Below are 144179 nucleotides of genomic sequence, written 5' to 3'. Positions count from 1 at the left end.
CACTAGAACGTAAAACTGATAACGGTTTCAAGCGGGAAGCGTACCAAATTGCTGTTGAAGAAGTTACAAAGCATACTGACATAGTCGTCAAGTGGCAAAACGTGTCGAATCAGCTAAAGTATTACAAGAGAAAGTATAATGCAGTGAAGGACATGCTAGCGGCCAGTGGGTTTGGATGGGACAATAAGAGGATGGTGGTCACAGCTCCTGATGAAGTATGGGAGGAATATCTTAAGGTAAGATTTAGTAAAGTTGAAATTCTCATCTTACATCCATATCTAATACTTACTAACTTACAACTGTCTTATACAGCTGCAATCTCACCTGCGTGCCGAAAGACTCCAAAGAAAATGCATCGATAGAATGGATGACCTTACAGTCATCGTCAGATCCGACCCGGCCACGGGATGTTATGTATAAGGCAGTAGGAGTATAGCCGCATCAGTATCATCTTCTCGTCTTCAACGAGATCTTAATGATGCATGGAGAGAGATTGATGATGATATGAACAACACGATTAACCTCTCAGAGGATCATGTAACAAACTCTACAGGGACCATTCCATTTTCGTCGGACAATCCTTCGACAGGACATCGCAGCTCCCGTAGCACTCCTACTCGCACTGCTGATTCCGATGGTAGCTGAGGTGGGACCACAACAAGGAAACGATCGCGCCCTCCTCGTCCCTGTGATGTACTCGGGACCTCTCTACAAACTGTTGCAAAGGCTATGCTTAATTTTTGCGTCGGCAAAGAGGTGAATCGCACTAGCAAAGTACTTGATGTACTAGAAAGGGTGGAAGGCTTGACCAACTCAGAGTTTATCGAAGTTGGTCAAATCTTGAGTAGGGACGAGAAGCTAACATCGTTCTTTGTCAGTCTTCGACCTGAGCGCCGAGTAGAGTAGTTGAAGAAAACACTCCGTGATAATTTCGGTGATAGAGGTGTTGGATTCGTCTGACAGGATGTGGTCACTGGTTCTGTTATTCTGTTTCTTATCCAGGCATGCAATAACTTTGATTGATATAATGATTGTTTTTTTAGATTTCATATTTTTTGATTGATATATGCTGGTATATGCGTAGTGTATACCATTATGACTTCTGTAATAATGAGTATATCTATTATTTAACATCTTTGGTAAATGTACTCACATGCTTGCATTATGCACATTAAGATGGAACAGACCACACACTTTGTTTGGAGGAAGGGTACGTACTTACAACTTTTCTTTTTTTAAATAATTGGTAAGGTTGTAATGTACTTCTTCTATTCGGTAGTACAATAATGCATGTTTTCTATTTCGCGATCCTAATCCGATTCTCAAATGTCGTCCATATTCCCTCTATGTCATTGCAGATGGGAAAGGAGAAGTACTATGTTGTCTTGGTGGGACGTCAGCCAAATATATATCTGACATGGGACGATGCTCGATTAGAAGTGGAGGGATTTAGCGGGGGGAGACACCGAGCCTTCAAGAATTGGAAGGAAGTTGTTGCATGTTGGGATAATTATTTTAGTAAGGCCAGTGCACCATTGAGACCTCTCACAGAATCTCCAGCGCTTCAGGTTGCCGCATATTCTGATGAGGTGAACATCCATCACTATTCGACTTCATCTATCCGACAGATGACCCGAGACATGGTAACTAGGGCCACGTCAACTAATGATCTTGCCCCATCAGATAGCGAGGGAGTCATTGCAATTTTGGTTGCCGTCTTGGTTATTTTTCTTGCCTTGATTGTAATTTTTAAATTGTAGATATTACTTGTATTGTAACTTAGGGTTATTACTTCTGTATTTTAGGGTTGGTGTGGTGTATGATGTATGATGACATCACCCATATGAGCCGTATGGATCGTTTCGATTTATGTCTGCTTCGGTTACTCTCATTTATTTCTGTATCACACCACCGTCATATGGTGTGGTCCAGTGGATACGTGGACATGTCATACATGAGATCAACTTTGATTGATGGTGCCAGATTTTAGGTGTGCCCCACTGCATATTGGATGGCGACAAACCAAATAATAGCAAACATGGCATGTTATCAACGATGGTTTGATTATCACCTCACAGAACTTTGGTGTGGTCCATTGGCGTGATGAACGGCGTGGATGAGACAAGTACATAACATTGGGCCCCACAGAGCATCAGTACCACGGTAGGTGGGGCATACAATAACATACATTAGTTATGAATCTCGCCCCACCTCAACCAGAAACAGATTGGCTACTCCCCCTGACACCAGCCAATGGCTGGTGGTCGGTGCTCTGTGGGCCCTAACATGATGTATGTGTTTCATTCATGCCGTCCATTTAATCTTCTAGATCATTTTATGGCACAAGACAAAAAATGAGATATATAAAAATCTCAAGTGGACCGCATTACAAGAAAAAGGGTTGAATGAGCGTCGACCATTAAAACCTTTTTGGGGGCTATAAAAGTTTTGGATCAAGCTGATATGTGTTTTTTCCCTTCATTTGGGCGTGTATGACCTAATCAACAGATTGGATGTCAAATAAATAGTACAGTGGGTCTTTGGTTGATTTTAATGGTGGATATCCAATCACTATTGTTTTCCTGTGGTGTGGTCCACCTGAGATTTATATCCCTTTCATTTTTGGTATCAAGCCCTAAAATGATCTGTCAAAATGGATGAACAGAATGGATGAAACACATACATCATTGTGGGGCCCACAGATCATCGACCACCAGCCACAGGGCTGGTGGCAGGGGGAGTAGCCAATCCGTTTTCACCTAAACCCATGCTTCCCAAACATGCTAGCCATTGGAATACATGGGATTGCATGCAATCCCATGCCCAGCCAAACAGGACAACTCAATGACATTCCTGGATAAGCTTGCCCGTCTAAACGAACCACAATATTGGACGCTAGATTTCTGAAAACTGTGGGATTGGGGACAATCCAATGACACTGCGTTAATTACATTGTTATCTGTGCAATCCACCCGGATTCAATCCAATTTTATTCAATCCACCCGTCTAAACAGGCCCTTAAGGTTTCTCTGATCACGTCCACAAGTTCTACGGACCAACCATGCTGAGCTCACAGCTGAGAGAAAAACTTGGTTAATCTTGGTGGACCCCACCTGTGGGTCTCTTTGCTTAGTGTGTGTGTGTGTGTGTGTGTATATATATATAACTCAAATACAAATAAGCTTTGCTAACACCCTCGTCCATAGCTCAAGTGGTATCTTGAGTGAAAGATACCTCGTTTCAACATTGAGGTCATGGTATTGATTCCTTCACAGTGTGTTGTACTAACAAGCTAACGAGAAAAAAAAAAAACACTGTTAGCGCAGAATCACTGGCTTTTTCGTTTCCATAGTTTTTTTCAGGGCTCGGACCGAGATTCAATACCACATACCCAATGGTGGGTCCAAGGCGAACCACGCCCCCCGTATCATCTAGTGGACCCCACCTATTTACGTTCCTAGATAGATTTTTTATACCTCTCAGCGGGAATGACTGTGACATCCACTCCGTCCATCGTTTGAGATAGCACATATCCGGATGTGAGTTGAAAAATGAGCCCATTATAAATTCAGGTGGGCCAAATCACAGCAAACTGTGTGAATGGGAACACCAACCATTGAGACCTTTTTGGGACCCACATAAGTTTCGGATCACGCTGATTTTGGTCATCCCTTCGCCCTTGTGGGACTGGCCTTACGAAGGATTGGATGGCACGTTAACGTCACGGTGTAACAGGAAGGTTTCAGCGATCGGTGTTCGCATCCCACTGTTCCATGTGGTGTGGTCCACATGAATTTTGGATCATCCTGATTTTTGGGTTCACCTCCAAACATGAGCTGGCGTAGATGATGGACAGATTGGATGAGGATGAAGCCAATAGCACCTTTGCGAGTGACAGCACATGGGCCCTTGGAACCAACGGCACTGCACCTACAACTACATGGGTCCATGATCAACAAGTCTAAGGAGAAACTCGACGAAGAGATCAATGGTGTGGATCAGAGAAGTGGGTCCCATCTTGTGAGGGTAGAAGAGGTGGGTAAGCTGCCATATCCACAAGCAGTAGTGAAAGAGAAGATGAGGATAAAAGCCAATGGCGCCTATGGGAGTGACCCACAAGGCGGCCATCATAATCGCATTTCTAATGTTTAAACCAATCCAACGGGCCAGCATGCATCCGCTCTTACATTCAGGAAGAGCACTAGCCAAACTAGTACAAAGAAGATCCTACATCCTCACAAGCAGAGGCCATGATCAAGATACAAATCATTTAAAAGTATCCACCATTTTACTAATCTAACAACTGCATTGTCCATAATACATATCAAGCATCGTGACTTGGCACATTTCGGCAGAAACTGTGTTACCGCCTGCTAGATATACTGAAAGAGCTAACCTTCATTGGCGTCGCAACCACCAGCGGAGCCTCTGGAGAATCACTGACAGCAAACTTGTCGTGCATGAAGCGGCTGTCGACGATCGATTCATCCTTGAGAACAATCTTGTAGCAGTAGCAGCTCTTTAGGCCTTGCTGGTTCTGATAGCACTCATGGCTGCTATTCTTCACTTGCTGGAAATTCCATATGATGCTGAACTTACCAACAGTCGCTACAAGATGGCGCTCCTGCTTCCCATTTTCTGTGACCTGACAAGTATACCAAAACGAGAATAATTATTTCAAATTAAATTCAGTCTGAAACAGATCAACCGGATTTCAAACGCTGAGGTAAAACCACACTAGCTGCTCATCTAGCATTACTTCCTTTTTTTTCTTTTTGGTTTTTTTTTTTTCGTTTTTGGGTGTGTTGGTGTGTGACCTATCACTAGGGGCCTGTTTGGCCGGACCGATCCCATGGTAGTAGGAGGGATGGGATCGTGATATCCCGGGATATGCATAACGAGCCAAACAGACCCGGTGAACTTGTCCCCGGATATAAGCAATCCCATGGATCTTAAAACAATCCACTGACATCACCATCATTACCTTAAAATTGATCCCATCCCTTGGTTGGACAGATTGGTAGGTAAAATCCCAGGATATGCCCGGCATGCCAAACAGACCCAGTGAACTTGTCCCGGGATATAGCAATCCCATGGATCTTAAACCAATCCACTGACACCACCATCATTACCTTAAAATCCATCCCATCCCTCCGAATCCCATGGGATTCACCGGGCCAAACAGGCCCTAAAAATCTAATTCAAAATACATGAGTAGAGGTTTGCTCTAATATATCATAATGTATTTCAATGCGATACTTCTGGATTTAAGCCTTTGAATGTAGATCGTCTTCAAATGATCCAAATCATTTATATGATAAGTCTCAACTTGCATGGTCGATAGACAACAAATAAAATCTCTTAACTTGGATTATTTCAACAATTTGAAATTTGGCTCTTTTGCTTTAAAAATGGACAGTCACCATAACCTTTATATAATCAAAGGGTTGAAATATTATATCTGATTATCTTTTCATTCATATAAACAGTTTGGGTCATTAAGAAAAACAAAATTCCAAAGGATAAAGTCCCGATGTATTATATTGCAATATGTTGGGATGTATTCAAGCAAACCTCCCCCCTCAAACAAAATGTTACAAGGCTTTAAGAAAATGTGAGATGGGATGGACTTCGAGAATCTTGCATGCCGTTTGGATGATAAACGAGGCAACTCCCGAAAGAGTACAGACGTAAAATGACCTACTAAAGGCTAAGGCAACTTAAAGGTTTCTAATGCCAATCGTATCTAAAGACAGGAAAACCGCCCTGTATTGCGGTCAGTGTTTCACATGGCATGGACTTGAAGAAGGTCCTGGTAACAGACCAGCTCTCAAAACCATGTTAACAAATATCAAATTAAAGGTGTTAGCATTTCGTTTTCAAATTAGCTAATAGAAAATATTCTCAATATCATCTTAACTTCACAGACTGTCTAAACCATCAGCAGATCCTTATACAATGTACCTATGAAAACTCTCTCCTAGCATCTATTAATTGCTCTAGCAATGTTTAATATCGATCATGCACTGGTTCTAATTTATAACATGAGAAACAATCTTTTGTGCTAAGTAAATGGAAAGATTTTCACACCTAATTGCATTTGGACTCCTTGGCATCCATATCATCTAAATGTACCATTCATTCTGAGGATCTAAACCATAATGTCATTGGCATGGAAAACATGGATGGAAAATTCGTTTGCAAAAGATAGGTCTAGTCACGGATGTTTAAAACACAGAGCAGGACATTGGACCAAGAGCAGACTGAACCTATATATATATATATATATATATATATATATATATATATATATATATATATATATATATATATATATATAACATTGGGCCTTATCAGATATATATATATATATATATATATATATATATATATATATATATAGAGTCATGCTCCCCTACGCACCTACGCACGTGCGCACCTTTGCACACGTGTCATGGTTGTCTAATTTGAACGGTCCATGTGATGCGGAATCCCATGAAACCCTATGTGACAAATTTTCACCCTGATCTAAAATTCTAGTGGGCCATAGCAAAGAGAAATGCAAATCAAGGGAGGAAACTGTTTTCATTTTTCATGGGCCATCAAAGTTTTAGATCAAAGTAAAAGTTGGGCCTGGGGGGTTTTACGAGGTGCTGCTTCACATGAACGGTTCAGATTTTAGATCCACATCACGTAGGATGGGTTCTCAAAAAAGTTCGTACGTAGTACATACGAACTGGTTCGCAGGTGAGCGTTTCCGTGTATATATATATATATAAACACACCCACACCACATGGGCACTCGATCCCATGATCTCAGCGGTGAAACAGAGTCTGTCTACTACTGAGTCATGGAGCCAGACCCAAGAGCAGACCGAACCTAAGGAATAGTCCAGATAGGTGATGTAGATACCAGCCAATCCAAATGCAACTAGGTGCACGAAAAGGCTTCCATACACTGAGCCCACTCTAGATCACTATCTTATAACATCGTTGACTGATAATTATAACATTATTAATTTATGGTTAACAGGATATTATCTTCCACCTAAGTTGCAATATCCATCCTAAGCTGCTCCGTTTTGGCATTCAGGTTACCAAAAGAAATATTATTCCATTCTTGTAGTTTTGCCTTCAGCAATTTGAGCTCAACACTGAATCGAAACCTAGCTCAATCATCCATCATAGAAGAAGACCACCAGCTTTGAACTAACAGAGTGAAGTTAGGATGTTTAAACCACATATTTCCTAATCCAAATGGCCTGAGACCCCATGACTCTAGCTTTGAAGAGAGGCAAATAGGCTTGTGATCAGAAAGAGACTTCAACAAAGCTTCTGATTTTCCTCTGGGAAGGAATCCTCACAACAAGAAGAAACTAAAAGTATGTCCAGTCAGCTCGTACATGGATCTTCTTGGTTGCTCGACCACATTCCACGCCTTGAACATGAAGATCAATATGTTCCCATTTATTGAGTTCCTTAAAACCCTCAAGCTCGACGTAACACATGATCCACCATGCTTTGCATGGGCAAACCTGATGACATAGAAGTTGCCACCAATGCCACTATGGAACATTCCAGCACATTGCAACACCAACAAATTCCTCCCAAACTCAGATCATTTGGGCCATACAACATCGTTAGACACCAAATATTTCCCCTCGCAATCATTTTGACAAGAATAAATAGAATATTCCCAGCTAAAGAATTAATCTTTGACATTACATTAGAATTCTATGCCACCAAGATATCCTCCAATCTGCCCACTGCATTGATGCATACCCACCCACAGTGAGCAATGACCCAAATTGAACGAACATCCAAACTGGAAATTGCTTCCTTCATTTCCTGTAGCATCATAACATCAGCTTTGTTATTAGGCACCATATCCATAATGGCCAGTTTTTTTTTTTTTTCCGTCACTGACCATGACCATACCACTAAAATTCCACAGTATTAGAATCATTTTATAACTATTGCGATGTTGTCTCTTCCCTTCCAATCTCTTTGCTTGGTCTACAATTATCGCAATTGATGCTTGATACTAGATTTTGGAGCATCTGTGAACCTCCGGTCTTCCTAGACGCTCCTTTGATGTTGTTGGACCTGAGCTTCTTCCCATTGACCTCAATGCATTTGAGAATGACTCAAAACTGTCTTCTCTTTCAATGTCAACTCCTATCACCTTGGCAACCTTTTCTAGGTTCTTCTTCACACACATGAATCCTCAAGGATCACCAACTCTCAATAATCAGAATTGCCTCAACAACCGATACCACCATTGATTTAGCTTGTGCAACATTAACCCACATAGCCATACCTCTCCTACAGTCTCAATGTCCCTGGAGACAAGATTCCCTTCTGTCAATCTGGCTTTTGATCAGACATCTCCAAAAACACTTGCTTCCTTTGATGCTTCAATTGATAAGTTCCTCCCTTTAAAAAGTTTAAAACAACAAGCTTATCATGCTTTTTGAAAATAGTCACATGTTGGCAAGATGATAAAACATGTGAAAGAATAGACACATGTGAGTATAGCCTTGGGTGAGTACAGCCTTTGGGGACTGGGCCTATTTCCATTGGCTACAAAGGTGGTTCTCAAATGCATGATAAGGCCATCATTTTTAAATTTTACAAGGGCATTTATGTTATTTTAGAAGAGCGACTAGACAACCGTTAGGTTTTCTGACGGAATGTAGTCCCCTCAAAAGCACCCTCAAGATGCGGGTGGTTTTATCTAAATTCAAAACATCGTGGTGCTTTTATCCAATTAGGTAATAATGTGATGGTGTTACCCACCCAAAAAAGCCCATACTAAAATCCCATGTCATATCCTTCACGTAGCACAACAAACCATGAACATACATATCCACTACCAATGCCTCCTAAAATCTATTTTGAGAAGCCAACAGTGTAGTTGCATTGGTCATATGCACTGATCACCCAATGTGATGTAGAGCAGGTCGTGGACAACCATGATCGGAGGCATACATCGAACCTTAAAACAAGCATCTACCGGAATGAATCGACGTACCTCTACTACCAACTATGCCGGGTTCTATTCCATTGTAGACAACCGCCAACTATAAATAGTAAGTTTTAGTTTGATTATAACTCTTCATCTATTGGGCTTTAGTTGCCCAAAATGAAAAGTGTTTATAAAAATTAGGAGAATGGTCATAATAAGTCACGAATTTTAGAGAGTTTTAGTTATAGTTTAATTCTTAAATTTCTTCAAAGGGTTGTGGACTCGTTTATTTCATCTATCAATCAAATTACGAATTTATTAGAATTTATTTCTATTTTTCTTGCTTTCTTTCGTCGTGGATTCGAGAAGTCTCTGTGAGGAGTCCAGAGAAGCTCTGTGGATTCGGAGTAGTTATCCTTGAGGAAGACGGTGATCGACCTCATCACGTTCATCCCTGCGTCACAATGCATGGAGTGGCTGAGTGCAACCAAATGGGCCATTTACATGACCAATGGATGGCGACAAACATTACGAACCATGAGGCAATATGTAATAGAACCAAAATGATTCATCCATCAATATACAAGTCATTAAACTCACGCGGAAAACAGCAATCTAGCTGAGACAAATCATACACCCTGATCCATAGCTCAAGTGGTAGACTGAGTGAAAGATACCTCGTTTCAACACTGAGGTCTTGGTATCGATTCCCTAGTGGGGGTGGCTAACAGTGAAATGTGAACTGACAGTGGGTGTACTAATAAGCTAACAAAAAAAAAAAAAGCTGAGACAGATCATTTATCATTTATTTTACTCATAACCACGTGATATGAAAACTGAGACATCAGTTCCACCCAATTATGAAAACTTGCACTCAAGACAATGCACCTCAAGGAGTTAGCATCTAATGAATCAGCAAGATCATCATACATTGACATCATCATTTTTCAGTTTTGTTTTTTATTTTCTATTTGCACAACCTAGAAAAAGAGGGAGTGCCATAAAGTAGTCCTAATGCTGCCCACATACCCTTTTTCCCAATTTTAACAACTTCAATGTTGTTCTTTCAGATTTCCAAGCAATTTACAAAAACCTCCCCTAAAGTGGCCCAATGGTACTCAAATTGCATCATCATCATAAGGGTTTCATCTAGAGTCTCCGCCAAGACATTGGATGTGCGGAACCACAAAGTTAACTGCTCAAAACTAAAAATGAACAGTAGATCTAATTTCCAAGAAATACTTTTAAAAGCAATCCAATCCAATCCAACCACCTTGTGAACTTCAAAGTGTTCTTTAGAAAAGGTTACATCCAAATGCGCTCATGTGAAACTTGAAACTTCCAAATGTCTGTTCCATTCACAGGGCTTAACAATTACATAATCAAAACCACTTAATCTTATGATGACATACACTATCAAGAAGTTTAAACTGTCATTATACTTACTCCATTTCAACATTTTGGGTGTTCTCCATAGAATCTAGAATCCTAGACTTTGTTGGTGTGTGTATAAAGAAACAAAAGATGTAGATAATGACTACTCTCACTCAACCAAGTCCTAACTAGACGAACCGATCCTCAATGAAGGCTGGAATGAATATTTACACACTCAAGTATAGAAAGAGTACACTTATGAAAGGAACAAAGGCAGTCCATTAAGTTAGATGGAAAAAAAAAAATAATCACATGGATGACATTGCAAAACAGAATCCAAGATAGATATCTAGGTTTAGGGTACTTTCAGAAGTCCCCTGCTCCCAAGGAGTGGGGAGAGGCATGAAAATAGAAGAACACTTAACTGCAAGTTCCCTTTTCCTGGCTGCCCCAAATGCAACAACACCAAAATCACTATAAAGATATTTCACTATTTGGCACTACAACCAAATGCCCCACCTGAAGAAAGTCCACCGGGGTTGAGGAAGATAATGTTCTCTACATTTGGAATGAAAGATCTAGAAAGATGCACAGAAAATACTAACAGAGAAAGGTAATAACTAAGGGTGCATTTAGTTGCACAAAATATCATGAAACTTCATGATATTTCATGAACAATCAGTCTAATTTTGTGAAATTTATCATGAAATTTCATGATATTTGGCACAACCAGACACACCCTACACAAGAGATTCCAACAATTAAGTGAAATAATACCCCACCTAAAATATGAAGGGCTCTTTTCTAGTCCACGCCAGCATTTTAAATAGCAGATAGCAGATAGCATGTACCTTTGAGTTCACCCCTCTGACATGAAAGGCGAAAGCTAAGCTAAATGCTACTTCTGAATTTTTTAGTACAATAATAGGAAAAATAGGACAAGAAGTAAATATTAACACAAAGAAATAGCAATGGAACTGATTTAATACCATTGCTCATCTTATTTCACTAAAATCATTGAAAGCATTAACTACAGTGAAAATAGTAAAATGTAACAAACCACTGAAAAGATTAATTGATCTTACTGTTTTGCTGGAAAAAAAAAATCATGACACTGTGACGGGTAACAAACGCTACCTAGCATGTAGCATAGCTTGTAGCATATGCTATGTATGCAACTTATGTTGTTTTCATGCACCACTTAACACGAAGGCTAGGCTAATGCTACATTGCATAAGCTATTTAAAACACTGGTTCACACGAAAAGATGTGCCTACATACAATACAGAAGCAGCAAGAAAATGCACAACATGAACATAATTGGCAAGCCAAGGAACTTAATTCCCAAGTGTCATGTAAATATCAACAGATGACAATTTTTCTATAAGCCAGCCTGTCTCCCACTCATTAGATGAGCTCGTAGAGATAAGTGTAGTGTAGTGTGTGTGTGTGTGTGTGTGAGTGATCCAGGGTTCAATCCCCCAGCAGTGTTTCCAAAAAAAAAAAACAGAATTGCCTCTTACATGCAACAGGGGAGGAGCTATGTGTGGGGAAAAAAAGGCATACTCACCCATGAGAACTGCCCTCCATGGAATTTATTGTTCACCCCAGCCAGATGTGAATCCAAAGGAGTCAGCTTCAACAACCTTGGAGCCGCAATCCTGTTCCCCATACGGCCGCTGAAACCCGTCTTCGACTTCCCATCTTTGTCAGTGAACAGAGTGCAGATGAGGATAAGATATGTGTCTGTCGTGCCCAATATCCACTTCCCATCAAAAGTAACATCCACATGGGTTATAGGTGACCCGAGCCCTGGAAATGCAGTCTTTGCCGCTCTCATCGAAGTCTTTGAATATAACCGGATCTTCCCATCAATGGACCCAACGACAATTGACCCGTCACCAGTTGTTGCAAAACATTGGAAGTTCGTCCCTCTTGAGAACTGATGCCCTTGGGCCCAATGCAGAACTGGGGTATCTGCAGCTGCCAGGTTCTGGACTATCCCTTTCCGATCACGCATGTCCCACCTGCACAGCCGGTTATCATCCAATCCCAAGAACGTCGACTCCGAAGGGTCCAGCTGCGAACCCTTGCTATCGTTCGTTATGTCCCTCATGGTAATATCAGTCCCATCCTTCTCAAATCTCCATTCTGTAACGACCTTCCCAGTTTCAATGTCAAGCTGATGGAGCCCAGTCGAGTGGGTTTTCCCCGCATTTGCCGGGCTCATCAGGAGCATGTTTGTCTCAGCCTTCATCAAGAGGGCCTTCTTCGGGGCCGAATGCCCCAAACTGGAATTGAGACTCGCATTTCCATTGTTAAACTTCACACACACGCCTTTCCCATGAATCCCATGGCTGAAATTCCTTACAACCTGAATACCCGAATCGCTTACAAGGAAGCTGTTATCCAACGCACCCAAAGCCAAGCTCTGGATCCCACCGCCGTAGGCCGCCTCCTCAAACTCCTTCATCAGATCCTGATTCTCCCTCGCCGGCGTAACCGAGGCAGGACTCTTACCGAAACTATCCTCAGCATCCTCCCAAACCGAATCATCCGCCTCTTCCGGCTTCGCCCACCCAATGAAATCTTTCCCATAAACTTTGACCTTGTTCTCTTCCGTAGCATCAAGACAATAAGTATTCTCGAACAGACAGTCCCGATACTCCCCGATGAATCTCCGGTAGTCCTCATCCGAGAAGAACTTCGCGGCCCAGACACCATCACTGACGAAATCAACACGATGTTGATCGTCGAACGGCTTCAGCTGCATCGACGTGCTGACGACGGCGCTGACCTTGGATCCGATCTTTAGCACCCAAGGGGCAGCGTCGCTATCGTCGCCGTCGGATTCGGAGTCATCGCGGCCGTCGATTCGAGAGGTTCTGATGAAGGAGTAGGAGGTGAGTTTGTCGGAGGTGATCCATTTGGCGTTGGGAGTGCGGCCGCCGACGTGAAGGAAGAGCTTGATGGGGTTCTTGATGTTAGGGTTTGGGAGGGGGGAGGAGTATTTGAGCTTGAGGGATTTGAGCTTGGCGTCGACTTCATCGAGAGAATCTAAGGTTTTGGTTTTGGCTTCGGAAGATCTCTGCTTCTCTTCGGCTTCTTCTTCGTTTTCTTCTTCCTCTTCTTCAGAGTCAGAGATTTCAAGACCCTCCCGACTGTGAGAACCGCCCATGGCTGTTGGTGTTGATGATGATTGAAACGAGAAGAAAACGAGAAATTCGCTCGTCTGTTTTTGTGGGTTTCTTCACAAAAAGAGGGGATGATATTTCATTTTGGGGAGGGAAGAGGGCGGGGATTTTGAAATTTGAAAGTTGGGGAGATGACCGGACTGACCGGTTGCGCACACGGGGGCAATTGCTGGCTACCGACGGTACTCGTGGGTAGGGACCGGGGAGGGGGAGTTATTTGATACTCCGGCTGCGTATGGCGTTTGATGCGCAGGCACTCAGAAATTGGACGCGTCATAATCGACTCAAATTAAACCGACTAGATTGCGGAGATCACTGTCTCTGAGTCAGATTCCTAACCTCTAATTCGTTGAACAATCCTAACCTTGTGGGCAGTTGTTTGTTGAATCTGGACCGTTATTAAACACCCACTGATCAGATAGTCAGATAATAATAATAATAATAATAGTGCATTTTTTGGGTCATGATACAACTGAACTGGTATCCACAATTTGGCCAGTTTAGTTTGAATTACATATATTACAAGGGATCGTTTGGCACTCTGGAATCAGAGAGATTAGTAACATTTTGTAGTTTTTGGGTGTTTGGTAGCTAGGAATTGAAGAGAGAGATTTGGAAGGAATCCAAATTATTTTGAAGAGCTCTTCTCGAACTCCCATCTCAAAGCTCTAATTTAAAATCCACTCGATTTCATAAGAATTAAAACCCACTCAATTGCATGGAAGTTCAAATCCATGCTGCCAAACGAACTGGAATAATATTTCTAAATAATTCATTACAAACCTTGACAGAGTACCAAAGTGTTTTCTAATGGTGTTAGTGTCGCCACACAATCCCCATTCATCAGCACTAATAATGATACTCTTCAGCCATCAATTCCTATAAAACTAGAGATAATAATAATATAATAATAGGGATGGTTTGGAAATATGAATTTAAATTCCAATGGAATAATGGCTTTAAAAGCCTCAGCTGCCAAGCGATTCTTTAGTTATTAATTCACCTTACCTGGTCTTACTAATTGGTTTTTGCCTATTGTCCTTAAAATACATGAAAGTGTATTTATTTCTTTATTTACTGCAAGTGAGGCCATTCATATTCAAGTACCTTACATATTTGCATTATGTGCATCCCATGTGCCCATGTACTCTCGTTTACATATGCCATATGTGCCACCGTTCATTTTCAAACCTCCACATGTACCAAATGTATCACTATATATTTAAACATGACCAACATGTGCCACCATCATAGTTTTTTTAATTCAATGACTCTCTCCAACTCACTTGATCTCTAGTCAGATCGCAACTTGCCCGAGTCAGGCTGTCGAACTGGATTGGAATTGATTGGGTTTGAGTCGACTCAGATGATTCACGCCCAATTTAGATGGCAACTATGAATCTACAATGGTTATATGTCATTAATCAATACTGTAATTTATCTGCTGAATTTCATACATCACACCCCAATTATATCCTATTTACAACATGAATTCATATCTCTAACTGGATTTTAAGGACTGACCATTCCAATCACTAACCAAAATAGCATTGTTATATAACAGAGGAGCAACAAGCAAATGTCTGCTTCACGAGCACGCCCTCTCATGGAAGGGAGAGAAGGACTAAGGACTCTGTAGCAGCTCTTTGATTTCATATTTCTGTTTCCCACCACAGCTTCATTCAAATTTCAAATTTTCGTGGTAGTAGTCCCACTTGTAGCTGATTTAGTCACATGAATTTGCTTCACCTTGGGAGCAGCCAAGCATGCTTTGGATGCTACCAGCTCTCATGTGCACATTAACGACGGTGCTTGTGGACAAGCTCTTCGTACTGCTCTGCGCCTCGTCATTCCATTTTTGAGAGCTGTAGACATGGGACCACCGATCAGAACATGGGCACCGCTTGCGATTTGGTGGTCCACCAGTCCCACTTATGAAGGAAGCACTTCCTCTGAATGCTGCTGTATTGGCATTTACAGAATAACAGAATGAAGGGGACACAGAAGAACATGAGACCAGTGAGCTTGCACCAGTATATCAGCAGACAACTGAAATTCCAACAGGTTTGGCTAATTGCCAATTTGTAAATTGAACAAGAACTCATGTGAAGTGGGCCAATTCCATACAAGTACAATGTGGCCAATCCAGCCCTCCACAAGTAGCCACGTGTGCCAACCAGGCACATGTGCGAGGTCCAATTGTCCGTCAGGTGGATTCCACTTCCGCCATGTGGCCGAGAAAAAAGGCCAGCTCACTCATCAAGTCAACAGTCTCATAAGCAAATATGGACACAGAAAGAAAAAAACAAAAATCCTTACCCAAGTTCAGCCATCTATTAAAAAATGATAATAATAATTTATGTTGTAGCCCAGTGTAGGAATGGACTGGCTTATTTTTGGGCAACAGAATATATAAAGTGGGCCCAATTGATTGATGGCTCTGTTGTTTCACACATGGCAGTTCTCCACACATGTGACTGGGTATGTGCATCCTATCATGTTTTCAAATTTGAGAGACGCTTTAGTTTTCTCATGTAACTTTGTTACAGGATTATGAGTTAGTTGAATGTTTTACCTGGAATGGAGATACATGAAAGATGGCCAGAGGAGAAGGCATTGGCAACAGAGGTGAACCAGTGCCCAGATGCTTGATTGGTTGAGGGGCCCTGTAGTGGTTACCCACTTACATTCGTGGGCCAGAAGCTACATGGGCATTTTTCTGGTTGGGCTGCTTTCCAGAAGGAATGTAAGTGGTACCCATGAAACTCAAGCCAACCTGCCCATATCATGTGACTGGTGTACAATGGTTGTAGACCACCATGCAAGGAGGGCCTTGAACGCCAGGGAATCCTCTGAGACCGACGAAAGGGCCAAAAAATCCAGTTGGCGATAAAGCAACCCTGCATCCGACATGCTGCTTTTCTGGTACTGTGATTGGGTGCAAGCAGAGTCGTCATCGGGCCCAAAGGCAAAAAAGGGGACCCCTGACATTGGGTTTATCTCATAGCAAGGGAAATGGGAAGGTGGAGCCCCAAGAAAATGCAGAAGCATTGAGCATGAGAATGCAGATGTTTTCAAGAGTTAGGTATAGGAATTTGTAATCACTGCACTTTTCCATTACTTTATTGTGATAATCCTCAATCCAAACAGGCCTTCAAGGAAATTGTTTTTCAGAAAAAAAAAAAAAAAAAGTAAAAGAATTTGTAATCATTGCACTTTTCAATTGCATAACAGTGGAAATCTCGAATCCAAACACACTCTAAGTGTAAATGTCAAAAATTATCCCCTCAGCATCATCTATGGATAATTGTGTTTATTTTTTAAAAATATTCATCAAGTGATATCACTATCCTTCACAATCTTCAATAATCAAAATAATGCCTCAAGAGAAGAAAAAACGAAAGCAAATATAATATATTTTTCAGAAACTTACGTTAAAAAACAACTAAAGGAAAGAGAAGAATCCCTCAGTAATTTATGTTATTTTGTACGTCCTTCAATGTCGAATCACGTTGTAAAAACCAGCATTCGATTCCATCAACTGACAAAAAAAAGTTATCTTAATTTCTTTGTTTTGGCTTCTTGAATATTAAAATCCACAAACATCTCTCTCTACCTCAAAAGACAACAATAAAGTTCTATTTAATAAGGAAGCCTTTTGTATGTTTTAAAAGCAAAAGGTAGAATAGGAAAAGGCAAAAATAATAATAATAAAAAATTTAAATCCATTTTTTAATGTTTCAGGGATGCAGAAAAAATAATACACATGAATCTTAATATTTTGTTCCGCTTTGTACAACTAATTTGCATTGTTTACAGATTTGGGGCATGCGATATGTATCATGTATGTATCTATACGATTTGAATTGTATGATTCAAATCATAAATAGTATGATTTTGATAACATTGTTTGGCCTGTCTGCATGTAAAATTCCAATGTATTTAATGATCATTCACCCATGGAGTCTTTCCGTCCTCAACAATCCCAGACTCCCAATGAGGGGGAAACAATAGCAGACTTGGAAATTATCACAATCCATGTAGTGCAGACAATTCTATGCCAAACACGTCAGTGATCCATGTGAACGCCAACTGCACCGAAAATATCACTCATTGGAAAATCCTAACCATCAAATATTTGGCCTTTTTTATCGGATGAACGGGGACAATTGCTGCATTTTCTTTCTTAACTGTGTGTTTACTCATAGCCAGTTGAAGCGTTTAGATTTCCCTCTGGGGTATTTTTGGTGCAGGAGCGGTTCGTGGCATAGTATCAACAGTTTGGAAGACTGAACCATGGGCTCCACATTTACAAACTAGAAACCAGAGCCGGTTGTAGATACTGTCAAGTTGAGCATTGTATAATACCTCATACTGTTACATTCTGCAGGTGACCAATGATCCAATCATCTTCCTGCATGAATCTGGAACGCCGAAATACAAGAATTACCAAAGAAAAACACAAATGGACAGTTCACTTGGATGAATGTGACTTCTTTCGGGCCAAGAACATGACAACCCGTGGAAAGAAAGATTTCTTCTTTTTCACCTTCAAGTCTACTGCACCACTCTTCAATTCTGCCTGACCATTTTCCACACAATGTTCCGATACAGACACCGTCGGACCCAACTCAAACGTGTCACACTCCTTGTCTGGGCTCGTCGGCAAGCTTCTAACATGGTTTACTGCTGAGGCAGCAGCATCGCTAGCTCTCCGTCGCTGCCCGCTTTCAGCTCTCCACTTTCGCAGTTCTTGCTCCACACCCAACTTCCCTTCGTTGGCCTTCTCAGCTTTCTCCATCGCAATACTCAATGCCTCCTCCCTTTTAACCAGCTCCCTATTCGCTTCCTCCAATCTTTCTAAGCTTCTTGACTCTGATTCCTTAGCCACTTCGATCTGGGCAATGGCGGTTTCCACCCTCATGTTCGCCTCCTCCTCTGCCTCATGGGCCCGCCTGCTAAGCATATAGTAGTCTTCCAAAGAAAGAGTCACACTATTCAGCACATCCTCGCACCCCAGGCTAGCAGCCATTTCGCTCTCCTGCAATGCTTTGGCTGCTGCCAGTGCCAGCCTCTCTGCTACCTTTGCTGCTGCTATCTCCTTTAAAGCCGCATGTAATCTGCTCTCCACTGTTCTCGCACCAGCCTTGACTTGTTCAGCCTCTTCCTTGGCCTTCCTTAGCTCTTCGCGTGCTGAATTCACCTCCAGCCTAACCTGATCTGCTTCTTGACTTGCTTCCTGTAGTTCCATAGGCAGCTCCACCATCTTCTCTTTTGCTTCCTTTTCCTTCAACTGAACCAGCTCTAGCTCTGAGTGTACACCACTCAGCTCAGCTTCAAGAGATGAGACCGCTACAAATGCCATTCCTTCCCGCTGTCTGATGGCAGTAAGCCCCGCCTTTTCTTTATCAAGCTCCGATTGGAGTGATGCTTCTGCGACCCTCAAACAGTTTATATCATACTTTGCTTTCTCAATACGAAGCATTATTTCTTTTAGCTCCACTTGTGCATCTGTGAGAATTCTTTCTCCTCCTTTGATTTCGCCTCCTAGGTTCTCTTCCTTTTCAATGGAACCAGTCTCTTGGGTCAGTTTAGCTTCCACATAGGCTGCTAATTCTGCTTTCAGACTGACAAGCAATGCTGATGCAGTATCTAATTTCAACTCGAGATCTTTTGCCGACAAAAGCTGTCCGTTTAGTCTCTGTAGGTCCTCTTTTGCCTGTTTCAGCTCCTTCTCCCAAATGAAAGAATCTTTCTCTTGGGTCATGGTGGCCACAATCCTCTTCTCCTCCGCTTCCATATGTGCTGCCTGAGCAGATTCTAGAGATTCTTTTGCCAAGATCAGATCTAAGGTCAGTTCTTCCACCATCTTCTCAGTCTCCTTCATTGCACACACAGCTGCTTCGGCTCTTTTGACTGCTAGGTTCCTGTCGGTGACTAAAGAAATGTAGTCTCCCTTCAGTGCTTCCATCTCATCTTTCACCAATTTCAGGTCTGCCACTGCAGCAACATGCCTTGCTTTGGCAACTTCGAGCTGTGCCTTGGCAGCAATGCTTGCTTCATTGGCAATTCCTTGTTCCATCTCTTCAGCCCTGAGATGAGCAAGTTCGGAATCCTGTTTTGCCTGGTTCTCTTCAGTTTGTGCTTTCTCCACGTTCTGCTTCAGCACTTCTATTAGTTTCCTCGCCCTATCCAACTCCTTCAGTACTTGTGCTTTGTCATCTTCAGCCGCCTCAGATTGTTTCTTATACCGCGGAATGTCTTCTTCTGCCTTCTCAAGTTCGACTTGGACATTTTTTCTCCTCTGCGCATGACCAAAGAAGTATTAAACTCTACTACCAAAGAATAGGACTCTAGCCAACACCAATTAGCCAGGAAATGGCTTAGATAATGATGATAATGATATTAAAGAATAGAAGATGACAGAAATTGATCGGAAGAGGTGGAAAAAAGCATGATCATGAATGATGCATCATTTGGTGAATGATCAGATGCAAATCATCCATACTTTCATCTCACTAGTCTTCACTTAGGGCCTTTTTGGACAGGAGGTGGACCCTAATGAATGGGATATGATTTTATCATCTGAATCACTTCAGGCGAGGAAACATAATGAAAGGGATTTTTTTTTAAATCCCATCCATTTCACTGTCAGCGCCTGCAACAATTTGAATAGAAAACACCCCTTTTCGAAGTGATAACCAAGAATGGTTGAGAAAAGAGAAGGGTAATTTTGCATCAGCAAGGGGCTAAAAGGAAAGATTTCATACAGTCAGGTCCAAAACAATGAGGTAGGAAATTTGCATTAGTAGGAAAAAATAAAAAAGTCATTTCATGAAATGAAGATTTTAATATTTTGTTTTCATTATTTTCTAATAAAAATGAGGGAAAAAACATTTTTATAAATTTTAAAAAATTCTCACAAGAAAAAAGACCATAATGTACATGGTTTGATCTTTTCTAAATGGATAAAAGAAAAGAATCATCAATACCTCTACAGTCAGGATCTTATGGGCTTTCCAATCAACAATTCCTCCATACTTGTTAACAGCTTCTTTAACAGATTCAAATGGAGCTGCAGTGTCGATAAGGACTCTGTCTACATTAACCTGTTTCATGTGTTTAGATGGATACATGGGTTTTGATGTCTCATGAATTACATTTGTAACCTTTACTTGAGGCAGATCGATTTCATCAGATGCTACAGGGTCAATGTAATTTTCAGTGACGGTCGTTACACTGGAGTTATTAGAAGTAACAACTTCAACCTGAACATTGGTGGTTCTAACAGAAGCATCATTCTCAAATTGATGTGATATACTACTTGACTGAGCTTGTGGAGCATCTGAAGATAGAGGATATTGAATATCAAGTGCTTCCATGGACGAAGATGCAACATCCTCAATTCTAGGCTGTGATTCATCTGCATCGTTTGTTGGAGAAAGTACATTCTGATTCAATGGTGGCCCATCAAGATTATCTTGTACAGCTGATATTTCAGAATCTCTGAGCACTTTGCTCTGATGTTCATCCTCTATTTTTCCGTTAGTACTCTGAGAAGTAGAAGATTCTGAATTAATCTTTAGAGATTCTTTCACAGACATTGAAGTGGATGGAGAGACATCTGAAGGAGAATTTTGTTCAGCATTTCTCTTTTCCCCCATTCCGTAAACTATAAGTTAACAAGTCCCGTTTGGATGTTTGGCACCTAAATACAAAAGAAGAATAATGAGTAATGCATTCTATAGTGCTTCCTTTCAGAAAGCAATAAAAACAATGTTCGCTTCCACAAAAAATAAAAATAAATAAAATAAAATTAGGTAATCCTGCCAGCTATGTTCTTCAGGTGACAGAACCTCTCGACACCGAAATAGAAAGGTGCTGGGACACAGCTATATGGGTGACATCTTATCATTGTATGTTATTGACTTATATTACTGTTCAAATTGTAAACATACTTTTATTTTTTTCAAATCATTTTTGTTACAAATATTTGAGTAATGCTGAGTCATATCCATCATGGATACCCTGAGGGATTTTGAAGTACTGGGTATCATAGGTAGCTGATCATCTCTCTCAAAGGGAGAGAGAGATTGCGATGGAATCACTCAAATGATATCTAGTAAACTGAAAAATAAAAAATTGTGTTTTGTGAAAACGACATGCACAAAATAAATCCGACCTGATGCTTAACAGAAGACAAATCATCAGGGAATAAAGATTCGTGCTGAAGCAGAGGTTTATGGGTAAGTATTTCAATCTATCATACTTCTCATGGATGGTGGATGAAATCAGAATTGTTGACTGCTTTCTTAGTGAGAACATTGCATCCGGCATTTGTTGTTTGATTGAAATAGTTGTGGAGTGTGCCATGATTCAGGGAGTACATTTAGAGATTAGTGTTTTGTTTGTAATACTTACATGCTTATTAGCTAATTTTTATTGTATACATATCAGTCACCTCCACATAAAACTCTTTATTTTCAGTGGGATTACAGAAAAGAGGGGACAAGGAAGCAAGTCTAGCCACAAGTATGCAGGAATAGATGACAAGGTAGTGTTTGGACATGCAATTCTGTTAAATAGTGTTCTAACTTCCAAATGGCATTTGACAACTTCGCAATTGAATGTAGACAGTAAATTCCATTTTTCTAGTTCTACAACATGCTGCATAGTTTCAAGGACTATTACATCTTGAGATTGCAATATCATGAAAACCATAATAAAAAAGAAAAATCAATTTCCATTGTTTTCTACACCAAGCTAATATTTTGTTCAATTCGCATTTCAGTTGATAGGTTTATGGACAATGCATTGCATGCAAACTTCATGTGTCAACATGTGACTGGGTACGTCATCCAAGTGTTGAGAAAGGTGAGCCCGACCAAAATGTCACCTGGTGCAAAAGTGAGTCTGGTCCATTCACGCAGCAGGCTAATGATCTGATTCAACATATGCAGGTGGCCCGTCCGATGAGTGGACTGGCCTGATTCTTGCACTAGGAAATCTTCCAGGTATCCTATATGACGTGGGAAAGTGTGCGCCCATCACACGCGAAGTTCCCATGCAATGCATTGTTAGTGAACATTCCTAAATTCATGTGGTCTAGAAAATACCAAACAGGCTAAAAATTCTAAAAAATGTAGATATTTTGGTAGGATAGATGGACATTTGGGGCAGAAGGGATTTTGGCAACTGCATTACACATAATCACAATTTTTTCATTTTCCATTCCAAGTGATTATCTATAACCTTTCAGGTCCAACCTGAGGGATTGTTTGGCACCCCTGAAAAAGTACGTATCTGGAAATTGAATCCGTTTCCAGGGCTTAATTCATGCGTTTGGATGGCTGAAAAAAAGGTTGAAACAGATTCCAGTTGGAATCAAATTCCAGCTTGGACCCTGTTTTGGATTCCTGCCCAGAGGATGCATTGCAAATTCCAAGGGAATGAATTCCCTCCCAATAGTCATACTTTCGAATTCCATTTACAAAAACAACTGCATACACCTTCCCTTTCCCAACAACCAAATGCAATTTCTGTATTCTGCATAATCAAATTCCAAGTTGCCAAACAAGATTAACAGAATTTGTTTCCATGAACAGAATCAGTTTCTCAGGTAATTTGCTTCTTCTAGAAACAAATCCCTTAGCAACTTCCATATTCCAAGCAAACGGACTTTTCCGGACATCCAAACGCAGCCCAAGATTCAAATCACCCCAATCAACAAAAAATTATAGCAATTCCCATATGCACTCGACGCGCATTCGCACCAAAACATAAACCATAACCAAAATGCACAAAAGAAAAGCTCACAGATAAAATAATAATAATAATAATAATAATAATAACTATTAATAATCCACGCCATACATGAAAACACCATCTTTGGATTGCAAAACAACCATCCGCACGTAAAAATTCACCTAAGAAGGTTGCAATCCTTATCATTCTTTCTTTAAAACAATCTCAAACGGTTGTATTTGTGATTGGAAATTCCCAAAATGCGTTTTGGAATTTCAAGAAAGAAAAGGAAATAGCTTACTCGGATTCTCCGGAAACGAGATAGCTGAAATTCCGATGAGATTATCGGAATCTGTATGGAGATTGAAGGAGGAGGGAATGAGATGACGTTTCGGAAATTCCGGAGGCGTTTGAAAAGACACCTGAGATCTCTCTCTCTCCCTCTCTCTCTCTCGCTCTCGTCGATGGGATTTTCTGTTTTTTTTTTTTAATTAATATTTTCGAAATTTCGGTACGTCTGTGGAATGGTGTTTTAACCACAAACAACTCTCGTGGATCAGAGATACGAAGGCGACTCGCGCGATGATGTATTTAAGATGTGAATCGCGTCATACCTACCGAATTTGCCCACGTGTGAGGGATCCATGCCATGTAACTGGTGGCTATTGAGTTGAAAATGTTTTTTGACGAAATCCAGGCTGGTTCATTAATCAGAAGAGCTGCATATGTAGGTTGAATATAGGCCGTTGGTATCATTCTTACTTTCCATATATTTTTTATCCTTCATAGGAATTGGCCCACGAAAGAGTTGAATTATCTAGAGTTATGGATTCAATATATGAATGGACTGGATCGCTTAATCGTGTGGCACGTTGGCGCGCGTGCGATCTCTTCTCGCGCGAATCTTAGCGGAGTGTTTTTAATCTGACGACGTAGAGAGATCGGCATTTCTGAAGGCGAGTCGACGGCACCACGCCACCTCATGAATACCTTCTTTTAGAAAATCCTCTCTCTAACGAGAGGAGGTATTGGCTTTCGCGTGCTGGAGTAGTGTGGGCCGTCCGTCTCCCAACACCTCGACGGCTCAAAACCTCGGGTGTTAAATGGCAGGGCCACCATGTTGTAGTGAGCCCTGGGGCTAAAAATCATCCAGATCCACATCTCAGTTGGTCCACAAAGGAACGGTGGAGATGACACGCCAACGATAGTAACTGCTGATCTGCCTGCTCGGAGGCTAAATGGATGGTTAAAAGGAATTTTGACCGTACTAGCCCCATGGTATCACCAAATGCCTCCAAAATTTGTTCCCTGGAGTGTAAATTTTTTTGTTGCCCTTCAGTCACTTTTTGGAAGATTATTGGACCAAATTACGCTTATATTTAGAACTTTGTCTCATTGCTAGGTTTCCCCCTTCGCCCCCCCCCCCCCCCCAAAAGAGTTCTTCATTTTCAAACATATTTTTTTAGGGAACTAACATCATTTCTTTCGACTGTATTTTTCAGTGTACGTTAATCGTTATCAACTTCTCTGGGACCGCCAATAACTTCTAAAGCTCTACAAAAGTGTTATTTTTACTCTGACAAGTATATTTCTTAGAGATAAAAGTCACTCATGTGTGGAAAACATTTTAAATTATTTTTTTATTTTTTGTATAATAATGTTTTCTTAGAGATGGTGGATAAAAAGGGATGGTCATGGTTATTGTTATCATAGGGAGAAGTGATTGTCGAAATGAATTTAAGGTAGATAAATATAATTGTGGTTATTATGTGAAAGACAATGAAGGAAATATAGAATTTGAATTTTGTAATGTATATTATCTTAGTTGAAGTGGTTGTCATGTGTTAAGGGCATGGGTTATCTATGTTAAGGGTCTAAGTTGTCATGCTTTAGGGACTTAGATCTATGTTGTCATGTGTTAATAGTCTAAGTTGTCAGGTGTTAAGGGTTTAGGTGGTGGTGTCACGGATTAAGGGTATAGGTTATCATATGTTAAGGGCTTGGGTTATAATTGTTATGTGTCAAAAGTATATGTTGTCATGTGTTACAGTTGAAGTTAACATGTGTGAATGGTCAAGGTTATTATGTGAAAGACAATGAAGGAAATATAGAATTTGAATTTTGTAATGTATATTATCTTAGTTGAAGTGGTTGTCATGTGTTAAGGGCATGGGTTATCTATGTTAAGGGTCTAAGTTGTCATGCTTTAGGGACTTAGATCTATGTTGTCATGTGTTAATAGTCTAAGTTGTCAGGTGTTAAGGGTTTAGGTGGTGGTGTCACGGATTAAGGGTATAGGTTATCATATGTTAAGGGCTTGGGTTATAATTGTTATGTGTCAAAAGTATATGTTGTCATGTGTTACAGTTGAAGTTAACATGTGTGAATGGTCAAGGTTAATACACAATAACCTAGATCCTTAACACATGACAATAGTAACCATTCAAAAGCTATGACTATAGTATTAATTAATAGGGATTAAAATATTCTTGAGCTACGGATCTAATCCGTAGCCTTTGCTCAACCTCGACCCTTCGAAAGCAATGACTACGGTACCAATGGTTACGAACTAAACATTATTTCGCTATGGATCTAATCTATAGCTTTTGCTCTATTTTGGAAATGAATGCATGATAACATCAACCCTTTTTGTCCCTTTTCTGGTTAGCTTGTTAGTACACCCCACTGTCAGCTCACACTTCACGGTTAGCCAGCCCCACTAGGGAAGATACCAAGACCTCAGTGTTGAAATGAGGTATCTTTCGGTCAGTCTACCACTTGAGTTATGAATGAGAGTGTAATAACATCGACCCTTAACACATGACAACCTCAACTCTGAAAAAGCAATGGCTACGGACTAAAAATTCTTTCGTTATGCATCTAGTTCCTAGCCTCTGGTCCATTTTTTGTAGTGAATGCATGACAACCTCGACCCTGACCCTTAACACTATTAGGACGCCGTATGTGTGGCCCATTATCGAGTATGTGTGCCAAGGGTCGAGATTGTTATGTGTTAAGAATTTGGGTTGTCATGTGTTAAGGGTTGTGGGGCCCACCATGGGATGTGTCGAAGATATACTTCATCCATTATATTCAAATTTTAATTTAATGTCATGGTAGGTTTTCAATCTCACCACTTTCTATGGGCAAAGAATGAGTTGCATTCATAGATAAGGTAAATCCCACCACAAGAAAATAGTTAGGAGTGAATGGGCATCGGACATTGTTATTAGTTGTTATGAACCATCGTGATGTATATAATTTATTTATGCTGTCTATTTATCCTAACAGAACGATTTAGAGCATGAGCCCCAGAGTGAGGCAGACCAAAAGATTAAATGGACTACACCACAAGAAACAATGGTTATTGAACTCCTACTGTCGAAAAGTTCTTAAATGGACTACAACATAAGAAAACTTTTAAGGGTGTTCGTACACCATCAGTGGGATCCACCATCTCATATGTGTGAAATCAACTCCATCTATTAAATTTGAAATTTCATGAAAGGCCATGATTGGAAGCATAATCAACATTCACCAGTTATATTGACCACGTGACAAGAAAATAATTCGTATCGAACAGACATCATTATAAGTTATCAAGTTTTGTGGGCTACACAGAGATCATTTCAAACAAGAAGTTAACATTTTTCTATATAAATAGAGAGCTACAAAGAAAATAAACGAATTGGATATACGTTCCAGTAGGCCCAATAACCAATTTAGTTGACATCACTTCCTCAGAATTTGATACTATGTAACTTCTTCTCCACTCAAAATTGGTACTACTATTAATCCAATGATATGAGCAATTTGGTCCGAAAATATTTCAAAACCTTAGATTAATAATCTAAAAATATTTGAAACATCCAATCCTTTTCAAAATTTTGGCCATACCGCAGTGCTAATATGGTCAAAATCCCTGGTTAAAATAGTGGAATATGGATTGCCTATCTCGATCTCAGTAGCACGCATTTTAATGCTTAAAGATTATGTAATACGTATGTGACATGTGTACAACAATGTATTTCGGGCATTCTGCAGGATCAACCGTTGGTTCGACCTTTAAAGCAACTTTCCTCACTTGAGGAGTATTTTCTTCATTTTGTCACTTACGTATCACCAATTCGGGGCTCGATGATGGTCGAATTTTAGAAATACAAAGAAATAAAATATTATTAAACATCTAACTTATTTAACTAATTAACTAGGATTCCTATTTATATTTAGTTATGTTTCTATAAAAATAAAAAATAATAAATAATAAAATTATTTCAATTAGATGCACGTAATGATGAGCCATCAATTGGATGTTGTTATCGATCTTATAAGTTTAAGAGTCTCTTCCATATCTATTCAAGGTGAATGAAGAGCTTTAATTTATATATTGGTAAAAGTTAAGTCTAACTCTTAAGCAATCTATGAGATAGACCACCCAATGTGTGCATCGTAGGAGCCCTAGGCATGGCCCACTCTCTCTTCCTTTCTTACACTTTCCTCTCTTTTTTCTTACCCCTTTTATGTGCTCTGCTTGGGCTTTACTGAGGAAGGTGTGAACGTCAGTGTTCTCTCTCCCTTCTTTGGAATTGGATTTTAAATAAGAAATGTTAGAGTTAAGGAGGATCTATTTCATATGGTGTTCTACCAACTCACAAAACATATGTATACCATACTGTGAATGATGTTCATATACCCACATAACACATGCACTATAACCATCTAAATCCTTCTACTATATGTGGTTACCATTCTTGTACAATACCCATGCCACCCAAGGTAGGGATCATCTCAGATCGCAACCATCAGATGTCCATTGGGTGTGATTTAAAACAAATTAATCAACGGTCGAAAATGAAAAGCAACTATTGAAAAACTTTCATCAACCAATTAAAAACCTCAAAGGTTTTTGCCGACCTTTTAACCACTTGACAGATCATCCAAACCATAAGATCAGTCACCTATTCATGTAATATTTATCTCGAGGAAACATAATGGATTACTTGTTAGATTGTGCATACTTTGAGGACCCTAATGAATAAACATAGTTATTCGTACTTTCAGTGGCTATTTAGAAGCCTCGTAAGTAGAAACAAAGTATAATCAAGGCTTCCCCATTCACACATCCTCGAGACATGGGGATTTTGACAGTGCACCCATAAGCCTATTTAAGTTTGGGTATGACAGGTCTCCAAATATAGATATCCGTAAGCGATCCATTCCAATGCATGTGACTAAAAGCCCAATCCTAAGGATCGCCTATGGCCCACACACTTATGTGGGGGTAGGGAGGAGATGATTTGAGACCAAATTGGCCCTTGATGGGTGAAAATTATCCATCTTGACACCAAGTAAGTCTCCTCATATGAGATAACCATCTAATTATAAGAACACATGTATGCTGTGAAACTTATATAGTCATTATCAGGGCAATGAGATTTATGAAACACAACTCTCCCTTCATTACCAATCTGTTATGACTAATCTCTAGTACTTAAGAGCGTTAAAGGTGATTCCTCTGAAACTCGTATAAATATGTTTTATAAGAATTAATTAAGAAAGAATAAAATGCATCATATCATTTATTAAGGTTTAACAACATTGGTTCTCCTGAGCACAACCCCAACGCTGGATTCATCCAAACATCATGATTTTTTTATTTTTTTATTTTTTATTTTTTTACAATGGCCCATTTACTATTGAAATGCAAAATTGATGGTTTGCTCTCATCATGTCATGTGTACTCTAGAGATATTGCTCTATTAGAAGTGGCAATGGGGTGACTTTGGGTCAACTTTAGAGGTACCCACACCCACACCATAATCACCCATAGGTAATGCACCCATATCCATACATTTTACCCATCTTAGGCCTAAAGTGTAGAAAATAAAATACAAAATATGTCTTTGGACTCATAGAATATTCAAAATAACTTAAAGGCACATACTGTTGTACATTTTTTGAGGATAGTCGAAGCCTCCTAAATGCATAAGGTATTGGGCTACACTACTATCAGAATTCAATTAAGCCCGATTGGGTCCAAACGTCCAACAAGCTTATACTACTTAATAAAGATATAGTACTTAACGTTTGCTTTATATTTTAAAAAAATGCAATAAAAATAAATGAAAATGAAGTTGAAGTAGTCCAAGAACCTATTTCCCTCTTTCTTATAGACATATAGTAACAATTTAGTTACTAAAATGCATAGTTCTTATACAATGTCGTAATTGCATAATGTCTATCAATAAAGAGGCCTTTTAGCTCCCTAGGTAGGCCTGAAGACTTTATGACCTATCATCCACCTCATTGGGCTTCTTAATGCCCAATGCATAAGTCCATTTAAAAAAACTTAGGTCAGAATTGAGGCCCAATAACCCAGCCAACCCAACCACGACATGCTAAGTGCCAAATGCGTCACTTGCATTTGTTGAACTTCCATTTACATAGTGCAATTTTAAAATGGATTCTTTATAAACTACATTTCACATTTACTTCACTTTCCATGTGAGGACTACAACAAAGATTATACATACAAAATTTAAAAACTAATTTAACATAAAATACCTATTCATACCCGTATCTATTCGAATGTCAGGTGCCCATTAGGACATCAAGTATCCATTTACATCTCGATATTTAAAAAGAATGTTGGACATATTTATTCACACATCACTATTATAAACTAATGTTGCATATCAATCACTGTCCATTGTACTTTACCATAATATCAAAGTTTTTCTCTTCCACTTTCCGTTTACTTTTTGAAGTACCCTATGTGTGGAGCCCACTGTGGTGATTGTATGCCATTTACTCAATGCACCAAGTAATATACGTTATGATAATGGGATACCTCAAAAATCAAGACTAGTAATGCTCATATGCGCAACCACCCAAAACTTTCAAATTTATTTAGTGGTCCATATGATGGTTGAATGGGTTTAAGATTTAGGAGCTTTATTTTTATGGTGGGGTAACCTTATTGGGTAGCATGCAGTAGCCCCCACACACAAAGTGTTACAAAGCAAGCTTAAATTGTAGAGGAACCACCCTCTTTATATATAATTTTGTGAATTACAAAAAGTATTAATTGTGATTATGATTCCATACTTACCTATTATAAATTAATTGGAGTATCAACCTATATACAAATTTATAATATATATTATAATCAGGTGCAGGTTAAATGGCGGTATAAGTAGGTGTACATTCACACTGACCCAATTATTAAAGTCGGTTCAAATTAATACCCCTACACCACACCCCTTATTAGGAATAATATGATTTTGATATTTTTATTTTTATTTATTTTCCTTTTGTGCCAAGATTTGATTAGGATATAATTAATTTAAGATAGATTTGATTTCATTTTATCATTTTCTTTTAAGGTTATTTCTATTGTATAAATTTAGAGTTATATTTAATGAAAAATACAAGTAATTTTGTAATATTCCAATTTCAATTTCTCTATTTTTTTAAAAAAATCATGCCATCAGAGCACTTGATTCGAGGCTTTTGATTTATCATTGCCGTTACCGACTATCTCACTTTTGTTGTGACTGATGTCATCTGACAAACCTAAATATTTCTTTTCTAGGCAACCCAACCTGGCTTATGGTCAAAATCAACCCGTAACCCACAAAACCCACTATCGGATCTCACCTCCTTGCTTACCCATACTCCTTTTTTGTCATTACAAACGACAACCCCATCAAGCCAAGGCATGACCTCTGTCACTATTGCCATTGATGATCACGACTTTGTCAAGCGAACTTAATGCTAGTAGTCTCAAGCCGCTATCTTATCCTATGAAAATCCATCATCGCCACCATCACCTCCCAATTCAGCAACCCCTGTTCATTGCAAACCTCTACTTTGGCCATGACAACCACATCCAAAACCTACCCTTTGCCCTTTATAGTCAGCACATCGCCAGAGTCATCCCCAACAGCCCATTGCCAGCATCATCACCATTAACCAAGTCCATCTTTGCTCACACCATTACCGTCGACTCTTCTAGCCACACGTAACACCATCATCGAGATCACCATCTTTGGCGATCATGGTAAGACCCCATGTTGAAATCTTCAAAAGCCCATCCGGCGAAAACCATTCAGATTCAACACTAACATCATTTACAATCTCGGTTTCTAGCAGTATGCCAAACCCCATCCGCCATGTCACATCAGATTAGCCTGTTAGTGCACATGTTTGTCAATCACATACGTCTATGTGTCAGTGTGTCAGTTGAGCTCTTGGCAGTTGAACATCGAAGACACATGAAAACTTGGATCATTAAGGAGTGAGAAATAGGTAAATGATGCACATTGGTGATCCTAACCTTATACCCAAAATAGTCTTAACCTCTAGATGATCATACCTTAATAGTTAAACATTTGATTCATTATCTTATAGCCTTAGTATCCTAATTGAAAAATAATAAGTTAGCCTTAAAGAGGTGCAAAGCTGATGTGAAAATATATGCCCAAAATAACAATTTTCGAGTGAAGCTTGATGGTATCGATAGACCCTTGACGTGTCTTGAACAAATCTTCGATCAATCGAAGGTCAAGGTTCGAACGATTGAACTCAGGACTCGATCAATCAAAGGTTGTCAAAAACATCCAGCAATAAATTCACTAAATAGCTGGAGTTTCTTGATCCATCGAAAGACCCTTTGATGTCATTGAATGAGAGCTCACTTGATCGAAGGCATCGCTCAATCAATCGAGAAAGACGTTTTTTCTCCATTTTTTCACCGTTGGAACTCGATTCTTTTATATATGACACTTTGTTGAGTTTTTAGTGCAATAGAAGCCTAGGTGATTCCTTACTTATATCCATCACCCTAGATTCTATACCAAAAAGGTTCATGCCAATATTCTTATGATTATTCACTCTAATGAGCATTCTATGTTTCATCAAGAAGATGTGGATGAAATTTTCCTTCTTTATATATGATATCCTTGTCTAAATAACTTGTTTACGCCTTTAGTTGTAGGAGATTCCACCACCCCTTTTGCCTTGGTCACCGCATTAGCACATCAAATGCAAGGCGAACGTTCGTAGAAGCTGAAGCATTAATATCAACAATTGGGTAAGCAATTGAGAAGCTAATTCATGTACGTGAGAGCATTGAAGAAACATCTCGAGCAAAGCGCTGCAAAAATGGGCTCAATCCAACAAGTTAGTTGTCATTTGTAAGAGTCCACATATTATTTCCTTATGTAGGATTGATTATAGAGTTTGTAACCCAAACTCGAGTAGATTCTTGCGTAGGACCATATCGTCACCAACATGAGTGAGTATGTGTAAGTCCTTATGTAGGCCTTCAACGAGAGTGTACGCTTGATAAGTCTTTGTGTAGGCCTCCGATGAGAGTGTACGTTTGCAAGTCGTTGTGTAAGCCTCTGACAAGAGTATACGCTTGTATAAGTTAGAAGTGAACGATTTAAAACCTCTGACAGTGAATACTAGTACACATGAGGAGAGTACGTCCGCCGGGAGTGGAGTAGAGAAACCAAACCACTATATATGCTTATGTTTGGGATTATCATTTGAGCACACTGTTAATTATGCTTGTCAATTTAATTTGATGATTATGTATGCATGATTAGATGCATGTTACATGCTAAATAGTTAGCACATCTTACATACAAAATCACTATCTTATTTATATATTAGTTGTTTAATTGTTGCATCTTTTATAGTTTATATGATTGGCTTAAAAGCCTTAGTGTCAAATTGTCTTATTAGTTTAATTGGTAAATTAGTTTATTAGGTAAAGAATTTTAAATTGGTCCTAATCGCCCCCCTCTAGGACATAGTCATAATTCTATAACTTCGTCAAGTTTCTCCACATGTTGTGGTAAACTATTCATTCCATCACACAATTTCACAGCCATCAAACCCACCAACACGATCTACTCCCACCACTATCGAGAAACCCATAACCCCTACCACTGCCATTGCTCAAGCACAATGTTTCTGCTTGAGGTCTCTCCACCCACCCTCATCCTTGTAAACTCAGTCGCTTTGTCTTCCCCATCATCGGATTTCCTAGATCTCAACCATTTGTTAGTTAATTGTGGGCCACCATTTTATTATAAATCGTCATCTGATTCTCTATGTGACCATGTTACTATTGTTCATGATTGTTATTGACACTGAATCAGACCTGATCTAACTATTAACATTGGTGGGCTAGCCATTGCTGAATTGTTGGATCCATGCCTATGTTGTGGTGAGTGTGAACTACTTATGGTCATTGAGCCATTTATCTTGCTGACATGTTGGTGGGCCATTGCTAACATAAATCTGCTACTTATTTGATAAATTAGCCATTGTCTGGGTTATTATTTTGTGGGCCTTTGATCGTTGGTTGTTAGTGATCCTTATTGTGTACCCAATCTATTATAGTTCTTGTGTTTAAAGTGCAGACTTGCTGAACATTTTTTTTTTGTTGCATGGCCTACCATGTTTTGTCGTTAAGCTGTTGGATGTTTATGGGTCATGTGTTGACATTATTGTGTTGTTCTATGGGGTCCATTTTTTGCTCCTTATAGATCTCATGGATTGATCGCTGGCTAGTTGTCGTGCTTCAATCCAACATCTAGTACTTCATCATTTTCTAATCAATGCCATGTTATTTGTGACTCACATTTCGCCTATTTTTTACGAAACCTCAATTGATCATCTCCAAGCTCTCATATTTCAATTATTTATATCTTTTTTAAAAAAAAAAAATATAGACATCACACCATACATCCAACTTTGTTGGTACTTCACCACTCTCTTGTAACTCCACAATTTCTTCTTCTCTTATTTGGATCACAGGCAGTGGAGTCTCTGCTCACATGTTAGCCAATCTCTCATTATCTACAGAGTTCATACAAACTTTATATGCTTATGGAACAAAATTTGCATCAGATCGATGAACTTGACACTCTTCTTCCAAATTCCTCCTTATATTGACAACTTATTGAATGCCTCACATACTTAACCATCATTCGACCCGACATTGTTTATACTATCGATATTCTCAGCCAATTTATGCACACTCCACGCCAGCCCCATCATGATATAACTATTCGAGTGTTTTAGGATCTCAAATCTTCTCCCGGCAAGGGTATCCTTTTGCTCTCAACTAGCTCCTTCCAACTATCAACTTATTATGATTCTAACTGAGCCAGATGCACCAAGACCCGTTGATCTACTACGAGTTACTTTACAATGCTTAGGAGCAGTATTATATTTTACAAATTAAAAAAACAGACCATTGTCTCCAGGTCACATGCCAAAGCAAGGTACCATACCATGGCCAATGTTTCTTGTGAACTCACTTAGGTCAAAATGTTCCTTTGAGATCTAGATGTTCAACATCTCCAGCCCATGCGCCTCTATTATAACAATTAAGCTATTCTTCATAGAGTCACCAATCCAAATTCTTAAAAAATGGACCAAACATATCGATATTGATTGTTATCGTATCTGTGAAATGATCACTTCTAGATTATCAATACTTCTTATGTCCACATCTTATGGACATCTTCACCAAAGCTCTTGGATGTGACCAATTTCATATTCTACTTAGTAAATTAGGTATTACGAATCTCTACGCACCAACTTGAGGGGAAGTATTAGGAATAATACGATTTCGATATATTCATTTTTATTTATTTTCCTTTTATATCAAGATTTAATTAGGATATAATTAGTTTTTGATAGATATGATTTTTTTATTATCTTCTCTTTCAATGTCATTCTTATAAAATTCAAAGATATGCTCAATGAAAAATACAAACAATTATACGATTTGACAATTTTCATTTCTCTATTTTTTTTTAATCAGTCCTTTAGTTACACCATACTCAACTTATGTCAGGAGGGCTCAAGTACCCACCCGTAGGAGTCATTTCGCACCGTGGATTTAAAGGGATTTAAAGGTATTAGAGAGTATTCTGAATCCAAGTGTTGTTTAACAGTATGGATTGAGTGAGGGATTCCGAATTCAAGTGGTTAGAAATAGCCTCGGTGAGGGGCTTTACAATCCTTAAGAGAAGTTAGGATTTCCAATCCAAATCCTCCCGACGACTTTAAATTAGACCGTTGGGAGGAACTCCCTATAAAAAAAAAAAAATAAATAAAAATTCAGATTTCCTCTACAACTCTCTTTGACCCTCCCTTCCCTACCCGTGAGAGATTCAGGAATAAAATGAACCAACCCGCTGTAATATGGAAAAAGAAAAAGTAATCGGGAGGAAAAAGCATCTTTTCGCTATCTCTAATAAACTCACCGAGAAATCCCTTTTTAAATGGTGAGAGGACATTAAGCTAGTCTCAGGTGGCCCACTGTGATGTTTACATAGAATCCACTATGATCATAAGACGGGTCGACCTATGTTCCAATTACTTTACCTCGGGTGCATCATCTCTCTTGAGGTAATTCATAACATAACAGTTTAGTAGGTCACACTCCTATGGAGCAGCCTCCTTTTGTTGCTCCATTAAAATAGCTTGAAAATGTCCACCAATTGCACACAACTTTCTTGAATTCCATGAAGCGTCCATGCAAATCAGCTTGCATCTTGTATCTTTCATTGCTAATTGCCATCTTCCTTCTTACTTAGAGCTGGGCATCGAGTCGAGTCGGACCGAGTTAGGGCTGACTCGACTTGATTCAGTTTTGAAATAGGCCTAACCCGAACTCGATCCGACTCGATACCGAGTCAAGCATGCCTAACTCGATCCGAGTTCGGTCTAGCTTGGACTGATCTGGACTGAGTCCGATCCGATTAGAAGTACTGAGTCAGGTCGAGTTGGCATCGAGTCAGATTGAGAGAAGAGGGAGGGAGGGAGGGAGTGGAGAGGAGAGAGAGAAGGAGGAGGAGGAGGAGGAGGGTGATGGTGGTGGGTGGTTACTGGGCTTGAAAGAGGAAGAGGAGGAGGATGAGGGAGGGAGGAAGTGGAGAGGAGAGAGAGGAGGAGGAGGAGGTGGTTGCCGGACTTGGAAGAGGAAGAGGAGGATGAGGGAGGGAGGGAGGGAGGGAGGGAGTGGAGAGGAGAGAGAGGAGGAGGGTGATGGTGGTGGGTGGTTGCTAGGCTTGGAAGAGGAGGAGGGTGGTGGTGGTGGGTGGTTGCTCGGCTTGGAAGAGAGGGAGAGAGAGGTTGGGATCGGGTCAGGGGCTTGCTCAGTTCGGATCGACTCACCCATTCGGTTTGATTCAAGTTGGATCGGACCCGAGTCAGATGAGTCGAGTTAGCCAGATCAGGTTGTCCATGCCCACCTCTATTCTTACCTTTTCATGAATGTCATGCATATGTCAAGAAAACATTTTGGCCTCCTCACTTGGTTATGGTAATCAAATTAATGGATTGTCTTAGCTTTATTTCTAATACTACATAAAATGGTGACAATTTAGTCGATAGGTTAACCGGTTGTTATAAGCAAATTCAGTCATCAATAGAACTTGTTGGAAGGTGGATCCCACATGAGAAAGTTAAGTTTTATTTTAGAATTACAATACATATCACAACAAGCGCCTGTAGCTCAGTGGATAGAGCGTCTGTTTCCTAAGCAGAAAGTCGTAGGTTCGACCCCTACCTGGCGCGTTTATATTTTTTTATTTTCTCAGCTTCCTTTGGTGTGGTCCACTCAAACCTTTGATCTGCTTCCTTTTTTGGCAGGTACCCTAAAATGATCTCTCAAAACGGATGAACGGCGTCGATAAAACACATACATCACGGTGGGCCCCACAGAGCCTCTGACAGGACCGTCCGTCTCTATCTGGGTCCCGGGGGGGAGTAGTACTCAATCCGCGCGATCTGCTTCCTTTTTTGGCTCGTACCCTAAAATGATCGGTCAAAACGGATGAACGGCGTCGATAAAACACATACATCACGGTGGGCCCCACGGAGCCCTGACAGGACCGTCCGTCTCTAGCTGGGTCCTGGTGGGGGTAGTACTCAATCCGCGCCCGTCGAATGGGAACCTGAGGTTTCAATCGGCTTGATTGGATGGCATATAAACACAGGTGGGCCACACACAGTTAATGGTGGGTGTCCCTGCCCCATCTGTTCCGTGTAGTGTGGCCTATCTGGGCTTTCAATCGGCCTGATTTTTTTGTCTCAGGATCAGCATGAGGAATCGCATCTGATGGACGGAGTGGATCTGATGCACGTTTCCGCCCACGTGGCTCTCGGGTGGCCTTCGCGAGTCACGCTTGCGCCGTTCTTACAAAGGGTTTGGACGATGGTGCGAACTGCGAACGGGACTTTTTTTTTTTCTCGCTTAAGCTAAAACCACGTGGGGTTTTGAAGAGCGCGACCTTTTTGGGGCTTCCAATCCGGTGAGTCGAGTGCGATGAATGTATTGAATCCCACATAAACACCGGGTGGACCCCAAACACAGCTAATGGAGGGTGTCCCTCTTCCCTGTAGCGCGGCCCACCTGAGGTTTCAATCTGTCTGATTGGATGGCATATAAACACGAGGTGGGCCCCACGCACAGTTAACGGTGGTTGTCCTGCCCCATCTATTCCCTGTAGTGTGGCCAACCTGGGCTTTCGATCGGCCTGATTTTTGTGTTCCAGGATCAACATGAGGAATAGCATCTAATGGACGTGGTGAATCTGATGCAAGTTGCCGCCCACGTGGCTCTCGGGTGGTACGGACGTGACAAGCTACCTACGGAGTGGGTCGCACCCCTAGTTGCATCTTAGACGATGATCCTAACCGTTCACGATCTCATGGCTGCCTGATAGAAGTTATCAGCTCATAATCATGCTATACTGATGATCCTAACCTTTGAACATGAGCCGTTCAAACTCAGTCTTCAATGTTCCAAGACAATTATCCCATTCAAAATTCAAACTTTATTTCTGAACTTCCAGATTCATCTGTATGGACAATCATCAGTTTAACGTCTATTCCTTGGGATGGCACTATAGCGTAGAATCTAAAATATGAACGGTTCAGATCGGCGCTAAGATGTATTCCATGTGTGAAAATCCACACCCGTACGGTTGCTATGGTACGGTGGGCTCGTACCCCGTCAAAAACACCCTATTCCATAAAACGGTCGTCTGGCCGGAAAAACCGGTAAGAGTGCGTTTTGCCTCTGTTGCGACTCAGTTTACATCGTTTGTCGCCGCTGATTGGGACTCACATGATGAGTAGTAGAATGATCGTAACCGTTCATATTGTGGAATCTATGGTAAAAGGGTGTACATAATAAAATTACTCTTAATAAATGATTGTGCTTTTACTATCTCTTCATGAATTAGAACAATGAAAAAGAAGATTTTCTAAAAATCAAAGTCCAGAAGCATCTGTCACGTGTGATTATGGGATAATAGATTATTTATGATTGTAAAGAGAGGATGGACAGTTAAAATCACAGGAACACCGGCCGCAGCGACACACGCTGGAGCCTAACTCACGACGGATGCAAAACGAACTCCACTGTAAAATTCGAAAAGCTAGGAAGCAGGCAGAAAACTCTCTCCCAAAGGCATCCAATCCACATTCTCATTTTTTTCCTTAGTTCTCATTCCTTTCTCTCTTCACAGAGGCGCCCGTCTCTCTCTCTCCGCCTCTTGAAACCCTAGCCAACGGATGTTGCTTTTCACAAACCCTAGCTCGTTTCTCCGACTCCCGTACAAGCCCTCGCCTCGATCTCTCGGCTGCCGTGCTGCAGACCTCCCTGTGGGCCCCACCTCCCCCTCCCCCTCCCCCCGCTGGTTTCAATCCGCGTCGTCCATCGAGGCTCCCAGCGGCGGCATCCGTCTCACGCAAGACTCAGACGGGAGCCCCGACGGCTCCAGGCGGGCCGCGGTCGTCCAACCCCCCAAAGCCAAGGAGAAGAGATGGTCACGTGACAGAGAGAGCTACCTCGCCGACGACGCCGATGCATTGCCCCTCCCCATGACGTACCCAGACTCCAAACCGGTCTCGCCGGAGGAGATTGACCGACGGTTACAATGCGATCCCGTAGTAGAGGTAATTCTCCAACCCCTGTTTCTTGCATAGCGTTGAATTTCTCATTTCTTCGAATTGATTTTCTTTGGAATTCGTGTGAGGGTTTTAGGATTGTAAGGAAGTGGTGTACGAGTGGACGGGGAAATGTAGAAGTTGTCAAGGGTCAGGATTTGTCAGCTATTACAATAAAAGGGGTCGCGAGACTATCTGCAAATGCATCCCCTGTCTTGGATTAGGTATGCATTTTCCTCCTCATTCTTTGATTTTGTCTCTTCCTTTTCCCCTTACATTAGAATGCGTTTGGATGCACCGTTGAGTTGAATTCCAGTGAAAAGTTTGGACATGACCAAAATGTAATTAGCTTAGTATTTGTATTATGGGACCTGGCTCTCCAAATTGCGATTTCGTTACTCTCAAATTGGACTTCAAGGGATTGTAAATGCATTTCAGGCTACTTGCTTGTTGGGAGTAATAGGTGGGATCAATGTGTTTTCAGGATTTGCTCTTGATTGAATTGAGTGTTCACAATTCAATGCAATTATGCATCCAAACATCCCTTACCGAATGTTTTTTAGTTTGTGTTCTTTTCCTCTACCATCAATAACAAAATGAAAGAAAAAAAAAAGTAAAAAAGTAAAAAAAGGAAAACACATGAGCTAAATGGTATGTGGCATCTCTCGAGCTTGGAAATGCAATGATATACAACAAAACCACTTGAACATATCTAAGACCCTATCCTTCAAATTTAAGCCATGCGTCCTGCCGTGGTCTACAAGACTTCTCTCGGAGTTGCTCATCCAACATCAAGTCTACGTTGCATCCAACGTAGAAGGTTCTTGAGTTCCTGTGGAGTTTCAGAGGATGTTGGAAGAGGTGTATGCCACTCTTGCCAGTACTCTATTATGGAATGGCTAAAGAGATGGCTAACCTTAATGAAGGTTTCCACTTGGAGTAGCTAATAGATAAGTGTACCTCTTTAAGAAAATTGTTCTCAGCAGTTAATTGCAGCCCCTTTTATAATTTTTTTGTCATTTACTAATTCCGTGTTTATTAATACTTCCATCACTGAGCGTAGCGCTACTTTTCGTCTCTACTTTTTAACGGCATTTGGACACATTTGATTTCTCATAACAAGAATTGGATTTCGTGTCTCATCATTGTTGGTCAGTGGAGCAGACAGGCTGTGTGTTGTGTTTGTCTGATTTCTCATGATCTTGCTTTCTTCCAAGTTTATTTTATCATTTGCATTTAAAATAATAATAATAATAATAAAGAAAGATTGAATGGAAGCTGCTCCCTTGTTTGACCATATTTCCACATTTTGGATTTCTGCTTTTGTCATTTGATTTCCTTGAGATTCAAATGAATAGCATCAATTTTAAAATTGAATCTACTATATTAGGACTTGCAATTTTTGGGTGCCGCCATGTGATGGGTGGTCCAACTGTTTTGGTTTCTTCTTCTTCTTCTTCTTTTTCCAAGTACTATCTTGGAAGGACTGGATAAGAAATGAATCAGAAATGTGGCTTTCAAGTGTATTTATTTTGAATTTCGATATTTCATGTTGTCTGTTATCATGCCATTTCTAATATCCTCCCTCTCCATATTTCTGGTGAACAATCAAATTGCCATTGGTGTTTGTACTGGCTGCTGATATACTAGTGAATCAATTGAATTATAGCATCATTTTCTATTTTAAAAAACGTAGAGAGGTGTCTATATGTTTAAACCTTAGTTGCATGATCCTTCTGGTCAAGTAATGCTCCTTCAAATCATGCTTCAGAGTCATGTTCCACTTCCTAGCTGTTTATACATGCCAACATCTTGAACCAGATGCTTCTCCACACACCCAAATTTACTGCCACTTGGTTTCACACTTTGATCAACTACAGGTTAAACAGGCCCCACGATTTGAAAACTGAGGTACAATGAAGGGGTGACTGAGGGCAATGTTTACTAAGCCGTTTGAGCACTCAAAAGGCTTGCTGACTCAAATGAACTTATTTGAGAATCAAGCCAAGTTTCAAGTGCTAATCAGTTTGTAGTAGAACCCAAGAAAATCTTGTTCTAGAGCTTGATTTCATTGATTTTATTTTATTTTTCCTGCTCAACCGAGTTGTTTGCATTCCTTTTTTGAATGCTCAAGCTGGGCCTAAAACATTGGATTGTCATTCGACTCAGCCTCTTGTTTTAAGGATTGGAGGGTCGGACACTACACAGTACACAAATATTTTCATTTTGCTTTTCTCGTCTCAGAAGTTCAAAATCCTTGTTTTCTTGATATTTGGTCTATTTTTTAGAGTTTCAAGAAAGAAGAATGAAAGAAAGAAACTCCTAAACAGATAAAAGCTGCTTGCCTCTCTTTTTGGTAACTTTTCTGAGCTTTGAGAAGATTCTGAGGTGACTGACTTATTTGTCAGAAATTTCAAACTGATAGTTGGGGGCAAATGCTCTTACTAGATCCAACTCTGGAATGAAAAAATTGTTCATCTAACTAAATTTATCTCCAGTGGTCTACTTATTTTGAAGTTTCTCTTTATATAGAGAAGATTGGAGATGCAAAATACAACGATACTACATTTTCTTTTGTGTATAATACGAGGAGGAGTTTGGAAAGAATAACTGTTTCATATTGCGGGAGGTAATGTCGGGACATGAGCTATGGAAAGTACCAAACATAACTAACATTAAGGGGAGGGTGTATATTATGATGAATTTTTTGCTCCTATAGAAACCAAAAAAAAAAAAAATGATAACCTCTTAGGGATACAAAGGGAAAGGAAGAGGAGGATGACATAGCTTGAAACTCAGCTATGCTCATATGTTGACAGTCAACTACTCTCATAGCTAGAAAATAATATGAGACTAATTTCTTTTTAATGGCGTGGGAGTATGTGATTTTTTTATGACTTCACACACACACACACACACAAAAATAATCTACCTTCAGGGATTCCCCAGTCCCCACCCATATCCAACGAATCAACTTCTGTGACAAGTCACGGATCTCTGCTTATGAAAGAAATGGAATTTTTGAATGCAAATTAATGAAGTTACTTTCGTCTTATATCTCCATATGTGAAAGGGTCCTTCCAAGCCTAGATATTTTTGGAGGACATTCCCTCTAGACCTGAAATATGGGGCACATACAGAGCATGAAACCAAAGAATTTTTAATAACATCCAGATGCCGAACTTGGGGAAAAAACACTGTTATAAACTGGGAACTTAATGAAGTAACTTTCGTCTTATATCTCCATATGTGAAAGGGTCCTTCTAAGCCTAGATATTTTTGGCGGACATTCCCTCTAGACCTGAAATATGGGGCACATACAGAGCATGAAACCAAAGAATTTTTAATACCATCCAGATGCCAAACTTGGGGAAAAAACACTGTTATAAACTGGGAACTTCACTAAGTCCGTCAGGGTTGTGTGTGCCCCAGAGTTGAGCTTGGTCCTTTTTCTTTTGAAAGATAACTGAGATTTTATTAAAGGGAAGCGGATGAGGTATCTGCCCCAAAAGGGAGCTCAGTCATTTGTAGTAAGTGCTAGGAAAGGATAGATCAATCAGCTCTAGGGTGAATCCCAGAGTTGGAAATTTTATTAGGTAGGAAGCAGGTTTGCCATGGTCTGCTTTCACCAGCGTAATCGTGATTGGCTAATTCCGGTTTCACAGATTTGACCACTACTAAACTGGCAACTTCACTAAGGCCGTCAGGGTTGTGTGTGCCCTGGAGTTGAGCTTGGTCCTTTTTCTTTTGAAAGATAACTGAGATTTTATTAAAGGGAAGTGGATGAGATATCTGCCCCAAAAGGGAGCTCAGTCATTTGTAGTAAGTGCTAGGAAAGGATAGATCATTCAGCTCTAGGGTGAATCCCAGAGTTGGAAATTTTATTAGGTAGGAAGCAGGTTTGCCATGGTCTGCTTTCACCAGCGTAATCGTGATTGGCTAATTCCGGTTTCACAGATTTGATCACGTACTTAGTTTCGGATATTTCTGTACAACCTTCTCTGAATGGGCATTAATTGGCATATAGTTCTTTTGGGTTCTTTGTATCAAACCCCAGAAGTTATACATTAGTTGACCTGATTGAATGAACAGGATCAAATGAGTCACTTATTAATTTGGCCACCGTTTATTCACAGCATTCATCAATCAAAGCATCTTTATTCATCAAACATCCAAAATATATCAAACACTACAAGGAAGATATGTATTACACGTTATATTGTATTGGAAAAGTTTAAAATGATTAATGAATGGTGAAATTGTCAACTTTGCGTTCCCTTCTCTTCTTCTTGCAACAAATCCCACTCTTGTGATATCATACTGCAAAATTGATGTAAACAACGGTTATAGCCGTACTTGGTCGCATTGGAATAAAGAAGGTAAACAGGTTTCCCCTTTCTCAGAGGGATGCTATGGGTCTGTTTGGACGCACTTCCTCCAGAAAGGGTTTCCGAAAAAGGGGGTTCGAAGCCTGCTTTTTCAGTCATCTTGGCAATAACCTATTGGATTTTATTTTTTTGCCGAGTTGGAATTTTAGGTCCTATTTTGTTGAGCGGGATTTGAGACAGGGTTTGCAAAGTGCATCCAAATGCACACCATCAATTGCTGTTTGGATCAAAATGGCATTTAGGCCTCAAACACCCCTTCAGAGGGTCTGTCCAAACAGGCTCTGATTGTGTGAACTTTTGGGGCTCCGCACTTTTTGACAGGCAGCACCCGAGGTTTTAAGGCAGTGGAGGAAGTCTCATTTATCTCATCTCAATCAAAATGAATCTATGCTCTTCTTTTGTATGAATCATATAAGATAGCAATAGTGATTGGCATGTTTATTTGATGAAAGTACGGGTGAGGGGAATCTGAAATCTTTCCACACTTTCCTGTCTGCTGTGGGCATACCTGAGGTGCCTTTCTTAGGTTATTGATAAATCTTTGAGTGCTAATCATCCTCATCATAGCCTTGTTCCAGCTATTTGGTGTCAGTTTTACAAATCCTGTTTCCCCAGTCAGATTCAAAACTGGAATTCTCATGGTTGCTTGGCCAAAGTTTGATGACAAGCTGCTGACTTGACATTGCTTCTCCTGTGCCCAGACTGGGGGCCACCAGCTGGTGCATTGCTAGGTGGAGTTATTGTTCATAGGACTTTTCTTTCTTTCTTTTTTGAACTTTTTTGTTCATAGGAGATTCGGTTGCTGTGTTCAAATCATGGTTTTAGAGAATCCAACCAACTTATTTTGTCCTGAGTCGAGTCATACCGGACAAGTCAGGATGATTTGTCCCCCCTTTTCTCAAAATACAAGCAACACACACACACACACACACACACAAACACAAACAAAGATGGAAAAAAAGGATAGTTGGGCTAATTTTAGGATTAAATCTAGTTAATATCTGAATGCAATAAACATCAATTCATTGTGTTGAAATGCTGAATAGGTATCTGATTGGTTTTTCAATAAATATTTTTTTTATCAAAATTGATAAACATGGGAGGCTCTTGAATCATCTTTAGAGACTTCAATAACCTAGATTTCGGATTTGGAGTTGAAAATGGAAGAAAAAAATGTGAAGGGCTCAAGACAACCCAATTCACACTAAACTGACTCACCTAACTCTTGGTCAACTCTCTCACTCATCGAGTCGGCCCGAATCAACTGGCGTCTATCCCACCCCGCAAGATGCACAGTTTCGACATGACCCAGGTCCAACTGAGTCTGACGTGACTTGGACAAATCTTCAAACCACGATTAACGTGGACAATAAATTACTTCTAGTTCACCTGCATTTTGTTGGCAAACTTTTGAATTTCTTGTTTTTGAGTTCTGAGTATTTTCCCCTGAAGTGGCACAGCTGTTTTTATCTGTGCAGGATATGTTCAGAAAATAACAGCACGGAAGGATATTGAAGTGATGGAGGATCTAGACAACGGAAAACCACTCTGACCCATCATGCTGGTGATGAGCAAGTCACTTTTTATTAGTTCTGTAACTCCCTTTTTTCTTGCTAATTTACGCCTGGGCCATTACATTTTTTTTAAAAAAAAATTTATTGCAAGAGGCAAGATATAGAGAGGTGATTTTTTTCAATCACAGTAATGGTGATGAATGTGCAATGCACCATTTTATGCAGCATTTGCTATGTCTTCCCCAGATTTTGTGATTGGATAGTCCTGAAAAGAAGAGAAGGAAAACTGAGAATAAAAGAAAGAGATGCTGAGGTAAGCTTGCTCCAGGAGAGAGAGAAATGGTGATTTGGCTCCCGTGCTGAAGTGGGGCACGTGTTTATGAGATGAGCCATTCATCAGGTGTGTCACCATGAACAGCCCTGGTGGTCCACTCATTGGGTAGGCCACATTTAAAATTCTTTTGATGGATAATCAGCTATTTTATTAAAAAGGAAACAGAGATAAAACCTGATATACAAGCAGAGACACAAGACTCATTTGCAAGGGTGTCAGCCACTGAATTCACATTTCAGTGCATTTTGACAAATCTCATTATTGGCAACTTCTTGGGAGATTTTCAAATATTTTGAGGTTTTTATCAGGATATTATCAGAAATTTCTCACCAAAATTAGGAATATTTAAAATATTTTTTAATAATTAATAGTTAAAGTTAAATTTTAAATATATATTTATTTATAACAAATTCCTTTAAATATTTTGTGTTAATATTCCAATAATGTAAAGATAAAAACACAATATTTTAAAATCTTCTGATATTTTGAAAATCTCACCATAATATTAAGATAATATTGTTTATTTTACATTTTCAGAATCTCAGCTATGTTGGTCTGTCGCGGTGGGCATGTTTTTTTTTTTTAATATTTAAATATGGGGCATGGGAATATGATATGGAGGTTCCAATTTCTCCATTTACGGCGGTCGACCCAGAATGGAGAAGCAGGATTTCATGGTTTTGGAGGTTTCACAACATGGCGCATCTGATGGACGATTTGGATTCCACACATGCCAATTGTTGGCATGTGTGGGTACGATGGCATGTGTGGGTACAGGTGTGTGAAGACTATCAACTCATTTTCCACGAAAAGCAGTTCGGATCTCCTTTTGAGAGAGCACCAGTTGTACAATATTTACTGGGGTTGTCACCCTAAACAGGCCCATAGGACCTGGGTCCATGTTCCATTGAAATGATGAGCCTGTACACACACACACAGATATATATATATATATATATATATATATATATAGTTTGGACCATTAAATAATAAACAGTCATCGCCCAAACCAGCCCTTTAGATCTTTCAACCGCAGAGATCTGGGCATATTCTATCAAATGCTGGGCCCGAATTAGATCAATGGTTTAGACCATTGAACAATGAGCCCAACCAGTCCAATCTGAAAACCTGAGCGAACCTTGAATGTCCTGGTGTGGAGCATGGTTATTAGATTCCGAGACTTGGACTAACTCATCCGGTTGTGGGTCGATTAGCGACCGTGTGATTTGGCGGTGAACCAGTTGCTGAGCTGGATCGGTCCGATCAAATCCAAGTCGACTCGGATGTGTTAGTGTTAAAACCATGGCTGGATCAGGTCCGAAGGAATCCAAGTCGACTGGGATGTCTTCGTCTTAAAACCATGGTTTGGAGGATCCTTTGACTCTTCATTGTCCCTAAGGGTGGCAATGGGTCAGGTTGGGCCCATGTAAAAGGTAACCTGAGCCTGGCTTGTTAAATTCTAAACTTATGGAAAGCTCAGATCGCACACACGTGTTTCATATTTGCATACGTGCCGATATGTGGATATGAGGAATAAACAAACCTCAAACTTTCCATTACATTTTTAAGTTTCATGAAATGGTTTTCGGTTGGATGGGTTGGCTTCAGCCCAAGCCTTACCCATTTATTAAATGGGTCTTCTTTTTTAGCCCAAACCCATTTTCTAGCCTGACAACAAATGACATTCAATGGGTGAATGTTCTCCAACCAGCGGCTAGGATCATTGGATCAAGATGGCTTTTGGAGGGTATAATTCGCGATTCCGCATGCAGCAGTCCCAACAGATGAACGGCCAGGATATCATACAGCATTTGCTTTTCGTATATGAGAGCAAATGATGCATGTAGCATTCCTCTCATTCAGACCGTCGAATTTTTGGGACCGTTTAATAGATGGATCGTAGCTCAAAAATCGCATTGACTTTCAGTTGGTGGTCATCACAAAATGGTCAGCAATCCAGAATCAATGGGTTAAGTCGGACGGTTAAGATCGCACGAGGGGTGTGATTCTATGACTTATGTCTGCTCCATCTATCATAGGCTCCATGATTTAGATTGCCTGGATCACCACACGTATGCAATGTGTACCATGCCATGGTGGTTTTACTAATAATTAAACGGTCCAGTTCTAAATATCAAAAGTATGGGTCATGTTTAGATGTATCATAAGCAAAAAATAACTTAGATTATCTAACTATCGGATTGGTGGACATTTATTGGACGGTTGAAATTAAAAATATCCAACGGTCCCATTTCAGCGAAAAAGTGTCCACTAATCAGAGATTAAGATTGTTCGACCAATCTGATTTTTGGGACTGTAAGTTAGTTACTTAGGGTTGCATTAGACGGTCTATTTTTATTTAACATATGACACGTGTATAATCTTTGAGAGACTGCATATGAAGCATCACACCTTAAAGAAATAACCAGAGTATCAAATAACTTCCCTCTTAATGAATAAAAATGGACCGTTAAAAAGAAGTCAGCCAACGCACCACTTCCACTTGGCAGAAGTCCATGAAGGTGGGTAGGATCGTCCAATTGATTTTTGTAATATGGCCAACTGATGGATGGTCCAGATCAAATACTTCGTTGGAGTTTCCAATGATACGAGAATAAAAAGGACGGGCTTGTTTGATTTGTGGAAGTCGGAGGTAATAGGATGTAGGATGTAACACCTTAGTGGGCGTTACCCTTACCGTGTAGGACCCACCTTGATGAGTGTGTTGTATATCCAAGCCATTCATCCGTTTTTCTAGCTCATTTCAGGCTGTTATCCTAAAAATTAAGCTTATCCAAGTTTCAGGTGGACCATACCACTGGAAACAGGGGTGAAAGGCAATTAAAAACATGGGCCACAAAAGTTTTGGATCAAGATAATATTTATATTTTCCCTTCATTCAGGTCTTATTGACCTTATCAACAGGTGGGATGACAAATAAACATTATGATGGGTCCTAAGAAGTTTTAATGGTAGGCGTTCCATTGCTACTGTTTCCTGCGGTGGTCCATCTGAGATTTGGATTTGCTTAATTTTTAATACCATGTTCTAAAATAGAATGGAAAATGAACGGCGTGGATAAACATAACATCATCAAGGTGGGCCCCACCGTAAGGGTAACACCCAACACCTTATCCGCTCCGGATATTTCCTGCCAACCCTCACAGTAAGATGCGAGAAATTTCCGATTGTAAAGCCCACCTTTTACCCACCACCGTCTTTATCAAACGCTCCTAAGTTTTGCTTGCCCAAACTAAACCATTATGTACGGACACGCTATTTTCAGATGAAAATGCCCTTGCATTCAGAAGGTCGAATGGACCATCTTATAGAATCATAGCTACGGATTATAACCGTAGCTATGAGTAGCGTAGCCACTGGGTACAAGCCTTCTTCAGAGTAGACCTACCCTAGAAATAGCTACGGTTATAATCCGTAGTTATAGGTCTACAGAATGGGCTGTGCAATTATGCTGAATGCAAGTGTATTTTCGTCTGAAAATTGTGTGTCCGTACATAATTGTTCAGTAGAGTTTACGAGCGTTTGGAAAAGACGTAAAAGGTGAGCCTTACAGTTGGAAATTTCTCGGGAGCCTGGATAGCACGAAATCGTACTGCGTACTTTAGTAAACTAAGTTAGGGCCACTATGAATGTATGTGATTTGTCCACACCGTCCTTCCATTTTTTCTGCTAATTTTAGAGGTTGATCTCAAGATTGAAATAAATCCAAAGCTCAAGTGAACCATGCCATATGGAACAGTGTGAGATAATGATTTGCACAGTTGAAATCTTCATAAGGCCCACAGTAATGTTTATTTGTCATCTAACCTATTCATAATATAACAAAGACATGGTTGAAGAGAAACCACAAACATCAGCTTGATCCAAAACTTCTGTGACCTGCAAGAATTTTTCAATGGCACAAGTTCAATCACACTCTTTCTTGTGGTGTGGTCCGTTTAAGCTTTGGATATACTTCTTTTATAAGCTCAAGTACTAAAATTATCTGTTAAAATTGATGAACGGAGTGGATAAAATAAATAAATAATAGTGGACCCCACAGAGTTTACTCAGTACGCTAAGGGTACTGAGTTGCTCAGTATGCCATCCGCTTCCGGATAGCACAATGTAGAATGGACAGAGTCTACGCAGGGAAAAAAATCCGTGAGGCTCACCATGATGTATGTGGTTTACGCCGTCCATTACGATCGTTTTGCCGGGCATGAGCCTAGAAATGAGTGTGGTTTATCCACGCCGTTCATCACATTCGTTTTGCAGGGCATGAGCCTAGAAATGCATGGACAATACCCTAAGGACGCCTGTTGAAACCTTTCTAGGGCCCACCATGATGTTAATTTAACATCTCTCGAAAAAAAAAAAAAGATATGAATGAAGTGAAAACACAAATATCAAACTTTTATAACCCCAAAGTAGTTTTCAACAGTAAGCATTCCATCCCCTGATGTGGTCCACTTGAGCTTTGGATATACCTCATTTTTAGGCTCATACACTAAAATGATCTGGAAAAATTAATGGACGTCTGATAAAACACATACATAATGGTGGGCCCAAGAATTTTTGCCCTGGATCTTCCAAACACCCTACCTGTCTGATCGTTGTCCTTTTATCCTCTATTACGTCAGTTACATGCATTTGCCCCAAATGTAGAAAAAATCTCAAGGAATCTATGTTATGCATTTACCCCAAATGTAGAAAAATTCTCAAGGAATCTATGTTTTACCGAGACTTAGGCAATGAAATTATAAAAATGCTCTTATTTAATTATTTTCTTTAAAAAGAAGTGATACTGGTATCTGTATAACATTCAACTTGTTAAACTAATGCATCACACAACGGTGATGATATCAACAAAGCATCCGATCAAGCACATTATCAGATTGGCTACACTTGAATTGGGATATTTTGAACGGTGAACATTACTTTTTATGAATTGTCCCACATTTCAATTGGATCCACCATTATTTTTAGTTTCTCTGATAATAATGTTGGTCAACATCTATTGGACGGGTTGGATGTAAGATACATACCACGTGGGCCCCACAAAAAATCAATTTTTCATTTTGATGCAAAGAAAAAGCAAGAGCGCAGCAATGTAATTTCCCATCTTTAAAAATACAGCTCGGGAATGTCGGTCAGTGCAGGCACTGTTTGGTAAAATCCAATTCTCCGAGGAATTTTAATTAATTGAACCACGTGTACAGTTTCTAAACAGTCCATCCACGTGAGGGTAGATTCAACGGTCCAAATTTTCTACACGTGAAATTTACTTTTTGGGATAAAAGTAATAATATCTAAGGTTCTGTGGGAAAAAAAGAGTTTTCTAATACATCATCCTTCCTGCTAACAGCGTGCTGCAAAATAGGAAAATTTGGACGGGGATTGCGATACTGACATTGCCTGTAGGGAGTTGCTACTGGACGGTGTTATGTGGGCCCCACCACGATGTATGTGTTTTATCCACGCCGTCCATCCATTTTTCCAGCTCATTTTAGGAATAGAACCAATAACGAGGCACTTAGAAATTTTGTTACTCTGTCGGAGGCGATCGATGATACGCAGGCACTTAGAAATTGCGTACGCGGCATATGTACAATTCAAATGAAATTGTCCAAATTATGGATACGATTTTATATGTATCACAGACCAAAAAAATGCTCTTATTAGATTACGTGACTGTAAGATTGGTGGTCATTTTATTGGACGGTTAAAAATGAAATGTATCCACTGATCCTGTTTCAACAAACAAGTATCCACCAATCAGAGGCTAGGATTGTTCAATCAATCTGATTTTGGGGATTGTGGCTTAGCAATAGTGTTCCACAATTCATTTTATTTAATTTGATTTAATATATGCTGCATGTAAATTTCTGAGTGCCTGAGTATCAATCATCACACTCTGCCAGAGTATAAATTACTCCCCTTAAAATAATATGATTAATTCAGTAGGCTGTGAGTCCAAGAACATATTCCCTCGTGAGAAGTCTACACGCAGATTGTCAAAGTGCCCACGTTTACAATAGATTCGAGTTTTCATCAGATGGGGCCCACCATTAATATCCCCTAGCCTGAAAACCACTGAGCTCAATTCATCAGGTGGCCCACTCCTTCACGGCTAACCAATGGTCCATATTCAGCACGCATGTTTGGCCCACCTGATGAGCGGTACTGCCTCACTTTTGGGCCATGGCAAATCTACGACCGGGCCTACCTGATGGACATCCCAGATCTTGGATACGTACACCATGTTGGTACACGTGAGATGCAAATAGCATTCCCTGTTCTTTTGGAGGGTGGCAAAACGGATGGGTCGGTACTGGTCCAGCCTTCCAAGGCCTTAGGGTCCTACTAAGTAATTCGTATGGACCTGGGCTTTCATTGGGCTAACTAACTGGCTATGGTCTGGGCTAACCTTATTTTTAGTGTTGTAACTCGGGCAGGTTGGGTTGAGCCGGGTTGAAGGTAAACCCAAGCTCGACAGGCCCGAAGAGTCGTGGGTTAACCCAACCCGACCTGGTGTAGCTAATATTTGTTGTTTTTTTTTTCCTTTTCCTTCATCGAGGTTTGTATGACCTAATCAATAGGTTGGATGGAAAATAAACATTATGGTGGGCCCTAGTAAGTTTTTAATGGTAAGGCATTCAATCCCCACTGTTTAGGTTAGCATGGTCTTCCTGAGATTTGAATTTGCTTAATTTTTGGGCTCATGGCCTAAAATGAACTGGCAAGATGGATGAATGGTGTGGATATAGAAAATATAAATCAAGGTGGGATAAGGGCCTCACCTTCTTGGGTAAGGCGGAGGCCACACCTAATCCACTGGACGCGGATTAAATACTGACAGGTTGAGTAGCGAGACTGGCTACTGAAGTGACGTCACCAAGATCCGTAGGCCCAACTATGATGTATATTTTGTATCCGCACCGTCTATCCAATCGGAGAGATCATATTAGGGCATGATCTAAAGAATGAGTCCGATCCAAATCTCGAGTGAAGTTTCCAATTAAGCTTGTATTTGTATTTTCCTTTCTTTTATGCCTGCGTTAACACATGAATAAGTTGGATCTCAAATAAATATCATGGTGGACCTTTGGAAGGTTTCAATTGTGGTAGTCACTCTCCCACTATTTTCTGTGGTGGGGTCTACCCCAGCCTTGGATCTGCCTCATTTTTCGGACATGCCCTATGATCTCTCCAAATGTATAAACAGTACGGATACACAACATACATCATGGTGGAGCCCACAAAACTGGGTGACGTCACTTCACTGGTGAGTCTCGCTGCTCAGCCTGTCAGTAGCTAATCCGCGTCCCTGGGACGCGACTGGTTGAAGTGACGTCACCAAGTTCCGTGGGCCTCACCGGGATATATGTTTTGTATCCACACCGTCCATCCATTCGGAGAGATCATATTAAGGGGGTGATATAAAGAATGAGTCAGATCCGAAGCTCGAGAGGACCCAACCACATAAAACAGCTAGGAGAGTGATGCCCACCGTTAAAAAGTTCTACGGGCCACAAAAGTTTTCGATCGAGCTAATATTTGTGTTTTCCCTTCTTTCATGTCTGCGTCAACACATGAACAGCTTTGATCTCAAATAATCTTCATGGTGGACCTTTGGAAGGTTTCAACGGTGAGCATCACTCTCCCCACTGTTTTCTGTTGTGGGGTCCACCCCAGCCTTAGATCTACTTCATTTTTTGGATCATGCCCTAAAATGATCTCTCCAAATGCATGGACAGCGTGGATGCAACACATACATCATGGTGGGGCCCACAGAACTTCGCGACGTAACTTCAGTAGCGAGTCTGGCTACTCAACCAGGCAGTATCCAATCCGCGTGGGTTAGACCTGGACCCAGGTATTTAGCTCGTGTGCTGTAAAGGCTCCCACAAAAGCTGTCTGAAATTCTCTTTGTTTAAATTTGCATGAATGTGGGGTCCACTTTTATACGATTCCCACTTGAAAACAACATATAAAGAGAGGTGTAACCAAAGTCATAGTAAACTAGAGAAGAATTCATCATTCTCCACCACCTCTCTCTAGTGGCCCACTTGATTGGCATTGTGATCAAAGATGGCCATCAAGCACCGAGGCATCTGCCGATCCAACAGTGAGATGACCATTGATGAATTCAAGGAGTGGCTGAAGCAGTTCGACGCCGACCGCGATGGCCGTATAAGCAAAGACGAGCTCCGGGCTGCCATCCGCCGTGTCGGCAAGTGGTTCAGTACATGGAAGAGTGGCCGTGGAGTCCGAGACGCCGACGCCAATGGTGATGGATTCATCGATGATGGCGAGATTGAAAATCTTGTGGGATTTGCACACAAGAGCTTGGGAATTAAGATAATTACATATTAGGTTTTTTAGGTAGTGTTTGGATGCCTTATTGAAATGGATCGTGATATTATAATTTGATTAAGTAAAGATGACCAAATCACGATATCCATTGTGTTCTCTCAATATTAGTACCATGAAAGGTGACTAGATTTTGGATCAAGTTAGTTATTGCAATTGAATTCAATAGTGCATCCAAACGCAACCTACATGAATAAAAGTGTGTGATGCTGGTTCTGGCTATGATGTTTGTTGGGGACAAAACATACAAGTCCGCAGACTCGGACTAAATGCCTCGGGCCACCAAAGGATGTGTCAAATCCGAGGAGTTATTCGCTAGACCGAGGCAGAGGTTGAGTCGGCCCCGACGGGTCGTCAGGGTCGTCAGTGTCTCGGGCATGCTTCGGGCGGACCTCTTTATCGGATCGACCGTCACAAGATGAAGCCGCACTCCGGATGTCTTGGGATAAGATTCCCGATCCCGAAGCTCACGGGATCGGATGAAGGCACGAGACGGACACGATCCTGTTTCCGTGATCCCAGGAGAAGATCCCGTGATCCCAGGAGAAGATCTCGCGCACAATACCAGGAAGAGAATCCTCGTACGATTAAATGCCCCAGCAGCTATAAAAGAAGGGGGGGCCCTCACCTTGAGAGGTACGAAAACAAATTCCTCCTAAAGACTTTTCAATACTTTAAGACCCCGAGTCCAGGCCTGACTTTGGCATCGGAGGGTCCCCTGCGCTAGCCAGGGTCTCCTTTGTCCTTTTTCTGTGCATACAAGGGTCCGGGAGGACGAACCAGATAATTGCATCAACAGTTTGGCGCCGTCTGTGGGAACGTGCAAAAAGCCATCCCGTACCTCTATACTGAGTCCAATGGTGATGACTAGAAGGACGGTCCCAGAAGAAGATTTGAATGAGAACGCGATTACAGGGCCACCCGGTCCAATCGCCGTTCCCCCCCCCACCTAACAACCGCCGACGAGGGGCGACCGGAACAAGCAACAATCAGCGGGGTCGCGACGAGGGGCGGTTGGACAAGGAGGTTCAGGAAATCTGCTCTGATATGAATACGATGAAGCAGATTCTGGAACGAATGTATCAGCAGCAAATGCAGCCACTCCCGCATCCTAAGGGGAGGGAGCGAACGTACCGACTGCGGCGGTTGATCTTCCACCTTCTGCGCCGCAGTCTTTCCGGCCGAGCCAACCCCAAGGCGGGTCAGAACCATCTCCAGCGCATTCAGCCAACGCCTCCCTCCCCCCGACTGATCTTCGGCACGAAATAGAACGAAGAAGGCGCAATCGCCCTTCCATGGAAGGCACGGCAGAAAGCAGCGAACCTTGGAAAGCCGACATTCAAAATTTCAAAAAAGAAGTGCGGGAAGAGATGGCAAAAGAGATGGCAGACATAAAGCACGGCCGGAACGTATATTCAACCGGGTCCGAAGCGAAAGCGTCCCCCTTTGTGGACTCGGTAATGAAAGCCCGATTGCCCGAGAGGTTTCGATTACCTCAAATCACTCCTTTCACCGGCAAGACTGACCCGACCGAGCATATTGAGTGCTTCAGAACCTATATGGAACTCCATGATGCCTCGGGTAGTAATGTGTCGGGCCTTTTCTCTTACATTGACTGATGTAGCTCGACTGTGGTTCAAACAGCTGAAGCCAAAGTCCATCAGTTCATTCGTTGAGCTGAGCAACGCCTTCCTCACCAACTTCATCGGCGGAAAGAAAAAATTAAAGCCCCCTGCACATCTGAATAACCTAGTTCAGAAGCAGGGAGAGCTATTAAAAGATTACATCAAGCGTTTTAATTTCGAATCCCTTCAGGTTCGAAAACATTCGGAAGAAACGGCCCTCAATGCACTCATGCAAGGAGTTAGGGATAAGCCATTCCTGGCATCTCTAGACAAAACTCCGCCCGATACTCTGGCAGAGTTTATGGCACGGTCCGATAAATATGCCAACGCCGAGGAAGCGCGAATCCTGCGTGAAACTAAAACCTCGGCCAAAGAGTCGGCCAAAAAAGAAGCCGACTCGGCCGGGGGAAGGAAACGCAAAGAGGATCAAGCGCGTGACGAGCGAAGGTCAGGAAAACGGCCGGATCGAAAATTTTCCACATATACTCCCCTGAATAAGACTCGGGAAGAGGTACTGATGGAAATAAAAAACGAAGGCTTTGTCAGCTGGCCCAGTAAGCTCAGGAGTAATCCTAATCGGCGGGATAAGGATAAGTACTGCCATTATCATCGCGATCACGGGCATAACACAAGTGATTGCCGTCACTTAAAAGAAGAGATCGAAAGACTCATAAAAGACGGCCGACTCAGAGAACATATGGCAAAGCTGGGGCATCCGAGGCGCGCCCGACCGAGAGTCACCTATGGAAGAAATCCGGACGATTATCGGCGGTCCACAATGTGGGGCGACTCAAACAACGCGCGAAGGAATCACGCACGAAAACTTAGCAGTCAGCCTAAGTCCGAGCTCATGATTATAGATCGCCATCAAAGGAGAAGAAAAGAGAAAGATATTGCATCTCGTTCACGGAAGAAGATGCCCGAGGCATCTATCACCCCCACGATGACGCATTGATTGTCACCCTGACTATCGCTAACCGAAAGGTGTTTCGTATACTCGTCGATACGGGGTCATCTGCAGACGTGTTATTTACCCAGGCGTTCGACAAAATGGGGATCGAACGATCCACACTGCGCCCAGGTCGGACCCCGTTGATCGGTTTTTCCGGAGGACAGGTGCTGCCTGAAGGAACTGTCTCATTACCACTCACTGCTGGCAATGCTCCACCTCAGACGACGATGATGATTGACTTCCTGGTCGTCGATCAACCCTCGGTATACAATGCGATACTCGGCCGACCTTCATTGAGTCTCCTCCAGGCAGTGGTATCCACATACCATCTTACAATGAAATTCCCGACCGAGTCAGGAGTCGGAATTGTTAAAGGAGACCAGCAAGACGCGAGGCGATGTTACATGATAGCTGTAAAAGGAGCCGCCGACAAGAATCCGACCAACATATTAACAATCGAATCGTTGGACCCTCGGGCGAGAATTATGAACGAGGACAGCCGGTCGAGGATCTTGTCTCGGTCCCCTTGGTCGAGACAGATGGATCCAAGAATCCAAGACAGTGCGAATTGGCTCATCTCTGCAGTCCCCTTTGAGAGAAAAGCTGATCGCCCTGCTCCGAAAGTACGCCGACGTATTCGCTTGGAATCATGAAGATATGCAAGGGATCGACCCTCCGTGGTGACTCACCGACTTAACGTCGATCCGTCATATCGACCGATCCGACAGTAGCGAAGCGACGACCGCTCGGCCTCGAACGATACGCCATCATCGAGAAAGAAGTCAACAAACTACTCCAGTGCTAATTTCATAAGAAATCGAGTATAGTGGGTCGCGAATGTCGTGCTTGTGAAGAAGTCCAACGGAAGAGGCAGTCTGTATTGATTATACCGACTTGAATAAAGCCTCGCCCCAAAGATAGCTTTCCGCTTCCGAGGATAGACCAGATAGTGATAGTACCGCTGGACATGAGCTCCTTAGCTTCATGGATGCTTATTCGGATATAATCAAATTGTAATGCATCAAACAGATAAATCAAAAACTACCTTTGTCACCGACAAAGGCCTTTATTGTTACCGAGTGATGCCATTTGGTCTGAAGAATGCCGGCGCAACTTATCAAAGGTTAGTTAACAAAATCTTTGCTCGACTTATAGGCCGAACCATGGAAGTATACATCGACGACATGCTTGTCAAGAGCATACACGCGGCGGATCATGTGAATGATTTGGAAGAAATGTTTCTAATCCTGCGGAAGTTCCGGATGAAGCTAAATCCAAGTAAATTTGCTTTTGGAGTAGTCTCAGGAAAATTCATCGGTTTCTTAGTCAGACGAGGAATAGAGGCAAACCCTGAGAAGATAAAGGCTCTGATTGATATGGAATCCCCCAAAACCATTAAGGACGTCCAAAGATTGACCGGACGAGTCGCAGCACTTAATCGATTCCTGTCCAGAGTTACGGATAAATGTCTCCCTTTCTTCAAACAATTGAAAGGAAGACAAGCGATGGGTTGGACGGAAGAGTGTGAAGCAGCATTCCAGCAATTAAAATCATATCTCGATTCTGCACCTCTCTTATCAAAACCCGAATCAGGGGAGTCTTTGCTCCTTTACCTAGCTGTGTCCGAGGCAGCGGTTTCTGAAGGAAAGCAACTGCCAGTTTATTACGTCAGCAAAGCGTTATTGCCAGCAGAAACGAGATACCCAAGCTTGGAAAAAGTGGCCTTGGCTTTAATAACTTCCTCTCGCCGACTCAGGCCGTATTTCCATGCCCATACCATCATCGTGATGACCGACCTTCCGCTTCGCCAGGTGCTGCAGAAACCAGAAGCTTCCGGCCGACTCACCAAATGGGCTATCGAGCTGAGTGAGTTTGATATTCAATACCGACCAAAGGCAACAATCAAAGGGCAAGCCGTAGCTGATTTTATCGCCGAAGGAACACCTTCAACCGAACTCTCAGTGAACGATATGCCGAAGGTCGATGCAGTGCCCACCTCAACCGCTTCCCCTTGCTCTATTCCATGGAATCTGTATGTCGACGGTTCTTCCAACTCGAAGGCCTGTGGGGCTGGGGCTGGAGACCCCCGATCACACCTATATACAAGATGCCTTACGACTTGGATTTCCAGCGCGTCGAACAATACGGCGGAATATGAAGCGTTGCTTACTCGGCCTCCGACTCGCCTCTAGCATGGAGGTCACGCACCTAAGTGTTTTCAGCGATTCTCAGCTGGTTGTTAACCAAGTTACCGGTGTATACCAACGGAAAGACCGGCTAAAGGCTTACATGGAGAAAGCGAAAGAACTTATCAACTGATTTTCTATCGTGTAACTCGGATACCTCGTGCGGAAAACAGCAAAGCCGATTTGCTAGCAAAGCTCGCCTCGCCCGAAGAAGATGTTCCCACAGAGTCCGTCCCCTGTCGAATACGTCGATAAACCAAGTATATACGAGCCAATTAGCGAGGCCGTAAATACAATCAACCATCCTGGATTGATCCAATCCGCCAATTCCTCGACGAAGGAAAGTTGCCTGAGGATCGCACCGAGGCTCGACGAATTAAGATCCGAGCTTCCCGGCGTTACACCATACTCAACGGACCCTTTATAAGAAAGGATACTACGCCCCGTTGCTGTGCCTCAAACCCACCGAGGCAAACTATGTGTTACGGAAATTCATGAAGGAATCATCGAAACCACTGCGGAGGGCGATCCTCGCCACAAGGTCTTACGACAGGATACATCGCCCACTATCCAACACGACGCTCGTGAGCTCGCTCAAAAATGCGACAGATGCCAACGGTGTGCGGCAATTCCGAGGCAAGCGCCCGAGGCACTGACGCCGATGATCGGTCCTTGGCCTTTCGCACAATGGGGCATCGACCTCATAGGACCGCTCCCTATGGGAAAAGGGCATACCAAGTTTGCTGTGGTAGCAGTGGACTATTTTACGAAGTGGGCCGAGGCAGAACCATTAGCCAAAATAACCGAGCGTAAGATCACCGAGTTTGTATGGAAAAACATTATCCGCCGATTCGAGTACATGCCATTATTACAGATAATGGAAGGCAATTTGATAATAGGAGCTTTCGTGAGATGTGCGACAACCTCGGAATCAGAAACGTTTATTCTTCACCTCATCATCCTCAAACTAACGGACAAGTTGAGGCGGTTAACAAGATTATCGAGCAACATCTTCGGACCAAGCTTGACCGGCCAAAGGAGCATGGGCCGAAGAGCTCCCGAAAATTCTTTGGGCTTACCGAACTACAACCCGAACGGCCACAGGAGAAACTCCGTTTTCACTCGCTTACGGCTCGGAAGCGGCCACTCCCGTCGAAATCGGATTACCTTCGGCTCGAATCACCTTATTCAATGCAGAAGAGAATGAAGAACTCCTTGCACTCTGACTCGACCTTCTGGACGAACAAAGGGAAAGGGCGAGGCTGCGCAAAGGGCGAGGCTCGACAACGACAAGTGACTCGGTTCTACAATACCCGAGTTAAGATTAGAAGATTCCGAAGGGGAGATATGGTTCTTCGGAAAGTGTTTTCCAACACTAAGGAGTTTGGGTCGGGTACACTGGGACCCAATTGGGAAGGACCCTATATCGTCTCGGGCACCATTAGACCAGGAACATATCGGCTGGAAGATTTAAACGGACAGTCATTGCCTCATCCATGGAACGCTGAACACCTCAAGGTCTACTATCCTTAGCTTGCTATTTGATGTTTAAAGACCCTGAGGAAGAGTAAAGCCGAGTCAAATGAATAAAGACATGCTTTTTCATTCGTCCGAATATGTGTAAGTACAAAAGCAACCGAATACATCGGAGCGAAAGAAATATATACATATAAAAAAAAAAAACCAAAGTCTTCATGCGTCGGCCCCGTCCCCGGCAGTTGTGTCTTCAGCGGCGGCGTCCGGATTCTCGGACTCTGAGGCTGCCCCGCCTTCGATTTCTGAAAGGTCAAGGTCAGGAAAAGACTTCTTTATATCCTTGACGCATTCCAGATATCCGCTCTGGAACAGGCGATCCCTCTCGTCCTCAAACTCGGCCGACTCAAGGAATGCTTGGACGGCCTGGTCCCTAGCCGTCTCGGCCTCCCGAGTCTTCTCCTCGGCCTGCTGAATGCGCTCCGCCGCCTCAAGCTTAGCCCGAGCTAAGTCATCCGCGCACGAAGCATGGATTGCCAGAACTCGTTGATTCTCCTCTTCGGCTTTGGAGAGTCGAACCAGTGCCTGAGCGACCTCTGCCTTCGCTTCGTCCAGGGCCCTTCTGGAAGAAGCCGCCTCTGCCCTCGCGTCTTCAGCAGCTTTCCGAGCAAGGGACGCCTCGCCTGTCAGGACGCCGACCCGGATCTCGGCCTCAGACAGAAGAGCCTGCAGCCGATGAGTTGAGGATAGCTCCCTGCTGGCCTTGATTAAGCAATGAGCGAGTTCAAAAAACATCCGGGCAGCGTGGCTGACGGTCTGCGACGACGGGGCGTTGTAGAGTTTCACGAACTCTCTTTCACACCCATGGGCCAGGGCCCAAGGAACCATCCCCGACACCACTTGCTGCAGGATTGACGGCCCTTCCTGGTTCGTCTCTTCCCCTCGGGAGGACGCAGTCCTCGTCTCTTCCTCTCCCCTTGAGGTCGCGGCCCCTCTTCTTCCCATTCCGCACCTACCACCTCAACGTTTGCCGAGTCGAGTGCCGCCTGAGGTTCCGAGGCAGCGATCGCCGTCTCTTCCGCCCTTTCGTCCGGTGGAATCACGACGACGGAGGGGCGTAAGAGCTCGGCGCTCTTTCTCCTTCCGCGCACGCACACTTGCCTCTTCTGGCCGAGGCTCAAAGAAGAACGGTGCGTGAGGAGCCTTCAACTTTGGATCGTCTAAGGGCAGGACGAGCTCCCGTCATCTCCGGTTTGGGGACAATCCTTAGGTTGGGACGAGCTTCGGGCAGATCTGCACAAACAAAAAAAAGGAGGGGGAGAGTAAGGCGAAGTAAGTCGTGGGAAATTTGGAAAATTCAAGATTCGTTTCTTAATTACCTCGTAACTTCCGAGTCCAGACCTGCAAGGTGAAGGCGCTCCGGCTGTAGAAGCACCTTCCAAGACCTGTCCCTCGGATCCAACGACTTCAACTCTTTGATCCGAGCCGAGGCAGTGCTGCCGAGCTTCGGCTTCTTCTTCGGAATATCTGCCAGACATAAGTTCGTCAGCTTCAGGGTATTTAAAAAAAAAAAAAAAAAAAAACCAAGTCACCTGCTCTTTGGAAAGTCCGAGGGACACGAGCCTCGTGGGACCCGGACTCATCCGTCTCCCAGCGACCACATGCCCAAAACCAACGCTCTCTCCAGTGTTTGTTGGAAGTGGGAGGGTCGGTTATCAGGGAACCGCCTCCGCCTCGCCAAGCAGCGAAGACGTAGAAGCCAGGGTAGTTCGGATTTACCCGCACTTGGTACAGGTGGAGAAACTCGTCGACTGTGAGCGGTGGCTGTTCCATCTCAGCCCACAACACCGCACATCCGAGTAAGTTCCTCCACCCATTCGGGACTATCTGCCCCGGGGCAATCTGTATGCGAGATAAAACTCCCCGGACGATGGTCTGAAGGGGCAGACGCAAGCCGCACTGCATCGATACTTGGTAAATTGCGACTGCCCCAGCAGGAGGGTGATCCGGCAGGTCATTCGGGCGAGGAAGATACGTGATGACCGACTCGGGGATATGATACCCGACTCGGATTCTGTCCAAGTCCGCCTCAGTCAAGACTGAAGGAACCGGACCGCTTAAATCTTCCCCCGATTCTTCCCCTTCAGACTCGGCCTGCGCCGATTCATCAGCAGGAACTGGGTCAGGGGTTCCTCCGGCGATTAAAATTTCATCTTCTTCCTCTTCATCTTCCTCCATGTCCCTTGGTAAGTTGGGCCTCCCCGGGCGGGTTAATAAGGATGACCCGCCACGGGAAGGAACGACGGAAGCAGGGCGCTCCGCCTGATCGTCGGTAACTCTCTCAGGCATACAAGCAGCGTTGGCATCCACTGCTATCTCCGTTAGTAAAGAAGGCGATTCCGCAACGTTCCAAAAACGTTGCGCTTCACCTTCGTCTCCGGAAACTCCCACCTGGGGGCTTTGAGAACTCCTATCCGCCATTATTATTATCTAATAAAGAGGAAGGAGAAACTCACCGGAGAAAAAGGAACAGTGGCGGAAAGAAGCGCCGACGGTAAAGAGAGAAGAAAGGAAGGAGATGAAAGGCTACGCAAATCCCAGAGAAAACGCAGAGCGAGAATGGCAAGAGCAGTAAAAGTTCGAAGTGTGGGACCCCTGACATTTTATAAGGTCGCCCTACGGCGGAGACATTAATAGGGAAATGATTCGACGCCTGCATCGATTCCCCCACTCGACACGTGGCGCACGCCGACTAGCAACAATAATAGCTTTACTACGTGTCCAATCCTCATTGGCGGGACCTGCGATTTGAAGGCTGACGGCGCATACGATGTCAGAAGCTGAACCGTCCCCATCAAAGGTCTCAATGAATGCGCTTAACGACTACTTCTCGTCTCGGACTAAGTTATGAACCGACTCAGCACTCGCTACTCCTCAGTGTCATATGAAAACACTCGGAGTAAGGGGGCTTACTGTTGGGGACAAAACATACAAGTCCGCAGACTCGGACTAAATGCCTCGGGCCACCAAAGGATGTGTCAAATCCGAGGAGTTATTCGCTAGACCGAGGCAAAGGTTGAGTCGGCCCCGACGGGTCGTCAGGGTCGTCAGTGTCTCGGGCATGCTTCGGGCGGACCTCTTTATCGGATCGACCGTCACAAGATGAAGCCGCACTCCGGATGTCTTGGGATAAGATTCCCGATCCCGAAGCTCACGGGATCGGATGAAGGCACGAGACGGACACGATCCTGTTTCCGTGATCCCAGGAGAAGATCCCGTGATCCCAGGAGAAGATCTCGCGCACAATACCAGGAAGAGAATCCTCGTACGATTAAATGCCCCAGCAGCTATAAAAGAAGGGGGGGCCCTCACCTTGAGAGGTACGAAAACAAATTCCTCCTAAAGACTTTTCAATACTTTAAGACCCCGAGTCCAGGCCTGACTTTGGCATCGGAGGGTCCCCTGCGCTAGCCAGGGTCTCCTTTGTCCTTTCTCTGTGCAGGCATACAAGGGTCCAGGAGGACGAACCAGATAATTGCATCAACAATGTTCTCTCTTAGATGATGTGTGCAACAATAAGGATGGCTTGTTTTCCCTTATGTATGATCATGGATAGTATTTACTATGATTGAGTTTCATGGGGTTAAAATCTTTGGACGGTTGATTTGAAATTCAAACCCCAAATAGGCTAGAACTTTGTAATTAAGCTTTGTTTGGATATGCCTCTAAATTAAAGGGGCCCTTTGGATGCATGTACAATTTAATCGTGGAGTGTTTGGTTTTTCGATTACAATAGTAAATGGTTAAAAATGAATAACAATTACTTACCCTTGTAATGTGTGGGGACGCCACTTATATTTTACTACAATAATAAATTTACCACCATGGCTTGTTTTACCCAAAAATGACTATAAAAATGGTAATGATTACTGTTATAAGAAGACTGAGGACGCCTCAGCTTCGAGGTCTGAGATAATCCAGAGCCGATTCAAGACATAAAACTAAGTTCTGAATTGCATGAACATCCGATTCGTCGACTGTCATGTTCCAAGCCACGGATGGTATGATTCGAGGCCGAGTCGATCCGCCTCGATATAAGAGCAGAATCCTGGAATGGTCTGAGGCTGAAGCTGTTGGCTCGGAGCGATCTGATGCCAAGGTGCTCGGTTTAGGACTCGAACCGAAATTCACTAATGAGAAAGGTCGTGAAGTGTCCCACTATCACATGATTGGCAACGATTACTTAACCACCTACGTCGGCATGACCATGCAACAACCAGGTAGCCGAATCACCCGTAAGATGAGGCAAATGCACCAAGATACGCCTAGTTAGACGGATATGCCCATCATGCCCTAAGATGCGCCGAGTTATGCGGGCGTGCTCACCTTAGGCGATAAGGTATAAATAGCATCTTTTAAGAAGCAAACGGGTACGTAAGATCTCACACTCTCCCTCTACCATACTACTTAAACCCAGATTCCCTTGACCTGACTTAGGCATCGGAGGGTCCCCTGCTCAAACCAGGGCCACATTTGCTCATCACTGTTGTGCAGGTTCAGGGCTTTAAAGCGGTTCGGAGTGCGAATATCTAAGCGGAGGGAAGTTACCTCAACATTTTTTGGCACCGTCTGTGGGAAGCTGATACAAAAAGTCAGTTTCAGTTTCCTATTCTCCAATACAATGGCACGAGGAAAGAAGAAATCCGTAGTTGTGGAGCCGGAGCCGAACGACCAAACCCGGTCTTCCTCGTTACTTCATGCCGAGTCGGCTCCAGGACCATCTCAACGTTCTCGTAATCGGGTGAGCAAGTATCGAGCCATGCAAAATGAGATCCAAGCCCTACGCGATGAAATCAATCAGATGAAGCAACGACAGGAGCAGCAACAACCTCTCGTCCAGGAAACGGTTGGACCAGTGGTGGAAGTCGAGTCTGCACCGTGAAGTATGAGACCTGAAGGGTCACAACACCAATCCGCGTGGATTCAAGCATAAGCCCAGAACCCCCCTCCGGACCGAAACCTAATTCCAGCCCAAAATCCCACGATTCAGGCTCCAACACACGCCTCAGTCAGTTTGGCCCTAGCACCGACGAAACTCCATCATGAGCTAGAGAGGAGGGGGTAAAACCCCTGAAGTCGAGTCTCCGAGCGAGACAGTTACTGAAAATATAGACCCGTGGGAGGCGTGGTTCACTGAATTTAATAATCGGATCCTGGCATTACAACAGAATCAAAAGCCTTCATTTGTCCCTGCCACAGTTTAGGCGATGATGGAAGAGATCGAACCTCCTTTCACCTCTGCGATCATGAACGAGGTGATGCCGCAGAAGTTCCGGATACCTCCCGTCATCCAGTATTTTAGGTTTAGAGACCCGTCTGAGCATATTAAAGCTTACCACTCGTGGATGCAAATCTAGACTGCTACGAACACGATGATGTGCAGGGGGTTTTCAATCACCCTTACTGGATCCGCTCGGAGTTGGTACAGACAGCTCAAACCTAATTCAGTCTATTCTTTCGTAGAGCTCAGCAGATTATTCCTTACGCAGTACATAATGGTAAGAAGAGTCGGAAGCCAACTACTCACCTGTTTACTATCAAACAGGGGCTTAAAGAGTCATTGAAAGACTTTATCGCCCGCTTCAATAAGGAAGCATTGCAGGTGGAGGATTACGATGACAAAATGGCACTCTTCGCCATGTTCAACGGTCTGAAAGAGAGGAAGTTCACCTTCTCCATTAGAAAGAATCCGTCGAATACGTTGGCCAAGCTCATCGCTAAAGCTCAAAAATACACTAATGTTGAGGAGTTCTCTAACTCCCGCAAAAATGTTTAAGTAGCAGAGCCGCCAATCAAAGGAAAGAGGCAGAGGAACAACGAACCCCAATCATCCACCAAGAAGTCGGACAACCGCGTTCCTCGTGATCGTCGTCCAAGCAGGAAGCCTGATGGCTGATTTTGTTCTTACACACCCTTAACACGTCTATAAAACAGATCTTATTGGATATCAGATGTTAGAACCTCTTAAATTGGCTTGTTTGTATGAATGCCGACGCAGAATACCTAGACAGGCGCAAGTATTGTCGATTCCATCGCGACCACAGCCATAATACGAGTGACTGCGTGGATCTCAAAGACGAGATTGAAACTCTCATCCGCAAGGGTCATTTGAGTCGATATAAAAAAGAAGATAGAACGGCTCAGAGAGAAGAGCAGCCGAGCAAAACTATAGAAGAATCGGTCGAAATTCGCATCATCTTCGGCGGTTCGTCCGGTGGAGGAGACTCAAACAGGGCCTGTAAAACTCATTCCCAAAAGTCCGACCCAGAGCATTATGTCCACTTGACTGAGCGGCCAAAGAAAGAGCTTCGAGTCAATCCTTGTAACCTTACCTTCACAGAAGATGATGCGCGCGGGATCCAGCATTCGCACGACGATGCCTTGGTGGTGACTATGACCATAGTCAACCACAAAGTGTACCGCATCCTAGTCAACACCGGGAGCTCAGCTGATATTATCTACTCGGAGGCCTTCGAAAGAATGGAAATTCCAAGGTCGCACCTCAGACCTGTGAAGACTCCCCTGCATGGCTTTGTCAGAGAAAGGGTAATCTTTGAAGGAGCCATCTCCCTCCCTGTGACCGTAGGAGAAGGACGACATCAAGTTACTCTCCTGGTGGACTTCCTTGTCATCAATATGCCATCAGTGCATAATGTCATTTTGGGCAGACCTTCTCTCAACGCAATGAGGGCGGTCGTGTCCACATACCATCTAATGATGAAGTTCCCTGCTGAAGGCGGAAGCTATCTCCGAGGTGATCAACGCGAGGCTCAGAAATGTTATGTGATAGCAGTAAAGAAATGGTCAGTGAAGCAAGCTCTCACCATTAACTTCCTTGATCCTAGGGGACCCACAAAGGACTCATTTGTGGAAGACTTGGAGGCCGTGCTGCTCGATGGAGTAGATCCGAGCAAGACTATTTAGCTCGGAACGTCATTAAATTCTGAGCAACGGTCTGAGATGTTGGCCTTCCTGCAGCAACACAGAGACGTCTTCGCATGGTCATATGAGGATATGTCTGGGATCTCTCTTGATGTCATGGTTCACAGGCTGAATATGGACCCGAATCACAGACCCGTGAAACAAAAGAAGAGACCGTTCGACGTCGAGCGGTATGAAGCCATAGCCGACGAGGTCTTTAAACTGCTCAGTGTTGGCTTCATCAAGGAGGTACACTATCTAGATTGGATCGCAAATGTGGTCCTCGTCAAAAAAGCCAACGAGAAATGGCGAGTCTGTGTGGATTACTCGGATCTGAACAAGGTCTGCCCTAAGGATAGCTTTCCCTTACCTTGGATCGATCAGCTGGTAGAAAGTACAACGGGGCACGAACTACTCTCCCTCCTAGATGCCTATTCCGGGTATAACCAAATGGCGATGTATCCCCCAAACAAGCAGAAGACTACCTTTGTCACTTACAAGGGACTCTACTGTTACCGGGTCATGCCATTCGGCCTGAAAAACACTGGGGCCACGTATCAGAAATTGGTGAATCAAATGTTCGCCAAGCAGATCGGACGTACTATGGAGGTTTATGTCGACGACATGCTCGTTAAGAGCACTAAGTCATCCGACCACCTAGCCGATCTCGGAGAAACTTTCTCCATTCTCCGAGAGTACTAGATGAAGCTGAATCCCACGAAGTATGCCTTCGGAGTTGGCTCCGGCAAATTCCTCGGGTTTCAGGTCAGTAAGAGGGACATTGAAGCAAATCTTAACAAGATTAAGGCACTCCTCGACATGAGCTCACCTCGTACTATTAAAGAGATGCAATGCCTCACTGGACGAGTAGCAGCACTCGGGCAGTTCATATCCAGAGCTACTGACAAATGCCTCCCCTTCTTTCATCAGTTGAAGGGTCATAAGAAAGCTGAGTGGACATCGGAATGTAAGCAAGCCTTTCAGCAGTTGAAGCAGTACTTGGGCTCACCGCCTCTACTATCCAAACCCGAAGAAGGCGAGCCCTTATTCCTGTATCTCGTGGTCTCGGCCTTAGCCACCAGCTCGGCGCTGATTAGAGAAGTGAGAGGCAAGTAGCACCCCGTATACTATGTGAGTAAAGTGATGGTACCTGTCGAGACAAGGTACCAGACTCTGGAGAAGTTAGCACTCTGTCTCGTTGTCTCGGCTCGGAAGTTACGCCCGTACTTCCAGGCCCATTCCATTATCGTCTTGACCGACTCTCTCTTTAGGTAAGTCCTTCAGAAGCCCGAGGTGTCGGGTCGGCTAACTAAGTGGGCAATCGAACTCAGGAAGTTCGATATCCAGTTCCGACCAAGGACCGCGATTAAGGGCCAAGTTGTGGCCGACTTCATTGCGGAGTTCACTACTCCAAGCGAAGAGAGGATCAACGCCGAAGTGGAGGTAGCTCATTCGTCTGTTCCTCCAATCAATTAAGAGACAGTGTCAGAGCCGGGATGGATTCTCTTCGTGGACAGATTGTCAAACGTCAAACATGCCGGGGCGAGGATTGTCTTAGTCGCACCTGACTCTACGCTTATCCAGTATGCAATCAGACTCGGTTTCAAAGCCTACAACAAGCGAAGTATGAGGCCCTACTGGTTGGACTTAGGCTGGCGGCCAGTCTGGGAGTCTAGTCTCTCGAAGTACGGTGCGACTCTCAGTTGGTGGTGAATCATATCTCCACTGAATATGAGGCTAAGGAGATCAGGATGGTGGCCTACTTGGCTGAGGCCAAGAAATTGATAGAAAAGTTCTGGAGCTGCACTATCAACCAAATTCCAAGGACAGAATTCCTGGGCTGACGCCCTCGCAAGGCTAACCTCTGCCACGAAGGGAAAAATCCCTCGAATCATCCCTATAGAGTTCATAAAGCATCTGAACATTGACCGAATAGAGTAAGAAATGGTCAACCCAGTAGACGTCACTCCGAGTTGGATGGACCCAATTTACAATTACCTCACATCAGGTGAGGTCCCCTCGGACAGGTTGGAGGTAAGGCGTATGAGGGTTAGAGCTGCACGGTACATAGTCTTGGACGGGATCTTGTACAAGAAAGGGCATTCACAGCCCTACCTCAAGTGTCTCCGACCCGATGAAGCAGACTACATGATACGGGAGATTCATGAAGGCAACTGCGGAAATCACTCTCGCGGTCGGGCCCTGGCTTTGAAAATACTCCGCCATGGATATTTCTGGCAAACCATCAGGGAGGACTCGAAAAACTACATTCAAAGGTGCGATAAGTGTCAACGATATGCGACTGTGCCGAGGCGACCTGCGGAAGAAATGACTCCCATGAGTGGGTTGTGGTCATTTGCCCAATGGGGGATTGACATCATCGGACTTCTGCCACTAGAAAAGGGGAGGTCAAGTTCGCTATTGTCGCATTCGATTACTTCACTAAGTGGGCTAAAGCCGATCCTGTCGCAAAAATCACATAACAGAGGGTGGTTGACTTTGTTTGAAAAAATATCGTCTGTCGGTTCGGAATCCCCTACACTATCGTATCCGATAACGGAAGGTAGTTCGACAACAACAAGTTCCAAGGCATGTGTCGGGGACTAGGCATTTCGAATGCGTATTCCTCGCCTCGGCATCCGCAATCCAATGGACAGGTAGAGGCAGTCAATAAAGTCATCAAGCACCATCTCAAAACAAAATTAGAGAAAACAAAAGGCAACTGGGCCGAGGAGCTCCCATTTGTCCTTTGGGCATATAGGACTACGACTCAGTCATCTACTGGAAAATTTTCATTTTCACTTTCCTACGGTTCGGAGGCGATGGTGCCAGTCGAGATTGGCCTCCTTATAGCTCGAATCAGAAACTATCAGGAGGATCAAACGCCTAGCAGATCGCAGCCAATCTGGATCTACTCAAGGAAGTTAGAGATGTCTCCAAGCTCCGGGTTGCAGCTCGGCATCAGCATGTGACACAATTTTACAACTCCAAGGTCAAGACTCGGCGATTCCGCCCAAGAGACTTGGTTCTTCGCGGAGTTTTTCAGAACACTGCAGAGCCGGGGGCTGGGGTACTCAGACTCAATTGAGAGGGGCCCTACCGCGTCGTCTGATCGACCATGCCTGACTCTTACCACTTGGAGGATCTCAAAGGGCGTCAGCTCCCCCATTCATGGAACGTCGAGCACCTGAAAATCTACTACTCCTGATGTACTGGCCGTTGAAGGCCCTCAGTATGTGTACACCTCAAAGCAACTAGCCTTTAAGGTTTTCAATAAAATCTCTATTTCTATGTATCTACCTGAACGAATTGTCGACAAATGGAAAAAGTTGCCTCTTACAAGCAGAGGCCGACTTAACGGATTGATCCTTTAAAGAAGGGGATAGTGCGTTATCCCACAAAAACTCTCCAAGGGATCCCTTCATATTTAGAGGAAAAGCCCATGGACGACTCGACTCCTCGACAAATGAGTCGGCTCGTCATGCGACCGACGGATCTACTAAAAGCCGCCTGTCATTCGTGAGAGGAGTTGACCCCCCAGGGGATCGGTCCTAATAATTTCAACATCATAGGATTCCACAAAACGACCAAGGGGCCTAAATCTCTTAAGTATGGGAAGACAGCCTTGATGTGAGCCGACCTGCTAAGGAATCGGCTCGACAATTGACAACTTAACATCTAACAATTATCATCCAAAAAATCAACTATGATTATCGCGCCATCTCCAGGGGGTCAAAAAGACCATCCACAACATCATCCATTAAATAAGTGTTTTTGAGAACTAAAAGAGAAGAAAAACTAGTTGGTCGAAGGGGGTTGAGAGGTGGGAGTTGGGCCTAGAGGGACGTCTTCAGCAGGTTTCTCCCCCGCGTCCTCAGGAAGTAGGGGCTCAAGGTTGAGATCCGGATAGAGCTCCTGGACCACGTCCAGGCAAGCATCGTAGCCGCAATTTAGAACTTAGTAGCTTCTGCGGTCCTCTCCTTCGAGGACTTGAACGCATCCATCGTAACGGCCACCGCCAATGCCAAGGAGGCCTCATCTTCAGCCCGTTGAGCTTCCTTTACCCGCGTTACCGCTCTGCTCAGCTCTTTTACCACTTTGACCTTGGTCTGCTCCAACACGTCGCCCATCGGGCATTCTCCTTCGCGAGCGAGTCGGCATGGGCCCTGCCTCGGGTTAGCTTGGTTGTAGCGGTGGCGCATCGTGCCTGAAGGTCGCTAGCAACCCCCTGGAGTTGTAGCTCTTGCGCCTTTCCATCATCGAATTGCCGGTGCAGTTTCACCTGCTCCATTCGGAGGAACACAGCCTCGTCTCGGAGAGTCCCAATCTCACTCTTGAGAGCTGTTACCTCTGTGTCTTTCTACGCGAGCTCCCTCAACCTCTCCCGAGTCAAAAGGAGCCTCAAGACAAATTGAATCAAAATAAGAAAATGAGCATATAAACGCGACAAAAAAAAGATCAAAGAGAAGAAAGGTTGGTAGAAATACCTGGTAAAAGACGAAGGTCATGTCGTTAATGGACTCATCCGACTTGTTGAGAATGGCTGCAATCTCCTCCTCCGGAGCATGCTTCGCAACCCAGCGAACCAAGCCCGACATATGATAGCTCGGCTGAAGTCTATCTCCACTGGTTCCGACCCTGTCGCTTCCCTTGCCCCGGTCTCGCTGCCCGCTGAAGCTTGGGCCTCAGCTCTGGGATCATCTCCAACTTCGGGAGGGGAGAGCATCACGTCGGCCATCCGAATGGCCTCCTCCCATTTAGAAGAAGATGGGATGGTTATGCAGGGCTCGGGGGCTGGTGGAGGCACGCCAGGGACATGGGGGGCAATAACTGGAGGGGGTGTCGGAGCTGGAATGTCATCGGCCACAGCCCCAACCACGGCGTATGCTGGAGCTGCAGCAACAAAAATTAAAGCTGGAACTGGAGCTGCAGCTGCAGAAATTGAAGCTGGAGTCGAAGTTGTAGCAACAGAAATTGGGGCCGATGGGCCTCTGGCGCGAGGGGTCGCCTGCTTTCCCCGACTCGTCTTCTTCGTCGGTGGTTCGGATCTTAATATCTCCTCGACGGACGGGGCGGCCTTCCTCTTCTAAGATCCGGAAGCCTCGGCCATGCCTGAACATGAGATAATGAATCAATGTCCAAGTTGAGAGATATTCAGATTCTTCAAAGTAAAAGGCGAAGGGAAACTTACTGAACGACATTGGGAGTGGCTTAGACTTGCAGAGCCCGAACCGATGGAGGTTGTCGGCGGTAATCAGAACTGACCAGGAGCGTAGATCTTCCAGACGCGCCCTGGCCTTAGCTATTCGGTTCTTCTGATCCGAGGTGACAAGAGGTGAGCCCCTTGGGAAGTCTACAAAAATGAAATGAAGACTTTGATCAAACCACAGCAAATAAGGAAGCATTGCGAAAAGACTATTCAGGATCCGACCTGAAAGAGTAAATCGGGTGGGAACCCGAGTCCTTAGGTTCCTGAGCTCTGCTGCCGACGCCTCCTACTCGCCGAAAGCCCAAAACTACTTATTTTTTCAATCCTTGTTAAAGGATGAAAGTTGCAAGACCAGTACCGAGCCTTTGCTGCCACGAGTCGCAAAATAATACCATGGCTCTTGGTTATCGTGTTTAATCAAGTATAAACCGATTAGCTCTTCTAGTGTCAATTCCAGGTTCTCGACGTGGCACCAGATAATATATGAAGATATTAAAACTCTCCAAGCATTGGGGGTAAACTGGCCTGGAGCCAGTCCCAAATAGGCTGTCAAGGCTCGGACGAAGGGATGCATGGGAAGTCGAAGCCCACATTGCAGCGCGCAGAGGAAGATCGCGACTTCCCCTTCGGCAAGAGCCCCAGCAATATTGAGGGGCTCTGGTGCTCGTATCTGTACGGAGTCTGTGATCTCAAACTTCGATCGAATCCATTCCATCTAAGACTCAACTAACATTAAGCCTCTCGGGACGATTTTCGTAGTTCGCCCACTCGTGGGCATCTCTATAGCCATCCCCGTCGAATCTCGGGGGATGTGGGAGGCTTTCTTCCGGCCCTTGCGGCGCGTCCTAGCCCCAGCCTCTTTGTCCCTCCTGGGTGGAGGGAAGAGGGGTACAGTATCTAAAGTGCCTTCAGAGGCCCCTCTTCTATCATCCGAGCTTCCTGGCTCGGAGTCATCGTCGAAGGCATAATCACCTTGGACCATCTCTAAATCGTTCGACATCCCGCAGAAGCAAAGGAAATAAGGGTAAACCGGAAAGGAGAGAGAGGATTCACCGGACGGTCATCGAAAATCGCCTCTACCGAAAACTACTAATCGGCCGGAATCGCCTCTCCTCACAGACTACGCTCGCCGGAAATCACTTTACCAGAAATCGCCCTCTCAGGCAGCTCGCAACAACACGAATTCAGGAAGCGAAAATATGAGCGCCTCTGAGCGCTGGGGTTTTTATAACCCGCGGATGATTCTTGCATTAATGGCGAGATATGATGGCCGCAGTCGAATCGTCGCGAGCTGACTTCAGAGGACACGTGGTTGGAGGCCATTGGTCTGAGCACTACCAAGTCACGTGCCCCAAACATTGGGCGACGGGCTCCGAGCAGTGGAAGCGTCGCTTAGCCGCCCTTCGTGGCTTACGTGGCGGTCCCCATAATGTCTCTGATTATTTGAGATCCTAACCGTCGCCACACGGCCGTTCGAGGATAACCCGTGGACAGAAAACCCCGAGGACATATCCTTTTGAATATGAAAACCATGATTATAGTTGCACGCGTTGGGGACGCAACGGGGGAACTACCAATCTTCCGTATATATACTTACTCTCCGAGTTCGTGTCTAAACTCGAAGAGTATGGGGCTTCTATTATAGGAAGACCAGGGACGCCTCAACTCTAAGGTCTGAGATAATCCAAAGTCGATTCAAGGCATAAAACTAAGCTCGGAGTTGCATGAACATCCGATTCGTCGACTGTTATGTTTCGAGGCCACGGATGGTATGATTCGAGGGTGAGTCGGTCTGCCTCGAGGTAAGAGCGGAATCCTAGAATGGTCCAAGGCTGAAGTTGTTGGCTCGGAGCGATCTGATGCCAAGGTGCTCGGTTTAGGACTCGGACCGGAATTCACTAATGAGGAAGGCCGTGAAGTGTCCCACTATCACACAATTGGCGTCGGTTACTCAACCACCTACGTCGGCACGACCATGCAACAACCAAGTAGCCGAATCACTCGTAAGATAAGGCAAATGCCCCAAGATGCGCCTAGTTAGACGGATATGCCCATCATGCCCTAAGATGCGCCAAGTTATACGGGTGTACCCACCTTAGGCGATAAGGTATAAATAGCATCTTGTGAAAAGCAAACGGGTACGCAAGATCTCACACTCTCCCTCTACCATACTACTTAGACCTAGATTCCATTGACCTGACGTAGGCATCGGAGGGTCCCCTACTCAAAACAGGGCCACCTTTGCTCATCACTGTTGTGCAGGTTCAGGGCTTTAAAGCGGGTCGGAGTGCAAATATCCGAGCGAAGGGAAGTTCAAATTTTGACCTCAACAATTACCATTTTGTTTTTCTTGTTCTCTTTGAATGTATTTAATTCTTTCTCTTCGAATGTTTTTGATACTTGATTTATGGGCTGCAGTTCTTGTTTAAACAAACACCTTGGAATAATAATGATGCCTCATTTACTTTGCTTTATGATTAAAAAACAAAAAATACCTTGTTTTGCACTCAGTCTACCACTTGAGATATGGATCCGTGAAGATAAGAGAATTGTCCATGCATTCAAATGAAATATAAAATGCACGGATTGCTGATCCAAAAAGTATTTCCAGCTATCTAGCTATGCTCCACAACTATCACAACATTTTTATTTTTATTTATTTACTGGGTTAGCTTGTTAGTACACACCCATGTCAGTACACACACTCCATGTTAGCCACCCCCGCTAGGTATCGATACCAAGACCTCAAGTGTTGAAACAAGGTATCTCCACTCAGTCTGCCAGTTGAGCTATGGATCTGGGTGTCACAACTATCACAATATATTCCACTCCCATTTTCCATATCCAAACAGTCCCCAGAGAGATTGTATGGGGAGCTTCCGTACAACACAGTCATCCTGACCAATCTGATCACGCTGTCCATCTGTTTTGCCGGATCATTTTAGGGCATGAGCCAAAAAATGAAGAAGATCCAAATCTCGGGCGGACCATACTATAGGAAACAATGGTTGATTGAACACCATACTGTTACAAACTTTCTAAGGCCCACCATAATGTTTATTTGCCATCCAACCTGTTGATAAGGACACATAAACCTGAATGAACCGAAACAACAAATATCAGCTTGATCCAAAACTTATGTGGCTCATTAATGATCAATCAACACTGTTTCCTATGGTATGGTCCGCCTGAGAATTGGATCTGCTTCATTTTTGGGCTCATGCCCTAAAATGATCTAAAAAAATAAATGAACTGCATGGATATAGAATATGTACATCAGGTTCGACCCACAGTAAGGGCCATACCGTCTTAGGTGAGGCTGCGGCCACTCCCGAAACACTCCACCTGAGTGACCCTCACCATCCAATCAGAGAACTTTCACCCATTGAATCCGAATAATTATATTTAGAACTGATCATATACAGGCAAAGTACCACAAATTGTGGTAGCATACCATCTTTCCAGACAACATGCCACTTAGTTTAGGACATCAATACATGAAAACCGCGCCACCATGAAGAGGACCTAGTACAAAAAACCAGGCCGTGCTGTTCTGATTGTCAGGTGGGCCGCACCTTCAAAACCATCAGACAACCAACAATCTAGCTTAACATGTGCAGTCCACCTAGTGATCAGATGAGTCTGATTATAGAGAAGGGTCATCTTCAGGGTGAGGCACACCGTTTTGATGGTACGGATGTCCTACACAAGTGATATGTTGGTAGAAAAGATGGCACGGCACCACAAGTACTGATACGATTAGCTGTCTGTGATCAGTTCTCAATAATTATTTGTTCCAACCATCCATTTGCAATTGGATGGTTAGGATCATCCAGTCTGGAAGCTTTCCTGATACAGCATGCCCCAAACAACAAACATCTGCAATCAAAAACAGTATAGATGAATGAGTTACATATATAGCTATGAACAAATGATACAAATGTTCTTCAAATATGCCACTTCTTTTAGCACACTGAAGTGCATGCATAGACATTGTTACAATGCTTGCAATCTCATGACCTACACCATCCAGCTCTATAAACTAAATCAAACGATGCTGAAGATCCAGATCTTCATTTCATTTGCCTGTACAGGTAACGTCCCACCGCCATCAGTTCAAGGGCCCAGAATAACCAACCAGTGGAGCACATAGTAGCTCATGTATTGACACCACGGCTGCACAATTTCATATTAGTTAGCATCGAGTGACACCCCAACAACACGCCGCAACTATTAAAATGCTCAGAACAAACTGCATAAAAGAAAAGAGGACTGATAAGGACACTTTGATGCCACAGGTGCAATATGTTAGCAGTTCATGAGGGCCCCACCATGTGGATTCCGTTGTTTCAAAAATATGCCCATCTGATCATCAGGTGGGCCAAGATTGTACGAAAGGAATGGACAGGTAAGAGAAATTGACCAATGGTTCACATTCAACATACATGTCTGACAATCAGCATTCATGCAGTACAGTGCCCGCCTGAAGATCAGCTTGGATCTTGCACATGTTTGCCGTTTTAAGAAGTGTTACGGAAATTCCAAAAAAGTGCACTCGCTTGGGTGTTGAAAAAGAAGTGTTCACAGAAGGGAATGCCCGACAATGAAATCACAAAAGTAAATAGAAGGCTTGAAAAGGAAGGTAGATAGCGATGTTTTCACTTTATTCAAAGCACACGCATGCAAATACATCCCGTCTATAATCAAGGTATGGTTATAAAGTGAAGATTTGATGTCACAACTAGCCTTTTTGTTATCAAACAAAGAATAAGAATATCTTTCACAGAATCAATGTCAAGGTAACTCTAACAACTCGTGTGAGGGGAAAAAACAACAAATGCCTTCCAATATAAGGGCTACTCATGAAAATTTCCAAAAAACCATCATGAGTAAATTCATCATTCGAAGAAAAGTAGCATTAAGTTATTAGGGAACACTCAAGAAAAAAAAAAAAAAAGAGGTGTGCTTTTGGGAAAGGTGAGGGTGGTGTGGCAAAGGTTGGACTCGGATTTGATTTCGGCTCGATTTTTGAACTGCTTGGGAAGGGCGTACTCCAAAACTTTGATTTTGCAATGCCTGGGCCCAGCCCATTTCCAGCCATAGATGGGGTTTTACAGTTACACATTATGGCAGGAAAGGTTTATGGTAAGATGAGAGAATTCTACCTGGATGATTCCCATAATCTGCAGGCACGCCAACAAGTCCTTCCGTATCTGCCTCCACTTGATAAAGGCAGGTGTCTCTTGTTGGTATGAAGTTGTTTTAGCTTCAGACATTGATCTCTGGAAGGGGCATTTTCCAATAATTCCATGAATTGTAGTCCTCCTGAAATTAAAAAATTAGCTGAAATTTCAGATTTGTTCTCAAGTAGACATTTAGAATAAGGGTGGGATAGGCTGGATCCAGCCCTTCTTATTTATCAGGCCTGGATTCAGGCAAATTTGAGTATGAAATTCAGACGTGCACCAGGCTTGTTGATTTGGTGGGCCAAAATCAGGCACAAGACTGGCCCATTGGTGGGCCATGCCAGGAAGCCAGCTCCAACCAATTGCCAGCTGCACTTCAGAATATGGAACCAAAATACCTATCCACGCTCAGCTTATTGGTAGACCGTGTTGCTACTATGCCAATTCCCACAGTTTCATACTTGACCCAGACAGAGTTGAGATATCTCAATCCAATGCACCCTAGGTTAAAAACGAGAGTTGGAAGCATCGTTTGCAGTGGCAACCTGCTCAGCCGACGACATGGCCGGAAACATGCCGTTCACGAGAGAATGAAGAGAAGAATATGATTTCGTATCGACCCGGCGGTTCACAGCAACCTCCCCCTGCATTCTCAAGGATCAAGAGGGGTCGGAAAGATGTATAAGGTCACTGTCGATTTTTATAGCCCATTTGGTAATAAAATATAGCATTACGAAGCAAATAATACCTTGGGATTGATAATGAAGATCTTGCCTTTTGGCATTCCAACCTTACGGTAGCTAAACTCATCAGTGTCTCTGTTGCCAAAACCAGCATAGAATGGGTTGCAATCAAGAGGAAATAATGCTCTGATATCCTGTGATAAATTGGAGAACGGAATGCATGGTAAGCAACTACTCCATAAACGCATCCTCTATTAGGAGATCTTTTATCTCTGTTTCTAATTTCAAAACCATAAAAGAGAAAGGGAACAAATAAATGGCCAGTTAGCTGAGGACAAGATGGTGATATATGTAAAGAAGAGTGAAATTTACTTGCATGGAATCTGGAAAACCATAAGCAAAACTTGATGGGGATGAAGAAAACAAGAAATGACACCCATTACCCAAACTGAAGTCTCGTTTAGGCAACAAGCGGTTTGAAAAAGCAATAGTAATACAACTGCAGTTTTCTACCAATGTAATGCTCAATATACAACTGAAGTAGTTTTAAGTGATGCCATAGAATTTTGGTTTTTAGAAACATACATGCCTCGTAAGTGAAGTTAGAATGTAAAAGTTAGGACTTACCTCCAGGCATGCGATCTTGAATTCATGAGGAGCTCTTCTAATAACTACAAACAATTCAGCCGGAAACTTCTTTCAGAGCTTGAAATTATAAATACAATGTATGAATACATGGCAGCACAAATAATTCATGTCAATTTAAGTTTCAACCAACAAGAACGCATAGACAGGAAACTTGGGGGGAGGAGGGTTGGACTCAAAATCATATTTCAACCTGATTCAACCGAAAGCTAAATTTGACCAAGGCCCAGTTGACTCAATGTAATCTGCCAAGATTTAATCATGTCCGGACTTATTTTTAAATAAAATAACTTCTATAACTTAAAATGGGTTCTGTTTGGGGAAAAAAATCTTATGAAAGAAAGGGTTGCCCTTTTTCACTCTTTCTTCATCACATCTCTTATTAGTTCGACAATTTTGTTTTATTTTAAAACATTATTTTATTAATGATGGATCTCCGTTTGGCTTTTCATTGATGGCTTTTTGTTTGGCCTTTTCAAAGCGTCAACGGATCTTCGTCAGGGGGACCCTCTTTCCCTTCTTGTTCATGGTGGTCTCTAAAGCCTTGAGTAGGATGCAAATCAAAGGCCAATCTGTAGGTCTTTTTCGGGGCTTCGAAGTTGAAAATGTTCCCCCGCAGGTCATCCACCTCCAATTCACAGATGATATCCTTCTTTTTTGTGATGCCGATGAGTCCATGGTGGACAATCTCATCAAGATTATCAGATGTTTCGAAGTTGTGTTGGGGCTCAACATTAACCTCGCTAAAAGTGAGCTTCTTGTGATCCTATTGCCAAAGGAGGAGGTCTCTCGGTTGGCTAGCATTTTCAGATGCCGTGCTAGCTCTCACCCCTCACCTCGGCCTTCCTCTCTATGTCGGCAAGCCCGCAAAACATCTATGGGACAAGGTGATTGAGAGAATGGAGAGGAAACTTTTGCCATGGAAGAGTAAACTCCCGTCTCTTGGCAGTAAAATTACATTAATGAAGGTGACCCTATCCAATCTCCCTCTCTATTTTAAGTCACTGTTTTGGTGTCCTAAATATATTCTTGAGAGGACCTTTCAAAAAAAATCTATTCTTGAGAGGATTGATAGGCTTAGACGGGACTTCCTTTGGTAAGGTAGAGCAGCTAAGGGTAAATTCCATCTATTGAATTGGAGAGAGATTTGCAGACCGTACGCTGATGGGGGCGCGGGTATTAGAAGAATCGACATCATTGATTCAACGTTATTAGGTGAGTGGGTGTGGAGATTCAGGGTGGATGAGTTCAGTATGTGGAGGCACAGCTATTCCTTCATGTTTCTACTTTGTTTTTCTTTTGTTGACCTTTTGGCTTTTAATAAATTACATCATCTTTCAAAAATATATATTTATTACCAAGTCTTCTGAAGAATCAATGAGGTCTTCGAGTTGACCCAACTCGACTGAACATTGAGTTGAGTCAGGTTTTCTCTTTTTGAACAGGTTCAGTTCCAATGAACTGTTTGACAGTTGTTTCGATGAAAGCAAGCAAAGTTATGGCCATCATAAGATGTCTGTCGCAGACAGTTTGTCCATGGTTTGTCTAACTCATTTATGCACAAGAATCGAGAAAAATAAGGACAATCTCTACCCACAAGGTGAAACATATTAAGAATGACATCTCTTTAACAAGGTGAAGTAAAGATGAGGAAAGCTTATCCTTAGTTCCAACTTTAGTACATGAAAACAATCCTCGATGTCCATGTTCAAGCACCCTACATGCCACTTGTGCCACTATCAATTTTCAAGCTCCCTACATGTGTCAATGAGCACATATGCAACAAATGCTACATGGACCACCATCCATCTTAAGTTCCCTGGATGTGCCACAATTCAATTTTACTCCTTGTTCTAGGGTGTTTGACAAACAATGAATAAAATACCTAGTCCAAGACAGCATAAGCTGAATAGCCTATCCAAGACAGCATGATCCAGACAGTCTGGAACACAACTTTGCTTGCATCCAAACCGTCCCTAAGGGAAGAGGTTCTTTCCACAAGATTGGATCATATACTGGGAGAACTGAGAACATCACATGTGATACTAGCATGCAATGTGACCTTGAATCTGGCATAATCAATAACTACAACATTATAATGCATCAGTGATCAGTCATAAGAAAGAACTTGAGTAAGCAAATTACCTTCTCTGTACAGTGAGGGAAAAAGCCCATCCGGGGAAATGAGAACTGGTCCATCAGGTAGTGCCTTTCCATCCTGCAAACACAAGTACATTATTATCTCCAAGGCATGCATATTCCTAAACATCAATCTATTCCCTCCTTAGGAATAGATTCGATACATGAATAGATATCCAAAATATACAAAAGAAGATGAAATCCTCAAATTTCTAAGGCCACAAGGTCAACATGATAGGCTAGCACCGAATTGGACGCCAAGAATGCCCAAGACCCTGTACATATTACACTTGTGAATTGGGGTGGAAAAAGATGGGGAAAGAAAAAGGTTCTATCACTCTTGTTGGCTCAGAAGTTCCACCAACCACAAGTTGGCATAACACCCCAAATGCCACCCAAAAGTACAGAATTGAAGACCAACTCTTCATACAGCACCTGCTTAAGGGTGAAAAGGAACCGCCTCGTGAGGTAGGCCTGAGAAATTGCACGTGCACTAAGAAAGAGTAACTGGTATCCATTTTCCTGCAATAACCCAGATGAAAGTTAGATTTCCACAAAACATCCCACCAGCTACTGCACCTAATACCAATGACGTTAAGTAACAGCCAATTATCTTTTGGGCATGTAAAAAAACAAGAACAGGTGAATGATCAAAAGTTGGGCATGTAAAAAACAAGAACAGGTGAATGATCAAAAGTCTACTACAATAAATTTCTATATAATCTCCACCAATTTGAAACTTGTGCACAAGAATCTCTTAAACTAGGATTTTACTTCACTATCATCATCATCTAAGCCTTATCCCAACTAATTGGGGTCGGCTACATGAATCCAGTTCCACCATCCACTCTATCGAGGACCATATTCTCAGTTAAACCATAGGTCATCAAGTTTTTTCTTACTACGTCCTACATCCTTTTGGACCTTCCCCTTGCCCACATAGAGCCTTCGACTTGAACCAACTCAATCCTAACCAGTGCAGTTCTTGGTCTCTGTTGCACATGCCCAAACCATTTGAGTCTACTTCCCATCATTTTCTTACCAATTGGTGCTACTCCTTATGTTCCCTTGAATGCTTTCATTTCTAATTTTATCATTCCTCGTCTTGCCACTCATCAATCTCAACATACACATTCCAACCTCATCCTATGAACATGTTGTTCCTTGACTGTCCAACATTCTAAACTAGGGATTTTACTTTACTCAAATAAAATCACCAACGCAATATCCTATGCCATGCCACATGGGATACATGCCTGCATCACATAGCCCAATTCTTTTATTATTATTATTTCTTTTCTTTCCCAGGAAGAATCACACAGCCCAATTCAATAAGACATACATCAAACATTTCACCACAAAACTGAGATATAGCCGCCCAGTCTGCCTATAATTGGCTCATAGTTAACTAATAGCTACATAGCTTCTCATAGAAAACAAACATATTAACATGGTTCACATTAATAGATTGAAAGCATGGTTCATTACACATAATGATTGGTTGTTTGTAGTAGCACTCATAACACCTGAGAAAAAAAAAATCCAATGGAATGTGATGGCTGAGGCTATGACTTAAGCAACTGTTCTTTCATCTGATCAAGAACTTTCTTGCACAAAAATTTCATAACTTTTAAGTTGAAGATTCAATTAGCCAAAGCTTCAATCAAGAACAAACTTCTACATCACAGGATCCACAAAAAAGGAAATCTTTAAAACAATTATAAAAAAAAATTTATAGAGAGATAAATGGCTTCAATTTTGCAGGATTATTTTTTTACAGGATATACTCAAAAAAGAAAAAAGAATTTAAAAAATAAAAATAAAAAATCAGAGAACTAATGCATGAAGAATTTTTATATTTGATGAAGCATGACTTACAGGAATGAGCTCTTAATAATAATTGAATGGAACTCAACAGAAATCTAACGTATTCAACAAATAGAGAAGATTGACACTAGTGGACGACAATTTTTTAAATATCATCATCGCGTAATGTATCGCACCCTTGAGAGATGGATAAATATCGGTTATTGCATGAGATATATCAGTTGTATTGCATAATGTATCATTGTTGTTGGGAAACATGGGAACATTGGGAAATTAGTCGAATTTTTCAATGAAACTTCAGGGATTGTTGAAAAGGACATCAAAACACACTTAGAAATCAAAACATTACCAAAAAAAAAGTGCACATAATAAGGGTTTCCTTTGTATGTGGCCCTAATATATGTGCTTTCCAACCAAACCGATGCAAGTATATTCAAAGTTTATTCATATAATTTACAAACATAAGAAGACATACATTCAAAAGCAAAAGAAGAATCACCAGATCGGGTTACATACATGTTTAATTTTGTTTTTGGATACAAAGATCGCAAATGATTTGTGAGAAATTGACAAATTTTGATTTTTCTCAATTTTCCACAACTTGACCCATCTCCCCCAAATCTCGAAATCAAAGTTCCAAATCCATAATTTTTCATGGAAAACATGAAGAATCATAAATTTGTAACCATTTGACACTGGTTTACCATGATTTAAAACAAAAATATGGATCAAAAATTGAAAATGCTCACTAGATCGAATAGGTAGGACATATAGGCATTACCTGTGTGTTTTGTATCGCGTAGGTGGGATACAAGATATATCGTTGGATATATTGGCTGATATCATCGATATTTAAAACACTGGTGGGCGATGTATGTGGAGATGACATTTTCCGACAATGAGATCCAAAAGAAACAATATAGCAAGTTTCTACGCCCCATGCAAAAGAATATCAACTCTCTTCCCAGCAGTAGATCAAATGCACATTTGTGGAGTCCAAGCCCCAAATAACACATAAGAATTATAAAATTTTCATTACAAACACAAAACAAAGGCATACAAGAAGCGAACCTTAATTGCAGAAAATAAATGCGTAACACCAGACTGTGACCAATCTCTCCCAACCAAAGGCATGAACTGTCCAAGCACATCTGATCTGTGATCCACATGAAATACAAGAATAGTCAGATGCATCCATAAAACGTTTCATGTATTTGGGAAAGCAGCAGATATCAGAGAAGCTACGTATCCTCTAATTCACAAACAAACTATGAAATGAGAGTCGGTGATTCCTAAGTCCTAAAACTGTTGGCAGTCAGATTTAAATGGGGCTATTGACAAAAGAATGGGGCTGTGTTGGTATGGGCCTGGTCAAGGGCAGCCATTTCAAAACTTGCAGTTTGCTTGGTCCAGGACAGGCCCATTGACTGCCACAAAGAAGAGATGAGAAAAACCAGCAGCTTTACTACATTATATGCCTAAAAGGCTAAAACATCTGAATCAATGAAGTTATAGGACAGAAAACCAAAGTTATTTTTAATGGAACCATCACTGGTCATACACGGTAAAAACAATTGGTTCATACCCAGAACAATTAAGCAAGATTACTTATAGAATATAGAAGAATCTATGTGACAAGGACACTCCTTTTTTCTGAAAAAATAAATAAGACATTTCTGATCACCTGTGTCAGACATGCTACAAGACATCGATGAGGAGAAAAACTGAGTCAATCTTTTAGTCCCGTGTATTAGCAGTATTTATACAGCAACTGACATAGTTCTTTCCTTCTTATATTAACTAGGGGGTGTGGAACATGTAACGTACGTGGAGAGAGGAAAGGAGAGGGAAGGAGGGACACTTAGCAGAGAGAAAAAAGAAGAGAGAGGGAGAGGGAAAGAGTGAGGCTACATGGAAGCTTATACACAAAGCTAGAAAGAGAGAAGGGTTGAACAGTGGACGACCCATTCCAACTGTTTAAAACTTTGTGGCCCACTTGAATGTCCAATCTCCCTCTTTTGTGGGCTGACATCCTAACTTGAGCTGATGTAACAGATGTATTAAGTGAATTTCACACGGTCATCATGGTGGGTCCCATAGAGCCTCTGTCACACAGACTTCCTCAAAACTTGCCTTCTATGTAGACTAGATGTAAAAGGAGGAGAGAGGTGTGGACTACCTGCAAGGAGTGAAAGGACAAATTTTCCCTTGGAGAAACCAACCTCATGCGTCTTCTCTAACTAATTACATGGGTAAAATTGTCAAACTGCTGCTTGGAGTGTAGAATAATCTAAGCCATTGCAGGCTTTTTTCATCTAAACCGTACTACCGACAACAGCCACACTTCTTAGTTCCCAAAATACCCCCATCCGCATTTGAAATGTCTTCCTGTGTCCTTAGAATATCCAAATGTCTCTGCCCTAGAGAAACGAATTGTGAGGGAAAAAATGTCCAAAAGTTGCTTGTGTTATATATAGTATACATATGTCAATACAGATATCTATAGATTATGCATCTATGAACTAAAGCTATATGATAATACCTTCCACATATCATCATATATCTACATGGGTGTGTCGGCTTGTCAGGTTTTCTCATGTCTGAGACGAGCACACATGCCCATGTCACAAAGCATAGACTTGCTAGAAGTGTAAATATCAAACATGATACTGTACTTTCCTCAATCCTTGGCCATATAACAATATACAAGGTATAATTTAATAGAACAAATCCAAAACTTACTTGGTAATTGTACCATCAACATCTGAGACAACAATGCGAGCGTTCCACTTCCACAGATAAATTCTTGCATCCACCTTTTCAAAAGAATACATTTCAAGTAGGCAGAATAGAAAATAAAATTTTTAAAAACAATGCAATGCCAGTATTTTGAATTGCGGAAACAACAACCTGCTGCCTTCCTAGCATTGCAGTTGAGAATGTAAAGGTGATCACATTCCGCCCTTCCTTCAGATTCAAGGAAGCCAGCTGTTCAGACGTTGGAACAATCACCCGCACCGCCTTCTTTTTCGGAGTCCAGGCTTTGTTCGCTTTGTTTTCCCCAGTAGCCTCCCTGGAGTTCTCTGAAGCATTGTTATCAGCCTCAGCTCCTTTGCCTTTGGGGCCATCTCGAGCTGGACAAACAGAGATCTCACTTTTTGATTTTCTGAAACTGAAAGGCCAAAGCCTCCAACTTCCGCCAGAGGGGGCAACCGCTCTTGACAGATCACCTTCAAGAGTTTTTTCAACTTGGTCCACAGCTATCATGCCTTCTGGCGGAAAGGTTAGTCCCGGACCAAACGAAACCATCCCCAAAACAATCGGGGCAGCCACATCCCATGGGAAATAACGGCCACCTATTTTTACAACTAGGTTATCATTCTCCATAACTGATGGACCCAGGTCACTGAACTTCTTCAAATCTACTTTTTCAGTATCGAATGCTTGAGAGGCAGCATCAGCCCCCATCCCTTCAAACAGCAAGTGTCTACAAAGGGATATCTCTGCGCACAGGACATGAAATGGATTAACACCACAGAAGTACACCCAAAGCCATCTGGGTTTTCCACTATTTCTTTATGGTGACTCATCAACAACACACATAGCATAAATGTACATCAACGGTCAATCCAGACATCCAAATCATGAGTGGATGGAGCAGATCACGAAATCACACTGATCGGACAATCATAACCATTTGATACCTGTTGATACCTGTAGTTGAATTTGTAACTCTGACCATTTTCTTTGTAACCATGCATTTGATGGCCCACAAATTGGATCACCAAGATCATGTGGTAAACATGATTTCACCTTCCATCTGTAATTTGGCCAATTTAGGTGGGGTTTAAATGTATCCAACCGTGCGTGGATGAGTTGCCCTATTTAAGAGACGGTGGAAAACTCACAAAATATTGAGGGTTAAGTACTTAAGAGATGGATTAGAAGAAAAAACCAATTGTCTTACCAACAGCAGGATTACTTGACATTCGTTCATGCGCTATGCTCAGAGTATCAACCACTGTAGCATCCGCCGTAGGATGGTCCTGTATTATGCGGCTTTCAGTGGCTGGTTTCAACTTTAAAGAACTTGAGAAATCCTTCCTAAGCATGCCCCAGTTCGAACTTTCAGAACTCGAATCCATAGAACGACTTAGAGGTCGAAGAACATTAGACCTTTCAAGCTCATATGGATGGGCCTGGATATTCGGCAAAGATCCTGCCAAATGTGCAACTTCCCCTGTACATCTACGACTTTTCGGAATGCTTATTGGGCTGGTTCGACCACGTGATTCCTCGGGTGAGGCTTCGAAAGTATTCATCGAGAGGTCTTCATCGAGACCCCCAGAATATAAACCTGCAGTAGAAAATGATCGGGGCCCAAAAAATCGATTTGGAGGTAGAGGCGACACATGATTTATACTATTCGGCTCATGCTGCTCTCCAATGCCTTCTGTCTCTTGAACACCCATCTTGACAGAATCCTCAGAAATCAACTCCTCATATCTGATTTCGCTGACTGCAAAATCATCAGGATTGCCGAAAAGGAATTGATCTTCCTCAAAACTGTTTGATGGTGGCATGCTGGAGTTCACAAGTCTCTCAGGCAGAGAATCGTTGTTAGATTCTTGATGACTGTCAACAACTGAAGAAGAAAAAGTCAGCTCATGCATTTGAAATTGGTTTTCCAAAATTTCTGATGGTTCTGTTTCCAAAGTCATCTCTGGAGCAAGTTTCTCAACTACTGTATCTTGGTGAATGAGTTCCACCATCTCAGATTCAACGGAACCAGAACTTAGCAACTGTATATCGAGAGAAGAGAGGGATTCCAATTGCATTGGTCCACCATCAGTAGAAGATGCCTCGAAGCTAATACTTTTTTCCAAGGATTTTTCAGAAGCCGTTTTGTCGTCATATTCAACTTTCAGAGTATGAGACTCCAAGGAATTCTCACCGTTAGATAACCGTAAACTTGAGTCATCAAATCCATGTAAACTCTCTTTAACTATGAGTAAATCAGATTCTGGTTTTGAATTTACCTCGGAAATAAGCTCAGTTGTGCTATGTAAAACTTCAGTGTAAACCTCAACTTCCTCACCTCCTCCATTTGAAAAGCTCAGGGTTTCAAGGCCTCCTTCGCCAGAAGCATTGATCCCAGCACTCAAATTTATAGATGTTTCGCTGTGGATGTAGGCAGAAGCTCCTCTTCCACCATTTTCCTTTTCGGAAACATGCGCTGTTAAAATACCATCATTTCTATCTGATGCCTTTTCTGTATTAGAGTCACTGAAGTCACTTGAATCGTCAACCAGGCCCACTTCCGACTCATCAAAACTGGGACCTTGCAAATGAAAAACGCTCAGCTCAGAAGCCAACACCTCATTGGAACAAGCATTCTCCACATCATGAACTTCACTGCTTTGCAAGATTTGCTCATGGGTTTGTAAACAGGGATGTTTCGGACTGGTTATCCCGTAGGAATTCTCTACATTTGCAACACTATGGTCGTTGCTATCATGCACAGATGGGCTACATGGTTCTTGTTTGTCACCAACCTGCAGATCCTTATGTTTCTCTTCAGCTGCTGTCTCAGGAGCTGATAAGCAAGCAGCAGTACCCGTCCTTCTATTACTGGTCTGAAGATTGGTGGACCACTTCACCTCCAAGAGATCTGCAGCAATCTCAGCACGCTCCAATGAATTTACCCTTTGCATGTTGGCATCTCCTTTCTTAAGCCTGTCTTCGTCCTTCATCAACTTCCGGCCAAACATAAGCCCAAAAATCCGAGGCCGCTGTGAATTCGTCCTCGACATGATCTTCCCGTTACTTACATCAATCTGCATCACCGAACTCGACTGATTACCATCGAAATCCATGCCTTGAGTGTTCGTCAACCTCCCGTTCTGCAACCGGTTGTCCGTCTCATCGCCCAAAGATGGAGAAGAGAAGACGCTGCCACCTTCATTGCTGTCCACCTCCCTGAGAAAGTAAGCTTCTCCCTTATGATTCAAGTACATGTGAAAGCCGGCATCTGTTCCATTGACACTTACATTGACAACCTTCTCCCTAGTCTTCAACATACCTTGAAATTTCCCGAACCGGACGTACCAAGGACTGGACTTGAAGCTACCATCCTGCTGTTGGACGACGATGATATCCACAGCTCCTCCAAAAGGGTGGAAAGGGCCCGAAACTGTATAAACACCCCGGGAGATGTAGCTACTCAGCCTCTCCACCGCATTCATCTTCTCCCAAATCAATTTCCTCAAAGACCCGGATCACGAAATCTCAAATTATCCCCATTAATCAAGCCCCGGATAAGAACCAGATCTTGAAACTTCAAATCCTCTCTGTGAGCCAAAACCCAGCCCGGGGAACTTCCCAAATTCATCAGAAACGCCGTCTTCGAAGTGAAAGAGGATGTTCTGAACTACAAAACCCCCGAATTCCTATCGAAATCCAACCTCTCCCCAATCCCCACAGAAATTAGAGATTCCTGAACACGAAAGAAAACGACGCAGATCGCAAAACCTCAAATTTTTATAATAATAATTTTAAAAAACGATCTCAGCTAAAAATCCAGCTTACGACCCCAAAACGTAGACGACCCAGATCGAAAAACCTCAATTTTTTTCATAAAAACCCGACTAATTACAGGTTTTTGACCCCAACGGAAGAAACCCAAATCGTGATATCTCACGTCTCACCAAAAAAAAAGAAACACCGAATTTAATGTTTTTATATTGAAAAACAAGAACAAAGGAAAAATAAAAGAAATCTCATAAGAAAACGACACCCATTTAAAGACCCAACAAAAAATGGTTTTTGATCATGAACCAGAAGGAAAAAATCAAATTCTCACCATAACCAGCTAAGAAACCCATCATAACCGTCGAATCTTCTCGTTTAAAAAAGAAAAAAAAAACCCACCAAGATCAAATAAATTTAAAAAAATAAATGAATAAAAGAAGACCACTTCCGAAACCGTGACATCACAATCACCAAAGACGACAGAGATCACTCAAGAGTCGAAAAGCATATTCGCATAATCTAATTGAATTTTCTTCAAACATCAGCAGCAGCAGCAGATATTCTCAAAACAGATAATACTCTTTTTAAACAAAGAAATAAAAGAAGAAAAGAAAGAAAGATCCTTTGGCCTTTTTCGAGTGAGAGGGAAAAGCAGCCAACGGTTTCCGTTCCAACTCGAGAGAGGTTTTTTTGTAATTTTCCTTTTTATGGAGGGTTTTCGCTGGATAGAGGGAATGATATTTGCATTAGGTGGAGTGAAGGGAGAGAAAAATAGCCTCAGATTTCTTAACTTCCGGACCCTTGCGCCGACGTTTCTTTTCAAGTAGATAAGGGCGTGTTTGGGCGGTGGATTAGAAGCCATTAGGTGGCGTGGGATTCAAAAAACATAATTATTACCTATGGCAGGGATTGTCCCTGTTGCCATGTGATAATATTAATGCCGTGCTTGGTTGGTAATACGGTGGTACAATGAAATTACTGAAAATAACTCACTTGTGTTATATTTAAACCGTTCACTTGTTTTGTAACCTCATTTTATGGCATGGGCCTAAAAATGAGGTAGATTCAAAACTTACGTGGCCCTAAAGAAGTTTTTAACTGTAAGTATTCAATCCCCATTGCTTTCTATGGTGGGTCCACTTGAGCTTTAGATTTACCTTATTTTTTGGTAAATGCTCTAAAATAATCTCAAAAAATGGGTGGATGGTGTGGATATAGCCCACACATCATGGTGGACCTACACAACTTGCTAACATCGAGTGAAATTGGCACGGACCAATGCAATTCCAACTAATCTAATTCCAGGCTTTTCCATTCTTCCCAAACATGAGTAGACTCGGCGACCAGATGAATCCCATCCACTGCCCAAACACGCCCTAATTCCTAGGGGACTAAGCTCTGTGGAACCTACCGTGATGTATGTATTATATTTATATCTATGCCTTCCATCTGTTTCTACAGATCATTTTTTGGGACTGTAGTAAACAGGATGCAAATATAAATCTAAGGTGGACTACACCACAAGAAACAGTGGCGATGATGACGCTCACCGCCCACCGTTGAAATCTCTGTAGGGCCCATTGCGATTTTTTATTTGCCATCCAACCCGTTCACAAGGTGATTCCGACGTGGATAATTGGAAAGCGGAAATATATCTTAATCCGAAACTTCTTTAGCCCTCGAAAAGTTTTTAATGGTAGCATTCAATCCTCATTTTTTCTTTTGAGGTGGTTCACTTAAACTTCGGATCTAACTCATTTTTAGTATATTGATCTAAAATGAGCCAAAGAAGCGGATGAACGGAGTGGATATAACGTATACATTAATGTGGGGTCCACAGAGCTTAGGGCGGCAGGCATTGCGCCTCCCGTACGCGGGTACTTTCTTTCGACCTGGGGTGATTTTCCAATGATCGAAACCATTCATTCGGTGGACCGTACATTCGACGGGGTAGGAAAAATAAAACTGCTGGATAGAAATATTCCAACGATTTGATTATTTGATTCTTTTCCTTTGAAATATGGACGGAAGGGATGAACACTTCAACACTCGAGGCCCGTCTTACAAGGGGGCAGATTCGGTGGATCCCTAACTGTGGGGCCCACCTTGATGTATGTTTTGGATATCCACGCCGTCTTTCCGTTTTTCAAGTTAATTTTAAGGTATGGGCCCACAAATGAAGCAGCTCAAAGTCTCAGGTGGCCCACACCAGGGGAAACGGTTGTAATTAAACACTTGCCATTAAAAGCTCTGTAGAGTCCATCATAATATTTATTTTTCATCCAACTTGTTTATAAGGTCAAAAATACTGGATGAAGGTAAATTACAAATATCAGCTTGATCAGAATCTTTATGCCTCTGATAAGAAATTTTTAACCATCAATCATTAATGTTTCCGGTGCAGTCTACATGAGATTTCGATATCTGTTTCATTAATTGTCTATGCTCTAAAATAAGCTGGAAAAAGTTATTACCAACAAAGCATGGCATTAATCTTATCCCAGGGCAACAGGTACAATCCCTGCATGGATAATAATTATCTTTTTTTAATCCTATCCCACCTAATCCCTTTACCCAAAAAGGCCGTTGGTGCGAACCTCCACGAGTAGCTTTAGATGTTAAAAAGGCACCCAAATTTCCTGCTAAAGGCTTTCGCAAAATTCCTCAAAAAGAGGTGGGGCTCATAGTAATAATTTTTAAAAATATTTTCTATCCATGTATTTTCTAATTTTATCTTAGGACATGAGGCCAACAATAAACCCTCTCAAACGCTCAAGTAAGCCAAAAACTTGATAATTGAATGTTTGCTTTGAAATATTTGTAGGGCTGTAGAAGTTTTGAATCATGCTAATATTTATATTTTCGGTTAATATTAATAAGGACAACGTTATTAATGGCACGAATGGTAGGTAAAAGTTGCTGACGAACCTGGAACGGAATTTTCATGCTCATTTTTGGCATAATATCATAAAATGAGCTAAAAAAACAGATAGACTTGGTGGATTCCGACAAAAATCTTGGTAGCCCCACCTAAGTTCGAGCGCAAGATCTTGCAGCCAATGGCATTGGCAGTAAATCCGCGTACGTTGCAAAAGGCATGCGGCTGTTTGGATTGGACATTAGTTTCCCGAAAATCCCAGCCTCCAATAAAGATGGGATGCATGCATATGATACGCCGATTTCCTGCCCTTACGCATGAAGATTCTGCATTTTATGCCTAGGTGGAGCCACCGCGATTTTTTTTGAGAAATCCACCCCATCCATTTATTTTGTGAGATAATTTTAGGACCCAAGACCAAAAGTGGAAAGGATCCAAGACTCAGGTAGGCTGCAATAAAGAAAAAAGTGCATAGGAAAATTTCTAATGGTGAAACCTCTTTGGGTCTAAAGTGATGTTTAGACGCCATCCATACCGCTCATAACGTCATTCCCATCGTGATGAACTGAAAACACAGATATTAGCATGATTCAAAAGTTCTCTAACCCGTGAATATTTTGACAGTAGACGTTCAACGATCACGTTTAGGCCCGATTGAGTATTAAATCCAGCTCATTTTTTGCCTCCTTTACGGAGTAGATTTCTAACAAACATCTTGGTAGACCCGTGAAAGCTTCCACGGTAGATCCGCGTCCACCTTTGGCCCTGCATGACATTGCAACGCTTCGAGAGTGAAGTACAGAGGGTCATGGATCCAGCCGGTCGTAGTACTATAATATCACTCCTCAAAGCTGATAACTTCAAACCTTTCACACGTGTGAAGAATCCAACTCATCAAATGCGTAGGTCTATCATGACTCATGAGTATGACCTTTTGTAAAAATCAGCAACATCCACTCGTCGATTGGAACGCAAATGTATTTACTATATATCAATGGATTTTTTTTCTACCGTGTGAGCCATCTGATAAAAATATAAAGCTAGTTTTTGCACTAAGGGCCCGTTTGGCCGGGTGGATTGGAAGGGATTGAATGGTATTAAGGTTGATGGCATAGATTTCTAGGTAACGATGGTGTTGTCAGTGGATTGTCTTAAGATCCATGGGATTGCTATATCCTTGGATTGCTATATTGATTCCGTTTGGCATGCCCGGCCAATCCTTCCCATCCCTTCCAATCCCTCAAACCAAACACGTCACAGGTAAATTTGAATGGATTAGGGTGAATTGGATGGAATTTAAAGGTACTGATGGTGCTGTCAGTGGATTGTCTTAAGATACACGGGATTGGGATCAGATCACCCAGTCTGTTTGGCACGCCCGGCCAATCCTGGGATTTAACTTCCAATCCCTTCCAATACCATCCAACCCCTTCCAATCCGCCCGGGCAAACGGGCCCTAAATGATCATTATGGTGAGGAAAATCCATTACAAGGGTTGGATTTCATATCTAATTAATAAGTTGCAAGTTATCAGCTAGGTGATTATAGGTTGTTGGCCAACCAGTTGTACCGGAGACTCCCTCGTTAAAATACGGACGTGGATTGGGTACTACCCGACTGTCCCGGACGCGGATTGCGTCCTACCCCCGCCTCTAGCCCAGAACGGGCAGTTATGTGGACGGGCCACTGTAAGGTATTTATTTATCCACGCCGCCCATCCTTCCTCTCGGGTCATTTTAATGTATAAGCATAAAAATGAGGCAGGAGGCAGATATAACGCTCAAGTGGACCACATCAAATAATAAGCTTGGTTGCATTAAATGATTGTGTATTAAATGTCGGTTGCATTAAATGTAAGAGACATCTGTGGTCCACCTGAGCGTTGGATCTTTTTTATTTTTGTTCTTATACTTAAAAATGATCCTAAAGTAGGGATGGACGGCGTGGATACACCGACACATCACAGCTGGCCGGCTCGCGCTTTCGGGGCTAGAGACGGGCGAGGGTTGGACACAATCCGCGTCCGCCGTCCCAAGCCCAGCACAGGCTACGGGAAGCGGACTGCGTACTGAGTAACTCAGTATGCTAAGTAAACTCTGTGGGCTGCACTCTCATTCGTGAATTGTATCCACTCCGTCCATATCTTTTAACACATAATTTTATGGTCTAAAACAAAAATGGAGCATATCCAAACCTCAAGTGGACCACACCAACAGAAAGAGTGTGAATTGAACATCTACTGTTGAAAATTTCTCAGGGGCAACCAAAGTTTTAGATCAAGCTGACATTTGTGTTTTTCTTTCATCTATGTTTATGAACAGGTTAGATGACAAATAAACATCACTGGGGCCTTTGAAAGGTTTCAATGGTGGAAATCAATATTTCTACTTTTTCCAGTGCTATGGTGGTCCACTTGAGCTTTGTATATGCATCAATTTTGAGTTCAACTCCTAAGATGATCTGGAAAAATGAATGGACGGCGTGGATAAACCACATGCATTCATGGTGGGCCCAACAGAGTTTACTCAGTATGATTAGAGCCCACGGAAGATTTTCAGGCTACGGCTCGGACAGGCCCTTTGTGATTTGTGTACATCCATTTTTCCACATCATTTACAGATCTAAAGTTCAAGTAGACCATATATTAGAGATTTAACGGCCACCATTAAAATATCCTTGGGAGCAGTAGAAGTTTTGGATCAAGCTGAAATTTTTGTTTCATGCGTGAGCTTATGAAAGGGCTGGATATTAAATAAACATCACCATGGCCTAAAGTTTCAACGGTACTGCTTCCTGTGGTCTGGCCCACTTGAGCTTTAGATCTTCTTCATTTTGATTATATATATATGATTCTGATAAACCAATACATCACGGTGGGCCCCTCAGAGGCCCGGTATGTGCCGAGCTCGGTAGAGGTAGAGTCATGGTACATCAGGCTAAAAAGCGTTTGGTAGTGGATTCTTTCGATCGACTGAAATCGTATACCTAATAGGGCTTACCTTGTAGAGGAGATGCCCATCAAAACTCTCAAAGTAAATATTTTAATATCAGGATTATATAAAGGTTACGGTAACCGTCCATATTCAAACATAAGAGCCAACACGGTTGAAATGATCTAAATCAGTAAATTTATTTATTGATATCCACCCTACAAAGTAAGACCTATCAAATAAACGGTTTGGATAATTAGAAAATAAATTAGATTCAATGGCTAAAAACTCCATCTTGTATTGCAGTACTGAGGATGTATTCAGGCAAACCTCCACCAAAGGATTTTTAACCGAACATTCCTCCAGGAATTGGATATCGGGAAACGGTACCATCAAACGGCCTTCTTCAGTGCTTTTTTCCTCACGTTGAAATGAATGATGGAGAATTGTGGGACCATGTGATGTGTCTTACATTCAACTCATCCAACAACCAACATATGCACACCAATATGTGTCTTACATTCAACTCATCCAACAACCAACATATGCACACTGATATTAGTAATAGAGAAACTAAAAAGTAGGGAGATTCAATTATAAAGTGGGTCAATCTAAAATAATATACACTGTTCTAAATATCCCGATTCAAGCGTGGCCCATTTGATGATCAGATTGGCATGATGTTTTGTTTATGTTACTATCATGGTGAGGTGCATAGTTCAGATGTTATACATTCACCTACAGGTGCCACACATGCCTATGAGCTCCACAAGTCTCAACTTTCACTGCTTTTTTAAAGAAAAAATAAATAAGGAAAATTTTCTAAGTTCATCCTTCAAATTTCAGCTCTGCCTAATTTCTAATACCCGTAGCATTATTTGTTAAAATATAGATTCCTTCATAATTTTACAATAAAAATCTATCTTTTGAATTACAAATATTAAAGAAAAATTTTTAAAAAAAATCTATTTTTAAAATTACAACCAAAAACATTCAAATGTAAGGTCCAAGAGTAAGGGGGGAGGATCGCTAAAATCAAATATTTGTTTTAGTGCCTATCCACATGTAATGCCGCATCCAAGCATGGCATAACTTTGAAAGATCGCAGTTGTTAAGGGACCGCAGAAGCAAACTCTAAAATCGAATTAAATACATGAAAGACAAATGCAATAAAGCATGTACAAGAATATACAATTTTAAGGGGAAACTACAACACAAAGCGCCAACAAATTCACCATAAAAAAATAAATTATAAAATATAGATCTTACTTACATATGTGAAACTCTTCAAAAAATCTTCTTAGAAATGTTGAAGCTCTCTTAATCATATCATATTCTCGCATTGCACCAATATATAATGTTACACCCGAAATAAGAAACAAATAATGCAATTACATAAAACTGCGCACATTGTCGATCTAAGCATCAATCGATCGACATTAATCGAGCAACCTCAATCGATATATCAACAATCACATGTTTGATCACTCAAACATGCTAAAAAGGGTCCAGGGTGTTTATAAGTATTATTCGAAATAATCAACTGCTCGAACCTCCCAGGTCAATTGACTGAACCTGTCTAGAGACCAATCTGTCTAATATGGGGTTCAATCGATTGATTACGTAGCATGTTTGATCGATCGAACTCCCATGTGTTTTGCACAGATTGAAAACATTCACATAACAATTTCCATCATGGCTTCAATAATCATGAACCACATCTCCAATTTCCATCTCTAATCGCCTCCATCATAGCTTCTTCATCGTCGTTGCCTTTTGTGCACACTTTGTCTTCATCAAATCTTTGTCAGACCCTAGAGAAGTCAAATAGAATTTGAACTTCTTTATGGAAATCACATTTGTAAGCATATCTGACAAATTCACCATCGTATAAATCTTCTTAAAAATAACATTGTCTTCCTTAAGCACATGTAAGATAAAATGATGACGAACGTCAATATAGTTAATTCTAAAATGACAAATCGAATTCATTGCCAAGTTGATCACGCTTTCACTATTATAATTATAGGGCACAGTCTCCTGCTGAAGCTCCAACTCATTCATCATTCCATGCAACCGAACACATTCCTTAAAAGCCTATATCATTGTCATATACTCCACTTTGGTTGTAAAAAGAGCAACCATAGACTGAAGCTTCAACATTCAACTAATCACTCCACTCGTTAACACAAACGAGTAACCAAAAGTCAACATTCCGTTGTCCGCATTTCCTGCGTAATCGACGTCCACATGGCTTACCAATTTCCTCTCATTTTTTAATGTCAAGATATAGTCCAATATACCTCATAAATAATGACGTAGTCATTTCACAAACATTTCAATATTTCTCGTCGGGGTTTGAAATGTATCTACTCACAACACTGACTACGTGTGAAATATCCGGTATCGCAAAGACCATGACATACACCAAAATACCAGCTATACTCAAATAGGGCACATGAGACATAAATTATTTTTTTTCATCTATAATGTGACATTGATCTGAAAAAAGACAAAAGTGAACAATATGAGGTGTGTTAACTGGTTTATATATCCTTATCCGTCTCAAACTTTACCAGTACCTTCTTTAGGTATTCTACCTAAGATAACTGGAACTTGTTCATCCCTCTATCTCTGTGTATATCAATGTTAAGAATCATCTTTGTAGTCACATGTTCAATCACTCGAACATGCTTAAAAGGGCCTAGAGAGTTTATAAATATTATCCGTAAATAGTCAATCGCTCAAACCTCCCAGGTCGATCGACCGAACCTATCCAGAACTGTTTATAAACAAATCTGTATAATCTAAGGTTCACTCGATCGATCAAGTAGCATGTTCGACTAAACTCTCTTGTTTAGACATAGATTAAAGACATCCAGACAATAATAGCCATTCATCATGCATTCATGCATTTTTGATGGTTTACACTATTTGTCTATAAAATTCAAGATGGCATGGAGTCTATGGGTGGGGCCAAAATATTAGAACCAAGTACAAATTTTAAAAAGACTTGGCCAAGTTGATTGTAACAGTCCATTTTACATAAATTAGGGTTACACAATCTTATCTGAGTGATTGGTGCTATGCAAATAAATGGTTAAGAAAGAAAGGAAAATTATCTGCGTGACCGGTTGCAAGTTGTATTAAAGGTCGTTCTCATAGATCTCTATGATTTTATTTTATTTTTAAGTAAATGAGTACTTTTGGAGTTTTTTTTTTTTTAAAAAAAAATTTTAAATAAAGAAGTTCTTTTAAGATGTCACGAGAGGAACAATTATTGGGTGAACCTTGTCAACCTGCTTCATGTCATTTTTTTTTGCGTGAGAAGGAAACATGGCCACGGCTACATTAAACACTAGGATCACTAGTTGCATGCGTAATCCTGATGTGGTACTTGGTGGACCATGTATATGGCATATTTGATTATCCATGATGAGGATTGTGTTACTTGTAACACAGGTGAAGAGAGTGAGGGAGAAATATACGAACAGAGATGGTACAACTATACAAAGGTGTGTGACTAATGTAGAGAGTGAAAATGACATTATATTGGTTTCGATAGTGGGTGACCCATTTTTAATTTCTTTTTCATTCTTTAGCCCATGGTTCTAAAACTTGTTGACTTAACTCAGAATTCAATCAGTTCAAATTAATTTAGTAAGACGTTGACCTGGGCCTTTGAGAAACTAGGTTGTGAGTTTGACCTAATTTGAACTCAACATGCCTCATCAAGTCATCTTGACAACTCCATACAATTTAACTTTACTGGAATCCACTAAACACCTCTAGATAAGAACCATTTTAATTTATTTTTATTTTTGTAAAGAGCAATGCAGCTGACAAATATCCAATCAATATCACTGCATTTGAGAGAATGATGTGCTAGGGTTTCATGAAGAGATGTTTTACTTTCCAATATATAAATGTATACATGTAAAGATTTTAAATAGGAGCAATGACATTCAAACTTTTCAATGCCCCTTTATGAGGGTGTCAATCAAAACTAGGGGTGTACATCGAGTCGAACCGAGTTTAGCTGGCCTCAGCTCGACTCGGCTCGGCCACTAGCTGACCTCAGCTCATACTCGGCTCGGCTTGGCTCGGTCCTCAAGCTTGACTGGCCAGCTCGGCTCGATTCAGTCAACCGCTCAGGCTAGTTCGAGCCAAGATCAAGCCTGAGTTCGTCACTGCATCATTTCCAAAAACACTTGGACTGCACCTTCAAAATTCCTTTGTATGTAAAATAGAAGCAATAGTTTTACAGGTACTTTATCAAATAGCTTATGAGCAACATAAAAATCAAGAAAAACCAAGAAAAAAAAAGAAGAAGGTATTTGTTTCATATACATTCCTTACTTGCCACCAGCCACACTTCGTTGAGTCATTTTATCAAACACTTGGGGAGCAACATCAATGGCAAAGTAATCGGGTCACTGAACTGGTTCAATCCAAGTTCGATTCGAGCTGGGCCTGCTCGAACTCGGCTTGAGCTCATTTTCGAGTTAAAAAAATCAGCCCGACTTGGCTTGAACTCAGCTTCAAACTGACTCAAATTGCGCTTTTTCAAGTGAGTCGAGCGAGCTAACCGAGCTAGCTCGGTTCGTGTACACCCCTTCATCAGTTTTTAAAACGCCACTACGAGAGTGAACATCTTCAAGCGCCAACACGAACGCAGCACACGTAACAAGTTACCTTATGATTTAAGGATCCAGAACGTTCGTAGAGTATACCATCAGCACTGATCACATGTCCTATGCTAAAATTCGTTGTACGTTACTCATCAGGTGAGAAATACATATACTTTAAAGGCAAACCATTGGTCATCATTTTTCATAACCGTACATTTCATTGTACGTCGTGGCCCATGTAGCAAATGGGGCATGATTTTTTATATAATGATTAGAGTTACGAACGCGTCCTGATTCCAAACGTATTTGACATTTTGGCATACGTGGTGCGTTTGTGCGTTTGTGCTCAAAGACGTGGCGTCTTGAATCATCATTCCCTTTTTGTTTTTTTTCCTCCTCGCAGTTAGTGCGAGGTAGCTTGTCGTCTGCAAATCTACCAGTCAGTCGACTACATGGTCAGAGGGCGGGGATTAGGTACTACCCCCGCCTGTTCTGAGCTTGGGACAGGCGGAGGCCCCACGGGCCACCGAGCGGTCACCGTGATGTATGACTTCTATCTACACCGTTCATCCAATTTTTTTCATATTATTTTAGAATACTGGAACAAAAAGGAGGCAGATTCAAGTCTTAAATGGACTACACATTGTGGATTAAATATACACCGTTGAAAAATTCTCAGGGATTACAGATGTTGTGGATCAGGATGATATTTATTTTTTCACTTCACTTCATCCAGGTGTATATGACCATATCAACAGGTTGGATGGAAAATAAATGACACGACGGGCAGACCCTATGAAGGTTTCAATGGTGGTCATCCTTAGCACTGCTACTTCTTGCGGTGTGGTCCACTCGAGCCTTTGATCTTCCTTATTTTTAATCCGTAATTTTAAAATCATATGGAAAAATGGATGGGCGGTGTGGATAAAAGTAATTAGAGGTGTACACGAGTCAAGCCGAGCCGAGCATTGCTCAGCTTGTGCTCGACTCGGACTGCTCGAGTCTCAGCTCATGCTCGGCTCAGCTCGGCCTTCGAGCTCAGAATAACAGCTTGTGCTCGGCTCGGCCAAGTTCGAGCCGAGTTTTCGAATTGATAGAGGAGGAAGAGAGGGAGGAAGACAGGCCGTCAGCTGTGCATTGGTACGGCCATGTGGGTAAGGGAGGATGAGGGAGAGAGTAAAGAGAGAGAGAGAGGGAGGAGCTTCGCACGGCCAAACTGACAGAGAGGGAGGAAGACAGCCATGCGGGTGAGGGAAGATAAGGGAGAGTTAAAGAGTAGAGAGAGAGAGGGAGGAGCTTCGCTAGCCGAACTGAGAGAGAGAGAGAGGAAGAGAGCTAGGAAGAGGTGGGGTAGGGTTAGGGTCGTGCGGGCGGGATGTATTTTGAAAAGCGGGGTAGGCTTTTTTTTAAGAGTATATATACCCTGTCTCGAGAGCCGAGTCGAGCTAGGTCCAACTCGGACTCGACTTGAAATGTTCCGAGCTTCCAAAAAATGGCTCGACTCGATTTGAACAGAGTTTCGATCCCAATCGAATCAAGCTTTTTTGATCCGAGTCGATCGAGTTACCGAGCTTTTGCTGCTCGTGTACAACTCTAAAAGTAATACTACACCACGGTGGCCCCTCAGTGGCCCGCAGGGCCTCCGCCTGTCCAGAGCTCGGAACAGGCGGGGGTAGAACCTAATCCACGCCCATGGTTAAACAGCTTTTACTGCGGAGACATGACATGTGTCATGCAATTTGTGTGGGCCCCAACGTGAGACTCCACCGCTCGGACAGACGCGGATTGCGTCCTAACCCTGCTCGGACGGTAATCCGTCCGGGCAGGGCTCTTTGGGGCCCGTCGTGATGTAAGTGTTTTATCTATGCCATTCATCTTTTTTCTCATATCATTTTAAGATATGAGCCAAAAAATAAAGTAGGTTCACAGCTCCAGTGGATCACACCAAAGGAAAGCTGTAGTGATAATAACACTCACCGTTGAAACCTTTCTAAGGGCCAACATGATGTTTTTTTATACCGTCCAACCTATTCATAAGGTCGTGTAGATGGGAATGAAGTGAAAAGACAAATATCAGCTTCATACAAAACTTCTCCAGCTCCAAATAAGTTTTTAATGGTGACATTCAATACCCAATTTGTGGTCCACTTAAGCCTTGTACCTGCCTCATTTTTTGGTTCATACTGTAAAATGATCTAAGAAAAACGATGAACGGTGTGGATAAAATACTTACATCACGGTGGGCCCCAAAGATCCCTGCCCGACGCAATCCGCGTCCCGCTCGGACACGATTAGCTACTGACAATCTCAATAGTGAAGTGATGTCATCAAGCTACGTAGGTCTCGCTATAATGCATGTGTTATACTGTTCATCCATTTCGAGATAAGCATGAGCTAAAGAACGAGGCAGATTTAAGGCTTAAGTAGACCCCACAAAAAATTTAAAAAAAAAACAAAAACAAAAAAAAACAAGTGGGGATTAAATGACTCCCATTCAAAATTTCTTGAGGTTATAAAAGTTTTTTATCAAGCTGATAGTTGTGTTTTTCTTTTATCCATGTCTGATTTAACTACTAAATAGGTTAGATCTCAAATTAAGCTAATGGTGGGCCCTTAGTAAGGTTTCAACATTGGGTATCCCAAGTGTTTTTTGTGGTGGGTCCATTTAGCTTTGTATCTTACTCACTCTTTTAGTTCATGCCCTAAAATGATCTCTCCAAAATGAATGGACGGAAATACAGTACATACATCATGGTGGGGCCTACCAAACTTGGTGATGGCACCTCGGTGGCGAAACTCGCTGGTGAACCTGTTAGTAGCTAATCCGCGTCCCCATTGCTCACGTTGATGTAAGACGTTGTCATCAACGACCTCTGCAGTGGCAGGACTCTGTGGGCCCACCGTGATGTATGTGTTTTATCCATGTTGTCCATTCATTTTGCCAGCTCATCTTATGCCTTTAGCCTAAAATTGAAGCATATCCACACCACAGAAAATGGTGGGGATGATGGCTGTCCACTTTCAAAATCTATTTGTCAGCCAACCTATTAACAAGGTTCCAAATTTTTATCATCCAAGAATTTGAGTTAATGCAGGCATTCAATCCCTATTGGTTCTCTTGAGCTTTGAGTATGAGATAAAACACGTACCTGAGGGATGACCCTGTTTGGTCCGTGGGATAAAATGGTATGGAATTGTATTAGATGGGATTGAAACTATTATATGTTTATATCATGGTATTTGAGTCATTCAATCCCATGTTTGGGATAAAATTCTCGCTCCATAGGAAGAACACTCGATTAAGCAAAATCACTTTTGATGGATATGGAATTGTAATTAATGAACCAAATTCACAACAGCAGTCATTTGTACATGTATATAACTAGAATGTCCTGTGCTAGTATATGAATGGACAACATGGATAAAACATATGCATCAATATGGAGCCCACATGTGTATAATAGATTTCAAAATCCATGAAAATCCTACATGGGACTAAATGCAATTCCATCCTACCTAATCGCAAACGTTATGAGTTCTACCACCATGGAAGTGGGTGGAGGCCGTTGACGTGTCATTTGGTTCCTTCTCACACCCCTCATATATCTTATATCACATTGCCATTGACTTGGATTGCATGTTGAGCCCGGCATTTGATTAAGCCATGGACGGTTGTTAGAGATGCTAAGTATAGAAAGTTGTTAGGCCCAGTCTACACTCCAAGCCCATATCTCGTAGCAGCACGTGGCCCAATCAAATCTTGGGGCATCCACACCACCAAACTACGTGGTAACTCACCACACAATTTGCAGCCCACTGCCATAGCCACATTGCCTCTGATTGCAGTCATGTTAGTAAAACACAAAGCTACGTCCCTTATCAGTCAATCTTGGCCGTTTGATATGATGGGTTTTGTGGGTTACTGAATAGAGATCTAGATCTATGGTTATTTTGAAATTGTTGGGCTATTTAGGGGGAGCGGATTAGGTGTTACTTAGGTAATGCCTCAGTGGGTATTATCTTTACCATGTGGGCCCGAGCTTGATGGATGGGTTGTATATCCACCCTGCCCATCCGTTTTTTAGCTTATTTTTAGAATGCTATCCCATAACTGAAGTAAATCCAAATTTCCGGTGGAAAACACTATTAGAAAAAGTGGCGAGTGGCCATAAAAAACTTATTGTAGGCCACCAAAGTTTTTGGATCAAGCTTACATTTGTATTTATCTTTCATCCATGTCTGATTGACCTTATTAACGGGTTGGATGACAAATAAAGGTTATGGATCTACTTATGATGCGTTTGAGAAGTTTTTAGTGGTGAGCGTTCAATCACCACTGTTTCCTATGGTGTGGTCCACCTCAAATTTAGATCTTCTTAAAATTTGGGACTGTGGATGCCGGACCCATGGGTGGATCGTGCTCACGTTAGGCAGCGAGATTTGGTTTGATAATGTTCATGTGTGATTATAAAAAGATTATATTTAACTAGAGTCGTTACTGGCCAATTAATCCGATTTCACAGTTAGCTAGACCCTATATAAATATTAGGATAGAGAATCATATGATTTCATGTCCTAAGATGACTCTTTGATTTATAGCTGAAGATTCTAAGTAAGGAACCACGGTTAAAGAGAGAGAAGGTGTTCGGCATCGACTCTGCCCCTACAAATGTATGATCTCTACTTTATAAGATCTCACAAACTTTTAACGATTTGAATTAGTTCTTGTACACTAATGATGTAAGGTAGTGTGTGATGTTGTGTTATTTGTAATGATGCGTCAAATGCAATACTTATGATAAGCTGCAATTTTGGTTAGATAAATTTACCTTGACTGCCCACTTACTGAAGTGATAAACCAACTAGTCTAAGTTTCTAATGGACAAGCTCTGATTAACTCAACGAGTCGTAGAGCATACATTTGAACTGATTGGGTTTTGAGTGTTATGTATGTAAGACTATATTTATATTGTTGTGTGTGTATGATGTTAAATGCAACGCCGACATAGGTTGTTGTTTCGGTCGAGTAAATCCACTTTGACTACCCACTTGTCGTGAGTAGATTAATCGATTAAAGTTTTTGATAGGCCAGATCCGATTATATCGATGGGCCACAAAGCATGCGCTCGAATCAATTATGTGCTTAATGTCATACAATGCAATATTGATGGTGCGATAATCGGGGGTGAGAAGGGGATAAATGTTGTGTGATGCTAATGCTGGGATTAAATGAAGCTGATCGAAGATTGGACTATTGGGTGGACGATAATGTCATAAGGATTGGATTGAGTGACTTGGATTGAGCCTTTAGGTTACGCCAGGTTGCCCTGGGCATTTCATGCATTTACCATCACCGCCTCATATGATATTATTTATTTAAGAGGAATTTACTGTGTCAAAATGTATAACCATAATGATTATTTCCATTAACGCTATTGAAAAATCAATTTTATCTTTAAAAGTATATTTGTTCTATAAGTGAAAATTTTAGAGTCACTGGACAAGAAATTACGTGATATCTTACATTGGCAAGTTATAATTATGAATGATGTTAATGATTGCTTTCTGAACTTTACTACTTTCATTGCAATATAACAGAAAATATCAAATAAAGATTGCAACACGAGAAAATATCGAATAAAGGGATTTTTTTCATACAAACTCCATATAAACAAACAGACACTTAAGGAGCCATTTAGATCATAAGTCTCTCTGGATAAGCTACTTATGCCTCAAGTAACTTATCTTGGCTTCTACTTATTAGAATGAAATGATTAACTTTAAGTAAAAAAAGGTTACTTATAATTGATCTTGAACCAAACTTATCTCAAACAAGTTACCCATCTACTTCCGCAAGTAGAAAAAGTAACTAATATGTTGGTATCCAAGCAGGCCCTAAAATTCATCAACCCTAAGCCGACTCTACCAATGTAACCAACTTTGCATGATCATACTCCAATTTGAGAATGGAATATAATGCTAATGGGAGAGTAGATCTGCTTCATCAGCGGATTCATATAAACTTACATGCACTTTATTGCTATGTTTTGGGTTTTGAGTTGGGTTGGACCGTTTAGCACCTACATGGGTGGGGTGGGTGGGTTTTAACCCGGTCTTGGTCCATTTACTTAAAAGGCCATGTTTGATTTTGACCTCAGCGACTCTTTTAGACTCTCATATGGATTAATTCTCTATATGGTTGTGGTCCACTTGATCAGTGGGCCAGACCAAATCTTACACTCATCTTATGCAAAGTTGGACCACCTTCCAGTTAATATCCACCACTTATATGGTCAGGACCGTTAAGTTAGCTTGATGTTAATTTGGCCTATGCTCCATCCACAGTGGGCCTACAAATTAGTAGATCCCACTTGATGTATGTCTGTTCCATTGTAGCTACTTGAGTGACACTTAAAATCCGTGTCACGTGATAGGTGAACGGGTCATTTATGCACAAACATATGAATAGTCTCCATGTTGGCTTTAGCAAATCCATGTATCAACAGGGGTTCCAGGCTTGATGGATTTATTTATTTATTTTTATTTTTTAAAGTCTTATTAACATACAAGCCAGGTTTGGGTATGCTCTGCTCAAACTGATCTTGACCGAACTTAAATATGCATATATGTGAATTATCACGTAATATTATAAAGTTTGTTGTTTTGTTGGATCCACTGTCAAAGGATAATAGACATCTATCATGGAAAATTCTTTGGGGATAATCAACTGTCTTGATCAAATAGTATGATTTCACTTGTTTAAACTTTTAGCCGAGGAACATATAAGCATTAAAAAGTGAACATTGTTGGGTTACCCATCTTTCTTTTTTGTTTTTGTTTTTGTTCTTTTCTTTAGAAAAGTGAGAGCACACCACATTAAACTTTGTTCACGTCGAAATTACAATTTACACTCATTCAGGCGGGCACCATAATAAAAATGAGCCTCGCCTGTCCTATAATCACAACAAAAGGATAATCCTTACATATCAACGTCGACAAGGGTGTGAATGGGCCGGGCTTGAGCATGACAAAATCAAAATTTTGAATAGGCCCGCCCGACGACTCAATTCAAAACAGTTCAAAATCCGGACCAAGACCTACCCCAGGTTCTGTTGACAGCCCTACTCCCTACAAGCGTGGGTTCGGCTCCCATCTCCGGCATTACCCGATGCACATAGTTGTGGGTTATTGCATGCATCCGTAGGGAATAGTCTCGCCTCAAAATGAGGGGGAGACAATACTGTTGATGCTGAAATCCCGACGCCCTCCTTAGACCCTTTGTGGACCTACAAAATGAGACAACAATGGAGACCCTGGCTACAATAGGGGACCCTTCGATGTCAAAGTAAATGTGGGCAAACTAGGTCTAGTCCAACACATGGTTTAAGATGTGTAATTCGTGCGTACCTTTTTATTATAGGTAAGGCTCTTATTTATAGTTGTTAGATGCTAGTGACGTAGCTGGTAATCTCCCTACTTGGTTGGTGCATATTATAGAGGGAATCTTTTCCCTAATGTGTCGCGGTTATCTTTCAAGATTCTCGGCAGAGATCTCTTTGATTAGATCTCTGAGTGGTTGGGATCCGAAAAAATCAGGGTAAATGGTCGAGGTCATCCTATAAGTCAGAGGGTCAAGGCCGATCTTCCAAAGTCGAACTGTCTATTGTGGTTGAGCATTCCTTCGAGGTAGGTTGGGTTGATCCTTATGATAGTTTGTTAGTCCGATACCAAGAGGTCGACCACAGTTAGACCCTTCGCTATTGGTCGGGTCGTCGAGCTACTTGTAGGGGTCGTGCTCGATTGTCAGCGTTGAGCTGCTTGTAGGGTTGTGCTCGATTGTCGGCGCCGAACTACCTCATTTGAAATGCTTTGTGTTCTCTCTCTCACACTAGTCACTCTTGGTCAGTCCATTTTCACCCATGACAAATACAATTTTCAATTGACTACATCATTAATCCAAATTATTATTGTTAGCTTACCTTGGTGTCTGCCGACGTGAGCAAAGGAGTCGGTGGTTCAAGTGGGCCTCGCGATGATGTTTATGTGAATCCACCGTGACCACTGGTTTTTTTTATTGTTTTTTATTCGAGGATACAGGCCATGTGTGGTTATGGCCCTACTTAATGTGAATCCAGTTGATCTTGAATATGTATATATATAGGTTCTCTCTCACACTAGTCGCTCTTGGTCAGATCATTTTTGCCCATAACAAATACAATTTTCAATTGACTACATCATTAATCTAAATAATTATTGTTAGCTTACCTTGGTGTCTGCCAACATACGCAAAGGAGTCGGCGGTTCAAGTGGGCATCACGATGATGTTTATGTGAATCCACCGTGACCACTGGTTTTTTTGTTTTTTATTTGAGGATACAGGCCACGTGTGGTTATGGGCCTACTTAATGTGAATCCGGTCAACATTTTATTTGTTCCAGAAAAGGTTGTAACTTAAAAAGATGGTGTTACATGCATGCGCACATGCGTCAGTGTCAGTAACAATTTCCCTAGTATCCCAGAGGTGAACAGAGCTGGCAACCCGCCCTCCCCCGGAGGGGGTACTTTGTCCTTTGGTTTACATGTTGATGTTAGTACAGAGAATCTTAAAATAAATCTTGAATATGTATATATATGGGAATTATCGGGTAATATTTTCAAGTCAAATCTAAATGTCCTATGTTGTTTCGTTGGATCCACGATCAAAGGATAGGCAACCTAGTAATCAATGATCTTGATCAAACAATGTGGTCCCACTTGTCCAAACTTCCAGCTGAGCAGTATAAAAGCATATATTAAAAAGTGAATATCGTTGGGTAATCCTTACTAATCAATCCGTGATACTCAGCAACTTTTCAATGAATCCATGCGTATGTTGAGATTGAGATATTGAAATCTCTTCGTAAACAAGAATTTTCATACCCTCCTCCTTGACAAGTCCTTGTGTATATTGAGACTAAGTCATTGGAATTTCGTATAAATTAATATTTTTCATACATTTTGTTGTCCAAAGATGAGTTTACAACTTTGTGTGCATATCACTTATGAGATATCATTTAAATATGGAACCCACATAATGCACGGCTTGGATGTCTCAGAAACCGTCCATGTTAGCAGTCGCATCCACATGTGGAATTGCATATGGGCTAAGCATGCGCTCATAACTTAATTGAGTTCCTTTATGGTTAGATTATAAAAGCTATAGTTTTCATGCTGCAAGATCTTTTAAATTAATTAAGTGATTCATTTTTATTTTTATTTTAAATCATACATGAATACCAAATACCATAACATGTAACAACCATTTCATGGCGTAGAGTAGGCACTCATTTGAAGCTCCACATGGTTATGGGTATTCACTTGGCCAGGTTATCAAACAAACTTTAATTTCAAGCCCGGTGACGAGTTTGGGCTTAGAAATCCAGCCCAAGCCGGGTCTGAAATGAGCAGGCTGAAAGCCTATGGGCCATTGCTGTGCATTGACAGACTTAATTCCAGTTGGAGTCTAAAACACTCTTTGAGAGAAGTAAAAAATAAATAAAAATAAGTAAATAAGTAGATAAAACATGAAAAGCCATTTGAAACTCCATCTCTCCCTCTCTCTCTTCTTTTTGGTTGAATACTCTATTAGACTATTGCGATACTGCATGGTTTCGGGTTTCAGCTGTTTTGGAAGTTTTCACCCCCCTTCAAACGTGCAACGTTGGCATATGTGTGTACCTTGCTGCTCACCGATTGCAAGGGGCACCGTGAATGTGTAGGCCCTCGAATGGAAGTAATTGCCCGAGGACATCCTAGCATGATGAGTACAGACGTACACAAGTCGAATCGAGTTGAACTTGGCACAACTAAGCTCAGCTTGGACAACAAGCAAGTACCCCAATTCAAACTCGGCTCAATTCATCAATGGCTCAAGCCATAAATCGAGTCAAATTTGAGCCTGTGTAACATTTTCTCAAATATATAGATTACATTTTCAATTTTCCACACTTCAAATATAAATTAGTAAGAACGCTTTGCATACATTTTATTAAACACTTGGTGAGTAGTATCAAAATTAATATATGAGGGCAATCATACATTGTAAATTTTTTATTTTTTTTAGAATTCATTTCTTAAATCTTTTCTCGAATATATTTTGATAATACCCTAATATGATATCAATTCAAATAACAACATTAATTGAAGTACTTAATCAAATACTCAATGAGCAACATCAAGATCAAAATGACTGAATGATCGAGCTGATTTTATCAAAGTCAATTTCAATTAGGGTTCAAGCTGAATTGAGTCTTGCTCTAGCAAGCTTAAACTTGGCTCAAATTTTCTCCGAGCTTCAAAAGCTAGCTTGACTAATCCTAAATTCAATTTTGAGTCGGGAGGAGTGAAGCGAGCTAACGAAGCTGACTCAAGCCATGTTCAACACTAATGATGGGTACCACGTAACGTGCCTATGATTCTCTCTTGATTGTCGGTTGTAGTCGGATGGACTCAACACCAGTGAGCTAGCTGGTGTCAACACTCTCTGGGACCCACCATTGGTTGACACCAGCTAGCTTGCGGCTGTTCGGGTCACCAGCCAAACCGTACCCGTTGGTCATCGGACGCAGCTTCGGTGGATCCCTTACCAGGGCCACCGTGATGCATGCGCCTTATATCCATGATCTCCATCCTTTTTTAAAATTCATATTGCGGTGTGATCCCAAAAATGAAGCTGAACCAAAACTCAGGTGGGCTATAATACACTAAACAATGGTAATTGGCTATTAAAAACTTCTCGTGGTTTACAAAAGTACCGATATTTATGTGGTCTCTTTCTCTGCATGCTTGACCTTATCAACTGTTTGGATGGCAAATGAATGTTCCGTTGGCCCCATGAAGTTTTAAGTTTTTAATGATAGGGATTTAATCAGGAGTGTATGGTCCACCTAAGATTTGGATCTGCTTCATTTTTTGGATCATGCTCTAAAATGAGCCGTCAAAATGGATGGTGTGGATGTAAGGCACATACATCACAGTGGCGCCACCGTTAGGGATCACCACGCCCTTGGTCATCTTCTTTCCAACCCTTCATTTTTCTCATTACGCCTTTCGCCCACCTAATGAATGGATCAGATCTTTCATCATACGTCATTTTGGCACGCGTGCCACGATTCGACTTGTCGTACGGTGGAAGACTTGCCATGCAAACTTGCGAAATTTCGGATTCATCTGTCATTCTCTTCAATGACAGGGGTATTATCGTAAATCCGGTTAATGGCGCCAATCCTTGGAATTTAAATAGATCCTATCCTAGGGCGGGGAAAGCCAAACCCTCCATTTCCATGGAAGAAGAAGACGATTTCCTTTCTTCCGATTCTCATTGCAGTGGCTCTGATGACGATGAATACGAAGAAGGTGATGGAGAATCTCAACAAGACCAGGAGGAATCATCTGCTGATTCTCCACCGTCCGATGAAGACAGGAAATCGCAGAACGTTGCTGCTCTCGTAAGGTACGCTAGATCCATTTCCTCCCGTCCTCAAATTCGATCAATCAGGCGCCTCGAATTTCACATTCATCTCACCGAATTTTGATTGATCGTTTCAAATCCCCTTCGATTTTAGTGTAGGGTTTCTGTCTGTGAATGCCGTCGGGTTGGTTGAATTTGGCTGCCCTAATTTGCGCCGGGAGTAGTATTACACGCATCTACCACTGTCCATGGACAGTGGGGGACAATCCCGGTGCTCGGTTCGAAGCGAGGCTTTCAAATTAGTCTGGAATCCCATTTTTAGATGTGTGTTGGGGTTCCTGCTCACGGTTCATGTGCAGTGGAAGATTGGTTACAAGGGCTTTCAGTGTTCTCCGTGGCGCTCAATCTGGTCAGCAGGTGCTGTCCATGAAAGGTCTCAAAACGGTCGGGTTTTGTTGTCCTAAAATGCATTTGCCGCGAAGTTGGCGTACATCAGACTCTCAGCATCCACGGATAGTGAGAAGGAATCCCAACAGGCCTTTCAATGTGGGATATTCAAATCCCGCTTGGAATGTGAAGTGATTCATGTTAGTGTAGGTGGATGGTGGATGATTGGTGTACACTAACTTCCTGGTGTAAACTATGTAAGCACAGACTTTTCACTTTTTGAGCCCCACTCCAGTGCAGACAGTGTATAATGAAAAGCTAGTGCACCAATATCTCAGCTCCATAGATGGTGGGGCTGGAATGCAACACACATTTGAACATGGAATTTCTGAAACGAGTGTTTGATGCAGCTCATATTGGATGTTGATTGCTCAAATGAACTGTTTGGTCTATTTGGTGAGCTCCACTGGTATCAGTAGTTGTATGGGATTGGTTAATAATAGTTCTCAAGTTCCCTTATTTTTGTCTTTTGGCCACCCTAGGGTGCTAAATGACATCCGACTGAGTAGGACAAAAATAGTTCCATTTGAACGACTACTGAGTTATCTTTCAAATGAGCACACGAGGATGTGGCCATGACATGAATTGAGTGAGTTATGATGATCTAGTGAAGGTTGTGATGGATTTAGGGGTGGATTCACCTTTTTTTTAGACGTGGATTTGGGGCTATTGTCTTGTGGTCAATGAAGGTTTTCTTTTATTTAGAACAGTTTTATGGAGTTAATAGGGCTTGGCATTATTTTAAAATATCTGTTTTCCTGTTTTTTGCTGGTATTTAGGGGCATTTTTTAAAGAGTGCTATTAAGTTATGTTACTTATGTGGTTGAATTTTTTAAATAAATTTGTCTTTAGTTGCTTCCTAGTTTATTTGGGAAACTTCAGACACAGGTTTGTTAGTGTTGGTTTTCCTATAGGAGATTTAAGGGATTAGTTATTACTCATTTTTTCTTCAGGAAAGTTGGGAGAAACAAATGAGTTGTCTCTATCATAATATGATAGAGCCACCCTTTCAACATCCACATGGCAGGGTTGATTGTCGTTCTGTACAGCCAGTAGACTCAACCATGGATTGCCCATGGTTGAAAAGTTAGTCAAAATGGATACTGCTAAACATTCGACTGGTTGCCATCAAATGGACTGTAAAATGCAAAAGAAGTCTTAACTGATGCAATTCACAGGAGAAAGTTATTGGAGTATTTTTAGATTTGAGAGTAGATGGTATCATATCACTTATTGGGAAAGTTATTGGAGTATTTTTAGATTTGAGAGTAGATTACATGTACAATCTAGATTTTGTAGGAATTTTAGGGTTTTGAGTCTTCTACACGCACACAACCTTGTAGATGCCATATGGTCATATTATTAGAAAGATAAGATTATTGAAAAGAAAAGAAGAGTTCTTTTCCCCTTATTCCCATGACTGAAAATACTAGAAGTGCGGTGCTTCTTCTTGTGTGGTACGCACGTCTCTCTCCATGAAACCTTGGCTTTCAGTGATTTCAACCCTCAATTCTTTCTAGCCATCTATTTTCCAACCTTCCATCTTCTCAATCATTCACATCGGTTTTATTGGTAAGACATTTGTACTTGCGCAGCAGTCTCAAGTTGATGCAGGGACATGTGTTGGCCTAACCATAGATGGATGTATAATCAGGTTGACGAGATTCAAATAATAAAATTAATCAACTAACTGTTATCAATCACATCGATTAAGCAAATCTCAACACAATGATGAAATCATTCCATCAGGATCATGCCTTTTAGTATAAAATCACGTAAACGGTAAAAAGGGAGGACATGGATACATGGATATCCCTGATGTAGCATAAACCGGTCCACAATCGGGTTAGGATCTGATTCTCCTGACTAGCCATCTCTATTTTCCATTCAAACAAAAAATAAATAAATCCCGAGTGGAACGAAAGAGATGAAGAAGAGATGGGTTACGGCATCAAAGAAGAGAAGATGACAAGTTCTTATCTTTTCCCGCACCTCGAAGACCTAAAAAGAAGGAAATTTTGAAACCGGGGTGGAATCTTCAATACCCAAGGGCCAATCCTGAAACCTTAATCTCTTCGGTAAAAGAGGAAGAAAGCATATGAATTCTCATTCATTCACTAAATAAAATAGGGTTTCTCACAGTGTATATATATAGGCTATGGAAAAAGTAAAAGTGCACTAAAACCCTTAAAAACAAGAAAAATAATAAAAATATAAAAAAAAGTGCACAAAAAGCCCTAAAAACAAGGAAAATAACAAAAACGCCTAAAACTAAAACACCCGTGCGACATGGTGTGAAATCCGCTCCATGGCCTGCGGTTAGGGTGCGGTCATGCCCTCTTGCACTAGTAGCACGTCAGAAAATTGGTTCGATGGACCCTGCATCTATCCACATCAACTCCTCTGCTCCTGTACTCTGTTGACGACGCCTCCTCCTTTGGTACACTCTAAAGGGTGCCCCACTGATGTCTGCATCACAAGTCCAATTGGTTGGAGTACAAATTACGGTTCACGTGGCTGATAACTTCTAAGCTTTCACGTGCATGTGACATCCAATTGATGCAATAGGTTGGACCCACCATGATGATTGCCTTATGCAAAAATTAGCCATGCCCCACTCATTGAGTGGACCAAACTTGCATTTTGCTATTTATCAATGGCTAGACATTGTTTTCTATGGCGTAGCCCACTGGATAAGTAGCTGGAGCTGATTTTTTGCAGTAGGTGATCCTTAGGATGGGGCCAACATATTGGATGCAAGGTATTCCAAAACGATTACGTAACAGCCGTTATGGAAAGAATGACCCACGTCCATAATGGGGCCGAAACAGGTTAAAAAAAAAGAAAAAAGAGAGGCCGTAATAGCCATTACAGTCCGTATCATAACGGTAACGGCGGTGGCCGTTATGGGCATGGCCACTGTTATTGTTATTGAATACCTGGATTGGAAGGGTTGGATGTCGCACTTATTTCATAGGTTGGAAGTTATCTGCTGGGTGATTAAAACTTCTGGTCCAACTGGTTGGACTTGAGACCTTCTCCCCTGCACATGCGCTACAATAATAGCTGAAATTTACAATTTTAGCAGTTGTCAACTTGTCATGCATCAGTATTGTTAGCTCTGTCTTTGTGTGGTGGGGATTAGTTATACACTTGAATCTGTGAACACTGTAAACATGAGCTTTTTCCTGTTCTTTACTGAGCAAATTGTATTTCATTTACATAATTTTTCTTCGTGTTTTGACAGGGGGAACCTTGTCGTGAAAAGGCAACCGTTACTTCCTCGAGTACTCTCAGTGTCAGAAGGTGCGGCGGTTGCTCGAAAACCATTCAAACCTCCATGTTCAAATGGGTACAGAGATCAGAACGGAGAGCTTGTCCGACGCCTTTGGGCACGTAAGAAGTTTGTGCCCTGGGGCTCTTCAAGGCCAGCATTGGTTGCAATTAACAACCGTTTTAGTATTACCACTGTTATTGAAAAAGATGGATTGGAGGAGAGTGAGCCTCTGCCCCCTGGGGTTGAGCCACTGGTTTTGTGGCAGGCTGAGGAATCTGAAGAGGGTGGTGGGGGTTTGGCTCAGATAGTGGTAGATCCGTTGCTCGTACGTTTTCTTCGTCCTCATCAAAGGTATTTGTTACTCTCTCATTTCAAATTTTAAGGTGTGTTATGTGTGCTCAGTGAAGTTTAGGTGCAGTCCCACTGTGGCAGTTAGTACTGCAGGTCTTAAAAAATCAGTGCTATGCTGATATGAATGCCAAGGGGTGTTACTGTGCGACTGTAATAGCTGTTATAGTGGTGTTTAGGAAAAGTAAGAGAAGAAAAAAGAATATTAACCAAAAAAAATAACAATATGAAGTGCCTGTTACATTGGTTGTTATAATGTTTTCGTGGTCTATTAACAAAGAGAAGTGCGTTTTCTAGCAAAGAACAGCCTTGCATGTAGATGTATCCTCCTATACAGTGACATAATGCATCCTGTTGGGGACTATACCATTTTAGCAGCCACCATGTTGTTTTTCAAAACCATGGTCTGTTATCTTATGGATATTTATGATCCGAACAGCTAGTTTTGATTAATGTACTTCAGTCTCTAGTCTGTTATCTCATATCTGAGATATGGCTTGATGACTCTTTGCTCTCTCTTCAGACCTTTACCATCAGTGATCAATAGCACAACAATTAATAAAATCCATATTTACTCTCACTGAATTTGCTGGTTTTTAGGTCAGTGGTATTTTTGTTTTTTCAAAATATATAAGTTTGACAGCAGACGCTTGTTGTTCTTTATTTTTTTAAGTCACAACTATGCATATAAATTTTATTTTGTAATACATATTTGTAGGGATACCCATGTGGTGGCAGTTTCTTGACTTGTTGAAGTATGTTGTTTCCCAGTTTGTGCTTTTGCTTCCTGCTACAAATCGTTACTGATAAATTTCTCTAATTCCATGTGTATTTGGATGCTTCATGTTTCTCTGTTACCTCTTACCCTGATTATTTCAATTGCTAGGAAACTACATGCATAAGCATTCCATTCTAGCCATGTTTCCACTAACTTTCGTTGTTTATTTATTTATGGTGTATAAGCTATAACCGAACAGGTGACCCTCACTTGGTGATTGCTAATAATGCTTGATCTCCTTATTTGTCACTAACTACAACCTTTTACTTAATAGGTTTATATCATTTCCAGATGTAGATTCTCAAGCATGTTCATCAAACCTTTCTACAGCAAAGTTATCTGGCAGTTCCATTTCTGCATTTATCTTGCTCTCGTGGTTAATGAACAAACTGCTTTATCTTTTTATGCAGAGAAGGGGTGCAGTTTATGTTCGAATGCGTTTCTGGCCTATCCAGTTCTGCTGGAATTGCAGGATGCATTCTAGCGGATGATATGGGGTAAGTGTCCATCAATTATGGAATTTCAAGTGGCACTATACACTGTATCATTCTGCTTCTGTAGTCTGTTGTCATATTCTTGGATCCTATGTTTAGCTTTTATGTGTGTAATTTGTGCAGTCTCGGAAAGACATTACAGTCAATCACACTGCTGTATACTCTTCTTCACCAGGGATTTGATGGAAAACCGATGGTTAAAAGGGCAATGATTGTTACCCCCACAAGCCTTGTCAGCAATTGGGAGTCTGAGATTAATAAATGGGTTGGGGGGAGAGTTCAGCTTATTTCTCTATGTGAAAGCACCCGAGCTGATGTTGTTTCGGGTGTTGATAGTTTCCTAACACCTTGCAGCCCTTATCAGGCAAATTTTTACTGCCTTATATTGATTGTGCATTCCATTTGAATGGTTTGTGTGGGACTGTCTGCATTTCAATCTGTTAGGTGCTGATGATTGCAAGATTCCAGGTATTAATTATATCTTACGAGACATTTCGAATGCATTCAGCAAAGTTCGAGAAAAGTGGATGCTGTGACCTTCTCATATGTGATGAGGCTCATAGGCTAAAAAATGACCAGACATTGACAAATCGGGTATGTATGGGATACTTCTATTATTTCGACCGGGCATTAGAATACCGTTCATTATCTCATTAAGTTCACAAATGTGGCTATGTATCAGGCACTGGCTGCTCTTCCGTGCTGCCGTCGCATTTTATTGTCAGGAACCCCGATGCAGGTAATAGCTCATATTCCCTGCTCCTTGATGCGTCTTTGAAGCTCTTGTTACTTGTTGATTCATTGAGTTTTCTCTCTTGCAGAATGATTTGGAGGAGTTTTTTGCCATGGTTAACTTTACCAATCCTGGAGTATTGGGAGATGCAGCATATTTTCGTCGTTATTACGAAGTGAGTTGATGCATCCAGGCCACGCATCACTTGTGTATATCAAAGGAGGGCTAAAGTGGACCCACATTAACATGCATGTGATCCATCACTTAACATGCGTGTGATCCATCCCTCCCTTATGGAGGATCCAGTTGGACTTTGATGTCCAGTAATTCAGTTGGACACATCTATTTAGGCCAACTGATTGGACTGTGGGGCCCACAAGTCCAATTGGATCTCATTTATAAACCTGCATGCCAATCTGTTCTCTACCTTGGGGCCTGGATCTTGATGTGAGTCTTAAAGATTGTGTATAACGTACAATTATATACATACAGCACCATGATTGGTATATATAGAGTGTTCGATCCTATGCCTCAGTGGTGGAAAGAATGAGTTTCAACATTGAGGTCTTAGGTTGAGCCCATGCTTGTCAAGGGGAAAAAAAGCTTCATGTATGTAGAGCTGTAGTTGATATGAAACTCTTTATGTTAGTTTCCAACTTTGGTTATTCTCCTTTTTATTTGCAAGTATAGATTTATTTTAAGTAGGCTGGCAATTTGGACCAATGAGAATTACGCTTAGAATATTCTTGTGAAACACCAACAAACGTGCCGTCAAACATTTTGTAGGACAGAGTCACCACTAGCCAAAATCTTAGAATCTAAGGAAGGCTAGAATATGTATAGCCAAATAATTCAAATGTTTGGATTGGAGAGTTGATCTGATTACTCCATTTATGGTCTAGTTTTCGAAAGATCCGAAGCAAGTTATCGATTATGGAGAAGGAAGGTGTTGAGCACCTTCTCCGCTTACGCTTGCACGTGATCTCTACCTAACAGAAATTAGGTTTTAGGATTAAGCTGTAGGAAAAAGTCCTACTCTACAAAAATAAAGTAATGAAATAATAATATGTGAAAGAAAGATTGTGTAGAGACGGTGGAAATGTAGCAACATAGTGTACGTAAACTCTGTCTAGTGACTGTCTTCTTTTTCTCAACAGAGGGCCTTGATTCTAGAGAGTAGGGATGGAAAGAAGAATTCCCAAAATCCTCTATTGGCAGTGGTTTATAAGCTGTTTCTAAAAAATTTGTGGGTTGAACTTGAGGCGCTCTTCCTTGCTAGTTTGTACTGTACAATGATTTAAGGAGTCTTAGAAACTTGACACCATTCTCTTTTCTCAATGCTAGTTACTCCTCTTTCACAAGGTGGAATCCCCATGGGATGGACTCCTGTTTTATAAAGCAAAGGGAGAGGGAATGAGGAAAGAGTGTAGAGAAGGCATTAGAGTTCAAAGGCCCTTTGCTTGAAAGCAATGGGTTTTTGGATAATCATTGGGACTTTGAAGGTTGCTTAGGTGTGGGATGTAAGAGCACTTGTTTGTCAATCACGTGTGTCAGTGAGTCGGTTGAGCCCTTGGAAGCTGAAGACCGAAGACCGAAGACACATGAAGACTTGGAGCATAAAGGAGTGAAGAATCAAGTAAATTGAGGTGCCTTAGTGACCCTAACCTTAGACCCCTTTAGGTCTAAAACAACCTTAACCTCTAGATGATCAATTTCCTAGTAAGTAAACCTTTGTTTGATAATCCCATAGCCTTAGGATCTTTATTTGATCATGAGAAGACATGCTTTAGAGGTTTAGAGCTGCTGATAAACAAACAATCCAATTCAGTAGTTTCGAGTGGATCTCGATTGGATTGACAGTCCGTTGATAGGACTCGATTCGATCGAAGGTACTTATTGGTTCAATTGAAGGTGGCTAAAACAGTCCAGCGAGCTAACTGCTTCAAATTGATTTTTTTTCGATTGAATTAAAGGGTTATTCAATTGAATCAAAATAGCTGTTTTATGGCCGTTGTAAATTTGTTTCTTATAAAAGGGCATTCGGTTCTTGGGCAAAGTGATGGGTTTTTGGTGCGATTAGAGCCTAGGTGATTCTCCACTCATTATCCCTCTCTTAGACTCTAAAACAAAGAGATTCATGACACCCTTCTTGCGATTAATCACTCTAATGAGCATTTTAAGCTCTATTATGAATGTGTTCATGTTCTCTCTCATTTTCTAGAGATTAGACACAATCCTATAGGTAAATCCTTGACTAAATTCCCTAGAATACCCATGTAGGTGAATCCCTACTCAGAACTAACTATCCCATAGTTGTAGGAGATTCAACCTCTCTCCCATTATCTTGTCATCTCAGTTGGAAGATCATTGCCGATAGCCAATTTAAAGAAGCGGAAGAAGACCGACTTTAAAGATCGGGAGAGCACAAGAGAAGCGGATTCAAGAAGTGAAGTCACATCTCAAGAAGGCACATCAACGAGGCTCAATCAAACAAGTAAGGTTGTTGTTTTAGAGTCCATTGAGTTTGAGATCCAAACTCATCTAGGTCCTTTTGTAGGACCGCCACCGGACATGGGTACATATGTGTAAGTCTCCGTGGGACCTTTTGGTGGGAGTATACGTAGGTCCTTAGATTATGATTGTAGTAGTTCTTGGTTAGCCTATAGAAAACCAAGTAAGTCTCTGCGAGAGCCATTGACAAAGGTGGAAATGTGTTCCACTAACACAGGTGAGTATGTACAAGTCTTTGTGTAGGACTGTCACCAACATGGGTGTGTACGTGGTCCGTCAACACTGGTGTGTACGTGTAGGTTTGTGGTGAACTTGTAAAATCATTGTAAAGGTTAGAGGTCAACCTATTGGAAACTTCCGGGATAGTGAAATCCAATACACTCGAGGAGAGTGCGTCCGCTGGGAGTGGAGTAGGCAATTTCTATTTATGCTTGTGGGTTTTGATTAATGTATATGAATGCACATTTAGATTGTATGCTAGGCGCTTAATTGATAGCACACGCACACACCAGATATCTATCTCTCACAGAGACTAGTTGCATAACATAATTAGTTGTACCTATTGCAGTCTATGTACTTGCACCCACTTGGCTTGGAAGCCTAAGTGTTAATTGATCTTAATTGGCGCATATTTTTAAGTGGTCCTATTCACCCCCTTTTAGGACTTAGCTGTAATTCTAAGCTCCTCCAAGCTTCCGCGTATAGTGTGTGGTGTCATGTTAGACTATCCACACAATTTCATGGGGGGCACATGGCATTATCCCCTAAATAATGGGTAAAAGGAAAGGGAATGATTGGATTTTTTTCTTCCAGAGGTCAAAGGGGTGGAGTCCCACTAAAATTGCATTGGTAGCTTGCAGCAAGCAGGAATCCAATTTCTGCTTACACTTGACAACAAGCTGCTGACATGTGGCGGATGAGATCCAATTTCTGCTACTCATTTTTGTGAAAAAAACAAAAATGGGGCGGGCCAGGTTGTGTTGCAACCTGGTCCACCCCCTTTTTGGGTTGCAAGTTGAAATTTACGATTTTTTGGCTAAAATTGGGCTTGGGTCGGGTTTGGTCCGGTCCTATGCTATGTATAGCAAGTAAGAGTTGTGGAGACTGTCCCTTGAATCCAATCTGATCAGACGTTGTCTTAGGACTCCCAATGTAGGCAGGGTGTCTACAATTATCTACAATTCTCTCTAGAATATTCTAGAGGTGATTCATAGCCTATGTTAGGGCAAGATAGCTTTACATAGGGACATATAGACTGATTGTTTGATTTGACTGAAGACTTTTATTTTTTTCTTTTTCTTTTGAAAGGTTTCTGTCAATTGTGATTGTGACTTGTGAGCATATGTGGTGTGTGAATACTAGTTTATCATAGTTGGCCGTTGGTATCTACCAACAGTCCATTATGTTTGGGCTTTAATATCAATTGTGTGGCTTAGTGGAGGGAGATTTGATCTCTAAACTAGTATGCATCCATCTTAATCCATTAAGATTTTTTTAATTTTTAATTTTATTTTTTCCTTTCAATTTGCTGCATCATGGGTTGATGGGTTTCATTCGCTATCCATTTATCATCACATAAAGAAAGGCACATATACATTCATTCCTGGCAGCAATTTGTTTAAAAATAACATGAAGTGATGGGCTGAATTTCCTTTTGTTTTTTACTCTCATCTTATCTAACTGATGGAGTGCAGATATTACCTGGATCATGCTTTGGGGTCTGTACATGTGAAGAAAATATTAAGGCAGATCTGATGCTAATTAAGATATGGGCAACCAATCAAGCTTTCTATTTTGAAGGGTCACGGATGCTGCATCTGCAGGCAGCATTGGGCATCCTGACAGAAGCTATAACCTTGCAGGCTTAAAAAATGCGGAATTAGTCCAATTGCATATAAGGCATGCCTAAATACTAAGTGAAAACTCAGAAGAAGCCAATAATCTCCAAGAGTAACTCCTTCATGGTTGTTATAGAAAATAAACAGCATGTGTTTGCCATGGGATTTGGCAAATTAAGAGAAGTGCTGCCCCCTATCTTGATTGTTAAGAAATCACCTCCCTACTCCAGCCAAATTCCATGCCTGTTGGAGATGCAACACCATAGCCATGCTAAGTCATACAACTAAGCAAAATATGTTTAAACTTGTTTCCATTGAGTTAATGGTCTCTTCAACCGTGAATTTCACCCAATGTCATTGTATTGCGTGAAACTTTGATCCAAGATTTTGAATTTTGAAGTGGAGTCTTAGTTGGTCTTTGGTTTCATTGTCTTGATCTTTTTGTCAAAATTTTGTGCTCCATAAGACCGCAGAAGTATTCGTCATAGCTTGTGATACTTTAGAATGCAATCACCCAAACCAAAAAAATTGTAGTATCACACTTGGACTGTTTGTTTTCCTTCAGTAAACTTGAACTAAACTTGAGTATTGTCCCAGACCACCACTTTGAATTCAGGTCCAAGCTGAACTTGAAGAGATTGCACTCCAAGGATTCTGAGAATCCAGTTGGTAGCCGACTGCAGTGTGCATTTTGCTGCTGTTTAATTTCATTGTACAGCATGCCCAAACACTACCTATTGGTACAGGAAAAGGTTGGAAAGTGTGAATGGTCTTCCCATGTGGACAAATCACTGCTGTTGGTGTAGACAAACCAATTTTAAACTGATCCATCATTTCATGTGATTGCTACTCATCCTGTGATGCAACTGGATGCAACAAATGTAGTTTTGTTATCTGCTTTTAGTATCCAAAATGACACGGCTTACTTCTAAACTTCTATCTTTGCTTGAGCATTGGCTTTCTATGCATGCATGCGTGTGTGCTTATTAACTGTCATCCTTCCATGTCTGTTTCTGAAACAAAAGCTGGATTGTGTGTGCATGCGTTGTGTATATGTGCACATGCATGCTTGCCTTTGCGTGCGTGACATATGGTAGAGAACCACATCTGGATATTAATCTTCACACAGAAAAAAATGGTTATCAAACATAAGGGTATTGTCAATGTTCTTTCTACGTACCTTATTTTGTGGTTGTGATATAACTGCTACATGCCAAATATATGTATATATATATATATATATATATTCCTGTTATGTTAATAGAAATCAGTATGTGCTTTCTTGTGGTCATTTTTCACAAAATTGAGTGGTTAAAATTTCATATATGTCTATGTACAAAGTTCGGCATATCTGTACTCTTTTTGTAGAAACTTAGACTAAATTTCTTTTGAACATGTAACACTCATATCAATAAAGACACCAATCATATGTGGAAGAGAGCCTACTGCAACTGCAGAAGAAAGAGCATTGGGTCTTGAGCGCTCTGCTGAGCTTAGTGCGAAAGTAAACCAGGTAATTTCTTTTAGTGGCGGATGTGGTTGAGTTTGTATCTATTAGTTTTAATTTCTGTTTAAAGAATATCCTATCTACTTGTAGTTATATCAAAGTTTTCTTTCTATACTTTCATGCATTAGCAGCTTTTGCCATTGACTTTAAGATGCGTCTTTATGGACTTAGTCATGTATGAATAATGTTAACAACTTAAGTGTTCCTTTGAAGCTGGAAGGCTAATGCGAACTACAATTAGCAGCTCAACAGACAATTTTCTCACATCATGCTGTAAACTTTTTGATTTGTATTTCAGTTCATATTGAGGAGGACAAATGCTTTGTTATCAAATCATTTACCACCAAAGGTATGGAGCTTGTTTTGTTTTATGATTCATTTAGCAAGTTATCTTGAATGCTGCATGATAGCGTATTGCATAAGATTTCCTTATGTACAAATTCTTAAACTATATAATTAGAAGTTGTGTTGATTGTTTGTCCTTCCTCTTTACTAATTGTTATATTCACTGTTTTTTTTTTTTCCCTCAATTCCCCTTCATCAGACAATAATATCAGTTATTGCTTTTAGTTTATGATCCTTGCCATAGAAACTCCAAGCATTGACATCCTTTTTGTAAGAAACATGTTTATGCTCCAAAAGCATTGAGCTACATAGCACTACAACACTATGCATATACCTACCATTTGTTAGTTTAAAACAGCTGTTTTCTTAATAGCAATTAGCATGGAATGAAAATATGATATCAACTGTTAGAATGATTTAGCAGCTGATGTACTATTTTACATTCCATTTTGACTTTTATTAAGAAAGCGATGGAGATGAGGGGAAGAGAAGGTATATTCTAAAAGAAGAGAGGAAAAACTCAACAGCCAAGGAGTAAGAAGGGAACTCTCAATTTATAGATAAGCAACCAATGGATGGGCCATTACATAGGAGCAAAGCTCAACTGTAGAAGACAACTTTTTTCTAAACACAACTAAGATGGAAATTGATAAAATTAGTTCTCCCTGTGGGTCTTATATAAACCTCTCTACATACCAACATTTACACCATATTACTTCCCAAGGATGCATGTGTATTTAATAACTACCTTGGGACCACATGCACTCACAACAAAGCCACACAAATGACCTTAGAATTCCACAACAACAAGTAATTACTTTGATAAGCACACACTATTGGGAAATATGAAATTATTTATTCCAAACAACTTCCTAAGCATGGACTAGTAGACCTTCCTTTGTCTCGTCCATTAACCATCCAGACGACCCACTCACATGGGGCCACCAAATGTTACACGTGTCCCACTTCATACATTCCATAGCATGCGATACATAAAAAAAGAATGTTATAATGGCCAACAAACCACATGTTTCAAGTGTTTTTTTTTTTTTTTTTTTTCCTTTTTCTTTTTTGGGAACAACACCCATGTTGGCCAATGTTCCAAAAAAAGAAACAAATGGCGATAGTGTTGTCAAAATCATATGATTCACGATTTACAATTTATGACTTGAGTTGAACCTTAAGCAAAACGATTTGAATCCCACCTTGAATTCCTTTTTACGTGAATCTACAATTCTATGATTTGAATAGTACGAATTTACAATTCAAATTATACTTGGTCTCTTCTATTTTAAGCTTCACTTGGCTTTCATTTTATGTTTTTTTTTTTTTTTAAATGATTTCTTACTTCTTAGCTAGTCGAAACACCAAATTGGTGTATGACTTATCTGTAATGTTTCTATGAATGGTTATGATCTTGTTGTTAACTTGTATGTATTGTGGAATAATGGTTAGAAATCAATTGCTGTTTTTTACATGTGATTCTACATTCAAGAAAGGTAACAAGAACATAAATTATTAAATGATCCTTGTGTACATTTTAAGGGAAATTTCTCGAAAGACCAAAAAAGAAGGAAAGATAAGAAATTCTTTGACACCATCATGGCATGGTATTACTTGGTTCATATTGATGGCAAAAGGGTGATTGATAAGGTTTTTTTTTTTTCTCCTTATTTATTTATATTTTTCACACACACACACACACACACACACACACACACACACACACATATTTAAAAATTTAAGAAAATCATAAATATTTTTATGATTTACGATTCTATTCGATACGATTCGATCCCTATTATGATTTGTGATACGATAACAATTTTGACAACATTGCTGGCCAATAATGCTTTAAATAGCATGTAACATATATTAGTGTTCAATCCTTAATACAATGTTAATGTTAGCTACGCCACGTGTAGCATAAGCTACACGATACTTCTATTGTTATTAGCTAAAATATTTTTTTTATTAAAATAATGGGAAAAACATGATAAATGGTAAACAAACTAAAAGTTGTTCCTAACTCCCTAATCTCAACACAAATATGAGTCATACCAAAAATAACAATACATGCAAACAAACTAAACAATTAAACTATTCGTGGCCCATGAGGGTCTACAAACTACAATCAAGATGTCCGATGATAATGATCCAACCGTCGGAATGGTCCACAGTCAAAATCCTATGGTCCGATCATCATGTTCACTCGATTCAACGGTCCGATGTATCCATCAAGCTCCTATATGCAGCCCACATGCATCCTCCTAGCGTGGGTTCCTCAAAGATGTACGGACATGCACGTGGGGTCTTTAATGTGGATAGGAATGTGAATTGGGCCAAGTAGGCCCCATGTAATGGTCGTCTAGCTATAAGGAGATTGGCTCAACCCTCCTCTTGTATGGTGCTCGGATGTCCTCATCATTTATGCTCTGATACCAGGTTGGTTTTGAGGATTTAGGAAGAAAAATGAAGAAGAAAAGGAGAAGAGCAAGAGAAGATAGAGTACGGAGAGAAGCTTCTTAGTGTGTTAGGGCAACAAACCCCTCACACTTTTATTATAAGGCTAAGAATATAGAAAACATACAACACTATACACACACATACACCCCCAAAAAGGGTCAAATATACACCACTCTTTCTATAGCATGCTCCATCAACGACAATACTCACAGTTTGGATGGTCTAGATTGATGTATTATGGTGTCATGTGTGATGAGGATGAGTCATGACCATTTTAAAATATGTGCGGAAATAACAGGGAATGAAAGAAAAATTTAAGAATTCAAAGCCTAAGACATGTTTTAACTACACTAAGCTACATAGCATACACTACAAGGTATGCTATGAGTTCTCCTGGAAACAATGTTGGCCGGTGGCCACTAATATTTGCTTAAAAGCTATGCACCTTGTAATATTACTCGGGTTGCTTGTTTCAGTGGGTTTGAAAGCAGCCTGGCTTTGTAATTAAAAAAAAGGAAGAAGGAAAAAGGGAAGATTTGGGATTTTGGCATCCAAACAGTCAAATACACAAAAGCAACCCTCTCTTCTCAATTCTATTTCAAAAGCCAATACTCCCTTACATTGCTTATTACAAGTTACTTGTAGATCTCCTACAACAGGCTGTAACTAACTTCTAACAAACTCCTAACTAATCATGATTACTAACAAAACATAGTAATTAGTTACTAATCCTAAAGACCTAAAACTAACTCTACTAAACTTTCTCACTCCCTAACTAGCAACTAACAACCAAGCCAAGAAGGAAATTACAAAGATACAGTCTAAACTGCATAATTGACAAAAATACCCACTTGACCTTATGTGTTTCATATGTACCTTACAGGCCCCAATCATGGGCAGTGCAATCGAAGCTGTCCGAGTAGGCCATGGCCACATGCCCTCATGACTTTGGCTTTTTTATTCATAAAACCATTTTTAAAGCCTTTTTGACGTTTAAGGTAAGCTTGGAAGTGGAGAAACATGTTGTTAACTTATCCCTCTACCCATTACTATCCAGCGTCTTTGACTATTTGCTTTGCCGTTGAGCTTGTGCTATATATATATATATATATTATGTTATGTTATGTTATGTTATGTTATGTTATATGGTCATCCATCAGTGGAGCTTTCAGCTTGAAATGGATCTCTGTGTGTGTGTGTGTGTGTGTGTGTGTGTGTGTGTGTGTGTGTGTGTGAAGAAACTCCTATAGATTTATCAATGTTGGACAAAGTGTGATATTCTTTGTCAATAGTTTCAATCATCTCATGCTATTCCTGGTCAGTAATTTTGTATGTGATGTTTTATCAGAAAAAGTGCTTGACATGCTTTTGGATGGAAATTATTGAATCGAGTTTGTCCTTGCAGATAGTGGAAGTTGTCTGTTGCAAGTTGACTCCTCTCCAGTCGGAATTGTATTACCATTTTATACACTCAAAAAATGTACTTCTTTTTGTATTTCTTAAATATTCTTTGAGATGTTGAAAGCATAACAATATTCAGCGTAATTCACTGAAAGCGAATGGGTAGACATTATCTCTTACTTACCGTTCCTACAATATAGGTTAAACGAGCAATTGTGGAGGAGATGAAGCGGTCAAAAATTTTGGCATATATTACGGCTCTTAAAAAGCTCTGCAACCATCCAAAAGTATGCTCAAAGAATATTCTCTTTAATCATCATTGCATATTGTTTCAATTTGACTTTTAGGATATTTGTAGATGAAAAATAGTAGAAGTTACTCGGATATTTGTATCATTTATTTGATTTTAGTCATATCCCCGCTGTCAGGCCATTTCATCGAGCAAGCTATTACACACATGCCCATTGGGGCAACCCTGTAAAAGTACAAACTTCATATACTAATCTGTGTGAAAGTACATCACCATGATTGCAGAGAACCTTTGACTACTCTTCTAGATGTAAACCAAAACTGAGATTGTGATAGTCTGGCAATTGTTTCAACTCTCATCATGGAATAATATTTACTGTATCTTGCAGCTCATTTACGATACAATCCGCAGTGGGGGTTCAGGGACATCGGGTTTTGAGGACTGCATACGCTTCTTCCCACCGGAACTCTTCTCTGGAAGGTAAGTGATTGCTGGTTATTTTGTCCATGTATTTGTTGTCTTAAAGATTATTTTCATGGATGTCCTTTTCTCTGTTCTGGTAGATCAGGATCATGGTCTGGGGGTGATGGTATTTGGGTAGAAATGTCTGGGAAAATGCACGTCTTAGCTCGATTATTGGCCCATCTGCGTCAGAAAACAGATGATCGAATTGTTCTTGTTTCCAACTATACGCAGGTGTGAAATGATGATTCTTTGTACCTAAATTAGTTTGTGAATATGGAAACACCAGATCCATTGTTTCTTTGGTTATTGTTTTGTTTCTTTCTTTATAGATTTTGCAAAAGGCTTAGAGTGCTGAAAATTGTAGGAATGTAGAAAAGGTATTCAACAAAGAAAGAACTGGAAAATGTATCAATGAATCATTATACACACCACAACTTATTACATCATTACCTACTTATTATCATCCAATGCCACTATGCTTACTGTATACTACATGCATGCATAGTTCTCATTTCTATTGTTAGCTATGCTTACCAAGAACCTCCAATTTCTTAGATGTGAACGTCGAGACTTTCGTCCATCACTCTTTAGCTTGTTCTCTTTTTTTCCCCCCCTTTTATCTGTAGTCTGTTATTTTTTTCCTTTTATTATGTTCTCTAGTTGATTGGATCAAGCATCATTGATGATACTGAGGTATAATAACCATGAGCATTGTATGAAAAAGACTCATCAACGATGCTTGACCCTATCAACTGCATTTTCGTACAGGCTATTAATTTTCGATAATTGTAATCTGAAAGAAAGAATCTATTGGTGAGTCTTTATTGTTATTATTATGGATCATGTTATCGTAATTATCTACCAGTGTTGTTTGAAGGGTAAGTTCAGGCTGACCTACAACTCTAACTACTGTTAATCTTAAATCAGACTCTGGATCTCTTTGCTCAACTATGTCGTGAGAGAAGATATCCATACTTGAGGCTTGATGGAACCACATCGATTGGCAAAAGACAAAAACTGGTCAACAGCTTTAATGATCCTTCTAAGGTCCATATGCTTGGCAATGCATACCATGTATGATGCTTTATGTTTTATTTTCTGTTATTTACTTGATAAATCTGGATTAAGTTGCATATTGCAGGACGAGTTTGTGTTTCTCTTAAGCAGCAAGGCTGGTGGTTGCGGGCTTAATTTGATAGGTGGAAATCGACTTGTCCTGTTTGATCCTGATTGGAACCCTGCTAATGACAAGCAGGTAATGTATATGACCTGAGGTGCATTTTCTATGAAGATTATCATTCCTATAATCTTCTGATGTTTGCCTTTCCTGATGTGGCCAAAAGTAGGCGGCTGCAAGAGTCTGGAGAGATGGGCAGAAGAAGAGGGTGTACATATACAGATTTTTAAGCACTGGAACAATTGAAGAAAAGGTTTGGCTGTGTTAAGCAGTGGACACAGCTACATACATAATTAGTATCTGCTCATTCTTATGTGTATGGCCGTCTCCAAAGTTTTCTTGATAAACTGCTGTGCAGTGATTCTTTTTGATGGGTTATTATACTGTTTGTAGGTCTACCAGCGTCAGATGTCAAAAGAAGGACTTCAGAAAGTTATTCAGCAAGACCAAACAGATAGCATGACGCCACAGGTTCTAATGCATGCCACCTCTATCTTGCTTTGATCCTCCATGTTGGGTTTTCAATATGAGGCATTAAAGAATTCTCATTGCAGGGAAACTTTCTATCGACGGAAGACCTACGTGATCTTTTCACATTTCATGCAGATGTCAGGTAATTCTGGTTTACTATTGTTCAAAGTTAATTCTCACCTCCTAGATCATATAAATACCATCTATATAATGTTAGTTGGCTGTATTGAATAGAAGGTGTGAAGGAAGAACTGTAGGATTTTTCTGTACTTTTTTTTTTTTGTTCAGATGGTTGTAAGATGATGACCACTTAAGTTTGTTTTCTCATGCACTAGTAATTGGACTGAAGAAGAGAATCTTCAACGCCTTTATAGTTTGGAAGTTGGTATTTCTTGACGCCCCTGAATGCTTAGTATCAAGTATTGTGTTTTTACCCTGCATTGGACTTGATCATGTTACTTATAGCACTCAGATGTAATCCTTCAAATTGTAAAAGACGAGGAAGGTCATTACAAATCACTTGGATACAGTTTCTTAAACCTTAAAAAGTGTTTTCCGAAGTGGTGATTCTAGATGTGATAGCGGATGGGCAACAAGAATAAAGAAAATAAAGAGAAAGAACAGAGATTTAAAGGTTTTAAAGAGAAGATGTGAGGATTAGAAAGAAGAAGAAGAGTATAGACGATTAGAGTACGGAATGGATAGATTTCCCTGGAATAGCACTAGTGGTGGTCTTGGAGTCGACACCAAGATGGGAAAGAGGAGTCGGCACCAACACGGGAAAGAGGAGTCAACACCTCTTTAGCTTTCTTTCTTCAAAACCAAGTTACCATGTAATGTCTTTCTACCCAAGGAACCCCTACATAAAGACCCCTGGCTGACTTACTTAAAACACATATTACAAAAATACCCCTGCAAAAGACGTATTACAAAAATACCTTACAATAACTTTTCTTGACAAAAAAGTACACGTGCGCTTGTGGCTCAAGGGAGAACAACCGCACCGCCTCTATTGGCTTGCAAGAGTAGTCGGCTGATCTGTAGAGAAGACTCGTGGGCCCCACCCCAGCCTTCTCCTTCTATAGACTTTGAGGCCCCCATCATCTCTCCCTAGCTTGGAAAAACTTGACTCCGGCGAGTTGGCAGCATGGTATCTCTTGTACAAATCCAGATCAAGATGCTGAAAATCGGAAGTTGTGATCCACGTGCAATCGGAAGCTGGTCCACCCTTCCATTTGACAAGGAACTTATGATATCTGCCATCCTTAGTACAAACCAATTGATTGTCATATGCATCTTCACTCTCTTCGCTGACAGTAGGTACAAGAGGCAACCTTATGGCTTGCTCTTCCGATTCTTCGTCTTCATGTTGGCCATGATATATAGTCAAGTCTTCGACATTGAATGTCTAGTTGACGTGCAAATCTTCTAGCAACTCTAAAACATAAGCATTAGCATTGATTTTCTTAAATATTTTGAAAGGACCTGCACTCCTTGAGTGAAGCTTTTGATACCTCCCCGTAGGAAATATTTCTGGTCAGTGACGCACCATCACTTGGTTACCTTGAATTCTACGAAGTCTTGTATCTTGTATCTTCCATTGCTAGTTATCTTCCTTCTTAGTACCTCTTCATGGATGTCATGCATATGTCAGGCAAATGTTTTGGCCTCCTTGCTCAGTTGCGCATCTATGGGCAGGGCAATCAAATCAATTGGTTGTCTTGGCTTCATTTCTGACACTATCTTAAATGGTGATGGTCCACTCGGCTGATTAACTGAACTATTATAAGTAAATTCAGCCATCAACAAAACTTGATCCCACCTCAAAACATGGTCGCCAACTAAGTATCGTAGTAGATTTCCCAAGCTCTAGTCAACTACTTTTGTTTGACCATTTGTTTGAGGATGATATGTAGCTAAAAACTTAAGCTTGATACTCATAACCTTCCATAACGTTTTCCAGAAGTAACTTGTAAATTTCACGTCCCTATCGGAGACAATAGATTTCGGCACACCGTGTAAGTGAACTACCTCCCAGAAGAACAAAGTGGCTATATTCAGGGCATCCGAGGTCTTAGAGGAGGGAATAAAATGAGTCATCTTAAAAAAAGCAGTCTACTACGACAAAGATCGAATTGTTGCCTCGTACAGTTTTCCGCAAACCCAAAACAAAATCCATATTGATGTCTTGCCATGGTTCTTGGGGTACAAGCATTGATGTGTATAAACTTGTATTTTTTATTCGCCCTTTGGCAAGCTGGCAAGCTCGACATTGTTGCACCCACTTCGCCATGCCTCGCTTTAATGAAGGCCAATAAAATCTATCTTCTATGAGAGCAATTGTTTTGTTACGCCCAAAATGGCCGCCGATGCCAGTTGAGTGTAATTCTCGCATCACATGCTCTTGTAGAGAAGTGTCGGGTATGCATAGACAAGTTCCAAAGAAGAGATACCCATCATGCACACTGAACTTTAGATGACTTGTTGCCCGATATGAAAATCTGTGTAAATCTGCCCAAAATCACCATCGTCACTGCAATCGCGCTTCATCTTGTTGAAGCCGATCACTTCTACAGACATCATTGTCATAAAGTGGGCTCATCTACTCAACGCACCAGCTGCCTTGTTCTCAATTCCCGACCTATGTTTTAGCACAAAGGTAAATTCTTGGAGATAACACTCCATTTGGCATGCCTATGGCTTAACTTCTTCTGGGAATTGATATACTTAAGGGCTTCATGGTCAGAGTAAAGAACAAACTTTTTGTCGATGGGGTAATGCTGCCAATGCCTCAACGCCTGCACCACTGCATAAAATTCCACACCATGTGTTGAGTACTTTTTCTTGGCCACATTTAGATTTTTGCTAAAGTAAGCCATCGGGTGCTTGTCCTGACTAAGTACCCCTCAATTGCTGACGTGAGAAACATCACAAGCAACTTCGAAGACCTTGTTGAAGTCCAACAATTGAATAACTATGGCGCGGTCATCTTAGCTTTTGTATCTTCAAAAGCTTTGGTAGCAGTCTTGGTCCACACGAATTGTCCCTTCTTTAAACATAGATTAATCGGTGCCATAATGGTGTTGAAATTTCTGATAAATCTCTTGTAGAAGTTAGCCAACCCAGGGAAACTTCACACTTTGTTCACATTAGTAGGGATAGGTTAGTCCAACGTGGCTTTTACTTTATCTAGGTCAAGTTCTATGCATGAGAAGAGACCACAAAGTCAAAAAATATCACACTTGCACTCATAAAAGTGCACTTCTTCAAGTTAAAGTAGAAAATTTCTTTTCTGAGAACTCTCATAGATCAATGTGTTTGGAGGCCTCTTTGTTATATACACGTATATCATCAAAATAGACAACAACGAAATGACCGATAAATGGATGTAATAACCGAGTCATGACTCACATGAAGGTGCTAGGAGCATTGGTCAATCCAAAAGGAATAACCTACCATTCGTAGAGCCCATTCTTTGTTTTGAATGTTGTCTTCTACTCATCCCTAGGTCTAATCCGTATTTGGTGGTAGCCACTTCTCAAGTTAATCTTCGAAAAGGCTTTGGAACCAGCCAACTTGTCGCCATATCATCAAGTCATGGTATTGGGAAGCGGTACTTGATGGTTATTTTATTTATGGCATGATTGTCTACACACATTCGCCAATTTCTGCCCCTTCTTTGGTGTCAACAAGGCTGGGACAACACACGGGCTAAGGCTTTCTTTAGGACAAGGTCGATAGCATGTTGAATGTCCCTCATAGGTGGTAATTCATCCAACAGTTCATCAGGCACTGGATTTGAAAATTTAGACATCAATCTTTTGGCTTGCAGATTCCTCACTTGCCCATTTGTCGAGATCTTGTCCTTGACCTCCTGCTTCACTAGCGCATACATAACACGTCCCTCTTTCCTCTCCTTAAATTGTCTCATGGATAAGGCATTAACTGACTTATGTGGCTCAGTTCTTTTCTTCATTGGTTCACTTGTCTTCATAGGCGAAGGAGAATCTTCGTGACAATGAATATGAAGGTAAATGTGTTGGCCTCTCCATCATTAAACACCTTTCGGTCATAAAGCCAAGGCCTTCCGAGAAGTATATGATAGATGTTCATGGGAACAATGTCGCACCAAATGGAATCGTCATAATGGCCTATCTTAAAGTTCACCAAGCACTTCTTGGATACTAGAATGGTCGTGCCATTGACCCATGTAATCTTGTGTGTGCACCTCCACTGATAATTGCATCTTCCCAACCATCTCTTGTGATACAACATTTGAACAATTGCCTCCATTAATAATTAGGTTGCATACCCTATCACCACACTAAACTCTGGTTTGGAAAAGAGCATGATGGGGACATCACGCGCATACGCACGCCCCCCTACGCATGTACGCAAGGAGGAGGAGGGCCCCACCATCGATCTGGATCGATGACAACGTCCAGGGAGGGCCTCCTAGTTAGAGGACTGCATTTTGGTTCGTTGGAGTGGACCCAATAGTCATGTGAATCCCGCCATGGATTCTCATAATCGTGGCCCACTATTCTAATTAATCTAGTACTTTAGGTTTTGCTTATTATTGTTATTAGGAATATCATGGATGGTTTATATTGCTTTGATTAGTTGTTATTTTTTATTACTTTGTCTCCAAGTAATAGGTTGCGCACATGACACGAGTTTTGGGGTATAGGGTTTTATTATAAATAGGCACCCCTTGTAGTCTTTTTTTCTCATTGAAGATTAATAAAATTATCGCGTTTTTCTGCTCCTCTAAATTTCTGAGTTGTGGAGATTCAATTGGGTGTGAAATTCTCCCTTCCTCAAAGGGCTGACTACCGTGGTGCGAAGCCACACCTATCCTGATTCACCCCCACCTTCTACCATCCATATTTTTATTCTCCTACAATCATCTACACTTCAAATCCGTCATCTATTGGAGCCGTTTTTCTCTCTACAGCAGATTTCCAGAATCTGGCCCTGTAGGAGGGTTGAAACTTCGGCGGAACACCACGCACAGATCGTGCATCGGATCAGGCTGAAATTTGGAAGTTTTGTGGCCTACCCTTGGCCAACCAGGGCCAAGCTGGCCGTTTTTTGATTTGTGGGCGCTACACACGCGCGGGACACCTCCAGCGCACGTGTGTCTGGGCCTTCACCGTTGTCCACGCGTGTGACGCTTCTTTGGTTCGTCTCTCTCTTCTCTTTCACCCAAAATCCCTAACCCTAACCCTAAATTACTTAAATCCCCAATTTTATGCCATTTTTTCAACCTTAGGGTTCCCCAAATTGAAATATGTGAACCCCTTGGATTGAGGAATTATTTCTGTGCATGTGTGGATGAATTTACCCTCATTTGATTATTGTTTGGTCTATAATTTTGATTAATCCAACCCTAGCTTGTGTAGGCCTAGGCTTGCATAAATCCCCCTTGATTGAATGCTTGAACTTTATGCGGGATATGGAAGTTTTGTGAATGTTTCTAAATTAGTATGATCTAAAGTCTGAAATCTTGCATATCATGTTTAATTTCCGTGTCCTGCATCAGAGCAGTCTGTCGCTAATCTTTAATCTCGTCCTTCTTAGGGGCTACAAGAACACTCTGAACAATGATCGATATCTCATTTTCCGGGCCAAATTCATAGGTGTCTTCTTGCAATTCATCAGCTTCACGTGGATCTTTTTCCCCTTCGAATTCATTATCCTCTTCTTCTGCACGAATAGTCGTAACTTTCTGAGGGCAACGTGATGCATAATGTCCCTTTCCACACAACTATAGCGGTCCATGTCTTTCATATCCCTGTGTGAATCACTCCCTATGGGGGCCTTGCCGTGATTCTCCACCAAACGAGGTGGCCTTGACTTAGCAGGCTTTTTGGTGGCTACATTATCAGGGACCCTTGCTATTTAGCTGACTTCCGCACCTCGTCAATTCATCAACTCACTGGTAACTGTGCCAAATCTTCTCCCAACGAGTTGTCTAAGCTGTTGCTTAATTTTCAGAGCTAATTGGAATGCATCATCTATCCCATCAAGCCTCATAGTAATCATATCTCTTTGAATTTCAGCTCTTAGGCACGACTTGAAACGAGAGAGCGTATGACACTCCTTTGTAATTTGACAACAGACCATGAGTTTGTTGAAGCGCTCCATGTATTCTTCCACCGTCATTTTTCCTTGCCGCAATTTGACCAGTTGTTCATAGAGCACATCCTCATAATCAAGAGGAAGATACTTTTCCTTTAGCTTCGACTTCATTTCTTCCCAATGAACAATAGGTGGCTAGCCAATCGATACACGGTCTTCCACACTTCTCCACCAAACACGTGCATGCCCCTTAAGCTTCATCTTAGTGAACCTGACTCGACTATCATCATCCATGTCATGCCATTTGAAGTAACCCCCTACGCTGTCAGCCAATCAAGAAATTGAGTCGGCTTCAACTTGCCAGTGAAGTCAGGTACGCCTATTCTCACATTCTTCGTAATATTGTTGGCCACATAGTTGTGTTCCGGTCGGTCCCCTCCAAAATACCTTCGTACAGTCTCCATGAGTGCACCTTGTTGGGGAATTGACCGCTCCTGAGTAGCCTTACCGGCGGTTACATTAGCAGGTGCCACTAGATGCTATCGAGGAAGATCATCGACATCACCTTCTTCCTCCGCCACATGTTGTCCAGAAGTTTCACCATCTCTCATATCACATATAGGCTTTGTGGGTACATGATTTTTGTCGTTCCTTCCAATCGCTCCATTCGCAGCTCCATGGCATCCATGCGGTGCACTAAGTAGTCAAGTTGATTTGCCATATGTACAAGCATGTCGTCCCGTTGCTCATCTGTAAATCTCGTACCGTAGGATTTGCTTGTGCGAGTCGACATCAGCAAGCTTAGGCTCTGATACCAAATTGATAGTGGACAGGCAACGAGAATAAAGAAAATAAAGAGAAAGAACGAAGATTTAAAGGTTTTAAAGTGAAGATGTGAGGATTAGAAAGAATAAGAAGAGTATAGGAGAATAGAGTAGGGAAGGGATAGATTTCACCGGAATCAGCACTGGTGGTGTTCTTGGAGTTGGCACCAAGACGGGAAAGAGGAGTCGACACCTCTTTTGTTTTCTTCCTTCAAAACCAGGTCACCATGTAATGTCATTCTCCCCAAGAAATTCAAAACCAAGTTACCATGTAATGTCTTTCTCCCCAAGAAACCCTTACATAAAGGCTCCAGGCTGACTTACTTAAAACACATATTACAAAAATACCCCTGCAAAAGACCTATTACAAAAATACCCTTACAATAACTTTTCTTGACAAAAAAGCACATGTGCACTTGTTGGCTCCAGGGGGCCCAACCGCACCACCTCTATTGGCTTGCAAGAGTGGTTGGCTGATCTGTGGGGCCTAGAGAAGACTCGTGGGTCCCACCCTAGCCTTCTCTTTCTATAGACTTTGAGGCCCCCATCAAGATGACAAGCCTTGACAACAACTGATGCCTACTGCAGTTGGCATGGGAAAAGTACACATTTATTTGGAAGAGGTGACAGATATGTTTGTCAGTATGCACTTTTTCCGAATTTTATAGGCAAGAACAGGAAGAATTTCTTCCTACAAATTCTGTCCAAAACCAGTACCTCATTAGTTGAGAATCTTGAGTTGATTAGAGGATGGCCCTACTAGTGGGGAGACCCAGGTTTAAGTCCTGCTGTTGTACTCGTTTTAGCCTGTACGAATCGGTAACAAAATAAAAGTAAAAAACACATTTTTTTCTCCAAGGCCGAGTGGTCCTGAATGCTATGCGTACTGATGGCCAAGCATATATGTTTGCCCTGATGTACCTGTGACACAAATATAAAGGGTGAAGCTGTATTCCTCATCAAAATTGGTTCCCTCAGCCTCCAATACTGTGAATTGAGCATATTTTAAGATTTACTTTTTAACTCCTGGAGAGTTATTGACTTGTTTCTAACTTTATTCTTGCCTATTTTTACAGGTCTGAAATCCATGAAAACATGAACTGTATTCGTTGTAAGACAGATGATTTAAGTGTAGATGACAGCTCAGAGGATGTGACTGACGTTGTAAAAGGGAGGGATTCTACAAATGGAAAGTGCCAAGCTGAAGAGGGTTCTGATATAGGTGGATTTGCAGAGATTGCTGGATGCTTGCATAAGTTGCAAAGCTCAGAGAAACAGGTTGGCCACAAGTCATTTATTCTCTGTCATTAGGGCCTTGTGCCTGCTTTTGATTTATGATTTGTTTTCTAACTTCTATTTGAAACTTTAATTTTCAGCTGGGAACTCCTCTTGAGGAGGATTTAGGAAGTTGGGGTCATCATACTTTTCCAACATCTGTGCCTGATGTAATTCTTCAAGCGTCAGCTGGTGATGAGGTGTGTTGAGACTTGAGATAGGAATTTTGCTTTTGATCATTAAAAGAAGAAATGACATCTTCCCTTGATTTCAACGCTCTCATTGCTGATAATTCTAGGGTCTGATTTCCATCATTAGGAATGTCAACTGGCAGGGCCGGGGTAGAAGTTCACTTGTGGGATTGCTACCATGGTATCCCAAATCGGTTGCGTAACGGTAACGGTCATAGCTGTTACGCATTACAGGGTTGAAACGGCCGTTACAAGAAAAAAGGGCTGTAACTGCCCTGTAATGGTCTTGTAACTGTTTTTTCATTTTTTTTTTTTTAAAGAAGAACCATAACAGCCGTTGCGGCCCGTATCATAACGGTAACGGTGGTTGCCGTTACGGCCACCGTTACCATTATGGAACACCTTGATTGCTACCCATCGCTTTATTACCATTGGTTAAACTGACCAGCACTAATACGTCTGCAATAACCTGTATGCAGGCATCAGTGTCTAATATGTGTTGGTGAGTTAGAATCTAGAGTTGTGGACTAGTTTCCCCAAAATATGTTAAAATTTTAAAACATAAAACACAACAAAAGGTCTAGGACATTTTGAATATTTAAAGGAAAAAATAACCAATCACCCCCCAGATGATAATATGGGGACCACAAAAACACCCCCACTTCAATTCTGTATGACCTATAATCCTTTACCCCATGATTAGAAAAACATCTAAAAGTAGTCGTGCAGTTGATTAGATGGATTAATTTCTAATTTTACTATTTCTTTCTTATATGAGTTAAAGTTGGAAAGAGATTTCAACCCCTTTTCTCTCACATGAATGGTACTTGCTCAACTGAGATTGAGAAGGGGCTTCATAGCATGTGTCAAGTGCCAACAGGGAGAAAATAGTGCGAGATTCAATCCATTCATCATTAAAAGCAGCCTGTGAAAATGCCCTGGTCCACAGACAAGGTTGGTACACTCATTAGGTTGGCCATACATGTAAGTGGAATGTAAGCTATCCATTTCTTCATGCTTGTCTTGCCGCTTTATGGGTGGACTGGACTGTTTTTGGGCCAGGGCATGTTCACAATGCTCCTTTATGACTGGCGCAATGTTGTGCATGTGTATCATGAAGTCCCTTCTCAATCTCAAGCTAGATTGCAGTGATAGTTCAAAATGGTGGTGACTTGTTCATTGTACATGTGGTATGCGTGTTTATGAAGCAAAGTCATTTGAATGTGAAGCCCTTTTGTGGATGGAACATAACTAAAATACCATACTGATTGGACAATTATAACCGGCTGATTGTCAGCTATTAAATGGATGGATCAAATACAATGATCAACAGTCCAAACTTAGTGGGAGAACACAGATAGTTAAGACTCTGTTAGGATAGTATATGTATGCATTCAACTGTACACGTTAAATATAGGTAGATTGTCATATGGAATAAATATCAAACTTTACCACTATCTAGTCCCCATCATGGTATTAAAGAAATGGTTACATAACGGGACCCGTTACCTGATATGTGGTTGTAATGCCCATTCCTGAAAAGAAAAAGGGGACAGGTAGGGGGCCGATACATTTACTTAAAAAAAAATTTGACTGTTACATAACGGGACACATTACCTCATATGGGGTTGTAATGCCCATTCCTGAAAAAGAAAATAGAAAAAAAAAGGGGGACGGGTAGGGGACCCATACATTTCCTTAAATTTTTAATTTTTAATTTTTAATTTTAACCATTAGAAGGCCATAACGGCTGTTATGGCTGCTGCTACTGTTATTGACAACCTCGGTCCCCACATTTAACATAGTATTAGAGTCATGATCCTGGCTGTTGATATCCTAACACCAAGGTCGAATTGCCTACATTTTCAACATTTACAATCTCCAACCAGATTGTCATCTCTGTTGTAAGGTCTCACCTCCAGCAATGGCAAATCTGCAAGCCTCAGATCTCACCAAATCTGCAATGTGCTTCGGATCTCTATCTAGATCTCTTGTTGTCATTCGTCATACTGCTGTATCTGAACTCCACCTTGCTCCCAGTCCGGAGTGTCATCAACAATAGTTCCTCATCGGAGGTGTTAAAAGACATAAGATTACACACTTAGGACTCAAAAGTTTTATATATATATATATATATATATATATATATAAACAACTATAAATAATTGGTGTCATTGTATATGGGTTATAACTTGGTCTGCATGCTCAAGATTGATGCATCAACTCACAGGATCTAGTTGTTTGACCCTGAGCTAAGGAAACTCCAGTCATGTGGGGAAAATGGCTGATTGATGGATATGCTGTCCTTCAAATCAGACACATTCACGTGAGAATAGGTTCCAAAGGACGAGTCCAGGACTTTAAAGGTAACATGAGTAAGGTTAAAATAAACATCAACATCATCCTGTGCTACTTATCTGTATTCTTATGGCTCAAAAATCTATAAATAGGCATCAACGAGTACTCATATACGCTAAACTTCACGTGAGGCGAAATGATGTTTGCATGGGAATTCCCATGTCATTTCTAATGTTATGTCACTCTGATGAGAATCGGTACTATTCATTGCCCAATATTTCATCCATGACTTGATTTTCTTTGCTTCTCTTTTCCATGGTCTGTCATGCACTTGTCATAATCATCTTGTATTTGTCATGCACTGACACAAGAAGTTTTATTAGCATTTTTTAAACTGTAGATATTTATGTTTCCAACTTGATCATAATGGGTGCAAAACAGAATAATGACATTTCATGCAATTCCGATTTTGAATGGTCTCTCTTGCTTTTAGGGGTTGTTTGGATGCATGGAGCTAGAATTGATTCTGGAATTCTCATGTTTGGGTGCCCTGGTTCACTTAAGAACTCCAGGACCCATGGAACTCACTTTTTTTTAAAATGCCCGAGTTGTTTCAGAAGAGCAAAAGGTCTTCCTGGGAACTCTCTTCCACAGAACTCCCATCCATGTTCAAGTTCCACACATCCAAACACCCCCTTAATGGTTATTCTTTTCAGTTTATTGCTTGTGTATCATGTCATTGCAGGTTACATTTGTTTTTACAAACCAAGTAGATGGGAAGCTTATTCCCATTGAATCGATGAGAAGTTTGAAGGCAAAGGATTTGTCAGGACCAGAAGACAGCCTCCAAGCAAAGAGAGCTCACAACCAAACACACATGCGACAATCCCTAAGACATCTTGAAATGCATTCTCCCACCCAAACAATCCCAGTACTCCCTTCCAATGAAGATTCTAGTAGAAGTTTGTTCCCTACTCAATGCAAATCTTTGGAGTCTGGTATGGTCGGATTACAAAGGACATCAAAAGGGTTGCGTGCGCCAAGAAAGCCTCGCATTTCCCATGAGAGTAAATTGCCCCTGAAGAGAGCATCTGATGATTTTGATAAACATGAAGATGATTTTGTTTGATCGTTTTGCCCGCTTAAAATGTAGTTTTCTCCTTTTTCAATAGGAAAAAGTGGGAATTGTTATACGGGAAAAAGACTCATGGCCCACAGGGATCACGGGTGGGAGATATGGGGGCTTTAAGTGGGAAACCTACCAAGCTATCAAAGGCTCTTCCTCCCGCGACATCATTACCAAGCTTCTAATAACTTTCTTACAGTTAGGACGAGCCCATGTCGTAACCTCAGGCTTAATTGTGGCAAGTGGGGCCCATGGTTTGGTATTGCATTTGGACGTGCATGGACATTCCCTAAAAGTCTCCCAGGTTGGAAGAACCTAGCCACCAATCCAGAGACTTCTTTTTCGATTGTACCCTTGTATTTCTCTTCTTAACAGAGTAAATGTAGGCCACAAGTTTAAAGCCTATGATTTGTACTAATGAGGCGAAGGTGGGATGCAATGGACCCGTGGTCTATGAGCTATATCAAATCATGAACCTCACTTGTCAGCACTGAAAACATACTTGTAGTGTCAGTGCCTTGATCTACAAAATTGATGGTAGATCAATGCATGCTCTTTGCTCTTGATTCTAAGGGATTGTTTGGTTTTTGGGGAATCCATTTTCTGTTGTCCATGTTTCCTGGGGAATGTTAGAGTTCACCTTGTATTTCTTGTGTAACAACTAAATTTTATTTGGTTGTACTTTATTTCTTGGAAAAACTAGGGAAAAGTCTAAAATTCTGTTTAATTTTCTCAGATTTTCCATTTCCTAACTAAAAATGCTAGGGCAAGTTTTATGATGAAAACCTCGTATAAGAATTCTGCAGGGATGTAATAGCCAACACACACACACACACAAAGTGTGAACTAGACATGGTTTTGGTAAAAACCAAGGAGTTATTAAGCTAAGGAAATATTAAGACCAACAACCAAATACCCCTTAAGGGCCTGTTTGGATACCACCAAATAAGTTACTTTTTCTAGTTACAGCAGTAGATAAGTAAGTTTGTTTATGATCAATTATAAGTAACTTCTTTTAAAAAATTATTTAAAGTTACTTAATCACTTCAGTTTAACAAGTGAAAATTAAAATAAGCTACTTAAGGCATAAAGTAGCTTAAGTAACTTATGATCCAAACAGTACCTTGGATTTTTTTTTTTGGGGGGGGGGTGTTTGTGTGTGTGGTTTTTTTTTTTTTTTTTTGTACATGTGAGGGGTCCGTGCCAATCCATGACGAAGATTTTTTTTTTGCTATAGTCGATATTTGAAAATGTATTGCTAATCGAGGAATCAATGGGGAAATGTTGGAATTTCTTAATGAATTTCAGGAAATGATAAAATACACATATTTACATATTTATAAATCAAATAATTGTAAAAAAAATTGTATACATAATAAATATTCCTTAAAAGCATGAACATTGGCTTAGTGAAATATAGGAAAAATGGTAGAAATTTTCAATGATTGTTTAGCAAATGCTAAAATACACGGTTTGTATATTTATGAATAAAAAGAAAAAAGAAAAAGATCCGTACATGTTAAGTTCTTCTTTAGCTTAGGCTTAAGCATGTATCACTACACATCCATCAACCGTCCAACCAACCATTCATTCATTCATCCACACGCACCCCCACTGATCAAATCAAAGTAGCAATTGGATGCTGTAGTCAATGGCATGCAAACAGTTTAAATCAAGCCCCTGAAGGGGTTGTTTTGATGTGTGAACAGCGTGTCTAGGTCAAGCTTGTCCATGTCAGGATCAACGTCAAAATAGTCGTCCGATGCATGGATAAGGTCGTTCATGGTCGAGAAGATTCTGATTTTGGACAACTCCAGAGTCTCTTTTCCCTGAGGCGTTCACAGCGGGAGTATGTATTTTAAAAGGTGAGTTACGAGACATCTACCAATATGGCACACGTGCATGAGATCTGGGCCCTGTAGTAAGTTGGGCAAATGGGAACACTCTCCCGTGAAATCCGGGCTATGTAATGCTGGGTTGCATATGATGGAGTACAGATTCAGTAGGGATGCGGAGTAGAGAGTATTTTCCTGAAAGACATTATCCATGGACATCTGCATTCTGGCTACCTCTTGGACAGGACAACTTTCAGATTTGGGGACAGCTGTGTCCAGATGGAAGCCCTATACCATGGACAATGACGTAACCGACTACACAAACGCAAGACTTCAGTCATCAACATATATCTACGTTGATCTGGGCCATCCCTCTAATGAGCCCTACCGTGCGATGTCCTCAGCCCGTTAATCCCACCCAACCAGATGATCCAACCACCTGATATTGGCTGCAATAAATGGTTAAAAAATAAAAGAGCAATGGCCCACATGTAAGTGCCAAACGGTCAGCAATGTACCACGTGGACAACTTCCACAACCAACGGCCCGTGATTTTTTTTAAAATTTTTAGGCCAGAGATTTGTGATATATCTCATGATAGAGATTCCATTGGATTGGATTCGTGAATGGGATCAGAGGTATGACGGTAAGCATGCGGTTGAGATAAGATGTTATATGTGCTCCATTGTTTATCCGGGCCGTTCATCTGGTGGCTCCACCTATTTGGCTTCCTTATGAATAGGCCATGTCACAAAAATTTTAAATTCTAACCATCAGACCATCTTAACCATCCAACTGGCCCATGCCATGATTCAGTCGGATTTTTCCTATGGA

The 144179-nt window shown here is 41.4% G+C and overlaps 6 protein-coding genes and 1 non-coding gene across 31 annotated transcripts; 4 read left to right on the top strand and 3 right to left on the bottom strand.

Moving 5' to 3' along the window:
* Positions 1-4084: 4084 nt before the first annotated feature.
* Positions 4085-13607, bottom strand: LOC131242480 (protein CYPRO4-like). 2 transcript variants are annotated; one of them, XM_058241155.1, is made up of 2 exons: positions 11913-13596; positions 4085-4645 (listed from the first exon to the last, which is right to left on the bottom strand). In XM_058241155.1, the coding sequence occupies exons 1-2, from the start codon at positions 13518-13520 to the stop codon at positions 4364-4366; spliced, it is 1890 nt and encodes a 629-aa protein (XP_058097138.1). In that variant the 5' UTR covers positions 13521-13596; the 3' UTR covers positions 4085-4363. The 2 variants fall into 2 exon arrangements, with proteins under 2 accessions (XP_058097138.1, XP_058097139.1); XM_058241156.1 differs by having other exon boundaries at positions 4506-4645; positions 11866-13607.
* Positions 13608-17869: 4262 nt separating this feature from the next.
* LOC131242479 (protein WEAK CHLOROPLAST MOVEMENT UNDER BLUE LIGHT 1-like) lies at positions 17870-23766 on the bottom strand. Its single transcript, XM_058241154.1, has 3 exons — positions 23582-23766; positions 20529-21244; positions 17870-19840 (listed from the first exon to the last, which is right to left on the bottom strand). Exons 2-3 carry the CDS (start codon positions 21198-21200, stop codon positions 18011-18013), a joined length of 2502 nt encoding a protein of 833 aa, XP_058097137.1. The 5' UTR covers positions 21201-21244; positions 23582-23766; the 3' UTR covers positions 17870-18010.
* A 13049-nt stretch (positions 23767-36815) lies between these two features.
* Positions 36816-36888, top strand: TRNAR-CCU (transfer RNA arginine (anticodon CCU)). Its single transcript has one exon. It is a non-coding gene; the product is annotated as a tRNA-Arg (tRNA).
* A 1966-nt stretch (positions 36889-38854) lies between these two features.
* Positions 38855-45793, top strand: LOC131242478 (protein disulfide-isomerase SCO2). Of its 7 annotated transcripts, none has more exons than XM_058241152.1 (4): positions 38855-39276; positions 39365-39491; positions 45134-45219; positions 45395-45793. In XM_058241152.1, exons 1-3 carry the CDS (start codon positions 38893-38895, stop codon positions 45205-45207), a joined length of 585 nt encoding a protein of 194 aa, XP_058097135.1. In that variant the 5' UTR covers positions 38855-38892; the 3' UTR covers positions 45208-45219; positions 45395-45793. The 7 variants fall into 7 exon arrangements, with proteins under 7 accessions (XP_058097135.1, XP_058097134.1, XP_058097132.1 ...); XM_058241151.1 differs by having other exon boundaries at positions 45134-45244; XM_058241149.1 differs by having other exon boundaries at positions 45116-45219.
* A 20364-nt stretch (positions 45794-66157) lies between these two features.
* Positions 66158-67099, top strand: LOC131244032 (uncharacterized). The gene has a single exon (XM_058243699.1). The coding sequence runs from the start codon at positions 66158-66160 to the stop codon at positions 67097-67099; it is 942 nt and encodes a 313-aa protein (XP_058099682.1).
* Positions 67100-76202: 9103 nt separating this feature from the next.
* LOC131242476 (phosphatidate phosphatase PAH2) lies at positions 76203-90009 on the bottom strand. Of its 18 annotated transcripts, none has more exons than XM_058241129.1 (11): positions 86753-90006; positions 85696-86288; positions 85528-85601; positions 83857-83941; positions 81380-81480; positions 80965-81037; positions 78802-78845; positions 78240-78368; positions 78037-78142; positions 77471-77630; positions 76203-76481 (listed from the first exon to the last, which is right to left on the bottom strand). In XM_058241129.1, exons 1-10 carry the CDS (start codon positions 89028-89030, stop codon positions 77574-77576), a joined length of 3540 nt encoding a protein of 1179 aa, XP_058097112.1. In that variant the 5' UTR covers positions 89031-90006; the 3' UTR covers positions 76203-76481; positions 77471-77573. The 18 variants fall into 18 exon arrangements, with proteins under 18 accessions (XP_058097112.1, XP_058097114.1, XP_058097119.1 ...); XM_058241131.1 differs by having other exon boundaries at positions 78037-78135; positions 81394-81480; positions 86753-90003; XM_058241130.1 differs by having other exon boundaries at positions 76422-76557; positions 86753-90007.
* A 21021-nt stretch (positions 90010-111030) lies between these two features.
* Positions 111031-142237, top strand: LOC131242474 (protein CHROMATIN REMODELING 25). Its single transcript, XM_058241126.1, has 21 exons — positions 111031-111246; positions 114899-115279; positions 116465-116551; positions 116672-116912; positions 117017-117142; positions 117231-117287; positions 117370-117456; positions 123048-123143; positions 123436-123486; positions 127354-127428; positions 127550-127636; positions 127988-128079; positions 128163-128295; positions 128992-129111; positions 129206-129319; positions 129411-129494; positions 129635-129712; positions 129796-129854; positions 137697-137898; positions 137997-138095; positions 141130-142237. The coding sequence occupies exons 1-21, from the start codon at positions 111077-111079 to the stop codon at positions 141511-141513; spliced, it is 2823 nt and encodes a 940-aa protein (XP_058097109.1). The 5' UTR covers positions 111031-111076; the 3' UTR covers positions 141514-142237.
* The last annotated feature ends 1942 nt before the right edge of the window (positions 142238-144179 follow it).

Source organism: Magnolia sinica, chromosome 4, assembly GCF_029962835.1.
Source record: "Magnolia sinica isolate HGM2019 chromosome 4, MsV1, whole genome shotgun sequence".
In the NCBI taxonomy this organism is placed as follows: Eukaryota; Viridiplantae; Streptophyta; class Magnoliopsida; order Magnoliales; family Magnoliaceae; genus Magnolia; species Magnolia sinica.
This window is presented reverse-complemented; position numbering and strand designations above follow the sequence as displayed.

What these genes read in the sequence shown, in the direction of transcription:
- LOC131244032 (XM_058243699.1), top strand. Translation starts at nt 66,158, where the DNA reads ATGAATGCCGACGCAGAATACCTAGACAGGCGCAAGTATTGTCGATTC.
- LOC131242479 (XM_058241154.1), bottom strand. Translation starts at nt 21,200, where the DNA reads ATGGGGGAAAAGAGAAATGCTGAACAAAATTCTCCTTCAGATGTCTCT. An exon ending in ATAAGATCCTGACTGTAGAG is followed by an intron (nt 19,841 to 20,528) that starts GTATTGATGATT and finishes GGTCATGCGCAG; the next exon opens with AGGAGAAAAAATGTCCAAGT.
- LOC131242478 (XM_058241149.1), top strand. Translation starts at nt 38,893, where the DNA reads ATGTTGCTTTTCACAAACCCTAGCTCGTTTCTCCGACTCCCGTACAAG. An exon ending in AATGCGATCCCGTAGTAGAG is followed by an intron (nt 39,277 to 39,364) that starts GTAATTCTCCAA and finishes TGAGGGTTTTAG; the next exon opens with GATTGTAAGGAAGTGGTGTA. An exon ending in CATCCCCTGTCTTGGATTAG is followed by an intron (nt 39,492 to 45,115) that starts GTATGCATTTTC and finishes GAAGTGGCACAG; the next exon opens with CTGTTTTTATCTGTGCAGGA.
- LOC131242476 (XM_058241127.1), bottom strand. Translation starts at nt 89,030, where the DNA reads ATGAATGCGGTGGAGAGGCTGAGTAGCTACATCTCCCGGGGTGTTTAT. An exon ending in CAATGCTAGGAAGGCAGCAG is followed by an intron (nt 85,602 to 85,695) that starts GTTGTTGTTTCC and finishes TCTTTTGAAAAG; the next exon opens with GTGGATGCAAGAATTTATCT. An exon ending in TCAAGATCGCATGCCTGGAG is followed by an intron (nt 78,369 to 78,801) that starts GTAAGTCCTAAC and finishes AATTTATCACAG; the next exon opens with GATATCAGAGCATTATTTCC.
- LOC131242480 (XM_058241155.1), bottom strand. Translation starts at nt 13,520, where the DNA reads ATGGGCGGTTCTCACAGTCGGGAGGGTCTTGAAATCTCTGACTCTGAA. An exon ending in ATGGAGGGCAGTTCTCATGG is followed by an intron (nt 4,646 to 11,912) that starts GTGAGTATGCCT and finishes TATACTTGTCAG; the next exon opens with GTCACAGAAAATGGGAAGCA.
- LOC131242474 (XM_058241126.1), top strand. Translation starts at nt 111,077, where the DNA reads ATGGAAGAAGAAGACGATTTCCTTTCTTCCGATTCTCATTGCAGTGGC. An exon ending in TGTCAGGAACCCCGATGCAG is followed by an intron (nt 117,288 to 117,369) that starts GTAATAGCTCAT and finishes TCTCTCTTGCAG; the next exon opens with AATGATTTGGAGGAGTTTTT. An exon ending in AGCTCTGCAACCATCCAAAA is followed by an intron (nt 127,637 to 127,987) that starts GTATGCTCAAAG and finishes TGTATCTTGCAG; the next exon opens with CTCATTTACGATACAATCCG.